Genomic DNA, 144179 nt, shown 5'->3' with positions numbered 1-144179 from the left:
TGTTTATAGCAGAGCCATTATGAGAAACTGGCAAATACTTTTCTGCCTCGGTGGAAATGAAATCTTTCTACTGAACATTTTTGTCCTGGTGAATTTTGCATTTAAATCAGTAAGGTCATTGCTTTTGCATAAGACGATGTGGAATATGCTTTGCTGGGCTTCAAAGGAAACTGATCCTTTGCCGGGTTCAATGGAATATAAGGCAGGAAATATTTGGGGATAATTGGCTTTCTTGGATAAGCTGGTGAATGTGGGGGTCATCGTGAAATGCTCTGCTTCCTTATTCTCTAGTGGCAAGTGCGGATTGTTTCAGCATAATTATTCCAGAAACAGTGAGGCTCTCCTGATATTAATTTGCCTTTCATCGTTAGCTGTATTGATTTTTACCCTGATGTAAAATAGCCTTCACTCCAGTGACCTTCAGCTGTCCGGGTCTCTTGCATCTGAATCAGGGTATTTGGTAGTTAATATTTCTACAAAGCAACGAACAACATTCTTTCTGTTTACTTTATCTATTGGTGAGTGCACATTATTTAATCTGCATTCAAAAGCAAAAGCTTTCCTTAAGAGAGTTTCTTCAACCCCATAACAACAAATGTGCTATTGTGTGTACCACCAAAATTGCCTTTTAGTTAAGTGTAAGGTTTTTACAAAACCAAAGTGTCCTGCTGATTTTGTATCATGGCACAGTTGCATGAAATTGATTCTCTGGGTGGCAGTCCATCTTTAATTGTGCACACATGACTATTTTTCTGGAACTATTCATCGCTTTCCAAAGACTTCCTGAATTCTATTCCAGTTTGGTTATCTACCTTCGGCTTCATTTTTTCTTGTGCCCTGGTGGTGACTGGTGCTGCCAGTTGTTGTTCCGGCACAAGTCGTTTAAAGTCAGTAACTCTTGTGCTGTTATATTGGGGCATGTGGGATAATGCATCTGCCAGGAAGTTCTTTCCCCCCGGTAAGCGTTTGAGAGTAAAATTGAATCGGTGAAAATGTTGGGACTAGCGGGCTTGCTTAGGAGTGAGCTTCCTGGGCGTTTTTAGTGCTTCCAAATTCTTGTGGTCTGTCCAGACCTGGAAAGGTATTTTATTTCCTTCTAAAAATTGGTGCCATGTTAGTAATGCCCACCTCAACAAGAATGCCCCTTTTTCCCATATTGGCCAACGTTGTTCTGTTTCTGTGAGTTTTCTGGATGTGTATGCGCATGGTTGCAACGTCCCTCCATCATTTTCTTGTAATAATATGGCTCCTACCACTACATCGCTCGCATCTGCCTGTATTACAAAAGGTTTGTCGGGATCTGGGTGTTTTAGGACAGGTTCAGCAGAAAAAAGTTTTTAGCCTCTCAAATGCTGCTTGATGCTCCATTGTCCACTTTACAGGCTGGCTAGATTTCACGGGGGACCCCCCTTTCATTTTCAACAAGTTTGTGAGGGGCATGGCTATTTGGCCAAATGCAGGGATGAATTGGCGGTAGAAATTTGCAAACCCCAGGAAACTTTGCAATTGCTTCCGTGTGCGGGGGGGGGGGCACTCTAATACTGCCCTGACTTTCTCAGGGTCCATTTCAATGCCCTCTGGGGATATGCAATATCCCAGGTAGTCAATTTTTTCCTGGTGGAATTCGCACTTCAATAGTTTAGCATATAGGTGGGCAGCTTGCAACTTTTTCAGGACTGCTCTGACTAGGTTGATATGTTCCTCTTTGGTCTCAGTGAAGATAAGGATGTCGTCCAGGTAAACCAGGACCCCCTTATAAAGGTGCTCCCTTAGCACGTCATTAATTAATTGCATGAATACTGCGGGAGCCCCTTGCAGTCCAAATGGAGAGATGGCAGAATCCCGAGAATAGGCACAATATTCTAACCATACATTTATGAAATTAATAATTTAATTTCTATACCGCCCTTCTCCCGAAGGACTCAGGGCGGTGTACAGGGCAAATACAATAAAAATACAGTGTACAAAAGTTAAAAAAGAATTAAATAATGCAGCCCAATTACAATAAAATTAATACAATAATATTAAAATACCCCAAACCCATCAGACCAGGCCGGCTTGTTCAAATAAGTATGTTTTTAGGTCACAGCGGAAGGAGCGAAGGTCGGGAGCCATCCGGAGCTCAACCGGTAAAAGGTTCAAAAGGTCTGGCGCGCCCACAGAGAATGCCCTCCTCCTGGGGGGTCGCCAGTCGACACTCTTTGACCGACGGCACCCTAAGGAGGCCCTCTCTGTGGGAGCGCACTGGACGAAGGGAAGTTGATGCCGGCAGCAGGTACTCCCGTAAGTAATCCGGACCCATGCCATTTAGGGCTTTATAGGTCATTACCATTAGCTATCACAGTTCTGGCAGTCACAGTTGTTATCGTTAAGCAAGGACTGTGAAGTTCATTAAGTGAGGACCTCACTTGACTGTGACTTCTTCCTGCTGGCTTCCCCATTGACTTTGCTTGTCAATGTAAGTTTGAACAGTCACTGAAGAGTAATTGTTAAACAAGGACAGCTCCCTCTCTCTCTCTCTCTCTCTCTCTCTCTATCTATCTATCTATCTATCTATATACACATACATACATACAGACTTACTTACTTATAAGCATAAATTTGCGCATCCACACTCAAACAGCGAAACTGTTCATTTTTCTCCTACTTAGCAATGAGTCTAGAAAAAAAACCCTGCTTTTTTATTCATTAGTTAATTTTGGTAACACATTTGGTGAGATTGGATCGTACAAAGTCATTAACCAACAAGTACCAATAAAAACACTGTCTGCTTTTTATTGGGGTAATAGCAGCATTAGAATCAATTGACCCCATCAAATAATTTAGTAAGTGTAATTATGGTGGGAGGTTATAGCTGTTCAGAAGAAAAACTTTCCTGTTGTTAAATGCAATAAAACCAACTGCTGAAGAGAGCTTTGAAGTTTATTGATCAGTGATCACAGGTGTTCAAGCAATTTATCATGTTGGTTTTCAAACATTTCATTACCTTCCCCCCCCATACCTTGTAAGGAACACACAGTGGTAGATTTAGATGAGAACAGCCTTGTCCTTTATTATATACATAGCTATTTCTCGCTTATTTCTTTTAAGAATTGTACTAGACAGAAGTTTGAACAAAGAGCTTGTTTCTAATTCTTGCACAGTTTGTGCTCCTTATAGCTTATTTCTTTCCCTGCCAGGTCTGTTTTGTGCAATTTATCTGCAATTGTAATGGCTTCCAGCATTTCCTGGACCACTGGACCTTTGTTTATACCTACCAACGTTTATATTATATGTGGGTCCCATGTTCTCCATCCAGTCTTACATCATGATGTTTAATACACTGGACTAAACAACAAAACCAAACCATTGAACCATATTGTAGTTCAATCAACACAGCTATTTGTAAAGGTAGGAATATGTAAACTTGGTTTGTAAACGCTTTAGTGCAGGGGTATTTGGAATACCATTGCTTCCTCAAAAGGAATTTGCTTCCCATCTTCCCATGCTCTTTTATTTCCAAACTTTTTCCAAAGTGACTGGGCATCAGTATAAAAATATCAGTCTGAAAAGGATCAGAGTGGTTTGCTACAATTTGGAACTGTTAAGTTCTGCCAGGTGAACCAGACACTTTATTGTCAAGCTTCATTAACAGAATCTTGGAAGTCTGAAAGTACAAAGGTCCCACTGCCACTTTTATCTGCCTGATCCATTAGGACAGATCCTTCCTAAGTTTCTTCCTTTGACTGTTAATCCTGCCCCTCTTGTCTGATTATTTTCTAAGCAGCATCACTTCCCCTTATTCCCCAAGGTCACCCACACATTCCACTATATGAATAGACCTTTAAAAAGGAAGAAATATTTCAACACCATTGCAACAGTGAAATCAAGCAGTGTGCACGAGTCTCGATTCTGCACTAAAAGGTCTCTGCTATGCACTAAAAGAGTGTAATGGTTTCTGGTATGAGAGGCAATATTTGACATTATGGCATAGCATGTCTCATTGTCCTTGAGATAATGGCCTTGCTATTAGTCACTCTTGGTTGATTTTTCAAACTCACAGGCCTTAACATTGCTAGAACAAGCCTAGAACAAGCCAAAATTGAATTCAGGAAATATTGGCATGTTCTAGCTCAAGGATTGGCTGCAATACTGTTCTGTTGGATGCCATCTGGGGACCCTGTGCTCAGTGTTATATATGTATATATGCATATAAATATAAATATATAAATGCATTTATTTTTGACATGGCTGGTTGGCAGATGGACAAAATAATTGTATGATGCCGGCCTAGTTCCACCCCACTAATCTGTTAAGAAGATTTTAAATCTTTAAATCATTCTGGATGTGCTATTCACTAAGAGAAGCTTAATTTGGCAATAAGATTTCCTAAATTCATTGAGGATTTGTTGTAGTACTGCAAGAACTACGGTTTTTCTTGTATGTTTCCTCACTGATATTTCAAAGTATATGCCAGCACCAACATTTATTTCCAATCCAAACTAATTTGCTTAAATAAGCAATCAGAGTCTGAACATTTGCTTCTCATCAAAGTAAGGCTGATCTACCATAATTTAATTACTGTGTCAGAAAACTGACAAGCAATTTAACCAACAATGAAAATATATTGTAAATAACACACAGACGTAATACAGTTGGAATGGTGTTTGTTTTTTTTAAGTTCAGATCAGTAATTCTGATTATTTTCCCGGCCTCTCAACAAATAGGATTTGTTGATCTCTTACCTTTAATGCTATCATATTATCAGCTTGATCTTAAGAATGGTTCTTCTACACATGTGTGTTTGGATGGGCTTCACTGATCAGCACAAAATAAACCTTGAACTGTTTCAGCAGTTTCATACAAATGATACTCTTTCCGTGAAAAAGGAAGAGACAGAACAGAAACATCTAGGCAGATATTTGGGAATTGAGTTAAATGACCTGGTGGGGTTTTTCCATGTGTATCTTGTGTGTGGTCACAGTGAGAACAGAAAAGGGGATCTATCGGGATGCCTTTGGCCTGATGCAGCAGAGCTCTCATTGAATGCAATCTCAGTCAACCCACAGCATAAAAACATCGGCACAGTGGATTCCTGCTGCTCCAGAGCAAATGGAGAGGCTGCAGGAGGATGGAGAGAAATCAAAACTCCCATTGCACAAACAGAAGTTGGGTCATTTATCACAGCAGGTAGCCAGGAGGCTCAGCAAGAAGGGGGTTAAAAAAATCAACCAGGGTTGTAAGTGACTTTTGGGGTGTGCATCGTAACTTTGAACAGTTGCTAAGTGACCAGTCGTAAGTGAAGAACAAACTGTAAATACAGTCTTTCAAATCTGTTCTCCTGCACAATGTAATATTCCAGTTATTCAGTGGTGTTCTAGCCTCCTGGTCTGTCTTTCTTTCTTTCTTTCTTTCTTTCTTTCTTTCTTTCTTTCTTTCTTTCTTTCTTTCTTTCTTTCTTTCTTCCTTCCTTCCTTCCTTCCTTCCTTCCTTTCTTGCCTTGGGCATGCAAGTATCAGCTGTGAATAAGTAACACAAAAATATTATAACTGAAGATGTTGAATCAAGAGAACCTATAGACCATCATGTTCCATACTGTCTTCCAACTCTCCCAAGCAAATGTAAGGGCTGTGAGGACAAGAAAGGGATAGTGGAGTAGATGAAAATCGATCCTTTTATTTCACTACCTTAACATATGTTTACCAGAAAGGTTGCTAGAGGTGCATGTGCCAGTGCTTTTTATTAAATAAATCTTGCATTGTAGACTGGGATAGGTGGACATGAAATCATCTACCCTGCCAGATAACCTCCACATACCTTGATTACAATGTCCATAATTCCAAAGCACCTTGATTAATGTAATTATGGAAGCTGTGGTCACCCTCACCAGGTTGGGGAAAGACACTGGACTGAAGCAAATACACACGATTCTCGGCAGGCAACTAGCAAAGTGAGGGTTAATTCCATATGACAAACTCTTTTGAAAAATGTTGACATGAGACTTGCAGCAGCAATGAGGCAATGTAAACATAAGGTGAAGATGATGAAAACTAATTAGCTAAGTCTCCTGGAATCAAATTTTAACGTGATGTGATTATATATATATATGAGGGAAAACACAATGTTTAGACTGCATGTAATTCCAGTAATATGGTAATGAAGCACAGTGCATAATTTCTGACCTAACTAATCCCATGGGCTTTTAAAATGTCTGTTTTAAACAACATATCATCAGTAGTGCTTCAGTGGAAGGTGACAATGACATAATGGATACCAAGAGACCAGTTAAGTATTGAAATGGAATTTAAATTTGTAGCACCAATTAAACAGGAAGGCGTCTTGGCACATTTTAGCCTGTAGACATTGTATGCATCAATGTTTCATGGCAAAATAATTTGGCTCTATTTTGGAAGTATTTTTCCCAGATGCAGGGTTGTTGAATAAATCAATAGCAGCTAAAAACAGATTCCTGATGTGGCGCTAACATTTTGTTAATTAGTAGCAGCATCTAGTCCATAGAATTCTGTATATATTTATTCTCATTATTTTAACTTGTTTTTCTGATCATACAGAAAATGTGGCCTTACAGGGAATAGTGGCAAATTAATTTCTTTGGTATCTTCATTTGTACCCTTTCAAAATGATTTCAACAATGACTCAACATTGTCTCATGAGAGTCTAGTACAGTCCAGAAGATGTCAAAATACAAATTAGGCTATGGTAAAGGATACAGAACTGGTTGAGCAATTGTCTCCACAAGAGTCCATCCATGACTCTACGTCAAGCTTCAAAGAGATATTGAGCAATGTACTAGAGGGCCTTGTCTAGGCCCTGTCCTGTTCAATATATTTATTAACATGTTAGTGGAGCTTTAGAAAATAGGATTATTTTTATTTTATTTTTATTTTTTATTTTTATTACATTTATATCCTGCCCTTCTCCGAAGACTCAGGGCGGCTTACAAGCTTAGCAGTAGCCTTCATTCTATGTATATGCCTGCTTGTTAGGGCTTTCGCACACACCCCAAGCGGCATTATTACAAAGTCAGCTTAATTGCCCCCAACAATCTGGGTCCTCATTTTACCTACCTCGGAAGGATGGAAGGCTGAGTCAACCTTGAGCCTGGTGGGAGTCGAACCTGCACTAATTATCCATTTTCTAGATGACAAAAAATATGCAGGGATAGCAAATACTTTAGAGAATAGTGTCAGCGTTATTGATGATTATGGCAAGCGGGAATGATGGGCAAATTCCAGCAAGGTAATTTATACAGTGACCAATGCAAAGTCCTACTTTTGAGTAGGACAAACTAAAGATTTTACATATAGAATATTTTTTTCCTATTTATATTTAGCATGGAGAAGAGGAGACTAAGAGAGGTATAATAGTTGTCTTTAAATACCTGAAGGTCTGTCATATGACTACCGTATTTTCCGGCGTATAAGACGACTTTTTAACCCATGAAAATCATCTCAAAAGTTGGGGGGTCGTCTTATACGCCCAGTCGTCTTATACGCTGGAAAATCAGCGAGCCCGGGAAGGCACGCCCTCCCCTCTCACTGTGGAGGAAGCAGGGCAGGCTGGCATCTGGCGGGAGCCGGCAGGGCAGTCCTGCGCACGCGCACGCTCCCCGGCTGTTAAGGAGCACTCCTTAGCAGCCGGGGAGTGTGCGCGTGTGCAGGACTGCCCTGCTGGCTCCCGCCTGCCGCTCTTCCCTCTTGAGGCAGCATCCCTGAGGACTCCTTAGGAGCCGGGGAGCGATGCTGCCTCGAGAGGGAAGAGCGTCGGGTGGGAGCCGGCAGGGCAGACCTGCACATGTGCGCACTCCCCGGTTGCTAAGGAGTGCTCCTTAACAGCCGGGGAGTGCGCGCGTATGCAGGACTGTCCTGCCAGCTCCCGCCAGACGCCAGCCTGCCCTGCTTCCTCCACAGTGAGAGGGGAGGGCGTGCCTTCCCGGGCTCGCTGATTTTCCAGCGTATAAGACAAAAAATCTTGAAAATCATCTCAAAAGTTGGGGGGTCGTCTTATACGCCCAGTCGTCTTATACGCCGGAAAATACAGTATATGCTTTCTGTAAATCCTGGAGTAATTATACCAACAATGAAATATTCAACAAAGCAAAAGCATAATTTCAGAAGAAGAAAAAAAGATGTCATAATGTCAGAAGCTGTGTCCTTAAATTTTTTATTCTATGGACTACTACTCATAACTTTTCTTATTAAAGCTAGATTTGTTCCTCTAAAAACTAGTGTTGCTTTTAAGGCCTATGGACTACAATCTAAGTATTCTGAGAAATATTGACACATATCTACAGTTAAAATCATTTAACTAAGCTATCCAAATTATGCAGTGATATGAGTGCCTGCAATGCAGTAGCAAGACATTTCTGATTTTACACTAAATGTCTTGTGTGAGAGGAAATTAGTATTCCCCAGTAGTAGTAGTAGTAGTAGTAGTAGTAGTAGTTGTTGTTATTAATAATAATAATAATAATAATAATAATAATAATAATAATAATAATAATATACCGCCCCTCTCCCGAAGGACTCGGGGCGGTGTACAGGGCAATTAAAACACTATATACAACACATACCGTATATACTTGAGTATAAGCCAAATTTTTCAGCCCACTTTTTGGGCTGAAAAATTCCACTTCGGCTTATACTCCAGTCAACAAAAAAACTTACCGAGGACTTGTGCGCGGCCGAGGCTTTGGAGCTTCCGGGATCGCGCGCACCTCTCCCAAGCCACCGCCGCCGGAGACCTGCCGAAGTTTGGGGAGGTTTGGGGAGGTGCGCGCGCACCTCCCCAAACCTCCCCAAACGAAGCCGGGTCTCCGTTCCTCTGCGCCCTGCCTGCCTGCTTCTTTCCACAGCGGAAAGAAGCAGGCAGGCAGGGGGCGGAGGAACGGAGACCCGGCGACGTTTGGGGAGGTTTGGGCGCCTCCCCAAATATCCCCAAACGTAGCCGGGTCTCCGTTCCTCTGCGCCCTGCCTGCCTGCTTCTTTCCACAGCGGAAAGAAGCAGGCAGGCAGGGGGCGGAGGAACGGAGACCCGGCGACGTTTGGGGAGGTTTGGGCGCCTCCCCAAATATCCCCAAACGTCGCCGGGTCTCCGTTCCTCTGCGCCCTGCCTGCCTGCTTCTTTCCACAGCGGAAAGAAGCAGGCAGGCAGGGCTCGGAGGAACGGAGACCCGGCGATGTTTGGGGAGGTTTGGGCGCCTCCCCAAATATCCCCAAACGTCGCCGGGTCTCCGTTCCTCTGCGCCCTGCCTGCCTGCTTCTTTCCACAGCGGAAAGAAGCAGGCAGGCAGGGGGCGGAGGAACGGAGACCCGGCGACGTTTGGGGAGGTTTGGGCGCCTCCCCAAATATCCCCAAACGTCGCCGGGTCTCCGTTCCTCCGCCCCCTGCCTGCCTGCTTCTTTCCGCTGCCTGGCTGCCCTACGATGTAACCCGCTTCATGATAGAGTGCGACGCCTGCAAGGACTGGTTTCATGGCAGGTAACACAAAGCGGTCATTCTTGCCTTTCCCTCCCCCCCTCGCCCGCCCGCTCGCTTTTTTTTTCCTCTCAAGCATCACTGGACTGGGCCAGGGAAATCAGAGAGAAGCTGGGCGTGTAGCGTCACGGTGACGGCTGGAAGCCTCGCCCAGCTAGAGACAGAGAGGAAGGAGGGAGGGAGGGAGGGAGGGCGCGCGCAGGCAGAGAGGGTTTGGTCAGGGTGGCGGCGGCGGCGGCGGACACGGGGAGCTGAGGCGCCGTCCGGTAGGTAGAGGCCGTTATGGGAAGGAGGCGGGAGAAGGGACGTGTGGGGGAAGTACGGGGGCCATGTAATCGGAGTACGTGCGGCGCCGTGCGGGTCTGATAGAACTGGGCCGGCAACGGGTGCTTGTGAAGCGGCTGAGGGCTGGCTAGGAAGGGGGCGGCGGCGGCGGTGCTGGCGTTTTGCGGGTGGGACAAGGCTCTTGAGAGAGAACATGGTGGAGGCAGAACCGACCCCGCCGCTCCCTGCAGGGGAGAGAAGCCGGGCAAGCGCTGCTCCAGTCCTCGCTCTTCTTCCCTCTCCCGATTTTGCCTTCCTCTCCAAGATAAGTTCGAGCGGTAGGGGAAAGTTAGAGCCCCTTTCTGAGGCCGCCCCTTACTTGGGATTGTTGGGCGAGAAGGCGACGTGGGCATGGAGGAGGAAGTAAGTCGCGCTTTACTCGTCACTGCGGGGCGGGGAGAAAAAAAGTTCTTGCCGGCCGGACTTGGATGGCGGCAGCGGCATCAGCTGGGAGCCGCAGCCCCGCCTAGTCCGGCTGAGCTGAACCAGCTCAACACAAAGCGATCGGGCCTTTCCTCCCCCCCCTTTCCCTCCCCCCTCCCGCTCTAGTGAGATCCCCTTCCTATTGCTCGGGGCCTTTCGTCTCTTTGGCTCGCCAGGGCTGGAGCGGCGAGAGCGAGCGGCAGAGGAGAGATGGTGGGCTTTCCTTTCCTTTCCTTTCCTTTCCTTTCCTTTCCTTTCCTTTCCTTTCCTTTCCTTTCCTTTCCTTCCCTTCCCTTCCCTTCCCTTCCCTTCCCTTCCCTTCCCTTCCCTTCCCTTTCCTTTCCGTTAGAGAGCTACCTTCGTGATTACAATGTGGAGTGGCCGACTGAGGCTGAAAGCACATTAGGTAGCACTTGAGACATGCAGGCAAATCCTGCTAAAGGGCTTTTCCCCCCCCCCCACTGGATCTGTGCTCCGCAAGCCTCTGCCGGCGGCAGGGCGCGGATCCAGCCGGCGGCAGAGGCTTTTGGAGCACGGATCCAGTCTCCGCCGGCATGCAGGCAAATCCTGGTAAAGGGCTTTTCCCCCCCACTGGATCCGCGCTCCGCAAGCCTCTGCCGGCGGCAGGGCGCGGATCCAGCCGGCGGCAGAGGCTTTTGGAGCACGGATCCAGCCTCCGCCGGCATGCAGGCAAATTCTGGTAAAGGGCTTTTCCCCCCCCACTGGATCTGTGCTCCGCAAGCCTCTGCCGGCGGCAGGGCGCGGATCCAGCCGGCGGCAGAGGCTTGTGGAGCACGGATCCAGCCTCCGCCGGCATGCAGGCAAATCCTGGTAAAGGGCTTTTCCCCCCCACTGGATCCGCGCTCCGCAAGCCTCTGCCGGCGGCAGGGTGCGGATCCAGCCGGCGGCAGAGGCTTTTGGAGCACGGATCCAGCCTCCGCCGGCATGCAGGCAAATCCTGGTAAAGGGCTTTTCCCCCCCCACTGGATCTGTGCTCCGCAAGCCTCTGCCGGCGGCAGGGCGCGGATCCAGCCGGCGGCAGAGGCTTTTGGAGCACGGATCCAGTCTCCGCCGGCATGCAGGCAAATCCTGGTAAAGGGCTTTTCCCCCCCCACTGGATCTGTGCTCCGCAAGCCTCTGCCGGCGGCAGGGTGCGGATCCAGCCGGCGGCAGAGGCTTGTGGAGCACGGATCCAGCCTCCGCCGGCGGCAGAGGCTTGCGGAGCGCAGATCCAGCCGCCGGTGACAGAGGCTCGATCCGCCGTTCTGCAAGCCTCCGCTGCCGGTTAATACCCTGTATTCAGCTCTGGGAAGTGGGGGGAAGGGGGAGAGAGGGGGAGTTTGGGAGGAGGGGGAGCTCCACGGTGCAAAAATAAAGCCCTGCCGCTCTTCGTGTTGCTTGCCCGACTGGCTGTCACGGGACCGCACGGATCGCCTCGCTCCCACCGGCAGCTGATTCCTTCGAGTTTGGTCTCGAGCGATTTTGCATTTTCTCCAGTGCTGAAAGCCACTCGGCGGATCCCAGCCTCGGCTTATACTTGAGTCAAGAACTTTTTCCAGTTTTGGGGGGTAAAATTAGGGGTCTCGGCTTATACTCGAGTCGGCTTATACTCAAGTATATACGGTAATATACAAAAATTAAAATACATTAAACCAAGTAGCCCTAAACAATAGGGCCGCAACTGGCGCACCAGGCAAACCTGGGCAAAAGCCCCCCTGGTCACAGCTCCTATATGATCTTCTAAACTGAGCTGTGAGTCAAGGAGGACACCCAAGTTGCGAGCCCTATCTATGGGGGGATAACACCTCACCCCCTATAGATAAAGATGGAATAGAGTGGACAACCCGAGATGCCGGTATGCACAGCCACTCGGTCTTGTCGGGATTTAGACGAAGCCTGTTCCTCCCCATCCAGACCCTCACCGCCTCCAGTCAACGGGACATCACGGCGAGGGCATCACCGGGTTGATCTGGGGTGTTACAGAGAGACAGGACTTTTTTTGTCATAGAACCACACAGATAGTCTGAAGCATGGAAAAAAAAACAGCTTGAAAACTGTCAGAGTAAACTCAAGCAGGCTTCTAGTGAGTTCTAAGATGGAGTCTCCCTGGAGGACTTTCTTCCCACAGTTCTTATAGGAACCACTTATTTCCAGTTGTCACTGGCCTTTCCTGTAAAAGCAAAGGTGTTCAAGAAGGTATTTGGAGATAAGAATACAATGATGGCATGTTAGATTTGCTGTTTATAATTGATTTTTTGCTTTTATCTTATTATATCAGTATGGTAAGCCACTCACGGTACATGGAAGTAAAACATCATACATGTAGTAGAAATAATAACAGTAACATTAATATTATAAAAAATCTAGCTTGTTGTGGTGGTGGGTTTGCATGAGCCAGTGATATGGGTGACACCTTAACTCCTGGAAGGTCACGCCAGAAAGATGTCAACTGAGAACCAAGATTAGGGCATCCCACAACCCATTAAATAAAAAAGGTAAAGGAGACCCTATGGATTTTACTCTGCAAGCCATTGCCAACTATAGGGAGTGGTCCTCATCTCCATTTCAAGGCTATTGGGCCAGTGCTGTCTGAAGATATTTCCGTGGTCATATGGCCAGCACGGCTATATGCCAAAGGTGCACATGGAACGCTGTTACCTTCCCACCGAAGTGGTACCTATTTATCTACATGGATTTGCATAATTTCAAATTGTTAGGTGGGCAGGAGCTTGGGCAAGGACGGGAGCTCACCCGTCCTCTGGGAGCTTGGGTCTCAAACCTGGGCTATCTGCTTTCCAGCCGACAAGCCTAGCATCTTAACTGCTGAGCCACAGTACCACCCCACAACCCATCAACAATGGTGAAAATTAGAGAATAGTTTCCATACCAGATTAGCCAACACCTAGTTCTGGAAAAGAAATCGATTATATCACATAGCATATGACACTGAAAGGAAAAACAGATCAAAATCTGTCATGGTTGCAAATAAAATCTGGAATGCTTAACGAAGAAACTGAACAAATAATCATGCCAGATCAAGAACACGCTACAAAACAATGTTATTAAAATTGAAATGGAGCGTACTATGTAAAATTAAGAATAGTATTGTAGCTAATCACATTAACGGCTATAGGGAAATCACTCAAACAGAGTATAAACACCATACTAGGATTGCAAAAATTGTCCACTGCAATTTAAGTGGAAAATTTGATTATTATTTTTTTTACCATTTGCAAAAACCACTGAGACCATGTGCCTGAAAAACTTGTGCAAAATGAGAACAAAGTGTGAGATTTCAAAATTCAAACTGAGAGTGTAATACATCAGACATTGCTGTAATAGAAAAAAAAAGTGTGGTTCATTGACGTGGCAATACCTGGAGACAGTTGAATTGATGAAAAACAGCAGGAGAAAATAGCAAAATGTCATGATATACAAGTTGAGGTTGAAGTATTACAGAGAAAAAAATTGATTGTCCTACAGATTGCAATTGAAGCTCTTAGTGCAATACCATAAGGATTTGCAAAAGCTGAGCTTACTTGGAACAGCGTACATTTTATGGTGATTCTTCCAAGACTCTGGTTCTTTGCTAGTATCAGAATCACAAATCAATACCTAGTCAATTAGACTATGATAGTCATTTGGGCAAATAGAAATAGCAAAATAATGTGAAAAATGTACCAAGAATGGTAACTGTTCTGCAATTTTGTATTTGTCCAATGGTAGTTTGATACCATTTTATTCCAGGAACATGACAAACCTTCCATATACTCACCGTATGCATTGACTCTTGCTGAACAAAGGTCTGCTTACGTTAAAAAAAGGAGGCACTTGGATCACAGTTTGGATGCAAACAATTTCATTTCCATCTGGAAAAAATTTATAACAGAAAATTATTAAACAGTTGATCACCATATTGACAAGAAAATTAGTTTTAATTAACACTCCACCAAAGATTTCACAATGACAGATGCTCTATCTCAGGCATCTCTCAAAAGTCAAATTGTAAGTATGATAAGGAGGATTGTGATCCTGAAATCCATGTGAGGAGCACAGAGCAAAGCATCAAAGAAGCCATCCCATGTGGCAAAAAATTGGCCTTTACTTTCTTAAGGCATTTTGGCCTCTTGTCTTATTTTTTAGAATACAAAGCTGTGGTTTTCGTTACAGCCTGCAATTTTAGCACATCTGTATGAAGGTTACACAGGTTTTGAGAAGTCCAAGAGACATGTCAGAAGGACATTTTATTGACTCCCCATGAACTCTGCCATTGAAGCAATAATTGTTCAGTCTAAAGAGTTATCAGACCTACTGTTTTCCAGTTTACAAGTGGAACCCTTCAGAGATAGAATTTTCCTTTGGCCTGGGGTTAAAGGCATGCATTGACGTTGACACTAGTTGATAAAATATAGGTTGCTGTAATAGAAGAAGTAATGGATTAGTTTGGTTACCGAGTTGGGTCATCTAACTGGAAGGAGTGGTGAAGCATGCAACAACTAGTCTATATTGCTGTAATCAGGGCTTTTTTTCTCATAGAACACTCAGAACGGAGTTCCGGCACCTTTTTTGGATGGAACCTTGTAGGGTAAGCAAGGCGGGTTGTATGACATATGTGAGTTCCAGCACCTTTTTCTTTTACAAAAAAAGCACTGGCTGTAATATAATTGGATTTAGGAAGAATCTTCAGCCAATAAATTGTGGAATTCTGAGAGCGGGGCGGGGTGGGTGGGCACAGGCAGGCCCCGGGCAGTGGTGGGGCGGTTTTTGGGCACTCGGTTTCACTGGCATATATTATACAACATAAGAAAGACGATTGAAAAAGAAGCGTATTTCTGAAGAGATTGCAAAGATGATATAAAAGAAAATTTAGGTTGTATTTAAGTCCATGTGTAATCATTATGGGACATTTTTGAGTGAACGAGGATTGGGCTGTGAGTGTTTAGAACGGGATTATGACTGTTAATCAAAAGACAGCCTCTACTTTGATACTGTTTGTCTTACCTAGCCCCTGGTAATATTCAAAATTATGTATAGGTAAAATAATTCCAAGCTATTAATTCTCCCTATTTAGAACCATGGACACATCACAACTATTAGTCTGAACCCCAGATTTCACTCCTTACAAAATTTAAAATCATTAGGAGTTCATTTCCATTTTTGCTGTTTCAAAGAATTTCATATTTATCTGTTAAACTGGATCAACAGTATGGAATACTTTTTTAAAAAGACATTTGCTTTACTTATAATTTATGAGTTGTAATTCTAGGACACTTTTGGTTGATAATTGGGAAACATAAAATTTTGAACTTGAATTAATAGCTTTATGAACCTTTCCCTCTCAGCCTACACACTTAGCACATTGCTGTATAAATTGTAATTATAGAGAAAAGATGTCCTCTAATCTATGTTATACTTATTGGATGCCCTATAATTTTGTCACTGAATTTATATGCTCTAGGATTTAATACAAAAATATTTTTAAAGAAAACTTTATTTTATCCTTTGAGCAGCAAGCTGTACATTTACAAGTTACTGGTCAAAAGAAAAATTTCAAAGTGAAAATTAAGATTATAGATGAGGGGATCTACCAGAGAAGAAATACTTGTTTAAATATGTGGATTATGTATTATAGAAACTAATTGTTAATGATTTCTCCTTAAAAATGTAAATCCAGCAATCACACTGTTAACCATTATGTAATCCATGTTTTAAAAAATTAATGAAAGATTTTAAAAAAAACATTTACTGTTGTCTTACTAGACCATAAGTATACTTCTGAGTGTATAAGTGTGATTTTTATTATAACTGACATTGCAAAATAGATATTATTTCAGATTTTCCTGAATCTATAATTACTACACTGCTTTCAACTAAAGGTGAAGTTTAAGTGTCTTGTACATTATCTCCAGTGATTTTGAACTTGGCTTGGTCTAGGATGCTTAGAGTTTCCTAGTTGAAACTGTGGTTAAGTCAACCCTCACAATAGAAGAACGGATTAAAAGATGATGGAACTGGTGGAGATGACAAAGTTAACTGCATTAATTAGGGAAAAGAATGTAAATAGTTTTGTTTCCACTTGGAAACTTCTGGGCTTTCTGGTTGAAAGAGGAAAAAATGAAATTTGATTTTGGGTTTTGACGATTAAGTAGGTCATAGTTTTGGAGTGCTAATACTTAACTATTTTAGATACGTAACAAGTTGATAGAATAACTGTATTATATATCTTATTGCACAGAAGGAAGCTGAAAGCCACTACTTTTTGTTTTCTTCTTTTTCTTTCCTCACTTTATCCACTTTTCTCCTTTCCTTTCCACCCTTTCCTTTCCTTTCCTTTCCTTTCCTTTCCTTTCCTTTCCTTTCCTTTCCTTTCCTTTCCTTTCCTTTCCTTTCCCTTTTTCCCACTGTCTTTATTTCTATTTGAATTTTATATTAAGGAAAAAAAACCTGTTAATAAAAATATTAAAAAACACTTCTCAAGTGTTTGAAGGAGGTGGTGGTGAGGCCCCTTCTCAAGAAGCCTGCCCTGGACCCAGCGATTTTAAACAACTATCGTCCTGTCTCCAACCTTCGCTTTCTGGTGAAGGTTGTTGAGAGTGTGGTGGCGCATCAGCTTCCTCTGTTCCTGGAGGAAACTGATTATCTGGACCCGTACCAATTGGGTTTCAGGCTCGGGTACAGCACGGAGATGGCATTGGTTGCGCTGGTGAATGGTCTCTGTCGGGCTCGGGACAGGGGTTGCTCCTCTGTCCTAGTTCTATTAGACCTCTCAGCGGCTTTTGATACCATCGACCATGGTATCCTATTGCGGCATCTCAGGGGGTTGGGAGTGGGAGGCACTGTCTTGCAGTGGTTCTCCTATCTCCTGGGCCGCTCACAATTGGTGTTGACGGGAGGGCAGAGGTCTGCCCCGAGGCCTCTTGTTTGTGGAGTTCCTCAGGGGTCGGTTCTCTCTCCCCTCCTGTTCAACATCTATATGAAGCCACTGGGCAAGATCATTTGTGGTTTCGGGGTGGGGTATCATCAGTACGCTGATGATACCCAACTTTTTTTCTCCACCCCGAACCAACCCAGTGATGCCCTTGCCGTGATGTCTCGTTGCCTGGAGGTGGTCCAGGTCTGGATGGGGAGAAACAGGCTTTGTCTCAATCCCGCCAAGACTGAGTGGCTGTGTATACCGGCATCTTGAACTAACTAGTCCATTCCACCTTTAATGATGGGGGGTGAGGTGTTACCCCCCGTCGATAGGGCTCGCAACTTGGGTATCCTCCTGGATTTGCGGCTCAGTTTTGAAGACCATATAGGAGCCGTGACCAGGGGGGTCTTTGCCCAGGTTCACCTGGTATGCCAGTTGCGGCACTACCTGGACCAAGATGCCCTGCGCACAGACCTCCCGATTGGACTACTGCAACGCTCTCTACATGGGGCTGCCCTTGAGGACCACCCGGAGGCTTCAGCTGGTACAGAATGCAGCCGCGCGGGTTGTGATGGGGGTTTCCCGATACTCCCACGTAACACCTCTGCTCCGTGAGGTGCATTGGCTTCCGGTTGCCCTCCGGGTGAGATTCAAGGTGCTGGTGATGACCTACAAAGCCCTAAATGGCTTGGGTCCAGGATATCTGAGGGAACACCTGCTGCCGGCATCAAGCTCCCTTCGTCCTGTGCGCTCCCACAGGGAGGGTCTTCTCAGGGTGCCGCCGGTAAAAGATTGCCGGTGGATAACACCCAGGGGGAGGGCCTTCTCTGTGGGTGTGCCGGCCCTCTGGAACCAGCTGCCTGTAGAGCTTAGGACTGCCCCCGACCTTCGCTCATTCCGCTGGGACCTGAAGACCTGGCTCTTTGAGCTTTCTGGCCTGGACTGAGAGTATTAACTGGGGTTTCAATTGTATTTTAATTGGGTCCTACGGGAGAAGGGCGGTATATAAGTCTAATAAAATAAATAAATAAATAAATAAAAAGGTAATTCTTTGTTTGATTTGGCTATGCTTATTGCAGTTTTGAAGAGTAAATGCAAGAAAAAAATATCCATACCTGAATAATTAAATATAATTAAATCAGTAATTTTAAAGAAGAGAATCACTGAAAACAGCATTCAAAGTTCAGAACAGAAGAAAAGGGTGACTCACACTAATCAGCACTGAAAATCTATTGCAAAGCTTTTATTTTTATTTTTTTTTAAAAAGAAATACAGCATCAAAATCTGGTGGGAGTTTAACTGCTTTAAGTTCATACACCAACCAACCTAATTGATTTGTGACTTTCGTATTTTTCTCAGTTTGTTTGCTTCTTTTTTTAAAAAAAATATCTCTCCTTTTCGTCCCATTACTTTAAGTAGCTGTATCCATGAAATACACTCAGATATAAAATCGCCAAACACCTTTGATCCTAATGTATTTTGCTAACCCAACCCTTTTGGTTAATTTATGATTCATTATATTGTCTGGATCTTGGAACCTGGGCTGAGCATTTTTGTTTTGTTTTTATAATAATAATAATAATTTTATTTGTATACCGCCCTTCTCCCGAAGGACTCAGGGCGGTGAACAGGGCAATACATGTTAAAAATCAAGAATACAAAAGTTAAAAGAGATTAAACAAGATGCCCAAAAACTATAACAATAAGTTAAAATACATAAAATACATAAAATACTTTGCACCAAGGACCCCTCCTTTTTGTTTAAATTGTGTGTGTGTGTGTGTGTGTGTGTGTGTGTAGTATAATATGGGTGGGCAGAATACAACATGGTACAAAACAAAACCTGTCCCAAATACACATGAAATAAAAGTTAATTAATTGAATAATTAACCTAATTCAGTGTGAATTGTGCAAATCCAGTCAGAATGTTTCACCTTCTTGCTACAAGTCTCTGCCTTGGTACCACAAGTGTCCCCCCCTCTCCCCCCCCTAAGTGCTGATGAACTGATGGCATTAACAAGTTCTCCTTTGTAATCCTGATACTTGCAATTGCTGTCCAATTTCAGGACAACACCTGTATTTTCTCTTTTATTATTGGGCGGGGAATTCAGTTCGCGTAACTTGGATGAGAACTTGCACAAAATTAGGGACCCCTTCCTTCTATTGACCAATCTGAAATGCAATAGCTTCAAATGAAGGGATGGCAAAATTTCAGAGACTCTAGCTCTCCTGAAGCTGATTATCAAAGGCATTTTGTTCCCCAAAATAGCTACCAGTTTCCGGGAAGAAAGGCTTTTTTATTTTTTTTTATTTTTATTTTTCCACAGACGTAAATGAAACACTGAGAAAGATTGGGTTGGGTGGTTTTTTTTTGCGCCACCTGTTGTTCTTAGAAGAAATTTCCTGCTGGTTTAACTTGCTCTGTTCGGAGAAAGATGCCAAGATTTACAAGACTTCCAGGAGAAGCAACTGGATTGAGCAAAAGGATGTATAATGGCTTTTCTCCCTGGGAGAGAATAAAAGCAAACAGAGAGCAGGAGCTAAACAATACTATTGTTCTATTCAATAATTTTCTGCAAGCCACAGTTTTGGATTCTGCTACATCTAATAAAAGTCAGAAAAAAAATCCTCCAATCTGGACCTGGTGATCTAGAATCTAGATTAACAAGGAAACAATTTCCATTTCTGCATAAATCCATTTATGAGTGTTGTAATTTCAGTGGGGTTCCTTTGACTGAAAACCTGATCAGCCTGTAATATACAGCAAGCATGGAGCCAGCCATTAAATTTTAATAAATCAGATATAGATGTATGCATATGTAAGTGGTAGAGATGACACTATAGTGGATAGGATGAATATCATTTTTACTTACCTGATTTTTCATGTTTTTTTTCTTTTTTAATGTATGCTTAAGTGTTAACCTTTTAAAAGATTATCTTAGATTTCTAAAATGTGACAAACCTCTTATTCATCTTTTTGCCCTGTTACAGTTCTCAAGGTAAGAATAAAAACAAAACTAAAAATAGTGTATCAATTAAAACAGCTACTAAAAGTGGCAGAATTAAAACTAGCAAGAAACACTGTACCAAACAGAAGGCAAAAATGAGAAAACCTGTGCGATAACGTAGTGCGAAAAAGACAACTATTTAAAACATACTTTTTACGACTTTGGCAGGTGTTTCTGGGGAACTGCATTGTTGTATGCTCATTTCCTTTTAAGGTTAAATCAAGGCATTCTTGTAATCCAAAGTAGCCTAACTTTTAATCACTGTCATGTGTGCATCCTTTTTTTTTGATATCTGCAAATTAGTTTGACTTTATTTTCTCACTTCAATGTTCAACTAAATCTATATTTTCATTGATCCATCACATACACGGGGTTCTTTTCACATGGACTAATACAAGCAAAATAATCAGGAATATTGGACTAAACATATCCGGAAGGTGCTGACATTATAATTATGAAGAAAGAAGCATAAATAGACAATATATTGTTGTACGGTTGTTAAGTTATGTCTGACTCTTCACAACCGCTTGTAGCATGCCAGGCCATCCAGTCCTGACATGCTATGAACTATACAGTCTCCCAAAGTTTGCCCAAATTCATATTCATTGCATAGATGGCACTGTCTAACCATCTCATCCTCTGCTGTCCCCTTCTTCTTTTGCCTTCAGTCTTTCCCAACATCAGGGTCTGTTCCAATGAGTTCTGTCTTCTCATTTGGTGGACAACTCAGGAAGCTTTAGCTTCAGTATCTGTCCCTCCAAAGAAAATGGAAAATATATGCCAGGGTTATAGATAACCTGATACCTTCCAGACGTTTTGGATTTCATTCTCTGTCAATCCTACTCAGAAAATTCAGATGCAAAGTACTGTAGGTTTTGCAACTCAAAACATCTGAAAAGCACTGTGTTATTTATAGATACATGGCTATAAATGTAATAATTCTTTTTTTTTGTACCATAGGATGTTTCAAGAGCAGGGGCTTCTGAGGACTGGAGATAGCTGACAAACAAGCTTGATAATGCTTGCCATCTAGTGGATATTGTTTATATATACCCTAAATGAAAATATATAACTTATTGTGTGTAATATGATACAGTGGCTGGTTCTATACCTGAAGAAATTAGACAAATATGATGATGACGATGATTTATCTGGGCTTAGTTTCACTGTAAAAAAATACAACAATAATAAAATACTCTAAGTAGTATATATACAACCATAAAAACAATAGTGCTTTTGCACTTGAAGAGTGCAGGCCTTAAAAACAGAAAAATAATTGGGAGAAGAGGATTGCTGAAAAGATTATCAACTTAGGTTTTAGGAGGTATTTCACAAGCAAACCATACAAGTGAAGAGGAATCCTAATTTGATCTCAGAATGCTAAATACACTTTCTTAATGTTTAGGGCAGACGTGTCAAACTCGCAACGTCATGTGACATCACATCATTTTTCCCCATTGTCAGCAATGGGGTGGGGACGGTTTCCTCGTGACGCGCCCGGGCTGTGGGCCGGCAGTTTGACACCCCTGGTTTAGAGGAAAGACCATTAAGAACTGTCAAAATTGCAGGCTAGTTGATTAAAAACATTCTGCAGGTAGCCTCCACACTTGGGACTGGCAACTCAGTCATCAGTTGTGTTTACAATCTTACTTCAGCTCTCCTTTGCTTTAATGACTGCAAAGGTTATATATGTGAGAATTGATTGCCAAGTTACATTTTCACCATTGTGTAATTTCAAACAGTTGTTGTCCAAGGCAGTTGCTAAACTAGAATTACCTGTGTAAGAAGGGAGTGAGAGACAACTTTTGTATTGTCTCCAAGAAACCTTTATTAATATACCCATGAATTCACCAGCGGTAAAGCTTAACAGGGTCCTTGCTCAGTGACCATTCATTTAGTGACTGTTTGAAGTTAGGGTTCAAATTAGGCACTGAAAAAAGTGACTTATGACCGTTCCTCACGCTTATGACTGTGGCCTCATAATCTTGATTTGGGCACTTGGCAACCATTGCATATTTATCATGGTAGCAGTGACTCGCAGACATGAAATTTTCATTTGCAACCTTGCCACCTTGCTTCCAACAAGCAAAGTCAATGAGGAAGTTGGCAGGAGGTCGCAAGTTGTGGTTATATGTTGTTTTGCTTAACAATCATGGCTCATTCACTTAATGACTACAGCCGGGACTGCCAAAACTGCTGTCGCTAAGTGGTGGTGGTGGGTCACATCATTTCACTTATCGGCCACTTTGCTTAGTGATAGAGTTGCCAGTCCCAATTAGGGTTATAAAGAGAGGATTACCTATACTAAATTACCTACCTTCCTGCGGACACAATACTGTTGGGTTTCTGAGGCTAGAAGAGATTGACAGTGTGGTACCTGCTGACTCTCTCCCCTGTAGCTATTCCTTCAACCTCTATTAGCAGGGGGACTCAAAGGAAGATCAAGGATAAGCAGAGTACTTGAGCAAAAGCATTTGGGACCACTAAAGAGTTTAGCTCTTACGGTTATGTATTATGCTATATTTAGTCTTTGATCTAGAGATGAAATCCAAAAAAGCAGGAGCAGGTGACATTCAAATTGGTGAGGTCTATCCATATTTTCTATCCTTGTACAAAATAATCAGTTATTGATGGATTCAGAAACCAGTCATAGCAGGGTATACAAATTGTCTGCCTTCACAGAGTTTATTGCTTTTTATACAGTTTTAACAAGCAGCAAAGAGTATATAGCAACAGCATCATTATTGGTGTATTCTCCTTGTCAATCTTTAAGAACATCCTAGCCAGGGTAGAGTCTCACATATCTTGATGGTGCCTGGTGGTGCTAATTAAGTGAGCTTATAGACATTTGAGGTAAACAGGTACTGAGATATGGCACGTAACCTTTATATGACCTCTATCTCTACATCTCATTCTTTTCTATTTTGTTAGACAAGGTATCATAAGAGGGGTTAGTGAAAGGGTCATAATCAGGAGAGGAACATCCTTGCAGTTGCTTATACAGGGCATATACCTGACCCTGAGGCAGTGTGGGAGGGGGTTTAGGGTGAAAAGCTGTGATACATATATTGCAAAAGGAAGGAAGACACTGAACAGCACCCACCAATCAAAATAGCACAAATAATGACAAAATAACGTAGGACATTTCCCAATAAGCCTGTGGGCAACCAAGCCCAAAGGCTTTCCCACCAAGATCCTAAAGTATCAATTTTCAAATCAGAGACCAAATTGTGTAAAATATTGAGCTGGTGCTGGATGGTTCATGATTCATCTGAAAGGTTGAAACAACACATTCCTTCAAAATTTTCACAACCCAAATGCTGGCGCGGAAGCAAATAATCAATAGCAGTGCGATTTTGTAAAATAGCCTTTCGCAAAGCTTGCAGCTCATTGTTGATTGCTGAAATAGCTGAAGAAGTAGCATTAATTGTTTTTGCCAAATTACATGCAACAGCGTTAATGTTGAGCGCGAGCAGCAAGCGCTGGCACACCCACTATAGATATAGCCAATGCTACATATTCCACTTTATTAAGTAAAGCTGTCTCAGAGTCACAAGTGCTATCTAGCATGACTCCACGTCGAGAAAGGTTTGAGTGAATTTGCTGTTTGGAAAGCAAAACAGGAATCAACTGGCTGAGACAACACTGTGCTTCACTAATATTAGCAGGAATGTAATTAAAAGTTTCTTGACCACATGTAAAAAAACATCCTTGCGGGAGCCAAACATGGGCAAAATTAAAGGAAGTCTCCTCAAATACGAAGACAGTGAGGTTTTTTACTTGAAGATGTACAATTAACTATTTTTGCGCATGTTATATTCTCAGGGACTGCTACTACCGGGGTGTGCAAAGCAATTGCGTCAGGGGGTGGATCATAGGCAGTCAACCCCCAACTAGATATAGTCCCATAGTTAAAGTTTTCTTTTAATAGAAATCTGCTTAAGCCAGTGAAGTTTTGAATTACTGCATACGGGGTACAAACAGGGACCAAGCATGTAGAAAGCAAATTTTCCACGTCATACGATTCAGATAAGCAAAAGACATCATTTTGTGTGATGTTAGCTAGCTGCACCCATAGGTTTTGCTTCATTCGCTGCTCAAGCGAGTGTGTTGTGACTCAGGGCCAGCCTGTGGGTCCGACAGCCGGCTCCGATGTATCGGATGACTCAGATGTGGGGGAGGAGGGAAACGAACCGGCTGATGATGATTTGGAGGCTTTGCAGAGTCCTCAGCCGGGGACCTCTTCTCAGCTGCGTGAGCCCGAGAGTGCGGAGGAAGATGACCCACAGCTGGCCCTATTCAAGGACGCCCGACGCAGGAGGCAGTCGAGCAGGAACAAACAAAGAAAGGCTGTGAGACTCCTCGGGAGGAGGCACAGGGAGACCACGCCCTGAGCTCTCTATAAAAGGAGTGTTTGGGGAGGGGCTGGTTGCTGAAAGCAACTTTTCCGCTTGAGAAGACAAGCTCTTGTGTTTTTGTTAACTGCGTAATTAAATCTTGGCAGATGCCTTTTAGCCTTGGAAGCTCTCCAGTCTCTTCTTCTTAAATAGGGGTTTGCCTTTACAAGGCCAGAAGAGGGCTGGTTCAGAACAGTTTGCTTTCAGCCCCCACCCCTTATTACTACGATGGAGCAGCTTCTTGCCGAGAATGCCCAGCTCACTCAGCAACTTACTTTGCTGGCAGCTCAGGTGGCTCAACTGCAAGCTCAGGTACATGCTGCACCCCCACCCAGGAGGAAATGTCAGATAGCTATGCCGGATAAATTTGCTGGTAATCCAGAACTGTTTCCTGCCTTCCTGGGACAATGCCAGCTTTTTATCAGCGTGAGAGCAGTTGATTTCCCCACTGACCGAGATAAGGTGGGATTCGTGTTGAGCCTTCTGTCGGGAGATGCAGCTCGTTGGGGCACGCCTCTGTTGGCACAGCCTAGCCCTTTGTTGGATAACTTTGGGGGGTTTTGTGACCATATGCGCCTCATGTACGAGGACCCGATTAAGGCGCAGACTGCCACCCGACGCCTGAAAGTTTTGAGGCAGGGTCAGCGCCCTCTACAGGCCTATATCAGCGATTTCCGGCTGCTTAGCCAGGATTCCGCCTGGAATGAGGCTGCGCTCGTGGATGCCTTTCAGGATGGCTTGTCAGAGGAGATGTTGGATAAGCTGGCCCGCGTGGACATTCCCTCAGATCTGAATGGGCTGATCCATCTTTGTCTGCGGATCGATGCCCGGTTGCAGCAGCGAAAGAGTCGCCGTGCCACCCCACAGACCCCTGCCGCCCCTGTTGTGCGTGAGCCCCCAGTCCAGAGGGAGGAGCCAATGGAGCTGGGTGCCGCCAGGTCCCGTCTATCGGTGACGGAAATGGACAGACGACGATCGGAGGGGTTGTGTTTTTACTGTGGGGACCCTGGACATTTGGCTGCTTCTTGTCCAAAGAAGCGTCAGCGGGCATCAGTGACCAAGCCGGCCCTGAGAAAGTCCCCTGCTTTGCTGTCGGGAAACGGCCCGAGCCCGATCTAGACGGTGTGAAAGATCGGGCGACCCACAACGACCACGCCGAGCGATGCCGTTCCGACGGTGCCTGTGAACCTTCACGGCATTTGATTTTGGAGGCACATCTGATCCTTCCTGGCAAGCCAGAGGGGATTCCGGTCCATGCCTTAATTGACTCTGGGGCTACCACTAACTTTATGGATTCGGCCTTTGTGGCCAAATGGGCTGTTCCCCAGTGTCCAGTGGATCCGCCCATGCTTGTGGAGACCATCGATGGTCGAGTGCTCCTGTCCGGGCCTATTACGGCCGCCACGCAACCCGTGTGTATGGCCATCAGTACCCATGTGGAGGCCATTCAGTTCTACGTCACTTCAGAACTGCACTTCCCCGTGGTCTTGGGACTGGCGTGGCTCCGGGCGCATGATCCACAGATCTATTGGTCTCAGAACTTGGTCACCTTCCCAAGTTTGCAGTGCGTGGACCACACCCGCCATATCTGTGCCGGCCAGGTGGAGGGTTCCCCAGGGGTTTCCTTGCCTCCCGAACTGTCCGACTTTGCTGACGTGTTCAGCGAGTCAGAGGCGGACCAATTACCCCCGCACAGGCCCTACGACTGCTCCATTGACCTAGTCCCTGATGCGCCTCTCCCAGTGGGGCGTTTGTACTCCATGTCGGAGCCCGAGTTGGCTGCATTGCGGGACTTCCTGACAAAGAACTTGGCTCGTGGTTTCATCCGGCCCTCGTCCTCGCCAGTGTCTGCGCCCGTGCTCTTCGTCAAAAAGAAGTCGGGCGAGTTACGGCTTTGCTGTGACTACCGGAAACTCAACGCTATCACGGTGCGTAACCGCTACCCGCTGCCCCTCATCCCCGAGCTCTTGGACCGACTCCGGGAGGCTAAGATCTTCACGAAACTGGACCTGCGTGGAGCTTACAACCTCGTCAGGGTTCGGCCGGGTGATGAGTGGAAGACGGCGTTTGGTACTCGCTATGGACATTTCGAGTACACGGTGATGCCGTTTGGTCTGACCAACGCCCCCGCTGTGTTTCAGCATTTTATGAATGACATCTTTCGGGATCTGTTGGACCAGTTTGTTGTGATTTACCTGGACGACATCCTGATTTACTCCCCGTCGCGTGAAGCGCATCATCAGCATCTCCGTCAGGTCCTGCAGCGCCTCCGGAAACATCGGCTGTTTGCCAAGTTGGAGAAGTGCCAGTTCTACCAGGTGACCATTGATTTCTTGGGCCACCGCATTTCTCCTGAGGGCATCGCCATGGAACCGAGTAAAGTTGAGTCGTTGCAGAGTTGGCAACCCCCGCGTCGCGTGAAGGATGTTCAGCGACTTCTTGGATTTGCCAACTACTATCGGACATTCATCCCTGGCTTTGCTGCCTTGACAGCCCCCCTCACCCGGCTCCTGCAGAAGAAGACTCGGTTCCAGTGGAACGCCCCCGAACAACAGGCGTTCCAAGCTTTGAAGGACGCCTTCATGAAGGAGCCCATCTTGAAGCATCCTGACCCGCAACGGCCGTTTGTCGTGGAGGCGGACGCCTCCGACATTGCCATTGGGGCCGTGTTACTCCAGGCAGCGATGCCCAACGGTACCCTTTTCCCTTGCGCGTATCACTCTCGGAAATTGAATCCCTCGGAGCGCAACTATACCATCTGGGAGAAGGAGCTGCTGGCCATCAAGGCGGCGTTCGAGGCTTGGAGGCATCATCTGGAGGGGGCGCGGCATCAAATCGAGGTCCGGACGGACCACAAGAATCTGGAAAGCCTGCAGACCGCTCGGAATTTGAACCAACGCCAGATCCGGTGGTCCCTCTTCTTTGCGAGGTTTGAATTCCGGGTGCGGTACATACCAAGCGGGCACAACCAGAGAGCGGATGCTCTGTCCAGGAAGCCCGAGTACACCCGAGTGGAAGACAAGCTTCCGCCCAGGACAGTGATCCCCGTCGAGTCTTTTGGTGCGGTGCGGGAGCCGGTGGATATACGGGCTCGGATCCGGGAGGCGCAGCAGCAGGAGGCGTGGGTGGCTCAGCGGAAGGAAGAGGTGGGGCCAGATTCGCCTTGGTCGGTCACGGATGGACTCCTGTATTATCGTGACCGGCTCTATGTTCCAGGAGGGCCACTCAGGGGACTCGTCCTCAGCCAATGTCATGATAACCCGGCTGCGGGGCATTTTGGCCTGTTCAAGACTCTGAACCTGGTCTCCCGTACATTCTGGTGGCCCCGAGTCCGACACGATGTCCAGTCTTATGTCACCTCCTGCGTCCCATGCAGGCAGGCCAAGTCAGCGACAGGGGCCCCGCCTGGTTTACTGCAGCCTTTGCCAACGCCCAAGAGACCCTGGGGGGCTGTGTCCATGGACTTTCTGACGGATCTACCCCCATCCTCCGGCTTCACGACAGTGTTTGTGGTGGTGGACATGTTGACCAAGATGGCGCACTTCATCCCCTGTCGCGGCTTACCGTCAGCTCGCGCCACTAGTCGCATGTTCATCCAACAGGTGTTCTGGCTGCACGGCCTTCCCGATAGAGTCGTCTCCGATAGGGGGGCCCAGTTTACAGCCCGCTTCTGGCAGGAGTTGATGCGGGCGTTGGACATTAAGGTTTGCCTCTCGTCCGCGCATCATCCTCAGACCGACGGGGGTACCGAGAAGGTCATCGGCATCTTAGAGCAGTATCTGCGCTGCTACGTTAACCTGCAGCAGGACAATTGGGTGGACTATTTGGCCATAGCCGAGTTTGCCTTTAACAACTCGCAGCACACCTCCACGCAGATGACACCGTTCTTGGCCAACGTGGGTTATCACCCCCGGTTTTTCCCCCTTTCTCCCGTGGACTCACCGGAGCCGGCAGCGAACGAATTCATGGCGGAGTTACAGGCGATCCATCGGTTGGTGCGACGGCAGCTGGAGAAGGCCAAGGCCGACTACAAGAGGTTCGCCGATCGGTCGAGAAGGGATACGCCTCCATTATCGGTGGGGGATCGGGTCTGGCTGTCCACCAGGAACCTACCATCCACTCGGCCGGCGAGGAAGTTGGACCACCGTTACCTTGGACCGTTCCCAGTCGAGGCCGTCATCAACCCGGTCGCCTATCGTTTAACTCTGCCACGTTCCCTGCGCGTGCACCCCGTCTTCCATCGGTCCTTGTTGGTCCCCGAACAACCGGCTTGTCCACTTCGCCAAGCGGAACCTCCCCCATCAGGACCTCGTGATGGCGACAGCACCCCCGAGTACGAGGTCGCCAGCATCAGGGATTCCCGCTGGCTGAAAGGTCGCTTCCAGTACCTGATCGAGTGGAAAGGGTACGGGCCGGAGGACTTCACATGGGAAGACGCGACCGCCGTTCATGCCCCTGCGTTGGTGACTGCTTTTCACGAACAGTTCCCATCCCGACCGCATCCGGATCGGCAGACCCGGGGGAAGGGCCCTGCGGTGCGGGATAGTGTTGTGACTCAGGGCCAGCCTGTGGGTCCGACAGCCGGCTCCGATGTATCGGATGACTCAGATGTGGGGGAGGAGGGAAACAAACCGGCTGATGATGATTTGGAGGCTTTGCAGAGTCCTCAGCCGGGGACCTCTTCTCAGCTGCGTGAGCCCGAGAGTGCGGAGGAAGATGACCCACAGCTGGCCCTGTTCAAGGACGCCCGACGCAGGAGGCAGTCGAGCAGGAACAAACAAAGAAAGGCTGTGAGACTCCTCGGGAGGAGGCACAGGGAGACCACGCCCTGAGCTCTCTATAAAAGGAGTGTTTGGGGAGGGGCTGGTTGCTGAAAGCAACTTTTCCGCTTGAGAAGACAAGCTCTTGTGTTTTTGTTAACTGCGTAATTAAATCTTGGCAGATGCCTTTTAGCCTTGGAAGCTCTCCAGTCTCTTCTTCTTAAATAGGGGTTTGCCTTTACAAGGCCAGAAGAGGGCTGGTTCAGAACAGAGTGTTTGGATGAGATGACAGCGGCTGTCGCTAGAGGGCAGCAATCAACAATCAAACATAAACAAAAGATGGCTAAGGAATTGGCAGTTAAAACCGCAAAAATGGCAGCGCATAAGTTTCGGGGGTTTGCTCCACTTGTTGCTGTTGCAGCACTGCCTGCGCTTTGGTGGTCAGGTTTTTCACGTCTCCCCACGTCACTGGACGGCTGGTCCGACGAGATCGTATTGGCCGCTGCGCCGTCTGTAGAATCATCTTGGCCATTTCTGGAACCGGATTTGGGGACTGGTGCCACAACATCCTTAGCTGGACGCAACATGCTGGAATCCACAAGGGTCCTGTAGGAGCAAGCACAGCAGCATATCCTCCTCCCCAAGTAATCAGAGGGACCGGCCCTAACCATGTTTTATCTGGTAATGCCTGATAATATACTAGTGCGGGAGGCAAGCTTGTTTTCTGTTGAAAGTGTCTCTGATAAGCAGTCGAATTTTGAATGGAGACATTCAATTGATTTAAGGTAAATAATACTTTTTTAACCTGTTGTGTTACCCACAACAAATTGGGTACCCAAGAGCCTTCCTTTTTTATTTGTTTGTGAAGACAGTCCTTAAAGGACTGATTAGCACATTCCACGATGGCTTGACTTGTGGAATTGTAGGGTAGCCCATGAGTAAGAACAATATTCCAGGTTGTACAAAATTGCAAAAAGGCCAATGAAGATTAGGCCGGGCCATTATCAGTTTTTAAAGAGGAGGGTTTGCCCAAGGCAGTAATGGCTGAAAAAAGATGAGAAATAACATGATTAGCTGTTTCCGCTCATTGAGGTGTGGCCCAAAGTGCTCCTGAATAGGTATTAATAGATAAATAAATATACTTCCAGGGAGCCAAAGAGGAAACATGGGTGACATCCATTTGCCATAGTTGATTAGAGGCAAAACCACAGGGATTAACTCCCGTGTCCCCCGAGGGGGGTGCCCCAGAACATTGGGGACAGGATGAAACAATCTGCTTGGCTTGGTCGAGTGGAATATGGCAAGTTTGTGCCAGCCCCCTGGCATTTTGATGGAAAAAAGAGTGACTGAAGAATGGATCTGAAAACAAAGTGGGTATTAAATTTCACATCCACCCCCCTTCCTCAGACCAGAATTCTAAGCAGAGGGGGGGAAAAAAGTTAAAACAACCAGCCCCCTTCTTCTCTCTCACACACTCTTAAAGGAACACAGCGAGGAGGGGGGAGAAAGAGACCGGAGGGGGGGGAGAGAAAGGTAAAAGGAATTTTTCAAAAATCTCACACTAAAAAAAAATAGCTTGCCCTCCTTCACATGCATTTTCCATAAATTCACTCACAGATCCCCCATAAAACTCTTCACATGCAAACACTTGCCACAATAAAATCAGCAATTTACTTTCACAGCCTGGGACTTACACATCAGCAAATTAACTCATTCACGTCCATTCCAACTGCCTGCATAAACAATTTCACATACAAAAAATTCATTTCATACTTTCTCCAGCAAACCAATCACTATTATTATAATTTCAGGGAGCTGTTCACAAGCCAATGAGCTCCTTGTTCCAAATCTCTTTTTGCTTGTTTCTTTTTAAATAAGACCATGTTGTTTATTGTTATTAGAGGGGTTTTTGATCCTGTTCCAAGTCTTGGAATAACACAGAACACAGACAGACATATATACAAATACTGATAAAACAACATTCATTTAGACAAGCTTGTAAGCCGCCCTGAGTCTTCGGAGAAGGGCGGGATATAAATGGAATTAAAATAAAATAAATATGGCTTGTCCTGCAAGAAGCGAGAAAAATCAGGTGATTCCAACCAAACACAGTTTTATAGGGCCCTTTAATCATCTCCCATTTTTCTCACCATTCCAAGTCCAAGCTTAATGTTCCAAATGTCCAAATATATATATAACAAAACAAAACACACATCAATCTGGAGTTTGAGGCCAAAACAGGCCTCCCTTTTTAATTTAAAAGGAGGGGAACATTTATGGTTACTTACAATTTATCCCACCAACTTCAAAGGACAGTGGGGAAAGACTAAAAGGAATATTGAACCTGGGGTCTTTTGCAGGTGTGAAGGGGGAGGTGTCCTCACCTCCAACAAAAGGAATCAAATAGTCCAAAGAGCCAGATTAAAAGAAAAAGACAGAAAAAAACTTGCTTTCATTTCCTTGAATCTTTTCTTTTCTTCCGTGGCTTTAGCTGTTATCAGATAAACTAGCCAACCGGAGGTTTACAAAGTTTTTCAAAGTTGCCTTCTTGAAGATGATTTTTACTGCTATACAGCAACAACAATAAAAGCACCACCAGACATTGTCTGACAGGGTTAAACTTTGACAGCCACTTGAGGGTTCAAAACCTCGAATTGTACAAAATTGCAGAGGAGTACATTTTGATTTATTTCTTTTAAATTACTCTGGCGTTTCCCCATATTTTTCCTTTCTTTCTTTTTCAAGATAGTTTTTCGGCTCCCTCTCTTTTGCTAATTGTTCCTCTAAAATTTGCCTCATGGGGGTATACAATGGCCGTGAAGAAGTAGAAGAATTAACCTCTTCATGAGGATCTGAAGGTCCAATTGAACATGATTTCGGGGGAATATTTTTTATTTGATCGTAATCAGGCAGAGGTTTTGTGGTCAATTGTCCTGCCAAAGCATCAGAGCCAAATATTTCCACTGCTTGATGCCATTGAAACCATAGATGTAATATCTGTACTGGAGCCCAGGGTTCAAGATGTAAAGTATGCCCTATCTTTGTCCAATCCCGTAAACGGAGCGTCCCGCACTCCAGATACCAGGGACAATGTTTCCCTATCTCCCCAACCAGCTTCCTTATGTCCGCCTAAGGTGCTGTAACACCTGACTTTTGTAACAGAAATCAAAGTTCCTGTACATGTTGTTGCTGTTGTTGAGGTAGATTGCAACCCATACTTACCACTGAGGGGTCCCAGAGGACGAAGGTGCACCTTGGGGTCTATTCCAGATGAAGGTAAGTATGTTGGTTGTTGCTTCCCCTGGAGGGTGTCCCTGTTCGGGCGCCAGATGATGGATTCAGAAACCAGTCATAGCAGGGTATCCAAAATGTCTGTCTGCCTTTGCCGAGTTTATTGCTTTTTATACAGTTTTAACAAGCAGCAGAGTATATAGCAACAGCATCGTTATTGGTGTATTCTCCTTGTCAATCTTTAAGAACATCCCAGCCAGGGTAGAGTGTCACATATCTTGATGGTTCCTGGTGGTGCTAATTAGGTGAGCTCATAGACATTTGAGGTAAACAGGTACTGAGATGTGGCAGTTTGCTCCGCACGGCCTCTACGTAACCTTTATATGACCTCTATCTCTACAGTTATGTGGCAAAAGAATTTCATTCTTAGAATAATTTCACACGACATTAGCCTATGGAGCATTGGGTAAGCATTGGGAAATTCACCACGGATAGAAGCCCAAGATACCTAACAGGAGAAATTCTAGTCTTCCTAGTCCAGCCCCCTGCTCAAGCAGGGGAACCTAATACCATCTGAGACAGGTGATTGTTTAGTCTCTTCTTAAAGACCTCAAGCTGTTCCACTGGTTGATTGTCCTCACTGTCAGGAAGTTTCTCCTTAATTCCAGGTTGCTTCTCTCTTTGATCAGTTTCCAACCATTGTTTCTCGTCTTTCCCTCTGGTGCTGTGGTGAACGTGCCCCCCTCTTCCTTGTGGCAGCCCCTCAAATACTGGAATACTGTTATCATGTCTGCCCTATTTCTTTTCTTTAGACTTGCCAAACCCAAGACCCGCAGTCATTCTTCAAACACTGTAGACTCTTAATATTTTTTATTGTAATATAAAAATAGTTACAAAATTTTTACTTTACAAAGTGCTGATCCCACATATTCAAATGGGTTTCCAAATATTTCTGATATTGGCAATATCCAAGTTTGCTTTTTATTAAAATTATACTGTTTGTTCTAATATATAGTACAGCATGCATTCTTTTAGAAATGTGGATCACATAGTCACTGATAAGCAAGACCAGCGTTTTTCAGTCTTGGCAATTTTAAGATGTGTGGCATGCTGGCTGGGGAATTCTAGGAGTTGAAGTCCATACATCATAGAAATTACCAAGGTCAAGAAACACTCCATAAGACAATCTTTGGTGTCAATAATTCTGCTTGTTTGTTTAAAAAATCAAAATATGAAGGCTATTACAACGCACATTCTTCTTTCCCACCGCCTTCTGCAGAGATCAGAGTTTTATATCTTCTACCATCACCCTTCTGAGCATTCATGCTAATCTGCTGAGAAGAATTTTGGCTTCTCTGAAGCTGTTATCATAGAAAAGGGCTATGCAGATATTTGGGGTGGAGCTTATCATCTACAGTGCAGCAGTTCTCGCCTAATGTTGAGAAATCAACTCATTAGCCTTCATTTTGGAAGTTGCAATCCCAACATATCTGAAAAGCAAGTCTGAGGAAGGCCACTGTTTCCTAAGGTCACTTTCACAATGGCTCACAGTAATGCTACAACCAGCAGCAAATCAGGGTACAAAAGACAATTTTTGGCATAGAAAGTTGACAGATTAACTGCTCTCTTTCTTTTCCTGTCCACAATCGCAGACTAGTCAGAATAAGGACACTTGACATGAAATATCTTTGATTTCTTTCAGAAACTAAGCAGCAATTTTCTGAGCTGTCATTAGAATGAACATTTTCATTTATATTGTACATTTGAAGGCAAATTGATTTTGGAAATCAATTAAAAGTACTGAGAAGAGAGTACTTTGTAAAAAGGATCTTTTTAATTTGCTGCTGCGGTTTTGATCTTTTCTCCAAATGAGCTGCAATGATGATTCAAAAATCTGATTACCTTCCCTAAAGTCCAAGTAGATGTGCTGAATACATTTTCTCAATATTGCCTACAATAATGGTAAGTTCTATCTTTTATTCTGTGTAACATCCTCTATATAACATGAGCTAAAGGATCCTTCCAACACTGTAGCTAGTATTTATTGTTAAACTAAAAGTAGATGACATTTTTAGCTTCAATGATTTCTAAATAAAGTCATCTAGAGCAAAAATAAAATGCAACGTATCCTCTATGTAAGCCTGTGTTCAGTCTCCTTGGAAAAATGAAAGCCCTATATAGATTTGGCATATGACTGGCAGTATCACAGGGAAGGCTGGTTTAGGATTAATCATGTCACCTGAGACTGTAAAAGGACAATCATGTATGAGAAGAGATGGCAGAACCTGGGCGTGGAGTGAAAAGGGGGAATCAGTCTAGAATCCCTTTATAGCCACAAGAGAACCAAGTCCAAGCCCCCAGCCCACCCGAATGCTGCTGAACCTTATCTAACTCTTAGATGTTAGCTAAAAAGATTCCTATGGATAGGCTTTTAGCAATAAATTTGTTTAATTTAACCTCCCCTGTGGATCTGATCTTTTGTACCTGACAGATCAAAACATAAAACATACAAATTGGGCTATCCTGAAACACAGCATCCTCTCATGAAATGGAGGTTGAATGTTCCAATCATTTTCATTACTGTATAGTTTTTCTTAGGAAACTTGTCGAAATCTAAGCACAAAATAAAGGAAATGCTCTTCCTCCTCCTAAAAACAAGGAGCTTACTGAAAGTGTGTAGTTACTATCCTCAATCTGGAAGAACTAGAATTTAATTCAACAGCTTCAGGTAGTAAACATTAAGGAAAAACGAGATGAAAAAGAAGGCTTGCTCTTTGCCAAACATAGACAAAGCTGGCCACCTATTATCAATGAAAAAATAAATTTTGTTTTCTTTCCTGCAACACTCCTGAACGTACGTATGTTCAAATGGCACTCTTTGAGAATAAAAGTTTAGAGTAACACAACTTTAATTTACTTAAGTCTAGTATGCATTATATTCCCTTATAATCTGAACAAACTGCAATCACTCCAAGATAATATTTAATCCAAATAATGGAGATACTGTGTTAAGCCAATATCCATTTAAATGTGGTTGTGAAAAAAACAATATTGATTGCCCTGTAACAATAATGTCTTGAGATTGCTGTAATAGCAGAACTTTCTTTGTATGAGAAGCTGATGCCTATGTAAAAAAAGAAGCTAGGTAGGGTAATCGTATAACTCCTATCCACCTGCTTTGCCTCGCCCCTCCCCCTTTCCCTGGCCACACAGTCGTATTTTGAATTGCAGAATGCAGCTCTCCTCCAAGGCCAATGGAAAGCAACATCGAAGTGGAGAGAAAGTGAAGGGGAATCAATTGTGGAATTAATTATTCAGTTTTCCAAGATAGGCAGAAGTTCCACAGTGCTAGGGAATCAGGTTTGAACAACATTAAATAAGTATCCAGAGTTACAGCACTTTTATTCAACCGAGTGCTCCCTTTCTTGATAACTTTCTTCCAATATCTGAAACCTAAGGGTTTTATCTTGTACTTTTAAAGATTTTTCCATTAGTCAAAATCAGTTTAAAAATTGTTTCGTGAAGCTGACCTGGTGTTATTTTTTTAGATCTTTCTCAAAATTATCAAGGAATACAGCACAAGTTACCATGGTGGCCACCATATGAACATAGGTACTTCTAAAATTAAAAGTATTTGCTAACTGTTCTCATTTATTCAGAAAAATTCTAACAAGATTAATAAAGCAATATATAGTGTGTTGAAGAGCTGGGGGAGAATAGGAGTGTATGTTTTCTTCATTGCAAATTATTGTTATATATACTTTCTTTACATTGTTGATCTCTGTCCAGTTTCATCGGATTTAGGATTTCTTTTCCTAGCAGCTGCATCACTGTTGAACTCCAGTTCCGGACTATGACAGTCCTCATCACTGAGCCCTTCTCCAATTCGTTCATGGGTTTGGAAAATGTACTCGGGCGGGCGCTTCCAATGGGGCCTTGTAGCCATCCACAAAATTACAGCTCCATAGGCGACAATCAGGACACCGAGAACATTGACAAAAATAGCTTCTTCTGGAGAACTGCTATAGGAAGGATTTTTCCTTCAGGGAATAAACAAGTTAAAATTAAGGGAACCATTAACCATGGTAAATTAGTTCAGTGTTGTTAAAAACAAAAAACAAACTAGTAACATCCAGGCAAATACTTACAGGCTAAAAATAAGTTTTTCTGTAATTCCCATTAGGGCTGTGGCAATCCCTGATCCAAAGATGAGAAGACCTGAATAAACGTGTATTGGCATAATAATTGTCCGAAGGGAAGTGGAGGCAACGGGAAGTAGGAAAACCAGAAGGCCTAGAACAAGCTGATACAGAGATGAACGTTTGGTAAATGACAACGATATACATTATTTCAAAACCAAACACGAAGATAAATCTTTATGAGGCAGTGCCAAATTTGATTCCTAAATTATTTCTTTTGATACCTAAATTAAATAATTAAATTAAATTTGATTCCTAAATTATTTCTTTTGAAATCTCATGGCATATTTTACACCAATCATCACACTTGCGTGCCTCTGGGCGGTTTGCACATAAAACAGTAAAATGATATAAAAGCAATGGTTAAAAACAAGCTAAAATTAAAACGAAAAGGGACAACTGTGAAGTTGAACGCCAAAGGGAGAACCTTCAGCCCATCAGCCACCCACAGAACTGCTAGCTCTCTTGAACCCCCAGCTGGCAGACCCAGGTCTTTATGCTCTTCTGGAAGGCCAGGAGCCCCTTTGGCTGAACTAAACAGATGGAGTAGAGGCTATTTACTTCTTTTTAGTATTATTAAAAATATCTTAACATTTATTTGTTTTATTTATCTTAATACAGTAAATGTTTATTTAGTGTTAAATTAATCTGTCAGTAGTTTTCCCCACTAATTTTAACCATCTTAAATTAGTACTCTAGCCAGGAAGAAAAGCCATTTTTAGCTAAAATCGTTTTTGGCCCATTCTTGAAAATGTGAATTCTCAGACTGAATAGGAGCTTGACACTAAGGAATTAGGAACTCATCCACAGAGTGGATAAAGGGCTACATTTTTATATTCCTAGTCAAGCCCCCTGGCATGCCATATAGATAAAAAGATGTAAGTTGCATAGCCTGTGTGTACAAACAATTTTATTTTTATATGCTTGGGCTGCAAAATCTTGTATCTTATGAGTAACAGAATCAGAATAGAAACTCCCTAAAAATACTGCCATTAAATTTGTGGCCTTGTTGGGCCACAATCCTGAAACCTGCGGTAGCTACCAGTGCCAAATCTACTGCCACCTTTTAAAAATTTCTGCTTTGTACTACAATAAACAATTAGTTGCTTATTGGGGCAAGCTGCTCAGGACTACAATCATCCTTTTGGATCCTATCCTCTTCTCTAAGTGGATTTAAAGAAGAAGTAAGGATGTTTTGAATCTCCAAATTCTGTTGAACTAAATTACACTCCTCATCATTACCAAGGAGCTCTTCTAGAGGGCAACGGCTTCCCCCAACTTATAAATAAAGTTTTATGCTAAATGATATACATTTACTTACTTCCTTACTATTAAAAATAAGAAAATCTGAACATATTTCTAGGATACTCTGTAAAATTTATATGAAAAACACTCTATAGCCAAAGGTGGTAAAATGAAACACTTCTAAATATAGAAAGAACAGCATTCTCAAAAATTTAATAAACGCTGGAGAACCAAAAAGTTCCTTACTAAAAGTACTCAAAGTAGAAAATAGACTGTTTTCAGAGACTACTGAATCCACAAAACAATATGTATAATAGTCTTTAAATCTACCTCTTATGAGAAAGATCCTCTTACAGTACTATGCTGACAGTTTCTTGGCAAATAATTTGATCTTCTCATATTTTTTTAAGGAGCTAAACCAGTGCCTTTCCATTTAAGTGTTAATTTACAATCTGCAAAATATTGGCAATCTAGTTTTTTTAATTGTAATTGCAAAATTTTTATTAAGAAAGTAATTTTTTTGTTCCTGAACAGATTTCTGCAGCAGAATGCAAACTGCTTAAAGGTAATATATCTTATATCTCTTTTGTTTACAATATACACAAAGGTTACTGCAGGATCCAATCTGGGTTGGTTACAAGGACCAAGGTTTTGTCTTCCAAGCTTTCGGACACGTGCTTGAGCACATCCTCAGGGAACTTCTCTCTAGAGGCACCAGCATGAGTCCAAAACCAAAACTTTTGGTCCTGATGACCGACCCTTATTGGATCTTGCAACATTATCCCGGGACATGTATATTTGCCTTCATTTGACAAAGGTTAATTTATCAAGTTGTAAGATTTATGTCTAAGAACTGCAAAATATAAAATTCTTAGTTAAAAGTAATGGATATATTTTACATTTTTAGTAAAGTTAAAATAATCTTATTCTATTGTTAAGTACAGTTTATAAATGACATCTAACCTGGTTAGCATAAAGAATTACAGCAGTCAATCCAATCCAGCTGTGTAGACTGTACATGTTAGGAATCTTCTTAGCATTATGGAAATCAAAAACAGCCACCAGGGAAATAATAGCAAGTGTCAGAGCAACAGTATGTAACCCGGCATGGATTAATTTCATCAAAAATTTGCTGCATTTCCAGGTCCATGGTAACCTATATACAATAATTGCTGGAATTGGGAAATAAGGAAGAATTCTGAAGGTTAAAACAAAACAAAACTAACTTTATTAAGAATGTTAAAACTGTTCTTATATTATTCTAATGACATATGACACTTTTGAGAATTTCCTTCAACAAATAGGTCATGCTTCCTCATTTTACTGATTATCTGTTTTCTGAGGGAAGGAATTCAGATTAAGTGGAAGCTAAACTATTGACACTCCCACTTTTTAAAATGATCTTGTTTTAGAAGAAAAAGGCAGAGGCAGAGTAATAAAGTTCTCTGCCTAAGATTTTGGAGACTGACTGGCAATCATGCTAGATTAGATAGATGGCCTGACTCAACACATTGAACAGAACAAAAAACCTTTTCTGTTTTTTGAATTAAAATTCCTGGCTTAGTGTGCTCTTTCTAAACCAGATTCAACCAATAAAGTTGGTTCTTGCTTATATACCGGTATATTCTGGGATGATTTACAAATCCTAAGTTGTTGGGAATCTCCAGTTGTGACAATTGACTAAACTGTTTGGGGGAAATTAGCTATGTGCACATTGGAAATCAGACAGCACATCAATCTTTCATAAAAAAACAAGGAACTCTGTTAAAAAGAAAAGATGGTAAAAGAAAAGGTGGTAATGACCTTAAAACAGCAGAAATGGGCATTTTCTGTCTGTACAATAAACTCACTGGGGCTGGACTATGCATAGTAAGTAAATGGCTACATTCTACTAGTGAATAGGACCAGAAGTATCTTGGGGGACTTTAGGGGGGAAATAAATGGCTTAAGCTTCTGAAAATAGGTTCCTTAAGACAACATTGCAAAATATGCAAAAAAGGAAAACTGAGTTTACCCATTGAGAAGAGGGTTCTGGGGGAAGGAGCTGTAGAATGGATCCTGATGAATCACTGTTATTCTTCCACTACAATTTACAGGGGTGGGGTGGAGTTACTTTTTTACCCCACTTTATTATTTTTATAAATAACTCAAGGCTGCAAATATACCTAATATTCTTTCCTCTTATTTTCCCCACAACAATCCTGTTAGGTGAACTGGGCTGAGAGTGACTGAATGAAAGGTGTATTTCATGGACCCTATATGTCACAGAATGACCCAAGTACATTATTTTATTTACCTTCTAATTAGGCCAGTAAAAAAATGAAAGAGAATTGAGCAGCACTGCATAATACATTGGTCATTATATATGAATGGATAAATATTAACATTAAGATAAGCTTCTTGGTAACAAAAAGAAAGGAGCAAAGGAAAAATCTGGTTTTAAATATAGTTTGTATTTTGCTACCTAATAGTATTTTGATAAATCAGCCATTTGCCTTTTATTATCACCACTGTAATAAGTATTATGTAAAGAAGCACAATACAACTTACAACCATCCATTTAGCAACTGCCTGAAGTTACAATGACACTGAAAAAAATGACTTACAACTGTCTTCACTCTTAAGACTGTCATGGCATCACACTTGGAAACTTGCAAAGTAGCTGCAGCGCCCCAGAATCATGTGACTGCTTTTTGCAACCTTCCCAGACAAGCAGTGTCAATGGGGGAAGCCAGATTTGCTTAATGCCATGTAATTCACTTCACAACTGCACTGATTTGCATAACAACCATGGCAAAAAAAAGGTTGTAAGATCGGGCATGATAAACTTAAGAACTGTGTTTCTTAGTAATAGAAATTCTGATTCCAATTGTGGTTAAGTCCAGGACTACCTGTATAGTTGTCATTTGTTTTTACTCTGGTATGTACTCCCTATATCAGGGATAGGCAACCTTGGCTCTTTTATGACTCGTGGACTTCAACTCCCAGAATTCCTGAGCCAGCTGGCTCAGGAATTCTGGGAGTTGAAGTCCACGAGTCATAAAAGAGCCAAGGTTGCCTACCCCTGCCCTATATGAATGCTTGTAAGCATTCATAAAAAACATTATGTAATTCTGCCCCATGTGTCCTCCAACATTCAATAACGTTCAGTAACTTTGAACATTTAGACTATCCTTTTTTAGCATGATCTCACCAAGATATATTCAGATTACCATAACAAAAGTTGACACTAATAAAAGTGTCACAAGTTTTCCTAAATAGTAGCCCTTGTCTGAACTGAAAATAAACTGTTACCAAAAAATTCACTACTTAGTCATTTTTTCCATTTTCTTGTTTTTTTTACAACTCAGGAGTCTCTATCTTCACAATCATGCAATGAACGTTTCCTTCTATTAACCTGTGCAAATAGCTTCCAATATATAAGCATGGTACAAGTGGTTCTCAACTTACAAAGTTCATTTATTGACTGTCCAATGTTACAACAGCACTGAAAAAAGTGACTTGTGACCGTTTTCACACTTACCACCGTTGCAGCATCCCCATGGTCATGTGATCAAAATTAAGACAACTGTCAACTGTCTCATATTTAGGACTGTTGCAGTGTCCCAGTGTTGCAGTGTGATCCCCTTTTGCAACCTTCTTATAAGCAAAGTCAATGGGGAAGCCAGATTCACTTAACAACTGTGTTAACTGCAGTGATTCACTTAACAACTAGGGCAAGAAAAGTTGTAAAATGGGGCAAATTCACTTAACAAATGTTTCACTTAGCAACAGAAATGTTGGGCTCAATTATGGTCATAAGTCGAGGACTACCCGTACTATGTTTAGTGTAAGAACTATATATTTATAGTAATCCAGTGTATAGCGTGATAGTGTTATAAACTCAATCCACTTCTGTCAACTCTCAATAAATTTATTTTTATATGGAATTGTAGTGAATTTATTAGTTTTTTAAACAATACTTATAATTTACCCAAGTTCCCACAAATCTGGGTAGTGTATAAAAACAAAATAGACACCAAAACAAAAAAAAACATTCTTCAGTATCACAATAATCACCCATCTGAAACTAAGAATAAGACACACATGCCAAATTATTTACATCACCACAGGCTTGTAATAGTTTGCAAGTTTTTCCATCCACATTGTTTTACTGGCATGCATAATGGCCAGATAAAATATTAGGAGCAACATACTGGATATAGATATTGCTTATGTAATAATGGGGAAACCAAAATAAATAGGTTGAATAGGGAAAAAAAAATCCCTTAAGAATGTTAACTATTGCCAGTCTATCTGCTTAAAGCGCCATTCTAACCTCAATGAATGAATGTGTGTGTGTGTGTGTGTGTGTGTGTGTGTGTTTGTATGTAGAGAGAGAGAAATAAAGAGAACTAATAAGATCAGGCAATGATGGGATGGGACACATCCTGTGACTATATTTGAGAACATGTTGTGGACATTTTTCATAAGTAGCTGCCATGGTGACATTTCCACTGGCAACACTATTTACCAGAAAGCAAATTGTTGTATCATTTCTTTCTTCCCCTTTATCCTGAGAATGCACACTACTTCTTTTTTAGCTGAGCCTAATTTCATACAAAACGGCTACATGTCACATTCCTTTTCTAAAAATATGATTTCCAAAGGCATTCTTGTAAATGAATATAAGGGGGTCATTGCTCAGCATGTCAGGAGAAAGAATCAATTCAGATCTGGCTGCGAGCATGACCAGGTGCCAATGGACAAGGTATAAAGCTTCCAATGCCTGGCGTGTTGCACACAGTAGTTTAAAAGATTTAGCTGTCACACCTTCTAACAGGTGAATGATAAATTGCACACTGATCTCTCCATGAACAGAAATGTATTGATTAAAATTAAGCACATAACTTTTCTTTTGGTTTGCTTTTACTTTTAAAATCTTTTTTCTTCCTTCTGGACACTGAAGATCTAACAACTTCCATCTTGTAGAATTAGTTTACAAGCCCAAATCTGATTTCCTATACTCACTTATCAGGAATTAGTACTATTCACTACTGTCAGTGTTTTTTTTTGTAAAAGAAAAAGGTGCCGGAACTCACACATGTCATACAACCCGCCTTGCCTACCCTACAAGGTTCCATCCAAAAAAGGTGCCAGAACTCCGTTCTGAGCGTTCTATGAGAAAAAAAGCCCCGACTACTGTACACTGTATGTGTATTAATTTTTAAGTTTTTTTTCCTACTAGAGATTTTCTACCATTAAGACTTCTTTCTTTCACCATTCATACCACTTTACCAAGTGTTTAATCGCTAGCTGGGTTTCCCCCCCATTATTAATTTTTTTTAAATAACACAAAATCTAGCATTTGAACAGCGCAAGATGATTATTATTTATAAGACGTTCTACCAGCTGATTCTACCAGCTGATTCCCGCATCGTTGAGGAAATGAAATTATTGCAAACTTTCATGAACTAGAATTAAGATGGTCAAAGATACATGTACTCATCAGAACACAATGGGGTTTTTCAGTCCAGATTAGTCACCCTTGTAGCAATCTTCCCTCACCCCACCCATATTTACAACTAGTTCTGAACTAGCGTTTTCAACAATCCAAAGAAGCCTCGAGTTGTGTGACATTGGCGTTTTTTTCAAGTCAGGTAAGGAAAGCGTCAGTGAAACAGTCGCCACAGAGAATTAACGGTTCCAGAGACATTCCTTTTAAAAACGCAGTCACTGAGGAGGAAAAGAAAGAAAAAAGAAAAAAGGAGGCAGTTTCGCAACACTTTTAAGTATTTGCCCGGTTGGGTAACGAAGCCTCTGCAAGCGAACTCAGGGAGCACCGAGGACTCCACACCTCCAATTGCAATTAATTTTACATTTACATTTTAAACTCTGTCTTAATCCCGTGGGCTAGTATTAATTTCATTCTATTTTCTCTTTCCTTTTTTTTGGTATTGTTTTATATTCATTCTATATACAATTCATTCTTCATTCTATATACATAGAATGAAGGCTACTGCTAAGCTTGTAAGCCGCCCTGAGTCTTCGGAGAAGGGCGGGATATAAATGGAATTAATAAATAAATAAAAAATAAAATAATTTCGCCCTGTGAACCGCCCCGAGTCCTTCGGGAATAGGGCGGTATATATATAAAATCAATTAATAAACAAACAAACTCCACAGCTCAGAATTTCTCCTCACGTTGGAGGGCAAAGGAACGAGGCTTCCTTTCTAACTAAAAAGGCGCCAAAAGGCCCCGTGCCCGGTGGAGCGGGGAGCCCGTCTCGGAACCAAGGAGGCGGAACGGGGGCGGGGGAGGAAAGGGAGACAGGTCCGCGAAGGCAGGAGAATACCAGGAACTCTTCGCTGGTTTGTTGTTTTTTCCCCCCTTCTCCTGGGAAAGGTCCAACTCCCCGGCCAGCGACGAGAAAGCTGCTCGTCCACTTGCCACCCGCAGCCCACGCGAGCGCTGGCTTGCAACCAAACTGCCTTTCGGGGTAACTTGCAGGATCAACCCGGGACGTCTGAAGCCAGCCCCCACGGGAGAGAGAAAGGGACCCGGGGGCCGTGGGAGTTCCCTTCTACGCGTGCTGCCGCGTTTGCAGGGGGGGAAAAAAAAACCAAAAAAGCCCCCTAATCTCTTCTCGAGACCACCACCCACCCACCGGCCCCGATCTCTCTCGGCTAACCCGCGTCCGCGCCCGCCCTCCCTCCTTACGCACCGATTCCTTGGATGAAGACGAAGCCCGTGACGATGAGGACCGGGTGCCAATTGAACTCGGCCGAGTCTCCGTTCCAGGCCAGCCCCTCGCGGTAGTGGAGAACCCAGACCAGGGCGAAGACGACGGAGAGGAAGCCGAGCAGCAGCGCCGAGGCCAGGAAGGCCAGGAAGAGCTTGAAGCCCTCCATCTCCCCGGGCGTCACGAAGTAAAGGCAGGGGAGCCAAAGAAACACGGGAGCGGGGCGGAGCCGGGAGCCGGAGGGCTCGGCGGGTCGCGGCCTCCTCCTCCTCCTCCGTCCCCTGGAGGGAAGGAAAGAGAGGGAGGTGAGAGAAAGCGCGGATTCCCCCTCCCTCTTGGATCGGCCTGGAGAAATCACGAGAACGGGGGAAGTTCAGTCAGCCAGCCAGCGGCTGCTTGCTTTCGGCGCCTCCCTTTCTCCTCGGGCCCGAAACAAAACTCAAGTCGACAGTTTTGCGCTCCTAAATGCTCTTCCTTTAAGGAGAATTAGGTTCTCCGGGCTGGCTTTTTTTATTTTGGGTTCGTTTGTTTCGGAGGCTGCCTGCGCGAATATTGGTAGCCCGAAAGCAGCAGCAGCAGCCGCGTTTAAGCCACCGAACCTATTGAAAGGAATAAAAAGCCTTCTTCCGAAATTTCGAACGAGTCTAAAAAAAGGCTGGCGCGGAAGCCAACGGGAGATCAGAAATCGTAACAAATATCCGAGGTATTGGACGGATACAGATGTGAAAAGCAGAAGTTACAAATTGCAATAGGAAATAACCGAAACGACCATAGGAGACCGCCTGTGTTAACGGACGGTGAAAGATTGGATACGGACGATGGGGCTGCCTGGAACGTGGGAAGGACGGTGGTTTTAGGCGCTCCGCAGAGTTTTATCGGATGATTAGGGAAGGGGCGTTGAGTGCGATAGGGGAGGGGGGAAAAATCTGCGTGGAGGTAGGATATAAACCTGTCAAACAGCTCTGTAAGGTGTGGCTGAACGTGTGTGTGTGTGTGTGAGAGAGAGAGAGAGAGAGAGAGTGTGTCCACCAAGCCTTTGCAAAGGCTTCTTTCCAATAAAACCTTTGTTGCTGGAATTCCAAGTGAGCTTATTTCTTTTGGATCTTGAGCCACGTTCCAAACAGTAGTAGCCTGAAAGCAGCAAGAGCTGCGTTAAGCCCAAGCCTATTGAGGAGTAAGTAAGCCCAGGGGGCGGTGAAGGAGGCTTATTTTGGGTGCCCTTTGGATTTTCGCTTCAAAGACCCACCGATCTCCTCCTCCTCCTCCCCCCCATAGGGAACTCTCGGTGACTGGATTCCCCGTATTCTGTGCTTTCTCGAGGCAACCCCAAAAGACTGACTGTATTTGCATTCGTTTTTAAGTTCTTCTAAACTAAGCTAAGGACTCACTGGAGAAGAGCCTAATGCTGGGAAAGATTGAGGGCAATAGAAGAAGGGGACGACAGAGAATGAGGTGGCTGGATGGAGTCACTGAAGCAGTAGGTGTGAGCCTAAATGGACTCCAGAAGATGGTAGAGGACAGGAAGGAACATTGTCCATAGGGTCACGATCTTCGCAACTAACAACAACAACAAGAAGCTACCGTGTTTACTTTTTGCACTGGATGCAGCATGAAAGTTATGGGGCCTTGTGGTGGTGATATGCTTCCCCCCCTTGTGCTATCTACCTTCTGATGCAAACTCAGCCTTTCCGTTGCTGCTATTGCTGCCCTTATATTCTTCTAGCATGTAGCCAGAATACCTCCACGCCTTGTAAGGATTAGGGCCCAAACTTGGCCCTCTTCACTGTGCACGTATGTACAAATATACATACCATACTGTTCCCTTTTGGGGTGAACATTAGTATTTCGAACAGAGAAAAAGGGTTAAATAATAAACCTAGGAATAAAGAGCATGAAATTAAAAAAAACATGAAAAGGAAAAATCAGGTTTACACCAGTAGAGCTTGCTATACTTTTTAATGCCTTTGTATCCTTGCTTCCTTCTCATTCATACCATTATATTTTACTCTTTAATCTTAGCACTTTTTTCCTTTGTAAATATCTCATCAATCCATTATTTTCAGTTTTCTACTTCATCTCAGTCTGTCCCATTCATTCACTCCTCACTTATCCGACCAAATTAATTTAGCATACTGTATGCCTTTTCTATTAGTCTCTAACTTTTATATTCAATTCACCTGCATTCCACATTAATTCATTTTTACCGCTTATTTCAACAGACACACACCTGTAATCCAATACTGTGCATTCAACTTAGTTTTTTTTCCTCCTCACATAAGCCAACTCTTCATATAACAAAGAGGCAGAAGTACACCCTTTTACAGAGTCATTTTTGTTCACTTGACAAACATTCCTTGCAACAGACTATAAAGTACCTCTTTTTATGATCATTTGAACTATCCTTAATTTTTTCAATTTTTTTTCAATCTTTAGACAATATTAATATACATTTTAATCAACTTGCTCTAGCTGTTTGCTACTAATATATAATTTGAAATTGTTCACTCCATTTTTTGTATCAAGCACAACCATCTTGGTCTATGATACATTAATATTAGATTCATAACCCTTGCTGCAGTATACAGTCTAATATCTGCTTGAAATCACTTTGATGCTTAGTCAGCATAGCATTTGTGCACAAATTCCTGTCCAAACCAAACACACCTTTGACCTCACCACAAGCATTTCTCCATCAATTATAAACAAACAAGGGAATATGAGTATTTGAGGGGCTGTCACAGAGGAGGGGGACAACCTATTTTCCAAAGGACCTGAAGGCCAGACAAGAAACAATGGGTGGAAACTGATCAAGGAGAGATTCAACCTAGAACTAAGGAGAAATTTCCTAACGGTGATGAGAACAATTAACAAGTGGAAAGGCTTTCCTTCAGAAGTTGTGGATGCCCCATCACGGAATCTTTTAAGAAAAGACTGGACAGCCACTTGTCAGCAATGGTATAGGGCAGGGGTCCCCAACCCCCTATCCGTGGGGACCTCTGTTATAGGGTCTCCTGCTTCAGCAGGGGATTGGACTAGATCAGAGGTCCCCGACCTTTTGGGCACAAGGGACCGGTTCCGTGGAGAAAGGTTTTTTTGCGGACTGGAGGGGGCGTGGTTTTGTGTGCTGTCTGCATCTCGTGGATGGGGCTTTGCTTGTTACGTGCGGCCCAGTTGCTGGCATGCTGCGGCCCGGTACTGGTCCATGGACTGGGGGTTGGGGACCTACAAGGCCCCTTCCAGCTCCAAGTTATTCTGTAAACATAATGCTTGACTTAATCCATGCACAGTGTTGAATTACTTGCTAAGCAAACCCCTTTGCCTACATTTTCCAGACTTTGCTCTTTGATACTTTTCTGTCAGGCACTTTTCTGAGCACATTAGCAAGCTGATTCCTCTATAGTTTTTGCATCCATGCTTGCTACCTTTCCATTTAGAAAAATTCCTCAAAGTCATTGTTCCAAGCATCAGGTACAAATACAATGTTCACACACTGAATAAGTCATATTGCCACTCGGTAAGCCAACCACACGTGTATTTTATCATTTCTCAAGGTATATACGTAACTTACCATTTTCAGTACTTTTATAGCAGTTATAATTGGCTTTTCATCCATCTTTTATTGGATTCTAACATTTATAGTATTCGTTTCAATGCCATTTTTTAAAATAAATTCTATATCCTCACTTTCATTTTTAATTCCAATCACTCTGCTGGAAGCCCTTTTGTATAACCGTTTCATCTATTTCCAAAACATTTATTTCTACCTACATTGTTTTCTCTCTTAATCTCAAATATTTGTTCTGTTTAAATATATTGTTTGCAACCTAATTTTTTGCAGCAATCATTCTTTTTTATTTTATTTCAATCATTCTATCAAAAATCCTTTTTCAAATTTTCCATTAGTGTAATTCAAAACACTTCTTGGCATTCCATAACATTGTTTTCATTGTGTTCAAAACAGTTTCCATGTCCTTTTTTTGTACACATTCCACTCATTCTTTTATGATAGTAATTTGCCTTCTAATATGTTTTATAGATGCGTACTTTTCTCCTGCAGTTCTACTTTCACTCTCATTTCTTTCCTTTCCAACCATTTCTCTCTTTTTCACCCTTAACCCCATCAGAAATTGGTCTGTTTTAATCTGAGAATCTGTCATCCCTTTCTATCCATCACTAATTCTTTTTTCTTATTAAATCAGTTGTTTTCAACTGCGTATTCATCCCTTTGCTGTCTGTGTATGTATATACTTAAAGTGATAAGTGAAAGGAGTGCTTTTTCTAAGCAGATGTTCACAAAACAATCACTATTGGCCTTCATTCTTGGATCCCCAAATATCTCAGTTTTTCTGTATTTTTTCGTTCCCATCCATTTATTTATGTCAGAATAATTTTAGCTGTTTATGAAAAGTAAACGTAAAGTACAGGTTTTAGATTAATTCATATCATCTGTGTTTAGCCTTGGTGGAGCAGTGGGCTAATGCCTCCTTAAGTAACACCAGCTGCCTGCAATTAGTGCAGGTTCGCATCCCACCAGGCTCAAGGTTGCCTCAGCCTTCCATCCTTCCGAGGTAGGTAAAATGAGGACCCAGATTGTTGGGGGCAATTAAGCTGACTTTGTAATAATGCCGCTTAGGGGTGTGTGGGTGTGAAAGCCCTAATAAGCAGGCATATACATAGAATGAAGGCTACTGCTAAGCTTGTAAGCCGCCCTGAGTCTTCGGAGAAGGGCGGGATATAAATGGAATTAAAATAAATAAATAAAATAAAAATATGACAAACTGAACCAGAGAATAGCCACATCTTAGCTAAACCTATACCATGCAAACACTTCTGACTTGTTCAACTTCCAAGAACTGAATCAAGAAAATCATGGTGTTATTTCACTTGAGGATGTGAGTTTGTGTGAACCCTGCCAAAGTAAAGCCTAGGTGCTTAATAAGGTATTTAGGGTTGGATCAGTGGATTTAGTAATCCTCTACAAAAAGACAGAAGCATTTAGTGCAACATCTTTTTCCCCCTCTTTTTTTTTGCAGAAGAGATACATAGTTTCACTCCTATCTTTCCCCCCCAGAAAGTTGGAGTTCTATTGTGAGAACAAAATTGCTGCAATCTACCTCCCTACTTAACTGTAAGGTTGGAATTCTATTGTGAGAATATAAGTGTTGCAACCCACCTCCCTACCTAAATGTAAGGGTGAGGAGGAAAGCTTTAAAATATATTTCCCCATTCAACTTGGAGGTCTTTGGGGATTTGATGAGAAGATGGCAACCATGACCAAGAGGGTCTTTGCACAGGTTCCTCTTGTGCGTTACATGTCCCTTTTCCTCAACCAGAAGACCCTTCAGACAGTCACTCATGCTCTGATCAACTCACAATTGGATTATTGCAGTGTTTCTACCCGGTGCTGCCAAGACCAAAAGTTACAGGTTGTCCAAAATGCAGCAACAAGAGCAGTAGTAGGCACTTCTTATGTCGATGTGTCATTACAGCTATGTGAGCTGTGTTGGCTGCCACTTGGCTTCTGGTGCAATTCAAGATACTAATTGTTAACTATAAAACCCTAGGGCAGGGGTAGGCAACCTTGGTTCTTTTATGACTCGTGGACTTCAACTCCCAGAATTCCTGAGCCAGCATGGCTCAGTTTGGAAACTTTCCCTTTCCCCTCAGCATGGCTGGCTCAGGAGTTCTGGGAGTTGAAGTCCACGAGTCATAAAAGAGCCAAGGTTGCCTACCCCTGCCCTAGGGCCTGTTATCTGAAGGACTGTCTATCTCTGTTTCTCTCCACCTGGTACGTTCAGGTAGAGTGAGTGTGCTTCAATTAAACATCATTTTGGGGACCAATGAATTATGCCTTATGTATTGTTGAGAGAGGGAGTATCCCTCGGCGATATCTATAGCATCCACTGTCCTGCAATTCCAGGAGCCCTTATGATCTGGATGTGTTCCAGGCCTGTGGATAGTATATTAATTTTTATTGTTAAGGTTGTTTTTAAACTGGGCCGATATGTTTTTATTTTATGCTTTTAACTCTTTTAAGTTTATAATAGATATTAAAAATCATCCAGACTTTTGGGAGTGAAAGAGATAGTTAAATTAAAATATATATACAAATTTAAGTGAAATAATGTATATGACTTTCTAAAATTATTACGAGTAGCCCAAGATATTTCAGGAGGTTGAAGAATGTTTTAGTTTAAAACTTCAGATATGCGTGACGTTAAATTTAGAGGCCCATCAAAAAAGTCCGGTTGCATCTTAGTATACCTAGGTCAGGATTAGAGTGAAAAAGAAATAAGCCCCTAATAAAAAAACAAGGTAGTCCTTCAGAACGTGGAAAGGTAAATCTAGCAAAAAAATAAGAGCAGAAGTAAGACTAATGTTAAAAGAGGTGGAAACTTTTAAAGAAGAGATTGTAGAACATTGAAAGAGAAAGACTTAACCAATTTTAGATTCACCCTCAGACTCCAATTCTCACCCCAAACCAGGAGTTTGCACTCATCTTTTTTTTTACCTCAACTTTCTTAGGATGTATCTTTCTCCATCTCTTCTTTTCACATTAGCTTTCTCCATTTAATATAATTTGTGATTGCTGGATATGATTGCACAGGAAAGAAACCTAACTATATTCAGATTGCCCCAAAGTGAAAATTAAAACAAAGCATCCCTTTTAATAGAATTGTAAAAAAATATGCTAGGGTACTAGTTTCAGCCGAAAGTTAGGCCTTCATTGAAAGCATAGACATTCTAAGCTGTCTAAATCTTTATGTTGAAATAAATTAAAAGGCAACAATTAATCAGTCAGCAATAGAAAAAAAGTTGCAAAACTGCAGTGAAAAAAAATTTAAACATAAATTATGCGTACTTACATTACTAGCACGATACAAACACTATATGCTTTAGGCTTGCTCTGTAGACAGGATTACAGTTAAATGTATTTCCAACAGAGAACACAGCTGTTGCCATTTCATTAAAACATGGCTTCCAACCAGTTTTTAACTTCAAATAATGGCTTAGGCAGTAGTATTTGCAAGAGTTCTCTTACAAAATCAACAAAAACATTAACACCTTCTATTGGATCTGAGTTTCAGGATTCAGTATACAGTTCTTGAGAGGTACAAAATTGGATCCTGGAACCATATTGTCTATTTCTATTCCCTGAATGAGGACAAAGTGATTTCAGGATTCAACCAGATTCTGCTTCGCTAGGAAGTGCTTTGGATTCTGGAATGTATTTCTCTCTCTCTACTGCTATATATATGACCCTCTATGGAAGTGAAAGTTGGACTTTAAAAAAGCAGGATAGGAAGATTATCAATGCCTTGAACTCTGGTACTGGAGAAGACTCCTGAGCATTCTGTGAACAGCCAAGGAAACAAACTGATGGCTCATTGAGCAAATTAACCCCTAATTCTCACTCCAGGCACAAATTCCAATACACTATATCAGGGGTAGGCAACCTTAGCTCTTTTATGACTCGTGGACTTCAATTCCCAGAATTCCTGAGCCAGGCTGCCTCAGGAATTCTGGGAGTTGAAGTCCACGAGTCATAAAAGAGCCAAGGTTGCCTACCCCTGCACTGTATGAAGACCCACTCTCTGGAAAAAGCTATAATGCTAGGAAATATAGAAGGAAAGAGAAGAGGACAAGATGGGTAGATTCAGCCACATATGGGATGAGTACATCGTTGGGGGGGAAAGAAAAGGTTAGTGCTTAGATCATCATGGAGAATCTGTGTGGTCCTTTCTATGTGGCCATTAAGAGCTGAAAATGATTTGATGGCACATATTCACTATTTTAGTGCCTTAAAAATAACTTGGGACTTTGGTTCCTTCTTGTTCAGTCTTCTAGTTAGAGGGATTTCTACAAATGCAATTTTTGCAAGTCAGTTGCAAGACCTTTTATAGCAGTGGTGTCAAACTCAATTTCACTGAGGGCCGCATCAGCATTGCGGTTGCCCCCAGGGGGCCGGGTGGGTATGGCCTGGGTGGGCGTGGCCTACTGGGTGGGCGTGGCTAGAGTGCACATGGCCTACTGGGTGGGCGTGGCCAGCTCTACATCGTTCGCATCAAGGGTGCCTATGGGGGCCTGGGCAGGAATGGGACAGATCTGAGGGTCTCTGGGAGAAGGAGAGTCTCTGGGCCAGGGCCAAGGCAGTGGGGGCCGTTCCCTCACTGTTTCCAGGATGGCTTTGCGGGCTACATGAAACCACTTCGCGGGCCGGATCTGGCCCCTGGGCCTTGTGTTTGACATGTCTGTTTTATAGTATTATCTTTTACATAACTTTGTTTCATTATTCTATTGAAATATATTTGTTTTTACACATTTTGCAAATAATTTCTATTTTCCACTCTCTCCAGACCGATTTTCTTTGTCTCCCACTTGTTTTCTGCACAGCACAATAATATAATTATTGGTGATATTCAGAACGATAATAATGTATTTTACTTAACAGCAAGTAAGCAATTTTTTGAGTTTTTTTAAAAAAATCGATATGTCTGTGAATAAGGTTTTTATGGTATGGGGAAAGCCAGGGTTTCTGGTTTGTTCAAAACAAAACAAAGATTACTAAAACAAACCATGGCTTTTCTCCAGGAGGAATGTGAAGTGTTTCTGGTTTGCATAATATAGAAACCATTAATAGTTTGTTTAGTTACAGATTACTTGTTCACAGATAATCAGAGGCTGCTTATATTAGCATTTCCTCAACATCATGATTTAGCAAGGTGGTTTGAGGATCACATTATCTCTTCCTCTGTATGTAGGGCAGCGTTACCCAACCTTAGGAACTTGAAGATGCGTGGACTTCAACTCCCAGAATTCCCCAGCCAGCTGGCTGGGGAATTCTGGGAGTTGAAGTCCACGCATCTTCATGTTCCTAAGGTTGGGAAACGCTGATGTAGGGGTCCAATCAAGCTCCAATTAATGATAGAAGTGAAATAAAGCTCCTGTTAATCTTGATGCAGATTTTTAATACCAAAGGGGACATTACAAGGCAGGTTTTATACTAAGGAAGTTATGCATGCCAAAATGTAACATCAAAAGTATTGATAAATTTAGGAATCTAACTTACCTCTAACCACTCTTTTCCCTGGCTGAATCACAGCCTTGAATTCTTTGCTACGGGCTTTAATGCGGCTACAGCCACGCTCAACCAAAACCCTGGAACATTCACAAACAATTCTAACTCCCACTTTAATTATATTTAAATTAGGAAGACTGACCCTTTCCTAGTAGAAAGTTACAAGGAAGTGAAACTGGGATCAAATCTCCAGGGACCTCAAGAGTCAATAAAGTTAATGTTTAGATCTAAATTGGCTCTCTTTTCCACATATTAATTTGACTGACCTATTTATTTTTTACATCCCAGTTTAGGTTTTGTTGTCTTTGTGAGCCTTACAACCTTTTGCAAGCAGAGCCTCTTTAGTTTTCCTTACTGGGTAAAGCACTTGACGTGTGGTCATTAGTTTCCTAGTTTTCCAACCAAGGTTGTCCATTTCAGCTTGGGTCTAGTTAATTATCCCTTTGGTATATCTCAGTGATGGCGAACCTTTTAAAGACCGAGTGCCCAAACTGCAACCCAAAACCCCACTTATGTATTGTCGGGTGCCAGGTGGGCATGGCCCATTGGGTGGGCGTGGCCCTTTGGGTGGGCATGGCTGTGGTGGTAACGGCAGACTGGGTGGGACTAAAAAGTTCAATCAATCAACTCCAACTTAGCAAGACCTTTTTTTTCCCCGCGAGAAGTTGAAGTTGATTGATTGAACCTTTTTTTTTCTTGCACATGGGAGCGGAGGCCTAAAGCGAAAAGGTTTTATAAAACCCAGCTGAAGGCCTAGTACTGGGGCGACGGCGTGTGTGCCCACAGAGGGCTCTGCGTGCCATCTGTGGCATGCGTGCCATAGGTTCGCCACCATGGGTATATCTAATTAGAGGGGCTGCACAGGTATTTAATGTTCTATCAGGATTTCACCATTGTAGTGAATAAAGAGGATGCCCTTGGAAGCCAAAGGGCTTTATCAACCACTAAGGCAATGATCAGATTGAGTCCAGACCAGGGGTCTTCAAACTTGGCCCTTTTATGATTTGTGGACTTCAATTCCTCAGCCAAAGTGCCTTGCTGAGGAATTCTGGGAGTTGAAGTCCACAAGTCATAAAAGGGCCAAATGTGAAGACCCCTGGTCCAGACCAAGAATATAGTTTGCACAAACATCTCGGGCAGCCTCCTTCCAATTCTCATGAAGATAAAAGACGGAGAGAGGAAAGCACATCCAGACTTGCAAAATTCTGTTCCTATAGCTGTTCTAATAAAAGTAGCTTTAGTTCTGCAGTCTCTCTTTCTTCTTTTGATTTGCTGACAACTATTAGGTATTAATAATTTTTGGACTTATGTAATATAACATGAACTTGTTGTCTTTTTAATTTAGTCATGGAATAATGCACGTTCCAAGCATTGGTGGCTTACTTTTTTATTAGTTGAAGCTCATTTTTCTCAACAACTTTGCATATATTGCTAATATAAGGCATTTTTCTAGGGCAATTTTCAAATTTTCCTGTTAGTCTTATTGTTGCTATTGACAGTACATCCTGATTGTTAGAGTGAAGTTTAACCTTCTCATAAAGTCAATTTCTATATTCCTCTTTCCACATCCTGAATAGAATATTATGTTCTATCCCCAAACAGATATTTAACGAGGAAACAAAATCTCCTCTGCTTTGGCTATTTATTTTTAAAATGTTTGGAGTTTTTCTGTAAATATTTAAGCACAATTTATTTTCTTGGTCTTTTCCCAAACTGAAATATAGTTTTTCTCCCCAGAGATCATATGGAAGCTTTTGGTATTTCTTTGTTTCTCTCATATTACTTAACTGTTGAGCATAGTGAATAATTTAAAAATATGATTTCCAAGTTACTTCTCATTTGCATTGGCTGAGACAGATAGGAAGGTAAATGTAGCCAAGTCACATAGCTAGAGGCTTGTATAGCTTGACGTACAGCAATGAATTTCCAAAATATAAAATGTAGGCTTCCGATTCAAAAGAATATGATTATGCAGTAAGAACCACAAAATGCATTGAGCAGAGTCGCAGGATGGATTATTCCACAACTGACTCCTGTGCCACCCGCAATTTTAAATAGTTATTTTGATTTGATAAAAATAATAATTTAGCATAGCATTACACATTTTTATTCTTCTGTTCATTAGCAATTCTTCATTTTAAGATGAGCAGGTTATAATAAAGGTGCTCCGCATAGATTTCATTCTGATCTTTCTAGCTAATAGAACAGAAGGAGGAAGAAAGTTAAGGGACTAGGCTAAAAGCCAGCTGACTTGAGTTCCAATCCTGCTTTAGGCATGAACTGCTTTAGGCTGGGTGACATTAGGCCAGTCATACTCTCTCAACCAACTCACCTCACAAGGTTGTCATTGACCGGAAAATAGGAAGAGGAAGGAGTATTAGGTATGTTTGCTGTCCTTGAGTTATTTATAAAAATAAAAAAGGCAGGATAAAGTTTAAATAATTTATAAATCTATAAGTAGAAAATCATATTTTTCTATTTGAAACCCATAAATTCAACAGTTATTGTAGTATCACTACCAATACCATTTTGTGATGTATCTGTTATACTACCGTATTTTCCGGCGTATAAGACGACCCGGCGTATAAGACGACCCCCCATCTTTTGAGATGATTTTTATGGGTTAAAAAGTCGTCTTATACGCCGGAAAATACGGTAAACCAATAGGTAATGACTAAGTTTGCATAATTTATTGTATAAAGCAAAGCATAGGTATAATTATTAAGAAATATTTATTTTCAGTTAACAGAATGCCAGGATATTAAAATGAATGAGTGAGAATGTTTTACATGTTCTAACATAAACGAACATCTTTCAATAAAACAGTGACAGTAGGGCGGAAATCAAACATAATTAATTTTCAGGAACATTTTTCAGAAGTGATTTTTTTTTCTTTTAAAAGGAGAGGAAGCTAAAAACCGAAAATTCCCAAAACAAGATACCTGGCAAAATATTGGCAAAATCATGCAGCAGGAGGATGAACAGCCAATTTCTTAAGCCTTAATCACTCTACTCCAATCTATTTCTGTATAACTGTAAAATAGCAAAAAAAAAAAAACCAAAAAAACCCCCAAGGCATTTACTGATAGTAGTGGACTGCTGCTCACAGTATTACTTCTAAAGGGTATCCCATTTGACAATCTTCTTCAGATGACTGACAAGTGATCAGTTATCTACTGACAGAAGAAGTAAGGTCAGCTCCCTCACTGCCTGTTAGAAGAAGTGCAACCCTGTCAATTAGTGTTTATACAGTGTCTAGCTGTAGCAGAGCATGGATAATCATGAGTAAGCCCCTACCTAACTTAAGAGTATTATTTGCTCCATATAGAATAGAATTTAAACATGATTTAAATTCCAAGTTCATAAAATGACAGCCAAAATTGTAGTTTGAATTTACATTCCGCACAATTCTCCCAGCAATGTTAATTAAGCCATTTTGTATTTTACAAAAAAAAAATACATACAGCTCTGGCAATTACAATTTTGCTACTTAACTGTTTTTTTAAAAAATAAACGTTTAAAATAATTTGTACTACAGTACGTTTGATCTTAGCCCAAAGGCTGAAAAGCAGTTTAAAAAGAATTACATTTATACAAAGAAGAATAAGTTACTACTATTACATTGCATAAAAAGAGACTTGCACATCTTTAGATACTGTCCACAGCAAAGTCTCCAAATTAAGGTGAATTCTAAAAATATTCAGTATTTCCCCCCAGTTTTTGACCAAGCACATGCTCTTCTTTTGCCCTTCTTTATATTGTCATCTTTTTCACTATTGCAGGTCATCTGGTATATGTGACAACTGAACATCCTGTGGGGCTTTTGTTGTATGTGCAGCACTATATGTCTATCAAAGTGAACTTCATGGCTGTACGTCTGCATTAAGAGAACAGAAACACAATTTTCACTTCAAGTAATGGTGAGAATGCATCTATACGACACGTAAACTCTTTGTGGTGATAAAACATTTAACACCTTCCAGATTATTGGTAAGTTACTGGATCTTCTATGGTAGCATTCTTTCATTTTCATATATGTCTTTACAATAAAGTGTAAGGGTTAGCCTCACCCCTAACTCTAACCCTAACCCTTTTCTTGACACTCTTTTTTCATTCTTTGCCTAAATAGTTCTTGTCATTCTGCATAATGCCTAGTACAATAATGCATAATGTACAATAAATACCTAGGACAGTGTATAGCATATTAAAATAACACAGACATTTCATACTTCACCTAAAAATATCACAGATTCTATAGATTTCCTAGGCATTCTATACAATGCCAGCTTTTCACACATTGCCAATAACATACATACAAGAACTGGAATAATCGTTAAGTCCATCTTTTGTCTGAATTTCAGCTGTGGACATATTTTTTTTCCACGTTAAAGCTTTAAAAGCACGTTTTGCCCTTTTCTTCAAACTGGGGTCCTTTAAAAAAAAGGCATTTATACATTTACTCAATGACCAAAAGCACCTGTCCTTCAACTTACAGAGATGCTTAAAGCTTATTTTTAAATTGCAAAGCTTCTTTGGAGGGAAGTGTGTATCTCATAGTTTCAAAAAAATTGAAATCTACAAAACTTAGCTCTGGAAAGAAATCAGATGCATCTAACAGGAATGCATCAGCGGTCCTTCCAGATTGCTGCATTCTTATCTTTCTATAACTCCTTTATAACTTATCCCACTTCTTGATAATTTTTATCCTTAGCATTTGAAGGGCTCAGCAGTATCACGTCATTAGAGCTAAGCTACAGTAGCACGTTGATAGTAAGAACATTAATAGGAAATCCTAAATTATACTTACCACATCCCAGGACTCCACAAAAGGAAAACTCTTCAACTGAATACCCTGCTCATTACAATGGAAGTCAAGATGAGCTGCCCCATGAACTCCTATCTGAGTAACAGCCACAACAGATAGCAAGTTCAGTTCATCTTCATAGTCGACAATTTTGAAGGTCTTGCCATTAAAAAACAAAAACAGCAATGGGAACATTAGTCACATTTTAAAGAATCTTCTACTTTCAGTACAAAATTTAAAACATAAAAAACAAGGAAATGTTCCCTAAATTTTTAAAAGCTTACTCTCATTCATCTGGTCATAGTCTACATTTTTAGTCCAGTTTACTTGCGATCTCTGGAAGGATGCATTATTTCTACAGTTGACTTTAGGTACTCAAATAGCAGTTCCAGTGGCCTTACTGTTAAGCATTCTGTGTGTAGAAAGGCAAAATGAGTGCAGGTAGGCCCTCTCCATTCCAATGAACAAGGCTCTACTCATCTGAGCATCTACTTGTACATTATCAAGTTTATTTAGTGAATCTGCATCCTGACATTCAGGAGCTGAAGCCGGTGAGCTTCCAACAGCTAAGCGTGGGATAGATCGTAGGTCTCTCTGCTTCTAATTCAACATCACATTGGTTCCCTTATTATATGTGTGATAACATTTACAATCAACTTAAATAACAGATGGGCACAGAACCACTGACATCATCGGGATTTGATTTGCAATTTACATTCCTCTGTAGCTTAAGATATTGAGAGATGTTTTGGGAAAAACCAAGAGTGCAGCAACTACCCAAATAAATATTGTACATAACTGTTACAATGAAATCACCACACGGACAACCCATTTAGGCACCCCATGTTTTAAGATTTATTCTAAAATAAGTCTTAAAACATGGGATGCCTAAATGAGTTGTTGGGGGGGGGGAAACATAAATGTCTAAATGTTTAAATGGACTGAAGAAATATTTGCATTTATATCCCCCAGTTAAATACAGGCAAGTATTTTAAATAACTTCCTTCTGTAAAATATAATTTAAGGCTGTAAAACCAAAGAAAAGGTATGCTTTGGGTAAAGCTTGGGGACTTGCTTTTCTGTGATCTCTTTTTTAAATTTGGTAATTGAGTATAAATGAATTACGGATTTTAAAAGCCTCAAACAGTTCTTGCCATGTTTTCACTCCCCAACTATATTCATTTCCATGGAAACAAGGCTGGAAATGATTTCTAGAAGCTGAGGAATTAGAATTCTTGTGGCTGTGTCATCTCGGCTACAGTTCCTAATAGTAAGTGAAAAATGATTTCCAAAAATACATTGCTAATGATGTAGGGACACATTGCTCAGCTCAGATCTCAACTATTTTCTTTGCATTATTTATCATCTTTTTGTGACCTGCATGCTCTTCAACAGCATAGAATTGGTTTCTGGCAAGAGCTTGCGAGATTAAGTGGATAATCAACAACCAAGTTAATTCCTCACATCTCTTTCCAGGATTCCTAAAGGCAGTAACCCAGCTTAAATTTCTAGAATTTAACAGCCCTCACATTCTTTAAGTTCTATTAACACAATAATAATTCACAGAAAGATTCCTCACAGATCAGAGGTCAACAATAAAATAAAAAATGCTTGCTTTATCTCTTTCTCTTGCAAAAAAGAGCAATCCCCAGCATATTCCTGGATATATCGGTTAAGAAATTATGGCATACAAACATAAACAACAGTTTGTAGGCACATGCAAACTCTACCCAGCTAATGTGGGTCATTTCTCTGACTTGCCTAATTCAGGATCAAATGTCTGCCAACTATCTCCAAACTGAATTTACCTCTTGCTCAGGGTCATCATCCAATAATTTAAAACGCTTCTTCACTATTCGGCCAGATGCTGTTACTGTTACAGAATTGTTCACCTTTGATATTAAAAATATGGAGATAAGAGGGTTTTTGTGTTATTTTGATAAATGAACAACCAAAGACAACACTAACTGAACATTTGTTTTACCTCTATTTGAAGAGTTTCTACCTTTGAGAAATGAAAAAAAAATCACCCTGCAGAAAAACAGAAAATATAGCTGCAAGGTGATTTTTTTCCAAATTCTTCTGATATGTTACATCTCCTGTCCAATTTATCCTTTAGCAAGAGGAACTCGATTAAAGGATAGCCATTATGGTGAGGAGGCTTTGGTTTGTGCTTAGCATATTTTATGAATCCAGCCAACTGTCATCTACTTAATAAGCCATTATTATATATGTAATGTTTGACTCAGGCCTCAGGAACAGAAACTCTCCCAATGAATTATGTTTTCCTTAAAGAATAACGATTTCATTCACTTTTCTTTTTTATAATCTCACATTATTTTCCCTGTTGGCTTCTATGATAAAATCTTCCGTGACTTCTTGCTGCTTGGCACTTTCAGTTTCCTTCAACTTCAGAACTCTGTAGAGAGAAAAACCCCATAGGGATCACATTCACAAGAATGGGGAAAGCTGAAAGTACTCCCCCTCCCCCGCCTAAATACCAATTTTACTGCTTTTATTCCTTATAGAAGATAAACTTTGTCATTTTTTTTTACTGTGGGCACAACGGCACACATCAAAAATGAAATTTAGTTGCCCGCTCTCAAAGTGAAACACATACATAACAACATATGTATAGATCCACACCCTACATATACGTAACAAATATTAAATACTGTCCATCTTGAATATATAACGGAAGGAGGAAGTCTGAGAGTTCACAAGGTTAATGCTGTATGGAATGAAACTATGGCTGAATCTGGATGTTCTGCTACGGATACCACGGAGCCTCCTCCCAGAAGGTAACAGGGAAAACAGGTTGTGAAGAAGATGAGTCGTGTCCCCAGATAATCTTACGGACCCTGTTCAAGCAACGCTTCTGTGCTATGTCCTGGATGGGAGGGAGGGAACTTCCAATGATCTTTTCAGCCATCCTCACCACTCTCTGCACTGCCTTCCTGTCTGAAGCAGTGATGCTTCCAAACCAGACAGTGATGCTGTATGACAGGATGCTCTTGATCGTCCTCCTGTAGAAAGTGGTCAGGACAGGGGAAGGAAGATGAGCTTTTCTCATGCGATGCAGAAAATGCAGGCGCTGCTGGGCCCGCTTCACCAATTTCTCACTGTTGAGTGACCAAGCCAGTCTACCCGTTAGCTGCACACCCAGGAATTTGATGCTGGTAATCAACTCCACAGGTGAATCATTAATGCACAGAGAAGTGTGGCTGTGCCTGCCTTTTCTGAAATTGACAATGATCTATTTGGTTTTTCCAGTATTTAAAACTAGGCTGTTTTCGTTACACCATTTCACCAACCCCTCAACCTCCTTGCGGTAAGCTTCCACCTTGTCATCATGAATAAGGCCCACTACTGTTGTATCATCTGCGAACTTCACAATATGGTTGGTGGCAAACCTAGCACAACAGTCCTGGGTCAACAGGGTGAACAGCAACGGACTTAGGACGCAGCCCTGAGGAGAACCTGTGCTTAAAGAAAATGGTATTAGAGGTATTTGTTCCAACTCGCACATATTGGGACCTGTTGGTAAGAAAATCAAGAATCCAGTTGCACAAAGGAGTGTTTAAGCCTAAAACGCCCAGTTTGTCTACTAGATGCTGCGGAATGATTTGTGTTAAACGCCGAACTGAAGTTGACAAACAGCAAATGCATATGAGTATTTCTTTCCTCTAAGTCAGCGGTGTCAAACTGCCGGCCCGCGGGCCGGATGGATCATCCGGAAGCTGCGCCCACTCCATTGCCGGCAATGGCAAAACCGTCCCGATAAGTTGTGTGACGTCATGTGACGTAGCGAGTTTGACATGTCTGCTCTAAGTGGTTCAAGCTCAGATGGAGAACGGAAGAAATAGCATCCTCCGCAGAGTGATTTGGTCAGTAGGCAAACTGAAGCGGGTCAAATGCTGGTATCAACTTCTCAAAGCATTTCATAATGGTGGATGCCAATGCAACTGGACGATAAACACTGAGGCCTGTAATTGTGGACTTTTTTTGGCACTGGCAAGATGATGGCCATCTTAAAGCACGATGGGACCGCTGTCTGCTGCAATGAGACATTGAAAATGTCTGTGAGAACACAAGCCAGCTCATCTGCGCATTCCCTAAGGACACATCCAAGGATGTTATCTGGGCCTGCTGCTTTCTGAATGTTAACTTTCTGCACTGTTTTCCGGACAGCAAAGCTTAGCACTTGCTCGTCAGGATGGGGCACAGCTTTCCTAGCAGGAGTGCTATTTGATGTCTCAAATCTACCCAAAAATGCATTCAGTTTGTTTAGGAAGTCTGTGTCGTCCTTGCATCTCGGTGGAATCACTTTGTAATCCGCAATGGTCTGGATTCCTTTCCACATACGCTTGGTGTTTGTAGGGTCTTCAAAAAAGTTCTGAATTTTCTGGCAATGGGCTTGCTTTGCACCTTTTATGGCGATTTTCAGATTTGCTCTGGCTGTTCTAAGTGCCAGCATGTCACCAGATTTAAAAGCCACATTCCGTGCTTTCAACATCTTGTGGACCTCGTAAGTCAGCCACGGTTTTTCATTCGCCCTCACAAAAATGCTTTTCAGGACACAGACATCTTCTAGGCACTTTTGGATATATGCAGACACCTGTGGTGGCATACTCCTCAACATTTGTATGTTGGTTATCAGTAGCTGCTTCCTTAAACATGCCCCAATCTGTGCACTCCAAGCAGTCTTGTAATGCTCCTATAGCTCCCTCTGTCCAAACCCTCACCTGCTTTACTGTAGGTTTCACTCTGACTAATAACGGTTTATATGCTGGAATGAAATGAAGTTGTGGTTGTTTGAACAAGCTACTGCATGGTGGAGCCAAACACTGCTTTTTCCCCCAAAAAAGGATCTTTTGAAAGAGCTCGGTGCTTCCTCAGAGTAGCATACATAATAGCATACAAACAGTCCTCAGCTTACAACCATTTGTTTAGTGACTGTTCAAAGTTACAGCGGCACTGAAAAAAGTGATGACTATTTTTTCATATGACTTGGGACCAAGTTATTTATGGGACTGTCTCTTCCCAGTGGAATCCATCTGTCCTGTTAGAGCCAGTAGTTATAGGCGTGATCCGGTCCCATCCATGACAGAGTGCTATCTGGAGGACCAGAAAGAGAGCCTTTCCTGTCAAGGCTCTCTTCCTCTGCAACAAAACAGACTTATCCTCACCCTACTGGCCTTAAAAAGACCTACTTTTGTCATCTAAACTATCATGTAAACCCTGGAATAGCTTGCCCGTTCCTTATTACCGGTGGCTCTCATTCATCTATTCCCACCCCAATGCCACGGTGTAGCTCTGAGCTTTTATGGATCAGATATTCAATCTGAACAGTCAATCCCACCCAGAATGAGCAAATTACTTTCTTTCTGAGGCAAAGCAGTTTTCAGAAATCACTTACTTAATTAAATTTGGACCCACATGTAGCATCCTTCCTGAACTATCTGGGTGGAAAGATATCCTGTCAGGTTCCAGTGAACAACATTTCATATCCTGTATGCCATTCTTTGCCTAAATCAACAGAATTTAGATTTAAATTTGAATCTAAACTAACATTTAAACGTTAAACATTAAAGATTTAAATCTCAACTCATGCTGAAAACAGCAAATGCTGAAAAAGACTATCATCTGCACAGCCCAATGTTCTTAAAGAGGCTGTTGGAGTTATGGATATAGATGGTTATCACGTTTTAGGAATCCCGACACGTTCTCCCAGACCAAACCCACAACTTCACTTATTTGTGTCAGCTCTTATTTAGACTCTATGGGTGTTCTGCCATTCTTGAAAAATCTTTAGAAAGTTTTGCTGGCTCTGCTTCTGGAACTGTTGCTCCAGCTTGGTCCTGTTCCAAATTCATTAAGCTTTAAATTCCTTATTGGTTAGATTTAAGAATAACAGATGCTTTTGTCATGGGCAGTGAGAGTTCTGCAAAGATCTGAAGAACTAAAACTGAAGCTAATGGAAAGCAATGTTTCTATAGGATTTATCTAAGGAGAGGGTACAGTCATCTGAAAATGCAATTCTGAATTGGAATGAGATCAAGTGACATTTAAATTCTCTCTTTAGCATTAAAACGCTACTCACGCTTTTCCAGGAATGCGCTCAGCTAAATTCCGCGCAACCTATTTATGCACTACATATGGATAAGTAGATAGATTCCAGATGGGAAGGGGAAACGTGGATCAAAATCATAATTGTTGGCCTTGCTTGCTTTGCTTTTGGATACACCCCTCAGTGGGCTATGCCCTTTCAGGATGTTTTTCAGAATGAAATTCAAAAATTCCTCAACTTGATCATGTCTCATTTTCTACATGCCCAATCATTCAATATTATGATGGTCATTAACTTTCGATATAAATAAAACGCTTTGATGAAAGGCACTATTGAGGAAAACACTAACATTTTAGTTCTGCTATCATTCCTGAGGGAAACATGTCATTCACTGCATTTGAATGTTACCAAAGTGTGGTCCTTTAAAGAACAAACATGGAAGATTCCTTCCTGACTTTTCTTGTTAGGTGTAATGATATAGTGCCAAGGATATCCTCCAATCTGAAACGCGCTCTCGAGGGATGAGACTTCAAAAAGAAGATCTGGAGTGTCTGCCAAAATGAGAGAATATTAATAAACATATTCACACGAACAGCTTTATCATTTTACTTATTCTTCTGCTCGTCAATCAAAATAAAACCTGAATTCGCACTGTGTGCAGAAAAATTGTTCTCCAGTTTATAATGCAGTGATCATTACAAACCATGATATTTTGCATTCAGTTAGAAAAACTTTAAGTGAATATCTGAGTAACTTAATGAACAACACAAGGAATCAACTTCCCTTAAGTATTATAAAGAAATAATAAAAATTACACAGTAATATAAACTTATTATTGGAAAAACAGTTATGCTATCTGGACATATGTGCACTACAGCCACCAAGTAAGTTAATTATAGATCATATCTGAAACATTTTCATCACATTATTCTATTGCTTCTACATTTTGGGGGGGGGGGAAAGTCATGACAGCTAAATCTCTATAAAACTGCTCTATATTCACGTGAAAGTTTTCTTCATTGGTTTTAATGATGAAAATTTTGGATAACCCAAAGTCTGTGGTCAAAAACGTTAGAAATGTTTTGCCAAGCACAGAGCAATATTTCCATTAATAATAAAAGTTTACATTTGAATGCAAAAATAATCTGCCCTAGTAAAAATGTAAACATAAGCAAAATGTTGCTATGTTTCTTAATTTTACTGAAAACACAAAATTCTCAAGAAGTCTTGAGATCCAAAAATAAAAATATATTGCTGTTGGTCCTGCTTTGTTCTGATTCTACTGTGCCACATTTACTCCAGAAGAATGACAGTAGCGTCTGATTTGAATTAAAGATTTTTATAAGTGGGATTTTGTGTTTTGCTCTGTTTGGTTAAACAATGGTTTGCTGAAGAAGCCACAATGGCCTGAGTCATGCCATCTGGTAAGCCATAAACCAAAGCTTATAAAATATAGTGGTGGGCATACACAACATAGTAAGTCAAACTAAAACAATATTATAGCTCAGTAGAGTAGGTAAAATCCAGAGACTCTGAAACAGAATGGAAGTAGTGACATAATTCTGCAGTATTCAATGCATCCTCTTCAAGTAACTAATGCTGCTGAAACTTACTTAACAATGGAATTTTCCTGAAAGTTGTCCCTATCCAGTCAAAATAGTTGCTATTGTATGTGATATGTAAACACATGTTAAAAAACGTATAAATATATACTTTTAAAAAACTGCATTCACACACACCCTGCCACATAAGAACACTTTAGTTTAATGTGCATACATGTGCATATATACATGCATATGCTACATACGGAGACATATATGCTCAATTGTTTTTTTAACTGTCCTCCTAAAAACATAATGGATCGCTGGAAGCTTATACAGGAGAATTGCTGTATAACAGAAATTAACTAGGTGTAGCCCTCCAGATGCTGTAGGGGTACAGCTCCCAGCATCCTTCACCCTTTGTCAAGCTAGTTACCACTGATAGGAACTGAGTTCAGTGACATCTGGAGAGCTACACATTGCTTCTATCTCCTTATAACTAGTTAACACAAACATTGCAAACAATTTCTGTTGAAGAGATGGATAGATAGTGATGGACAAAACAGTCCGGAAAATGGTATTTTTCAAAACAACCAATGTAGTTCAGCTTGGGCTATAGCCATGTGTTGGAGATGAGTCTCCCAATGAAAACAGTTCAGAACAGAGACTATTGACTGGATTTGGCTAATGTTACAATATGGCAGGACTTTGCCACTACGTTTCTGAAACCACTTCAAAGTGTAGAATGAACTTACAAAGTCTAGAAAAGTCCCTCTCCAGCTATGGGAGGGCAACTGGATACAAAGGGGCATTTTTCACATTGGTGCTCCATTTTTAAAGGAATGCACCGGGTGTTTACGTTATGTTCCTTTAAATCGTGGTACCTTTTTATTTTCCACAGGCATTTAAATCTTATCTAATTTTCTATTAGGATTACTTATTGCTGTAGCACACGCTGCTGTTTTTATCATATACAGGTCGTGCTCGAATTTTGATGGCAACTGGGACTGGGGTTGCAGCTGTAAAGCGTGACAACACATGACTGCATTGCCTTGTGATGGCAATCCAGGCAGTTCTGCCTGCGATTATAATTACAAGAACCACAGGTCGTTCAGTGGGAAGTTGGGGGGAATGCAAGGTAAGAAGCACGACAACGTCACAGGTAGGTGGGAAGAAGCCCTGGGAAGCCTAGTTCAGGTGGCGTGCAAGTTGGAGAGGGTGCTGTTGAAGTGCAGCGCAAACTCAGGGAAGCTGGGGAAAGAGGGTATGAGATGGGTGCATGCTTGCTTGTGTTCAAGTGCAGAGCGGCCGGAGGGTCCTGTTAGTTACATATGTGACTGGGAGTGCTGGGAGGTGTGAGTGAGTGAAGGGGGAAAGAGGATTTGATGGGTGTGAGCAAAGAAAGGGCAGGGGGCGGGGTACTTTACCTGAGCAACTTGTGACCTTCTCTGCTGGCTTTCCTATTGACTTTCTCGTGGGAAACCGGCAGAATACTGCATCACCTTAATATTCTAGTCAGTCAGTGTAATTCTTTTAAAAAATTGTATCAGTTTTTAACCCCACAATCTCACCAGCTGCAATGTGATATTCACCTACTTAGAAATGATTGTCACTGAATGCAAAGAGCTAACTTGTCTATAGGATTGCACTGGGAAGGGCTAATACGAATAACATAATATCTAAAAATACCACCAGATTATAAAACCAATACCAGTTGGGACTGCTAGCATTTTTAAACAAAGCCTAAAATCAAACCAGTTATGCTGATGAACAATAAGCCTTTATAAATACCTGTTATTTTAATGTTACACGGAATGCCGAAAGGGTATTTTCCCACAATCCCAACTTTGCCATTCCAGCTGTATTCCTGTCCCAAATCCACCTGGTGTTCCATGAACTAAAAATAATATCACATCTGATTAATTCTATTGCACATATATAATGGCCTAGTTCAGTGATGGTGAACCTTTTAGAGACAAGTGCCCAAACTGCAACCCAAAACCCACTTATGTATTGTTGGGTGCCGGGGTGTATGGCCAATTGGGTGGGTGTGGCCAATTGGTGGGTGTGGCTGGGGTGGTAACGGCAGACTGGGTGGGACTAAAAAGTTCAATGAATTAATTCCAACTTTGCGAGGTCTTTTTTTTCCCGCAAAAAGTTGAAATTGATTGATTGAACCTTTTTCCCCCCACACAGCGGCAGAGGCCTAAAGCAAAAAGGTTTTATAAAACCCAGCTGAAGGCCTAGGACTTTGAGTGACGGCGTGTGTGCCCACAGAGAGGGCTCTGCGTGCCACCTGTGGCACGTGTGCCATAGGTTCGCCACCACGGGCCTAGTTGAATGCTTGCATACTCATCTAATCGAGGTCCATGTTGATTTATAATCAATGTTAGGCATCTTATCTGTGCAGATTTACCTATATTTATTCCTGGATAACTGTATGCATGAGATTGCAACCTCAAATTGTATTTTAAAATTATACCCTTGTTTCTTAATTAAAATGGTCAAATGATCTTCAATAGTACATTGCCAATGAAATTAAATGTATGTTCTCTACACTGCACTGGCTTGGATCCAAGCATTTATTTCTAAAAATGCAAAATGTTGACAAAACATCTAAATACACTAAAAGAAACCCAATTAAATGAAGCAATCTTTAAATGTAATAAAAATAATAAAAACCAAAAAAAGGAAAAGGATAAAAAATAGGTTGGTTTGTTTTTTTAAAAAAATTGTCTTTTCTCCTCTTTAATTTGGATCCAAACATGCTTTTTGGTTAGTGGTTAGGTGGATAGTAAATTGTCTGCACATGCCCTCACTAGCAAAAGTTAAAATTCACTTAAAAATCTCATATAAGCTCAGAGTGATACTAAAAAAAATGAATAAAGTATTGTAATAGTATGCTATTACCCGTTCAGAGATTGCCTGGAAGCTATACAATCTGACATGGCCTGTGCTGTGTGTTACAATCAGCATTTCATGAGATACCGAAACATCTGCCATACTATTTCCAAAGATCTGGTTTGAGGGGGAAAAAAAATCTCATTAGTCAAGCGATCACTTGAGGATTCCAGCATCTGATCAACTCATAACAAAATATGACCTGAAGAATTGTCAGTATGAGGCTGTCAGTAGCTATTTTCTCCCAATCCACACAATTTTCCGTCTAGTTAAGGACCATCTGCTCTGCTGCTCAGTAGTTCTCAATTTCTTTCCATGTATTTCACAGTCATTCCTAAGAGCCTTTTCAGGAGGGATGCCTGGAACTGAACCTGGGACTTTCGGCATGGAAAGCAGGTAACCACCATTAAGCTATAGCCCCTCTCTACTGGAAGTAAAATAAGGATGGCATGTTAATATTAAATTTAAATAAGTATTGCTAATTGTTTCAGGACAATGGAGCGCATGGAATACTGATCTACTTTCAGGTATGACTAGAGAGGAGAGCATCACTAAGACAATAAACTTACCCTTTTGTCAAGCTCCAGCATGCCCACAAATGAAAGTGGCCAAACTCTGAATATAGCGAGAAGGTACAGTACAGACTGCTGGATGCCTGTCTAAGAAAACAAGATGCAAGACATAGTGTAAAACTGACATTCATATCTGTACGTTTCCTAATTTTTTTAGAATACTTACAAAACATATGCACTCATCTGTTTTCCACCTTTCAAAATGACACGGATAATATTAACCTTCCCCGCTAAGTCTCCACTTAGGTATCACTGAAAAGTCGAAGGATTAAAATTGGGGAAGGCTAGATTAAGGTATGGCTCATGCTTGCAAGTTCTCAACTGCATTGTTCGTAGAAGAGCCTTGGTGGAGCAGTGGGCTAATGCCTCCTTAAGTAACACCAGCTGCCTGCAATTAGTGCAGGTTCGCGTCCCACCAGGCTCAAGGTTGACTCAGCCTTCCATCCTTCCGAGGTAGGTAAAATGAGGACCCAGATTGTTGGGGGCAATAAGCTGACTTTGTAATAATGCCGCTGGGGGGGGGGCGAAAGCCCTAATAAGCAGGCATATACATAGAATGAAGGCTATTGCTAAGCACATTGATTGTGCTTAGATTGTAAGCTGCCCTGAGTCTTCGGAGAAGGGTGGGATATAAATGGGATTAAAAATAAAAAATAAAAAATAAAACTGCAACACAATGGAGCAGTAACTTGTGTGCTAACCTCAAAAGGGTTCAAAAGGGATCCATGTACTTTAAAGATGCAGTTGCCATGTAAGTATGAAGAGAAAGCAACAGGCTTTCTCTAAAATGCAATAGCACGTCTTTTTTAAAGAGCAGTCATAAACACTTCCATGTCAACATACCTGTCGTGCAGCTGCTGGGAGTTTTAGCTGAGTTGACTTTATTGCCATGACCTCTTGAGGCATGTCCCAACTTAAGTACCTATAAGGAATAAAGAGAAAACTCATAAAAATAGAATTATAGTGTATTTTTAGGAAGCCAATTGGGAATAAAATCTTTTATTCAGCTAAGAAACAACACAGCTTTATTTAACTACCGTAGGAGAGTTTTCCGCCCTAGAAATGTATCTTTGTTTGATTCAAAGCAGCTATTTTCTCTTGCAGTTTCAACTCTGCTGTCAAATAAAGACAGTTACACTGTGTTAAAAGTTTACACCTTAGTCCTGAGTGCAAAACTTGTCATTCCAGCCATTTGATTTCAGCGAAAGGGACTTGCAAGTCAGTGTAGGTCGAAGTGCAGACACACAAACTATCATAGTTGTCAGATCCCTAAAGAAATCTATTGCTTTTCTGATTGTTGTATATCAGGGTCTGTAACCATTTGTGGGGGGCCTGCCATTCTGTTGAGAGAGAATGCTTTGCTTTGTCCTACCACTTTGCCCTTCACCCAGGGGAAGGAATGCACCCGAATAACATCACCCTTATCTAGGAGATGGTTTGCGCTTGGAGCCAGACGGAAACGAAACCGAGAGAGACCTCGAAGAGTGTGCCAAAGGAGTCAGTTACCAACAGTATACCACCTGTGGACTGGATGAGATTCAAATGGATCCTGCAACCCTGGGGGGAGGAGTAATGAATATTGTTTTTGATATATTGCTTGTGTGGGATTTTTCCTCAGACCTCTGCTTTCTTGGGGGACCTGGTTCTGCTTTCTTGGGGGACCTGGTTGAGGTAGGTCCTTAGAGTACTAATTATTCATAATTATCCATGTACCAAGTCCTTACCAATAACCTGGGATGGCCAAATGTTGTTGTTTGATAGTGTTAAATGTATTGCAGGACATAAGCTGTTCTGAGTAAGGCTGCCTTTGCAATTGACCTATGCTGATGGCATTTATTTATTTATTTATTATTTAGATTTATATACCGCCCTTTCCCGAAGGACTCAGGGCGGTTTACAGGATATTTAAAAGAAAATCAATACAAAAGTTAAAACAATTAAAAAAGATTAAATGAAACCCTGAGAGAAAATAAAAACCCCAGTTAAAATTAAAAATTCTCAGCCTGGGCCAGAGAGCTCGAAGAGCCAGGTCTTCAGGTCCCGGCGGAATGAACGGAGGTCAGGGGCAGTCCTGAGCTCCACGGGCAGCTGGTTCCAGAGGTCAGGCGCACCCACAGAGAAGGCCCTCCCCCTGGGTGTTATCCACTGGCAATCTTTTACTGGCGGCACCCTGAGAAGGCCCTCCCTGTGGGAGCGCACTGGACGAAGGGAGCTTGATGCTGGCAGCAGGTGTTCCCTCAGATATCCCGGACCCAAGCCTTCATTCAAGCGATGCTCCAACCAAGAAGCCTATTTCTAATGATACCATCTTTCTTTACTTTTGCCACAGTCTTCTCCTCTGTTGTCTAATAATAATAATGACGGTAGCAAAAGAAAGCAAAGACAGAATCAGTACCTGGAATCATCAGAATAGAAGAACCGGAGAAAATCACAAAATACAAAGACCTGCAAACAGAAGTAGAACAAAATCACCACCAGTCAATTGCAAAAGGTAGCTTTACTTGGAACAGCTTACATCCTGAGGCAACACTTTGAACATCGACAGACAACACCATCAGCCTTTTCCAAGTCCTTGCGGGGAACTTGATAGGTGGACAAAAATGGCAGAACATCTGGGTGACTGTGCAACCAACCATAATAATAAAATGTATTTTATTTGTATAGCTACCCATCTTATGTGACTTTAGATAGTTTACAATAAATAATGTAGCAAATATAACAAATAAAGCACATGGCAGTGAGGCATTATCCAACCAATTATTCCTACAGCAAGAGATGAGCTCCATCATATGGTCCCAGGCTCAGACACTAAGGTTCAAGGTGTTGGTTACGATCTTTAAGGCCCTACATGGCATGGGTCCGGGATACCTCAGGGACCACCTGCTGCCGGCATCGACTCCCCTCCGCCCTGTGCGTTCCCACAGAGAGGGCCTCCTCAGGGTGCCGCCAGTCAGGGAATGTCGACTGGTGGCCCCCAGGGGGAGGGCCTTCTCTGTGGGTGCTCCGGCATTATGGAATCAACTGCCGGTGGAGCTCCGGATGGCACCAGACCTCCGAACTTTCCGTCGGGGCCTGAAGACCCACCTGTTCGAATTAGCTGGTCTGGCCTGATAGGGGATTATGGGTTTTTAATTGTTTTTTAAATTTGTATTACTGTTTTTAATTGGGCATGGGTTTAATCCTTTTTTAATTTTTGTATTGTCTTTCTTTTTATATATGCCCTGTGAACCGCCCTGAGTCCCTACCAAGGAGAAGGGCGGTATATAAATCAAATAAACTATAAACTATAAACTATAAACTTTCCAGGCTTTACAGAAGGGTAACACGGACAGGACTAATGTAAACTTAGGGGGATGAGATTAAAAAAAAAAAGACAGCATGGCAGAAAAAGCCCTCTTTCTGGGCCACTAAGCCGACAGCCCCCAAAGCATGTGCCGGATCGAGTAGGAAAGGTAGAGACAATTGGGAAGAGACGTGCCGCTAACTAACCTGAAGAAATCTAGAAATAAGTCTAATGAGCAGAATGGGTCGCGCTCTTTAGGGTTACATTTAAAAGCACTGAAATTAGAGCAGATTGCTCTCCAGAAACATGAAGAGTTTCATTCCTTTTAACACAGCAATGTAATGTGACCTCAAGCATTCCTTGATTACCTGAATTTGCAGTGGGAAGCAAGGTACACCTTTTCAAGTATTTCTCCTGAATTTGTAGACAGACGGAAAAGCCAGTTGTGAGCGGTCACAGCTGCCCAAGAAGGCTTGTAGTCTGAAGGCCTGGGCAACACTTCCCCCTGCATTAAAAGGACTTTAGCTCTACAAAATTCAGAGAAAGGTCCTATGTCATGCTATGCCACAATTCTCTAAGCTATGATTTACTGAATTAAACTACAATTGGCTGCATTCATGTACAGGCAGTCCTTAACTTATGACCACAGATGGGACCAGAATTTCCATCGTTAAGCAACGATGGTTGTTAGATGGGTTGTGCCCAATTTTACAATCTTTTTTGTCACAATTGTTAAGCAAATCACTGCCGTTGTGAGGTGAATTATGCAAGTGTTAACTGAATGTGGCTTTCCCCATTTCATTCTAATGTATGCTGATTAGTGTACATTTAAAGTGACAATAAAGTACCGTAATTCTCTTCTCTTGATTTTTACTCGTTGGAACTGTGAGTTGGGAAGGTTGCAAACATGGCCTGGGATGCTGCAACTATTATAAATACATGCCAGTTGCCAACTGCTCAAATTTTGATCATGTGACCATGAGGAAGGTGTGATGGACATAAGTGCGAGACTGGTTGTAAGTCACTTTGTTAGTGTTGTTTTAACTTCAGACAGTTGCTAAGCAAATTGTTGTAAGTCAACGACTATCTGTGAAGTCAGTTGGGAATGCTTTTTACTCCTATAGGCCTTCATTTTTATAGAGGTGCCACTGATTGTTCAACACCATGTGCAAAAATCATCCAGGTACGTTCACCCAAGCAGGCAAAAATAATCTTTCTGCCTTCCAGATGATGTGGAATGCCCCAGCCAACACAAGCAATAGCAAGTGAGTTATAATTCAAAATACCCTGAAGGATCCATTTGTTAAAAATTATTTTCATCTAAATAATTTAACATTTCAAATGTTCTAAAGGGAAAAACCCATAATGTCCATATTATTAATAACCCCCATTAATACATAATTTTAAAGCATATTATTAAACCCTGATGCACAAATTATTTATCATTCCTTCCAGTATGTTGACAAAAAGCCAAGGTAGTTTATCTGTAATCCAAAACTCTAGATCTAGAATAACTCTACTTCTCCAACACTGAACTCTGCTCTTCCTATCAGGGAAGAGTCAGGTGAAGTAACTACCTGGGGCCCATAATGGCCGCAGGGCTTCTCAATCCTTGTCCCACACATTCAGTAAATCTAATTATACAGGCAAGATCCCTAGAGAACCCATGGACAAGTAGTGCAGAATTTAGTGCCAAGAAAGTGGGAGGAGCTGAGCTGTAGCTGCTACAGATTGCCTGGAAGTGGGGCAGGTAAAGCCTTGACCAGAGGCCAGAAGCAGAGCCTTTGGCAATTCTGGTGACTTCTCCAATATTTGCTCTAACCACTCACTTCCTTTTCTTTTGGGCCCAGGTCCATTACTGCAATGGCAGTAGGGAAGAAGCAGGTCTCCTCCTACATTCCTCCCACCTGTCCTTGGTTGCTGCAGCAAGGGGGGAGACTCAGCCCCTCCCATTCTCTCAACAATTTGGGTCTGTCCTATACTATATCTAGTTTACTACCCCAAGTACTACTAGACTATAATATTTCATATAGTAATCAGATTTTGATACTAAATTCAAACATGGGAGTACCCAAGATTGAAGTAATTCACACACAAAAAATTGGACTGAACGTTGTCATCTTGTAATGTATATTCTGACAGCAAAACAGTACATTAGGAAAGTAGCTAAATACTGTCTGTCTGTCTGTCTGTCTGTCTGTCTGTCTATCTACCTATCTAATCATCTTTCAGCTTTCACACATATTTGACCCCAACTAACCGCAGGTACATGTAAATATGTTAACAGGGAGACCCCAAACAATAAACTTGGTATTAAAATACTGCTTTCATTCATCAAAGGAAGTTTCTGAGAGTTCACTGAATTTGTTGTGCTTGTAACTAAGATCAAGTAAGGAAGCATATTTTGGATATGACACAAGAGAATCAACTACTTGTCATACTCAGCAGAGTTCTTTTTTTAAAAAAAGTCTTACCACAGGGCATTCCAATAATAAAGCATCTTCTATTTTTTCTGAGGTAGGCCATCCTGGCATTTGATAAATTGTTCTTGGCTCTGGTGTAATGCTGACAGAGGCAAAAAGGAGCAGGAAATTAAAATATATCTCTTTCTATTATCCAAACAATCCTGCTTATTTACTAAGAGCACAAGCACACTGTCAGAATAGGCAACAGTCCTATCTTGGCTAACATTCTGCATCACATAAGGTTTATATGGACATAACATGCTAAACCAAACTAAGTAAGTCCCTTTGTGAAGTAGTAAAATGTAAGAATAAGCCTTGGTGCCCAAGCAGATTCATCTAGAAAACTCACAGGCTGCAAATGAACATTTAATCTCTTATCCTAACATCACAGCAACTGGTATTTGGGAATTCTGAAACAAGGATATAGCCTGATATCCCTTTCCCAAATACGTCCAACTGCCCTTTAAAGTCATCTACATTGGTAGCTACCACGACATCTGATGGGAATGAATGGCGTGATTGAACTATTATAAATTGTTATCAAATCTTCATAATGATCAGCATTTGGGATCTTCCCCCTGCCGCTCTCTGATACTAATTTTCATCTTTACCAGAAGACTGCAATTATTTCAGTTCTGCTTTCTCACGTCTCTCCACCAACGCTCATGGCCACTTTGGACAAAAAGTCCCATGTTCTGCCTGATTTGGCATTAGTAGAGAAAAATACCAGGATATTAATTTGTTACTTTTTTATTTAACTTAATGTACCACTAGCTATTGAGGTCTTTTGGCATTTATAATAAAATATAGCGCCCAAGCTAAAACTACAAAAGTTAAAAACAATTTAAAGCAAACGTATATAATCCTAGACATGAGTCAACTAAAAAAGCCACAGCATATAAACAGAACTTTTCCAAGTAGGTAAGTCAGGCTTCAGCTCTATAGAATTGCCACCTCACCCAATTTTACCCTCAATACTATGCCCCTGTGGATATCTAGATATTATTAATATTTTACTGTTTAAATTTTATCATTTAAAATTAATAGAATTACTCAGAAAAAGATAAATATCTCTTTACAATATTTTCTAAAAGGAAATTGAGAAGGCTTTTAAAGAGAATAATTACCAGCTCACACAGCGCTGGTAATTATCAAGATAAATTTTTCCACTGTGATAAGAAATTGGAGATGAAGATTGTATAGTCCAAACATTCTTGAATGTTGTTGTTTTCTGAAAGAAACAATAATGAGTATAAAAAAGATTGGGCTTAAAATACTTATTTAAACTATTCATGAGAGTTATCTTCATAGTAACTTGCTGCAAAAGGTAACCATTTTTAGTACTATGTCATAAATGTAATAGGTGTGGTACCTGTCACAATAGATATTTCTAGAAAACCAGCTATTTACAAAAATAGAACTTATTTGAATGATTAAAAGTAGCTGGGTGACTTTGGGCCAGTCATTCTCTCTTGGCCCTAGGAAGGAAGGAAATGGCAAACCAGTCCCAAAATCTTGCCAAGAAAACTGCAGGGAATTGACCAGGCAGTCGTCAGGAGTCAAGATTGACTTTAAAGCATTCCCCCACCAAAGAACTCTTGACTTTTTAAAAATCACTTGATATTTAAAGAAGAAATGCCTTAACTTTATTTATATTGATTTATAAATTAGAACAAAATGTTAAACATGCACTCTATTACATTTTAAAAACAATGACATATTTTTCTTAATTTCCCCATAGATACAAATAATATTCAAACTAAACTCTGAGGTGTATTAATTAAAGGATATCTTAATTACGGCAAAAATAAACTAGCAACTAAGAAAAGCATTTCTCCACCACATTTTGCATCAAAGATGGAAAATAATATACAGTACTTATTTTCCAACTTCATACATAAAGTCCAACTATACAGTCTTAATTGATTTTGCAATTTGTCTGAGCCTACTTATGCTATAACCACATCTAATATAAATAAAATATCTAATAATATAGGCAATGGTATGGCATGTTTCCAGGGACTCACAGCACTACATACCATTAGCTTCAGTCCTATGCATGATTAAGTAGAAGTAGATTTACCAAAGTAAGGTTCATTTCTGAATAAAGATGTACTGTATAGGACTGAACTGCAGCAAGCTTTGAAAAACCCAGAAGAGTCAATAAAACTTCCATCTATATAAACGTACCGGAAAATAAATCTCATCTAATTCTACAAGGCTTATTTCTAAGTAGCTATATATAGGAATGCACTATGAGAGACTTGTTTGGAATTTTTAGTACCAAGTATTCTGTAGTCTTGATTGCATTAATAATCAATGAAAAAAAATTCCTTTAGAAACACTTCATCTTTCTATTTTTAGTAAACATACAAGTGTAGGAAACAGCACTAAACCTATACTTAATCTCAAATTTATAAACTACATATGAAATTCATTCTAGGTTTCTATGCAGAAGTTGTCAATAAACCTGGTATATATAGATTGAGCTATAAGAAATATTGCCTATGAACAATTCCCATAGCTGTTACCTGGCATATTAGCTTCCTCAGGAGACTCATGTTTTTCCTATAAACAGTTCCAGCATCTTTGGTATAAAATCCCTGTGATCTTCTAGTTAGTAGGCGGCAGATATTGTGGGTATCAAATGCAACAGAAGAAGTGTTTTTTGCTGGGGCAGATGAAGATGAACCAGAAAACATTTTGATAAGAATTCCAATTTCTGGTTTGGACAGTTTATCTGGAAAACAGTAACCATCTAAATAGAAGAGAACACATGTTGCCTTTCAGTTTCCTCCCAATGTAAATCAGTACTTTCAGAATACTTTGTTGAGACATACATTATTGGATCATTTAGAATTGCAGCTTAAAGCTGTAGTTTTATGTTTGTTTAGAAAAATATTCCAGGTAAATTTTAATGGTTTTTTCTGAGTAGACATGCATTACAGGTAGTCCGTAACTTACAATTCATTTAGTGATCATTCAAAGTTACAACACTGAAAACACTGACTTATGATCGTTTTTCACACTTATGACCGTTGCAGCATCTGCATGGTGATGTGATCCAAAATTCAAATGCTTGGCAGCTGACTCATAGTTATGACAGTTGCAATGTCCTGGGCTCATGCTATCTTCTGACAAGCCAAGTTAATGGGGGAGCCAGATTCACTTAACAACCTTGTTACTAACTTAATAACTGCAACGATTCACTTAACAACTATGGCAGAAAGGTCATAAAATGGGGCAAAATTCACTTAACAAATGTCTCACTTAGCAACAGAAATTTTGGCCTCAATTGCGGTCATAACTCGTGGACTATCTGTATTATGCAGAGTATGAGAGATGTGATTATTTCCATAGTTATCCTCAACAAGTAGCTTTCCTTCATAATGGTGCCCACCGAAGTTTTGGCCTTCAAAACGAACCATCTACCATAGTTGAAAGGTATGAGAAATGAAAGGCTGGGAAAGAGAGAAATGGAAGCCCAATTTATATTTGGACAGCAACAAATATTCATGTGTCCCACCAGAAGCATTACACAAATTACACCATTACAGTTGGCAAACCTCTAAAGCAGGGGTCTTCAAACTTGGCCCTTTTATGACTTGTGGACTTCAACTCCCAGAATTCCTCAGCCAGGCACGCTGTCTTAGGAATTCTGGGAGTTGAAGTCCACAAGTCATAAAAGGGCCAAGTTTGAAGACCCCTGCTCTAAAGCATCGTCTACCTATAATTCCCAAGCAGGCATGAATTTCTAGCTAGAAACCCTTCTCTCCCCTCAACTTTATCTTATCAATCACGGACGAACTTAATTCTGTGCAATCCTTTTAACAGAATCTATCTTTCAAACCTTGCTGTATTCTCAAAGCCGCCATCCTCTCTGTTACTGCAGAATAAAAGATCCTAAATGCAATACATCGGGGCGGGGGAGGCGTTGCTGCCTATTTGCAAAACGGAATAATACGGTGTTGCCGGAAGGCTTAATTCAGCAGCACATTTTTTTTCTGAGTTATCTGCAATTCAGAGTAAATGAAAAGTGGGTTTCCGGAAAATCTTGGGGGGGGGGAGGAGAAATGCCTGCTAAAATGCCTGCTAAAAGCCCTCTTAGCCGAACAACATACAAAGCAGCAGACGTCTCTCTTTCTCTCCCTCCACCTAACCTCCGAAACCAATACCAAATCCTCCAAAACAGCCGCAATTAAAAAGCGCCCCCCGCCTCCGCATTTGTCGACTTGGAACAACGATTCCCTATCTCACCATCTCAGCGCGGGAGGCCTCGAAGTCCAGCATGCCTACAATCCCCAAAATGCACCGCTTCCTTCTGACGTAAACTCGGGAGGGCCCTTCCCCTCCCTCCCCCCCCGTCGCGCGTCACGAAACTATGCCCGGGTATTACTATCCTTGTAGGGATGTAGAAAACGTGACGGAGCGGGACGTTGTGGTCCTTTGTCATAGTCAGCAGGAGGAGCCTTTTAAGACGTCGTGCACCTGCCATAGTTTCATTTGCTGTGCGGGTTTTTTTTGTTTTGTTTTAGACGTAACCGGAATTTGTTTGGCATTATTAAAGATAGCGACGGGATTAGAGGAGACGCCCGAATAAAGACTTATCTGAAACCCTACTCTGGACCGCAGGGAAAATCCCTTTTGAAAAGTATGCTCCGCTCCCCACCTTCAAAAATCACTTTTTCCGGAAGAACTTAATCACTTGAGACTCAAATGCAGAAAGATAGTGGCAGGGAACCGTATATACCAGGGTTAGGCAACCTCGGCTCTTTTATGACTCATGGACTTCAACTCCCAGAATTCCTGAGCCAGCCATGCTGGCTCAGGAATTCTGGGAGTTGAAGTCCATGAGTCATAAAAGAGCCGAGGTTGCCTACCCCTGGTTTATACAGTATGTCTTATACCATAATTGCTATTGATACTTGTGGAGCATAATAAGAATGTCCGAAACGTTTCTTTAAAAAGACTTGAATAACCATAAGAATGGTTATTTCAGGTTCTTGGGAAAATAATATTTATCTATGGCGTTTAAATATTCCTCCTGCCTGAGGTGAGGCACTGCCTCCGGGCCGCAGGATCACCAAGTTACAAATGAGAAAACTTGCTTTTAGCAAGTTGCGTAGGTCCGTATTCTTTATTGTAATCCAGTGCATTGTGGGGAAAAAGTACATTTCATAAGCTGGTTAAATTTACCACGAATAAACATGGTATGTGTTGGAAGATCTGAAAGGCCTGGTTAGGGACAGGTGTCATGGAGGAAATCTTTTGTCTGTGTGGTGGCTAAGAATTAACATCGACTTGATGGCACATGGAGCAAACCTTTTTTTAAAAAAACCAATATGTGAATATATATAGTCATTACTGGTGTAGTGTAATTCAAGAATGGGCCACAAGAGTATCCGCATACACTTTCTTTGATGTCTATAAACTTGTCCCTGCTGATTTTAAAAAAATAAAATGTTGATGAAATGCCACAAAGCAAAAACATATCCCCATTGCCTTTTTCCCCCCGATGAATATTTCTGGAATAGATAACAGCATATAACCACCCTGTTTCATTTTCTAACTACCCCCTTACTTTGAAAAAGGCACACTTTATGGGAGCAAGGCTACGCTCTTAGAATCGTGTGGTTGGCCCATTGAGAGTACCTGCAATGTATTTGCAGTTTTGCAGATATATCTACTACCCCCAAAAATGCCTCTTATTGTGTCTTTGTTGCATTATAATGCAGCTTGATCCGCCAGGTTTTCTTTTCCTGGTGAGTCTGAATTTTTAACGTGTGTTAGTTTTGTTGGCTGTCCTGCTGTGTATTCGAGTTACTCTGGCTTATAATTGCTGCCATGTTTTCGCTTAGTTAACCACCTTAAAAACTGTTAAGGTAGAAAATATCAACATATATTTTCTCAAATCTTCATTTGAGAGTAAATCCTATATTGGTAGACAGGTGTATCTGATTTAAATATAAGTTTAGAAAAGTGAAATTCTTGAGGGTGGGGAACAGATCCAACTAATGCAGGCTACATGCACAACATGCACACACACAGACACACACACACACACACACACACACACACACACACTTACATGTTTCCTGTGTCCTCGCCCCCAGATTTCACATTTTAGATCTTATGTTTTCTTATTGAAGCCATTAAAATGATGTAATTGATCAAAATATCTGAAGAATAATTTGGGGTTCCAACTCGAACTGGGGCTGCACAAGAATAAATAAAAATGAGATCCAGACAGCTGTGCTGAAAGAAATTTATTCCTAAAAGCAAAACAGTTTGCCTTTAGGGACAGGCTGTAGAGAAATGGGGTACAGCAGCAGATTTTTATAGGGGGAGCTTGTCCAGGGTGAAGTGTCTACGGGCTGATTCTAGGGTGACGCTTGAGGGGTGTGTTAATAGAGATATTAGACAGGATAACAGCAAAAGGACTATGAATTAAACTGCATAATTACAAATTACATGCATTTGCTGACAATTTGGTATTGATTGTGCAAGACCCGCTAGAGAACATTGAACATGTTATGAGGAAGATTAAAACGTTTGGAGAAATGGCAGGCTTAAGAATAAATATATCAAAAACGACAATAGTGACTAAGAACATAAAATTGAAAGATCAGAAGAAATTGGAATTTAAAACTGGTTTTAATGTTTTAATGTAAAGATACAGTTCTTGGAGGTGACTCTGAGGAAAATTCTAGGCTTCACAAAAATAATTATGGTAAAATATGGAAGGAGATAAAATTGGATTTAAATAAATGGCAAAAATTGGATTTGTCATTAATGGGAAGAATTTCAGTGATTAAACTGAGTGTACTATCTAGAATGTTATTTTATTTCAGACTATATCAATATTGATTAGAGATTTCCACTTTCAAACAGTGGCAGAAAGATATATCTAAATTTATTTGGCAAAATAAAAAAACAAGAATTAAATATAAGCTGTTACAAGATTCTAAAGATAGAGGAGGTCTGGGTTTGCCTGATCTTAGATTACATTATGATGTTTGTTGTCTGGTGTGGTTAAAAGATTGGATAACTTTAAAAAATTCAAGGCTGTTAGACCTAAAATGTTTTGATTTGAGATTTTGGTGGCATGCCTATCTGAGGAATTCTGGGAGTTGAAGTACACAAGTCATAAAAGGGCCAGGTTTGAAGACCTCTGTACTAGGTAATCAATTGCATGTGTATGTGGAAGTATAAAAGAAGATTAGCTGATAAAGTGCCACTTTGGCTATCATCTCATGAAATGCTGCATAAAACAGAGATGATTTTGGAATGTAAATAGATGACATATCAAGACTTATTTATATTTGAAAAAGAGGGATTTACGATAAAAACAAGCTAACAGCTAGTAAGTGAAGGATATAATAACAATAACAATAACAATAGAGTTGGAAGGGACCGTGGAGGTCATCTAGTCCAACCCCCTGCTCAGGCAGGAAACCCTATACCATTTCAGACAAATGTCTGTCCAGTCTCTTCTTAAAAACTTCCAGTGTTGGAGCATTCACAACTTCTGGAGGCAGGTTGTTCCACTGATTAATTGTTCTGTCAGGAAGTTTCTCCTTAGTTCTAGGTTGCTTCTCTCCTTGACTAGTTTCCATCCGTTGCTTCTTGTCCTGCCTTCAGATGCTTTGGAGAATAGTTTGACTCCCTCTTGTTTGTGGCAACCCCTTAAAAAAACGTTTGCTTGTGATTGAGTTTAGAATTTTTGAAAGATTTAAATTTGTCAAAAAGAAGTTTTGTTTTCACAGGAACTAAATCTGAATTGGACGTTAATTTATGTTCTGGAGATGACCACTTGATTTCTAGAGTATATAAAATGCTACTTAAGATGAACCTAGAAGATGAATACGTTAAAGAGTGTATGGTAAAATGGGAATAATTTTTGGGTATAATATAATGCTAGATAAATGGGAGAATGTATGGACGAATGGACTAAAATTCATATTAAATCATAGTTTGAAAGAAAACTTTTACAAAATGATGTATTGTTGATACCTGATCCTAGATAGACTAGCGAAAATGTATAAACAGATTTCTAATAAGTGCCAGAAATGTAACTAAAACCTAGGTTCATTTTGTCATATATGGTGGTCTTGCAAATATGTGAAAACATACTGGATAAACATAACAATGACAATGCAAAAGTATTAAAGATACAAATATTAATAAAACCTGAAGTTTTTCTTTTAGGTATGATGGACCAGCCAATTGAAAAACAATTTGGGCTGCTATTCCTTCACACGGTGACTGCTGCGAGGATTGTACTTGCTAAACACTGGAAAGACAAAGAGATGCCAACTGTTGAAGAATGGATTTTGAAATTGACTAAACTAGCAGAGATGGCAAAATGAACTGCTTTGATTAGAGATAATGGACTACACAGCTTTATAAGAGACTGGAAATTGCAGACTTTCAATGCACTAAATATAATAACAGATGGTTAACAGAGGGATTTGAAGATTAGTGTAATGTTTAGCTCAACCTGTTGACTACTTTTTCCTCTCTCTCAACACACACACACACACACACACACACACACACACACACATATTTGTAAAAAGGGAGGAGAATTTACTGCTTTTTTTTTCCTTTCAGCAGCCAGCCAGGGTGAATCCTACATATTAAATATTAAATTTTATTTATTTATTTATTTAGATTTATATACCGCCCTTTCCCGAAGGACTCAGGGCGGTTTACAGGATATTTAAAAGAAAATCAATACAAAAGTTAAAAACAAATTAAAAAAGATTAAATGAGACCCTGAGAAAAATAAAAACCCAGTTAAAATTAAAAATTAAAAAATTCTCAGCCTGGGCCAGAGAGCTCGAAGAGCCAGGTCTTCAGGTCCCGGCGGAATGAACGGAGGTCGGGGGCAGTCCTAAGCTCCGCGGGCAGCTGGTTCCAAAGGGCAGGCGCGCCCACTGAGAAGGCCCTACCCCTGGGTGTTACCCGCCGGCAATCTTTAACCGGCGGCACCCTGAGAAGATCCTCCCTGTGGGAGCGCACTGGACGAAGGGAGCTTGATGCTGGCAGTAGGTGTTCCCTCAAATATCCCGGACCCTCGCCATTTAGGGCTTTATAGGTCATCACCAGCACCTTGAATCTCACCCGAAGGGCAACCGGAAGCCAATGCAGCTCGCGGAGTAGAGGTGTTACATGGGAGTATCGGGAGGCCCCCATCACGACTCGCGCGGCCGCATTCTGCACCAGCTGAAGCCTCCGGGTGGTCCTCAAGGGCAGCCCCATGTAGAGAGCGTTGCAGTAGTCTAAACGGGAGGTCACGAGCGCATGAGTGACTGTGCGTAGGGCATCTCGGTCCATTTAATTGACCACTCTTCTTTTTTTATACACTATTTTTTTCTTTTGTTGTTCTTGTTAGCATGCATGCTTTTGTTTCATTTTCCTTGTTTATTTTATTGTTATGAATTTTATTCTCTATGACAAAACAATAAATATTTTAAAAAATGAGATCCAGACAGCTGTGAGGAAAGAAGATATATTTATTCTTAAAAGCAAAACAGTTTTCCTTTAGGGACAGGCTGCAGAGAAATGGGGTACAGCAGCAGATTTTTATAGGGGGAGCTTGTCCAGGGTGAAGTGTCTACGTACTGATTCTAGGATGACTGTTGAGATGTGTGTGTGTGTGTGTAGGTATGTCTATGGTGTTTATTCTTGTGAAGATGCAGTTCAGCTGGAAGACCTAATTTAATTAACTGTGTGTTTGCAGACCTTATCCTTTGATATGTGGACTAAGTCTGGGTAACTTATTTGGAGGTTTGAGGAAGTTTGCTAATTTTACTTGATTAACTTAGTTTCAGCTTGACTGTCAAATATCTAGTGGAGACACCGATTCTCAGTTGACTGTGGATTCTCTTAACATTTTAAGGGAAGATGGAAACAGTATAAAGAATAAAATATATTTGAATATAAAACTTTTCAAAAAAAATTTTTTGTTATTGCTTAAATTAATTTATATCCTTTATCCTGTACAATTAAAGGCAGCGAACATAATGCTTCTGCCTCTCATTTTCTTCACAAGAGCAACCCCATGAGGGAAACTGCTGAGAGAGAGGCAGTAGCCCAAATCCACCCAGCCAATTCTCATGCCAAATGGAGACATAAACTTCAGAGCCTTCTGGTTTCTAGGCCAGCAGCCTTACCAATACAGCGTATCGATTTAATGTTAGTTCTAATTATAACTCTAATAAATGATGGTAATCTATTAAACGTGTATGCCTTCTGACTCTCAATGACTCTGAGCCGCTCATAATAATTAAAATAAATTCAGTAAAAAAATAAAAATAGAAGACAGCAAGCAGGATGAAGTGAGGGGGGGGGTGTCTCCCTCTCTCTTGCCAAAGGCCTGGGTGAAGAATGTGGTCTTCTCAAGCTCTTCTAAACAACAACAAAGTGGGGCCATCCATCTGACATCTGTCAAGGGAGCCAGAGGAAGGCGCTACAACAGAGAAAGTGCACTTCCTGAGCCCTGAGAGATGGCTTTGTTTAATTGAAAGAATGTGTGACATGTCAACCCTGCAGGATCAAATTGGTCAGGCAGATGTTATGGGACACAGGTAGTCCCTCAAATAATCAACCGAGAGAAAACACTTTTGTTAACTTTTTATTATACCATCCAATTTAACTTTTGACAAATGTAGTGATTTATCATTTCCATCGCCATTAGAAAACCTTTCTGCAAATAATTCATTGAATAGTTTCCCCACCCCACCCCACCTCCTGCAATCTTTAGCCTTCCTCAGCCTTCCTCAACCTTTTTGGGGGATGGTGTGTGCCTTCAAGTCATTTTTTAACTCCTAGCGATTGCCTGGACTAGTCCCTGCAGTTTTCTTGGCATGTTTTCAGAAGTGGTTTGCCATTGCTTTGTTCCTAGGAGTATGAAAGATGCCTGGCTCAAGGTCACATAGCTTGTTTGTGCCTAAGGCAGAACTAGAAGTCACATTCTCCTGGTTGCTAGCCCAGTGTCTTAACTATGTCACCAAACTGGCTCTCTTTACTTAGCCAAAATCCGATCAAATATGTTGAGTTACAACTGAAGGAAGAAACAACCTGAAGAAAGTTGGCTGATAACAGGAATGGGAATTTGTAGCCCTCCAAATAATTACAACAACGGTCTGCTATTATAAATTGGAACCAACAAAGCAGGGCTACGTAAAGCAAAAGTGTGAACAGTGGGGAAAAAATTTAACCAAACTCAAATATCACTAAAAAACAATTTGCAGATCAAAAGAGATCCATTACCAAAAATAAAATATTCTGGAAGAGATTCAGGAAAAAGTAAAAATGAAAGACCCCCAAACAATAGTAGGATAATAGAAAAAATGCAGATAACAATTGGAACTATAAAGGAAGCAACTGATACAAACTACACAAATGATAACTTAGAAGAAGTCATAACAATAGAATCCTTCCAACTCTATTATTATTATTGTATTATCATCATTATCATTATTATTTATGAACTGAACACTCTTAAAGAAGAATTAAAAGAGACTGTTATGGCATATGCAAAATTACCAGTAGACAAAGACTACCATCATTGAAAGTAATGCCCCCAAAAGCCTGACACCTGTAATAAAAGATGTGAATAATATGCTTTTCAATGATTAAAATAACAACTATCCAACAGAGCAGGCAGGTTGAGGTGATTGTAGAAGAAATGGGTACTGAAATTAGAAAACTAAAAGCAAAATCATATTCATTCCCAAAGTGGAAGATCAGACTTGAGGCCAAGATAAATTAAGATCAGAGGGAACTAATTTAAAAAGCATGAAGGAGCAAAAATTGGGAATATTGCTTTAGCACCAGAAAAAACGAAGAAATTTTGGAAATCATAAAGCAACAAATAATAGCAATAGCTGGGGAAATTGAGTGCTATGAGGCACAAATCATCCAATTTAAACAATATCATCTATTTCAACCAGACCAGAGGTTATTCTACCAAAATATAAATGGCAACAGAAATTCTGAAAATGGAAAACCAAAGGAAAAAAATCCAGCTTTGGAAAGATCTATTGGAAACTCAAAAAAATCCTACATGCTGGATTGATAAAATAATTTGAAGATCATCATTATCACCTTTACTATTTCTCATTGCCATGATCCCACTTTCAATGATTTTGAAGAAAATAAATCTTGGCTATCAAATAGCAAAAAAGGCTAATAAAATCTCAAATTTCCTTTACGGAGATGATCTGAAGCTTTATGAGAAATCTGTTTAGTTCAGGTAGACCAGGGGTGTCAAACTCAATTTCATTGAGGGCCGCATCAGCATTGCAGTTGCCCTCAGGGGGCTGGGTGGGTGTGGCCAGGGTGGGCGTGGCCTACTGGGTGGGCATGGCTAGAGTGCGTATGGCCTGCTGGGTGGGCGTGGCCAGCTCTACATCGTTCGCATCAAGGGTGCCTATGGGGGCCTGGGCAGGAATGGGACAGATCTGAGGGTCTCTGGCAGGAGGAGGGTCTCTGGGCCAGGGCCAAGGCAGTGGGGGCCATTCCCTCACTGTTTCCAAGATGGCTTCGCGAGCCGCATGAAACCACTTCACGGGCCAGATCCGGCCCCCAGGCCTTGTGTTTGACATGTCTGAGGTAGACAATGACTCAGAGTGGTTCACAATGAAAAGAGTTTATTCAATACACATAAGTCAACTGACAACTGTCAAATGTTTCAAGCTTTTATACTAGAACTGTTTAAACTGTAACCAATCATCTATCGCTATTTTCCCGCTTCTTTGCAACTTTAACCAATAGTTGCACCAGAATCTCCCGCTTCAAGACCCTTCTTTTGCAACCTGCTATTTACATGTTTGCAACTATCTACAGACACAACACCCCTTACCCCCCAGTTGTTGTTATTTATTGACATAGTCTCTTAAGTATTTGGGTGGCCTATGGACCCTTGATGGATATCTATTGCTTTGGATACCTAAGTCATCTCTATCAGATTGTCTGCTTGGCTGGCTTACACTGGTGGATCTGGACTCTTGACTAATTGGCTCAGATGCTTCTCTGCTAACAAGTTGTGGTTGTTGTTGTGTTTGATGTTGATGTTCAGCTAATGCTGGCCTGCTCAAAGGGGGCAGCTCCCAGTCAATTTGACTGTGTTGTTGTTGGTTAGCTGTGGACGGACTGGTTTGAATTTCTGTTTCCCCACTAACTGGCAGGTTGTTATCAATAAGCCATGATGCACTGTTCCCCCCGTGTATACTTTGATCCCCATCAACTGGCATGCAACCAATAGTTCTCTTCCTTAGCTGATCTATATGTCTTTTGCTAACCCTATTCCCTTCCCCCTCAATAGTGTAAGACAAGGGTCCCATTATCTCAGTGACCACCCCTGGTACCCATTTGTCCCCTTGTGTATAATTCCTGGCCCAGACTAGGTCCCCAATTTTGAATGATCTGTTTGGAATGTCCGGTTCCGCACTTGATGGTAGTCTGTCAGGATGTAACCTGTCCAGTTTGGTGGTTAATCTTTTTCCCCACCTCATTTCTGCTGGGCTTTTTCCGGTAGCCGTGCAAGGGGTCGTATGTTGGGTCAGCAAGAATTCTGCCAGTCTTTGGTTCCAATCGCCACGGATGATTCTCTTTAATGCGTCCTTGGTGGTTCTCACGTTACGTTCAGCCAAGCTGTTGGTGGACGGGTGGAAGGGTGCTGATGTCGTGTGTTTAATCAAGTTGGCCCTGAGGAAATCCTGGAATTCAACAGAGGTGAATTGGGGCCCGTTATCTGACACAATTACATCAGGTAACCCATGAGTGGCAAAGAGGTCCCTTAAGACTTGTATTGTTTTACCTGAAGTCATTGAACTGACGGGTACTACCTCCAGCCATCTAGAGAAACTGTCCACTACTACTAGAAAGGTTAACCCTTGGAAAGGTCCAGCAAAATCAATGTGAATCCTAGACCAAGGATTCCTGGCCAACTCCCACTTATGAGTACGTGTGTGTTGCAGCTCAGGTCTAGAACGCTGACACAAATAACAATTAGAAACACATTCTTCAATGTCCTTGTCAAGTCCTGGCCACCATAAGTGACTTCTAGCCAATGCCTTCATACGTACTATTCCAGGGTGACCCTCATGTAGTTCTAATAAAATTGTAGATCTGTGGATTTCAGGAATGACAACCCGGTTTCCCCACAGAACACATCCCAAATGGGATGATAATTCATCCTTTCTTCTAAAATATGGAATGTACTTGGCATCCGGGTTAGTACTTGGCCACCCACTAAGGACCCATGCCATAATTCTTTTTAGGATATGGTCTTTATTGGTTGCCTCAGCTATATCTTTAGCAGTTAAGGGGCATTCAGGAATGTCCTGTAAAGACATTATTTGTCCCACAGGTGCAGGGTCTTCCTCAGTATTGTTTAATGGCAGTTTGCTAAGGGCGTCTGCATGTCCCATTTCCTTGCCTGGTCTGTGTAGAAGGGAAAATGAATATGCTGAGAGGAAAATTGACCACCTCAGCATTCTGGGCGACATTATTTGGGGTGTCTGTTTATCAGTGGTAAACAGTCCCAATAATGGTTTATGGTCAGTGAGTATGGTAAAGTTCCTACCATAAAGGTAATCATGGAACTTTTTTACTCCTGCCACGATTGCTAATGCTTCCCTATCAATCTGTGCATAATTCCGCTCTGCTTTAGTAAGCGTCCTGGAATAATATGCGATTGGCTTTTGAACACCATGACTGTCCAAGTGGCTGATAACAGCCCTCACACCATAAGGTGAAGCATCGCAAGCTAAATAAATTGGCTTATTCTCAATAAAATGGGTTACTGTTGATTGGCTAGAGAGAATATTTTTTAATGTTTGGAAGCTAACTCTATGTTTGTCAAGCCACTGCCACGGGGTTTTTTTTATCTAAAAGTCTATGAAGAGGTTCTGCTATGGCAGCTTTGTGTGGCACGAATGTGTGGTAAAAATTAACTAAGCCAAGGAAGGCTTGTAATTCAGCCTTGTTTTTTGGTTCTGGTGCCAATTTAATTGCCTTGATTTTATCAGGGGTAGGATGAATTCCATTTTTGTCTATCCTAAATCCTAGAAATTCAGTGGATTTAACCCCAATGCAACATTTTTCCTTTTTTAATTTGAGTCCAGCCCTCCTAAACCTTCCCAATACCTGTTCCAGACGCTCTGCTAATATTTCTTCATTTCTTCCAGCTATCAGAACATCATCAAAATAAGGGCGTACACCAGGTATGCCCTTTAAGGTCCTCTCCATCACCTCTTGGAAGATGCCTGGAGCTGCTGCAATACCAAATTGCAGTCTGTGGACTCGGAACGCCCCCTTGTGGGTAACTATAGTTTGAGCTTCAGCAGCCTCTTCAGAAACAGTTAATTGCAAGTACGCCTGCGCCAAGTCTAACTTGGCAAATATGGCGCCGTCCTGTATCGTGGCGAGGACCTGCTTCACCGTCGGGACCGGGTAAGCGTGTTTTTTCATTCCCAGGTTCAGGGTGGCTTTGTAGTCAGCGCAGATCCTCACATCCCCGTTAGGTTTAAGGGGTGTGACGATCGGCGTTTCCCACAAACCACCCTCGACTGGTTCTAGGACGCCTTGGCCTACAAGCTTATCGAGCTCGGCCTCGATTTTTTGCTTAAGGGCAAAAGGCACCCTTTGGGCCTTAAGCCGGATGGGTTTAACCGACGGATCTAAATTAAAATTAATTGGGGGCCCTTTATATTTACCTAAAGACCCATCGAATACGTCTGCGAACTCATCGCAGACTGATTCGAGGGTCTTATTTTTAATAACTGTGTTTATTCCCCCTATCCAAATGCCCAGGGCAGGAAACCAGTTAAGGCCTATCAAACTGGTCCTATGGCCTTCAGTAACTATTAAATCTAAAGCTCCCTTAAACCCCTTATATTTAACACTAAGGGTAATTTTTCCTTTAATTTTTATTGGGGTTTTTTGGAAGTCGGTCAATTGGATTTTGGTTGAACTAAGTGGAATTTTTCTGCCACTTATTTGTTCAATCTTTTTTAAAGTTTCACTAGATATTATGGACACTGAGGCCCCAGAATCTATTTCCATTTTGCAAGGGACCCCTTGCAATTGGACTATAATTTTTAATTTCCCTTCCGGAAAATTATTAATTTTTCCCTTTCTACAATGATTGACTCGCGCCACCTCCCCACGGTTCGGAAATTTAGCCCTCGGTCTAGGGGTCTCTTTTCCACTGTAGTAAGGGGTTACCTTACCTTCGGGCCAAACGTCGACTTCATGTAGGCGATTGTCGCGTGCACGGCCCCTGCAAATGGCTTGAATGTGGCCGGTCTTCCTGCACAATCTGCATCTGGCGGTACGAAATCTGCAAGATGCACGGGGATGATTGCCCCCGCAGCTGCCACATCGGTTGTCGTTGTCGCGCGGCCTCGTTGCGGTGTCTCTCCATTGTCGTTGGGTCGCGGTTGCTTGTCGTTGTGGTGTTGCGGTTTGGAATCGGCGGTTCGGTTCAGGCCCGTCGCTTCGGGATGGTTTTGCCGCCATTTTTCCAAACCGTCTGGTGACTTCGGCGATGTCATCTTCCCATTGCTGGTCCACCTCACCGCAGTCCACAAGGCCTTCTTGATTAATTTCGGCAGACGCAGCCATGCTACTACGGGGGGGGGTCGCGATACCCGGTGGATTCATAAGTTAATAGTTCGTCCAGTACTTCTTGCAAATCGCCGGTGGGCTTGGCGATTATTCTATTTTGTAGATGCTCGTCTCGCAAGCCAAGTACCACTCGGCCCCGGATTCTGATTTCCAAGTTGTCATACTTGCATCGTACTGCGGCTTCTCTGACTGCCGCAACGAATTTTTGAATCGATTCGCCCGGCCTCTGATTTCTTTTTTCGAAAATACGACGCCAAAAGAGTTCGGATCTCCTTGGCATGAAATGTACTTTTAGTTTAGCTAACAGATCGGCATACGGAACACTTGAGACCTGTTGCGATGAGCGACTGGTCAGGGTTCTAGCCTCAACTCTTAGAGCCCCGTGACAGGGGTGAGAATTTAGAGGGACCCTCGCAAGGGTGAACACCTTGAATATGGAAGGATCTTGCCCTTTGCCACCGACCCAGTGTGCCGGACGTTCCGACGGTCACACTTGGGAACTGCGATGATTTAAAGGCAGAGTCCTAGGGCAAACTGAGGCACCAACACAAGTTTGCTCAAGGTGAGGGAGCACGGAAGTGCCCGGGGTGGATGGTGTGCCCCCGAACAGCTCCACACACCCTCCTTTTATTATGCTGTTTCATTTGGGCGGGGGAAAGTACACATGAGGGAGCAACATATGGAAATATGGAAGGTCAAAGGGAAAACATAACTCATTGTATACATCTGCTAATGAAGAGAGCAAAGGTCATCACAGGAAACAATAAAACATAGCTTATCATATTACAAATGCTAACAGAGAATACAAGGGTTGTCATCAGTCAAGAAGGCATATCTTAACTTGAAAGGCATGACTTGAAAGGCATGATTTGAAACATAACTTGAAACATAACTTGAAACATAACTTGAAACATAGACAATTATAAAAGACAAGTCTTTGTTATAAATGAAGCAAGGGGCAAAGGTTTATCACAGGAATGCAGACTTAAATGGGGGAAGGCAGAGGCCCCATCTTGAAGCAAGGACAACTATGAACAAGTGTAAAGAGATTTATCACTACAACTCAAGAATGCAAAACTGTATAACTTTTAATATAGAAATTAAAAGGGTCTTTTGTAGGTAGAGGAAAGCAGATTTTACACTTGCAGAAATATTATCACTGGAGACAGGAAGGGAGAACCTTGTAATTTTTAATATAGGAATAAAAAAGGTCTTTTGTAGGTCTGGGATATCTACAACTCCTCTTTTTCTGTTTTTTTAAAGCCAATTACTGAGAAGGCCCCTCAAAATCCAGAACTTTCTCTTCTAGGATACTTGCGCTGGAAAAAGAGAAATCCTCCGATACCTCCTGAGCCTGCGTCAATGTTCCTTTCAAAGAGTGTTGGTGTGAGGGTGCGTCAGTCTCTGGGTCAGAAGTGAATTCTAAAAGAGGATGTTTGTATTCACTGTCAACAGTGTTTTTCATCAACAGAATGTCATCGCTAATGCTGCTCAGCCTTCGTTGTAGAAAAGCTAAAAGTTTACCCATAACACATGGGCCAATTGCACATGCAAGTAATAATAAAATTAAAGGACCAGCTATAGCTGAGAAAAGGGTGGTCAGCCAGGGAGAAAAGTTAAACATTCCTTGATACCAAGTATAATTCTGCCATGGAGTCAAGCACAATCAAAGAAATACTGTTAGTAATACTTCTGATAAAAATAGGCAAGACACAAGGTAAAATAATACATCCTAATACAATCATACTAATAAAAGCTACAATAGCTTGTAAACCAGGTACTTTGGGAAACCAGGAGCCAAGTAATTCCTGAAAGTTGAAACCATTTCAAGTTTGGACAGGAGCATGAGCTACAGAGTTCACATAGATGATGATGGTAGACTCGTTAACAACAGGTTGTTCCTTCTGGGTCCACGCGACGGGCAAAAACAGTGTGAAAAGAGCCATTTTTGACTGGAACCAATGTCAAAGGTGTGAGAGGCGGCAAGACTTTGACGTCTGGGGTTAGCTTTCAGATGGAATTGTGTTTTAGTGGCATCAGTCAGTGGTGTTAGAGCAAGGCTGAAAAAAGTCACAAACCATGCTGTCATCTTTAATGGGTTCTGCAGTTGTGTTTGTGGAGGCATGATATGGGTGAACATGGCGACCTGGGATCCACAGCACTTTGGCAGTTGAGCAGCTGCGTAGCCTCTTCTCCAAGTGAGAAGGTCTGCAGGGCCTTTCCAAGTTAGGTCTGGAAGTTGGCGATACCAAACCTGTGGCTTAGGGAGATCTGAAGAAGAAGAAGAAGAAAAATGCTGCTCTGCAGCTGTGGTTAAGGGATAGCCAGTCAAGTTGGAAAAGTTTAGAGTGTAGAGGCAAAGATTAAGACTTTCTTGCATTGCTGGGAGGTTGGGTTTTCGTTTTCCCCTGTTCTGATTTTTATAACGATCTAAAGCATGTTTCAAGGTTTGGTTAACCCTTTCCACCAAGGCTTGGCCTTGGCTATAATATGGAATTCCGAATTTGTGTGTGATTTGCCAATGATGACAAAATTCTGCCATGGCTTGACTGCTGTAGGCAGGGCCATTATCTGTTTTGAGTTCTTTTGGACATCCCAGTACTGCAAAGGTCCGAATACAATGATTAATGACATGTTTGGTGGCTTCTCCCCTTTGGGGGGTAGCCATGATGAGCCAAACTGCTTTTGCAAAGCTTTGGAATTTTGATGAAAATATGAATGACTTTCCTAGGGGGTGAGGGGTTGCAAAGAACAGGCTGAAGGTCCGGAGGCAGCCTGATCTGCAACATTGTTTCCCTCTTGCAAAAAACCTAGAAAAGGCTGATGACTAGAATGTGAGCAACAAAAACAGGATGTTGGCGTTCAAAAAGCAAATTTTGCAAGATTAAAAAAAGTTGTAACAAATCTGGTTGAATGGAGGGGGATAAATAAGATCCATAAATCACTTGAATTGTGTGATAAACATAAAAGCTATCCACAATAAGATTCAAAGGTTGAAAGGAAAAAAGTTGACAAGCCAAAATTGAAGCAGCCAGTTCAGCTTTTTGAGCTGACCGCTGGGGTGTTGTTTGCTTGGTTAGTGCGAACAATTTGCATTGCAAATGATAATCGGGTGGTGGGTGGCAAGAAACCTTGCCATGCCAATCAGCTAAGGAAAATTGCAATTCACTTGAGGTTTGAAAAAATGATTCCCAAATTTGCAAAGACATAGGCACAAAAAGAGTGTCTATCTCCAGGATTTTAAAAATCAATTGAGCCAATTGTGCTTCTCTGGTTAAAACAGAAACTTTGGGCGTGTGGGATAAATGAATCCACTCTAAAATTTTCAATTGGTTAGCACATTAAACAATAGCAGCAGTAAACAGTCCAGGTGTGTTTAAAATAATCTACTTCCCATGTTTTCTCCCTATCCATATTTCTATAGTACATTCTTGTTCCTTCAGCATTCTAAGGCTTGTGTTAAGGCATACAATTCATGCATGCAATTCACAAATCTGTGCAAACCAACTTAAAAACCACTTTTCTGTTTCTCCCTTCTATTATCTATTCATTCACTGCCCTTCTGCCATTCTGGCCTAACTTCTGCAGCTTCTATCAACTTTTGCATGAGCCAACTGTTTCTCTTAGCTATTAATCAATCCTCTACATTTCTCTTCTCCAAAAGTATTGAAAATTCCATAATCATATTTGGAGTCAGTGTATCTTTATTAACAATCTCAGAGCCTGTTGTAAGGTATAAAATCCACAGGTTAGTGCTGATTAAGGGAGGGAAATTCTCCCAGATATCACCTTCTATCAATGTGTCCTGCACACAGACACAAAAACATCAAAAACAAGAAAACAAAAACAAAAAACAACTCCACAAAAAGATCAGAGTAATTTCTTTTGGGTGATGTTTAACTAAAACTCAAAGAATTCCAAAAACTTCTCCAACAAAGAATCTCTCCTCTTTCGAGTAAAAAAAATTGCAAGCTGAAACTGCAAGAGTGGGCATCAAGTTTCACATCCACCCCCCTTTCTCAGACTGGAATTCTAAGCAGAGGAAAAAAAATGGTTAAAAGGACCAGCCACCCCCCCTTCTTCTGGCTGTCTCTCCCTTTCTCACTCTTAAAGTAACACAGCAGGGTTGGGGGGGGGGGTAAAAGAAACTTTACAAAAATCTCACCACCAAAAAAAATAAATAAAAATAGTTTGCTCTCCTTTACATGCATTTACTCTCACACATCATCCATGGCTTTTACAACAATAAAATCTGCAGTTTACTGTTCCTTTCACACACACTCACATTTACATATCAGCAAATTAACTGATTCACTTCTATTCTGACTGCTTGCATAAACAATTTCACATACAAAAATTTCATTTCATACTTTCTCCAGACAAACCATACATTACAAAAATTCAATTTCATACTTTCTCCAGACAAACCATACATTATTAAATAAGGCCTTTTTGTTTGGTGTTATCAGAGAGGATTTTGACCCTCTTCCAAGTCTTGGAAATAACACAGAACAACACAGACAGACATATATACACAGATACTATTAAGACAACATTTATTTAAAACAGAACAAAACACACATATGAAACAACATTTATTTAAAACAGAACAAAACACACATATCAATTTGGGGTTTTAGGCCAAAACAATAATCCAAAGAGCTAGCTAGATCTCAGGCAGGTCCAGGCAGTTGAAATCAACAGGCGCGCCCCTGGACTTTACTGAGAACAGCTCGCCCCAAGAGGCTCTTTCAAGCCCCACATAAGCCAATTTTAACAGGAGTTCATTTCGGGCATATTCATTGTCTATTTGCCTTGTATTTTCTTCCTGCAATCTATCCACAAAGTCTGAATAAGCCTGATTGGGATCTTGATAAACTTTTGCAAAAAACATTTTAGCTTTTCCGTGAGGATATCTTGTGGAAAGCTGCTAAAGCCCCTTCAAATTAAAAGCCTCCCTTGGGCTTTGAGCCTGTTGGTCATTAGTAATGAATTGTCCCGTGCCAAATAATTGATCCCTATTTACTCCTTGAGGTAATCCAGCAAGAATTTTTCTCTATTTCTTTTTTATTTATATTCAGATTCCCAAACAAGATATTGTGATAGAGTAGCTTACCTATACTCATTAAAAATCCTTGCACATAGTTGATCAATTCATGATGCAAGGGTGGATTGGTGAACCTCCGGCTGCTGGTGGCGGCAAAAAATTAACAAGATAACAAGATGACAAATCTTCCTCATAAGGAGGGGGAGGCGGAGAAACTGAAAAGGCTTAATGAAAAAGAGATTCAGTGAAAAGTTCAGATGAATTAGAAGCATTAAGAGGAAAAGAAATGTCCCGGAGGCATGAGCCATAAGCATAGAGTGAACAAAAGGTGCCTCTTGAGTGAGGAGAGAGATTTGGAGAAGGAGGAGGAGGGAAGGGGGGAGGGGGGGTTTAATGGCAACAAGCTCAGAGGCTTTTTCCTCTTTGCCAGAGGGAGAGACAGGCACAGCAGGGCAAAGAGTAGAAGGAAGATTCTCTGGAGGTAGAGCAGAGGGGGGGACATGCACAGCAATAGGAGGAAGTTTCTCTGAGTTTTCATAGGGTGGGGGCGGCACGGATGAAGGCAGAAGATCAGAAGAGTGATCAAGAGGTTTAGAGGTAGAAGATGTCAGATTTAAAGTAGATGGCAAGAGTTTTAATGCTGCCATCATTGCTTGCCATGCAGACAGAATGTCAGCAGGCACCCTGGGATGACTGTGAAGATATTTACCTAGCTTTTCCCAGGTTATAACAGACAAAGTGCCTGATTCCGGATAAGCCAGACAATTTTTGTTAATATATCGTAAAAGTTTTGTTAAAAGTCTCTTTCCTACAAGATGGACCATGGTGCCATTGTGTTTTTGAACAAAATTAGCCTTCTGCATTATATTAAAAAGTTCGTCCCTATGACCTGACGAAACTTTGAAAAGTGAGGAGCCCGTTACTCACGAGTAAAGCCTTCTCCGAGGTGCATGAGAACAGGAATGCAGGCAGCACACCCCTAGACAGGAGTCGTACTGTGGAGTTGAAGCTGAGCGATCCAACGGACGAGCCCCCAGTTGTTGCGATGAGCGACTGGTCAGGGTTCTGGCCTCAACTCTTAGAGCCCCGTGACAGGGGTGAGAATTTAGAGGGACCCTCGCAAGGGTGAACACCTTGAATATGGAAGGATCTTGCCCTTTGCCACCGACCCAGTGTGCCGGACGTTCCGACGGTCACACTTGGGAACTGCGATGATTTAAAGGCAGAGTCCTAGGGCAAACTGAGGCACCAACACAAGTTTGCTCAAGGTGAGGGAGCACGGAAGTGCCCGGGGTGGATGGTGTGCCCCCGAACAGCTCCAAACACCCTCCTTTTATTATGCTGTTTCATTTGGGCGGGGGAAAGTACACATGAGGGAGCAACATATGGAAATATGGAAGGTCAAAGGGAAAACATAACTCATTGTATACATCTGCTAATGAAGAGAGCAAAGGTCATCACAGGAAACAATAAAACATAGCTTATCATATTACAAATGCTAACAGAGAATACAAGGGTTGTCATCAGTCAAGAAGGCATATCTTAACTTGAAAGGCATGACTTGAAAGGCATGACTTGAAAGGCATGACTTGAAAGGCATGATTTGAAACATAACTTGAAACATAACTTGAAACATAACTTGAAACATAGACAATTATAAAAGACAAGTCTTTGTTATAAATGAAGCAAGGGGCAAAGGTTTATCACAGGAATGCAGACTTAAATGGGGGAAGGCAGAGGCCCCATCTTGAAGCAACGACAACTATGAACAAGTGTAAAGAGATTTATCACTACAACTCAAGAATGCAAAACTGTATAACTTTTAATATAGAAATTAAAAGGGTCTTTTGTAGGTAGAGGAAAGCAGATTTTACACTTGCAGAAATATTATCACTGGAGACAGGAAGGGAGAACCTTGTAATTTTTAATATAGGAATAAAAAAGGTCTTTTGTAGGTCTGGGATATCTACAGAGACCGGCTGTGGTTGACAAAGTCCTACAGCGATCCGATATACTGGTGTGCCGCATATGGTCAGTAAAGCTGCCGCCTTTTTTCGGTCGTCCGTTATCCCGTTAACAAGCAGGAACCCTTCGACCTGTCCTACATATTCTTCCCAGTCCTCTGGGAAGCTTGGGTCGAATTCTTTCAAGGACCCGATTTGCGCCATTCGGAGGATTGTTGATTCCGCCGCGGCCGCTTGTGGTTGACTGTGACTTCTTTTCAAATTTGCCGCCTATGCGCAGCTGTTCTGCCGAACCTACTCTGGTCTGCCGTCTATCCCACCTTCGTCGCCAGTTGTTTAGTTCAGGTAGACAATGACTCAGAGTGGTTCACAATGAAAAGAGTTTATTCAATACACATAAGTCAACTGACAACTGTCAAATGTTTCAAGCTTTTATACTAGAACTGTTTAAACTGTAACCAATCATCTATTGCTATTTTCCCGCTTCTTTGCAACTTTAACCAATAGTTGCACCAGAATCTCCCGCTTCAAGACCCTTCTTTTGCAACCTGCTATTTACATGTTTGCAACTATCTACAGACACAACAAAATCCAAAGTCAAAATCCAGAAAAACACTGCAAGAATTTTTTAGCACAGCACAGATATATGCTGTGCTAGAGAAATATGTTACAATAACAGTAAGGCAGGGTAAAAGAGCAAACAGTAATAGAATTTAAATGCCAAATGGCTAAAACCATCAGCAGCCATCAAGATGAAACCTATAAGTATCTGGACATTTTACACCTGGAGAACATCAAGCCTGGACAAGTTAAAAATGTGTTTGGTAAAGAAAACATTCAGGCTAAGAAAATTGCTAGAGACAAAATTAAATAGTGGAAAGACCATCAAAGCCATCAATATCTCGGCTATACATGTGATATGATGCAATGCAGGAATTATTAACAAAAGCAAGAAAACAGATGACTATTCATTATACATTACATCCCCATAGTGGTACTGACAGATTATATCTACACTGCAGAAATGGAGGCAGAGGTTTACTTCATGTGAAACAAATTGTTGAAAAAGAAAAAGCATGCATTGGCTAATTATGTAAAAGACAGTTAAGAAGGAGCATCAATGCAAGTTAAAAATGTACTAAATGTACAGGAAATAAAACATTAACATTAAAACAATGTAATACAAATAAGAAAATGCAGGCAAAGAAACAGATTACATGGTCAATTTCTACAAAAGATCAATAGGAAAGTAATAAAACTTGCCAATGGCTTATAATTGGAACATTAAAAAAGAAACTGAAGGCTTGATTTTGTTTGCTCAAGAGCAAGTTATTCGAACTAATGCATCAAGGCCAGAATTGAAAAATGAAATGAGTCAAAGTTCAGATTGTGCAAAGAAGCTCAAAAAACAATAGGTCCTTATTCTGTTTGTGCAAAAAGATCATATAAACTGACCATAAACAACAACATAACTGTAACTGGAGATTACAAATTATCATGTGCCATTAATGAAAAATTGGTGGAAACATAGAGTTGAAAAAGTAGGTTAAAATACTGTGGGATTTCTGAATGCAAACTGACAAAGTCTTGAAATATAACACACCAGATTTTAACTGTGGTTGAAAAGAAAGTGATAATTGATGTGGCAATACTAGGGGCATTGTAGAATAGAAGAAGATCAGAAAATATCAAGATCTGAAAAGTGAAATTGAAAGATTATGGCATAAACCAGCCCTGGTGGTCCCAGTGGTTATCGGCACACTGGATGCTATGTCAAAAAAGTCTTGGACAGCACTTTGAAAAATCTGTGCATTGATAAAATTTTCACCTGTCAATTACAAAAGGCCATGCTGCTTGGATGTGCAGATATACTACACTGATACATTACAACATGCTAGGTTTTGGGAAGAAGGCCAACACCAAGTAAAGAAGCAGCAGCTGTGAATTCACAATGTTGTGTATGTAATAATAATTTATTAACTTGTGTGCCGGCTGACTCTCAATGACTCTAGGCAGCTTCTGACAATCGAACAAACTACAGTAAAGCATAAAAAAATAAAGACATCAAGATGTAACTGAGTGATCAAAGGATTGAATTGGGATACAGTTGAAGTTTAGTGAGTGGCTTTGGGCTAACCTCGCAACCAAATTTATCAAATCCTGTTTTGCTATACGGCTGAAGAGAGCCCTCTTACAGCTTCCCAGCAATAAAAGCAACAATAACAACAGCAGAAGAATGAACTGGAATTCAGAGAAGCTCAGTTATTTGTTAGATTTTGTTGTGTAGTGGGTTCTGGAGAGCAGGAAGGACGCCGAGAAGATGAGTACAACATAGCAGCTCTTTATTAGGTGGAAGTGACTGTACTGGGGAATAGGGGCTACCTGCACTCTTATATATACCTGGCCAGTACCTGGCCAGGTACTCAACCAACCAATCGGTTTGAACCTGTTTCCTGCCGAAATGCTTCCCGCCAAAACAGTTACAGTTCAACGCCTCCTGGTGGTGACTCTTATACACAGCTTTAGGTGTTGCAGTAAAGCTTAATACATAACAGATTTGATTCTGTACTTTTCCTTCCCCCCACCCCCACAACAGCAACTCTCTGAAATAGTTTGAACTTGAGAGAAAGTGACTGGCCCATTCACCCAGCCAGCTTCCGTGGCTGAAAGCGGACTTCAACTTAAGGCTCTGTGGTGTAATGGCCAGTGGCAAGAGACCCAGGGAACTGTAGTTCAATGCCTGGAAAGCCACAGAGGCAGTGGTGGGATTCAGCCGGTTTGCACCACTTTGGCAGAACCAGTAGCTAATTTTTTGTTGCCCAGGCCCAGAATGGACTTCCGGAAGTGTCATCCACACAGACAAATCGGTTGTTCAGATGTTTGAATCCCACCACTGCATAGAGGCCTATGTTCAGTTATAAAATTTTCTGTTGTTTAGAGTGGTGATCTTTTCTGTGTTGTTGGAAAATGCCTGCAATGATAGGTTTTTTGCAGTAGGAGGGGCTGCTCCAGGATCAGATGACATAGCCCTTTTCGCTTCTTCTCCTAACGAACGACACAAAACATTTTAAAAAGGAAACTCTCGCCTCAGACATTGGCATTTTTGACTTTATGGAATAGTTGACTGGCATGATGTCATCTCCACAATAACAGGTCATCTAACCGTGTGAGCTGTTTGTTGAAGAGCCACTCTATGGATTGCTTCTCATCTCAAGCATTACTGAGTGCAGGAAGTCTGTTCTGTCTCTGTCTCCAAAAATCTGCTCCCATGGTTATGCATATGTTAGACTATATGTGGGCAGGGGGAAAGAAGGAAACATTTAAGAAACATTATTGCTTCTGCACAGAACCCCATATTAGTGACAGCCACTTTTGCTTGAATGTCTTGGTTCCTGCTAAACAGTTTTGAGGCCTATTAATTTGTCTATTCGCTCCTAAAACCACTAGCACTGTCTTCTGTAACCACATCCTGTGACAGTAGATTACACAGATTATATTGAGAAAACAGTTTTATTTCCAATGTATTGCACACCATCTCCTGCTCCTAAAAACAGACCACGTACATTTTCCCCCCCTGAATTTTATGAAAGTGTTCCCAACTTTGGATGCAATACTCCACATGGTTAGTCACTTTAATTCCCGAAAGAGTCATAGGTTGCCCATTCCTACTTGTTAGGATAGATGGAACATGCCATTCATTGGTTGGTAATCAAGGTGGAAGGTTCCTAGAACTATCACGTTCACATTATGTGTATTTCTATTTTTACTTTACTTTTACATTCCTCCTGATATACTTAATCTTACAAACTGACTGTGTATCTGATATATTATCTAACATGCATGTTCTGTAGAGATGCTCACCAAGAAACAGTTAGTTTAGTTTTTGACACCATCCCATTTGACTAGTATTATAGCTATTCATCATGCTGCAATTGTTTTCCCCCCCCCAAATACTGCATTTCTAAAGGTGGTACATTTTCAATGGATAATTGTGGGAATATTTTTGTTCCCATGCTGCAAAACTGGGAACAGCTCAGACAGTTTGAGAGTCATCAACTGTTGAATGAAGTTATGAGGTATATGTGTATCCGCAAACTAACTGTTAGATCTATTTTTATATAAAAGCTTACTTGTTGTATATAGCTTTTAGGTTCCTTGCTAGTTCTTGATGTCACCACAACACTCCACATACTGTACCTGCTTACATAAGAAAAGGACAGTATTTAAGCCATTCTTCTTCAGCCTGGTGCTTCTGCAAACTAGTGCTAGTGTGGAGGAAGGAGAGATGATTATACTTTTCAAATAATTCCAGTGTTAGTGAGCAAGGTGCAGAGCAGCACAAATGGTCATGAATGTATTATATAATCATTTTATGTAGGCATATTTTCCATTTAATGTACTTGTTTGAACTTTAGTAGTTTTTCACAATCATGTTACCCAAAATTCTGCTGACATGTGTTATTTCTTTGTACATGGCCAGGCTTCTGACATTAAATAGGTAGTAACTGCCGTGAAAAGGTATGAGCTTGCATTTTCCTTAATATTTCTTCTAGATATTTTTGACCATCTGCCTAATGATCTCTAACTATTTCTGAGTTACAGGTAACTCTTGACTTACAACCGTTTGTAAGTCATTCAGAATTACAAAACAATGACTGACTTATGACTGGTCTTCACACTTATGGCCATTGCAGCATCCCCCCAGTCCCGTGATCATAATTTGGGCACAGAGTAGTATCTTCCTGGGGTCTGGCAAATTTTCATCCCAACTAAACAATAAACTGCAAAATAGAATTTGAAATCAGGTAAACCTAATCTTCCTCTTTCCTTTGCATGTAGTAATGCTAATATTTAACTCCTGGTTTTCTCTATGCCACACAGGTTTAGATATACAGTAGCCTTTGTTTCACTAGTTAAGTGGTGCATCAGTTGTCTGAAACAAAAACATCATTCTAGTTAAGGCATTCATTTTTATCACAGAAATTCTCCCCAGCAAGGGCATTTTCCCTCTTAACATGTCTTTTAAAACTTCATTTCATATCTGAACATAATTATTTTGAAATAACAAACCGTTCAAATTTGTGATAGTGATGCCCAGATATTTCATTTTCTTTTCAATCTTAAACCCATTTAATTCATCAGTTCAGTTCGATCTTCCATTATCACATTTTTGCTAACGTCTTCATCTTCTGTTTATTAATCTTAAAATTTTATGGTGCATCAAATTCTTTTAATTTGCTGATTAATATTTCAATTCTCTTTAAAGGATTTTCTAGAACCAATACCAAGTCATCTGCAAAAGCCATTACATTTCTTTTTTAATCTTCACTCTCACAATCCTCTTACCTTATCTTCTATCTCTATTCAGTATTTCAAGAACAACAACAAAAAAGCAGTGGGCATCCCTATCTAGTTCTTTTTTCTTTCTTTCTTTTAATCTCAAAGGATTTTGTTAGATTTCCATTAACAATTATTTGTGCTTTTTGGAAAGTATAGATTGATCTTACCCATTTTATAAAGTTTTCCAAAATTCATATCTTCCAAAACTTTGAAGAAGAAAGCTCAGTTCAAACTGTCAAGAACTTCTCTGCATCTAGGAAAATCAACGTGGGTTGTTTTTCATTATGTTATCCCAATTATTCCAAAATGTCCAACAGATTTCTAATGTTATCTTTTAACTGTCTTTTAGGTAAAAATCCACATTGATCCTTATGACTAAATTCTTGCAAAATTATTTTCAATCTGTCAACTAGAATCATTCACAGTTTCTTGTTAAAGAAAAATAGCTCTTTAGGTATTACTGCTAAATTAGTCTCTTTCTAACTCTCTGGCATCTTTATTATGTTTTGTAAAGTTTGTAAAAGCTCATCCACAAAACATAACAAAAAATGTGATAATTCATTTGGTTCAGGTACCTTGCCTAATTTAATCTTTTTTATAGCTTCACAGTCTTCCCTTATTGATATAGATCCATTCATAATCTGTCTCATTTCCTCTATAATCCTTGGTAAAATTTGAATATTGGTAAATATTCATCTATTTTCTCTAGAGAGATGTCATTTCCTTTTCACAGGTTGGAATAATATTGATGAAATGCTTATTGCATGGTGCATTGCCCATTAATACAGTATCTACTTGTAATTTCCATATTTTCTTTTTTTTTTCTTTTCATAATTTATATGCTACTTTCCTGGTTTATTTGCAAACTCAGTTTTTTTGTTTTGCAAAGTTCATTTTTATTTCCATTTGTTATAATGTTAACATACATGTTTGTCTTTATAAAAGTTTAATTGGTTGAGAAATGCTTATTTTCTGTAGAAATATCTTTAATTTTTTTGTTGCCTTTATCTCATGCAAAATAGCTTGTTTTCTCTTGACTCCTTTTTTGAGTTCTCTATTATGTTGTAACCTCTATCAAAAGCTTTACTTGTATCCAAAACCATTCTTAAATCAATTTCTTCACCTAAATTATTTTCAAGAATTCTTTTAATTTCTTTTTACATCATTCCACTATTGCTTCCTTCTCAGTTACATTTCACTTAGTCTCCATCTAAAAAAACCAGGGCTTTTTTTCTCAATAGAATGCTCAGAACGGCGTTCCAGCACCTTTTTTTGCAAAAACAAAACAAAAAAACCCAGCTCCCTTATTGGCTTTCCTAAGCCTATTGCAGGGCTAGCAATCTTGGCTCTTTTTTATGACTCGTGGACTTCAACTCCCAGAAATCCTGAGCCAGCCATGCTGAGGGGAAAGGGAGAGGTTTGCAAGCTGAGCCATGCTGGCTCAGGAATTCTGGGAGTTGAAGTCCTTGAGCCATAAAAGAGCTAAGGTTGCCTACCCTGCACTAGAGGACATTAAAATTATTTACAAGGTTACTTCTTTAGGAACTAAACTTTTAGAATCTAAAACAGCTAATTCAAAAAAGCCAACAGGAAAGAACCTCCCATTTTTCATCTGCTTCTGTCTTTTGGAAGGTAAAATTAGATAACAAAATAATCTATTTCTTATGTTAACATCTCTGCAATGAAATCAAAGGAAAGAAATGAGAAACATTTTTCTCAATGTAATATGTCTAACTTAGCTGATTCTAGAAAAAAAATAGTATCTTTTGTACTCTTGAAAACTATTTTGAATCTAAAAAATTCTTAAGAATGAAATATTCTTAATTTGGACTTTACTTTTACTGTTTGGACTGTTGTGCGGTTTGAAAAACAGATTATTTAGAATCTACTTATGTTGCACTTCAGTCTTTAAATAATTAACCTAGTATATACATAACAATATATGATGTTTTCCCTGGTGAGCTAAACATCAATAACAACATTTATTAAAAAGTCTAAAATAATTTCTGGTGGTATTATCTGTATATTAAAATTTTGGACAAGCAGTGATCATGTATCCTAGCAAAAGATGTTACATATGTGCATAAGTGTAGTCAGCAGCATATGCCTTTTTAAAAATATCAAACATGCAAAGAAACAAAAATAAGTCCAAAATATCTGTATTACATGCAGAAATGCCAACTTTGCAACCAATATTTCTCATCCATAACTATGGCACCCTAAGGATACCTGTATACATGCAAATGCTTCTCTGGGATCAGTAACGCAACAGGGATTGCTTTTTCCTTCCAGTAGTAAAGGTAAAGTTTCCCCCGCACATGCGTGCTAGTCGTTTCCGACTCTAGGGGCCGGTGCTCATCTCCGTTTCAAAGCCGAAGAGCCAGCACTTGTCTGAGGACATCTCCATGGTCATGTGGCCGGCATGACTAAATGCCAAAGGCGCACGGAACGCTGTTACCTTTCCACCGTAGTGGCCCCTATTTTTCTACTTGCATTTTTTCCGTGCTTTCGAACTGCTAGGTTGGCAGAAGCTGGGATGAGTAACAGGCGCTCACTCTGTTACGCGGCACTCGGGATTCGACCCGCCAAACTGCCGACCTTCCGATCGACAAGCTCAGCGTCCTAACCAGTAACATATACCTAAAACCAGTTTATTGCATTTGGAAATTGTACTAAAAAAATCTCATTGTCAACCAATATAATTCATTCAATTTGAAATCAAGTGAAATATTGATTTAAATTATTTTATTAAAACAAATTAATGGCAATTCTTTTATAAGAAGTTGCCTGAAACAAAATGAGTTTGACATGCCTGCTCTAGATAGTTGACTGCTCCAAAATAAATTCTAGACCAGGCCTGTACATGCAGCCTACCAACCACCCTTGGACAGAGCACAGACTTTTTTTTTTAAAAAAAAAGTAATAAAATCACCACCATTGCCTTGAAAGTCATGTTGCCTAGTGCCTCCATGGCTTACCATGACCATAAGCTCCAACACTGTAGATGCTCCTCTAGTCACCAAATCATTGATTAGCCCACCAGCATTCCTTTGCAGACCACAAAGATTTTTAATTTATCAGTGTGGGCCTTTCCCTTCTACAAGTTGCACAGATGTCTTCTAGATTTTCCCCTTGCCTTTCCGAGTTAACTCCTTGGTCTGTCATTGAGCAAGAATTGACTTTGTAGGGAAGCATATTATCATTTGATGTATATATTTGACATATGTTCTACCTTTATTTACCAATTATATAATATTGGTATGCAATCCACATGGCGAGGTTTGGGGCAATTTACAATAGAAAAAATATATATTTAAAATCATAAGATTAAAACATAAAAGCAGGGCTTTTTTTCTCATAGAATGCTCAGAATGGCGTTCTGGCATCTTTTTTTTGCACACACACCAAAAAGCTTTTGCACAAGCTATGCTACTCCCTCTATTGGCTTTCAAAAGCCTATTGGCTTTCGAAAGCCAATAGGAATTGCTGCTAAGCGCACCAAAAGACCTGGCTAGCAAATGTTGCACCGGCTAGTTGTCTGCAGCGAAAGCGAGTAGGCAGGAACTTTGCATCCCTCCCTGCTGCCCAACTACACCATCTCAACTAGGTAAGTAAGAGAGGACAAAGAGTGGGTTCTGCGGAGTCCATGTGCACTCCAGCCTTATGCTCACCTGTGTCAGCCAGGCTGGTGGCCTACCTGGTGCTGGACCTGCACCACCGTTGCCTCGCCCTGCGTGCCTAAGTGGCCACCCTGCATCGCCTGGCCCGCCCCGCCTCCGCTGCCCACCCCGTGCAGCCCCGCCATATAGAGCGGGCCCTGCTGCTCCCACAGCACCAGCTGTGCCAGCTCTGGCCCCAGGGGGGGGAGCCCGCCGCCAACACCCCTCGCACCTGTGACCGAAGCCGCCCCACCCCAGCCCCCCCGCCTCCTGCGCCCACCAAGATGAGAGTTCTGGCATCTTTTTTTTTTTAGAAAAAAAGCACTGAAAAAACTAAAAATTTATTTTATAAACCACAGGATTTTGATCTGAAAAAGTCTTTGGTAATATCTCTCATTCAAAAACCTTAGTAGCTAATTTCTTTGAAATCTGAATCAGGTCTATTTTTGAAAAGAATCTGTGTCTTTCAGAAAAGTAGGTGTATTCTCTTAAACTGCCATTTTTCTATCTCCATACGTCAACAGCCCTACATGGTCCATCAAATCAAAGAAAACTTTTGGTAATTTGCCTTGAGTGATTTTATTTATTTACATCCCACCTTTATTATTTTTATAAATAAGGTGCAAATGTGCACAATACCCCTTCTACCTCCTGTTTTCCTCACAACAACCCTGGGTGGGAGGTTGGAGTGAGAGATGGTAACTGGCTGAAAGTCAGCCAACCTAAGGTGGGACTAGAACTCACTGTCTCCTGGTTTCTAGCCTGGTGCCTTAACCACTAGATCAAATTGGCTATATTTTTCTCAGAACTTCTCTCCAGTTGTAGGGAGATCATTTCATTCCGATGTCCCATTGAACACTAAATTTCATGCTGAAACTTTTCTAACTCCAGGGAAAGCTGTAGCTTGGGTTGTGGTGGGACTGGGTGTCTTATTTTTTTGTTTTGAATTTGAATGAAACCGCAATGGTTGAATTTTATGCAAAATAATGATTCCACATACACTCATACTGAGCTTTCATTTTACCAACCCATTCCAATTTTTTTTAGAAACCTTTTCCAGTTCTCTTCTTTCTTATTTTGCCTTTGACATATTTGCTTGACCTGCTGGCGCTATCAAGCAGCTGTAGAAGATCTATAACCTTTTGAACAGGATAAAAATATTACGCAGAAGTGCAGTATTTTGTCTCTGGAGCAGAATTTCTTTGATGGTCAATATTTGATTATTGTTTCATTTTAAGACAGTGTTTAAAATAATATGTGGGGATTTTTGCCTGTTTTATTAGAAACATTCAAACTAAAACCATCTGATATGAATGCGCTTGTGTATATCCAAGTCTGTTTGCCTTAAGCAAACACCTTCTTACTTGTCACCAGGCAATTTCTCATTACAGGACTTGCCACTGCAATCAAGAAATTTGCTATGTAAGAACTTCAGAGGCATTCTTGTATTTTCACAAGTTTGTTTAACGTACTTGTACTAGTCTAATACAGGTAGTTCTCAACTTACAACCATTTGCTTAACGACTGTTTAAAGTTAAAACAGCACCAAAAAGTTTACACTGTCACAGCATCCCCACAGTCACATAATCAAAATTCAGGCGCTTGGCAATTGGTATGCATTTATGACAATTATTGCATCCTGGGGTCATGTGATCACCATTTGCGACCTTCCCACCCAGTTTTTGTCAAGCAAAGTCAATGGGGGAAGCTGGATTTGCTTAACAGCTGTGTTAAGCATTTAATAACTGCAGTGACTCACTTAACAGCCATGGCAAATAAAGTCGTAGAATTAAGCTCAACTCATTTAACAACCAATTTACTTAGTGAAAATTCTGGTGCCAGTTGTGATGGTACGTTGAGACTACTATAATAAGAGCTGTTCAGCCAAACCAAGTTAGTTTTTTAAAAGCCAAATTTAACCTTCAGTTTTATTTGATGTTGATTTCTATTTGAGTTAAAAGGTTTGGCTTTTTAATGTAATTTCTGTGGAATACAGCCCAACATCCACAGCTTTCTCTTTGTGTATTATCCTAAAGTATTTTAAGGAGCAAAAGTAACTCAATCATGATATCAACATTGGACTATTGAATCTAATGCTAACCACTGCCATAGCATGAAATATTACATCTGGAACAACACAGATTTTTTTAAAAAAACCCCACACAGATCAAACAAAAGCAAATGATTAAATACCAAAGACAAAATATATTCCTGAGCAGTTAAAGCAGTATTGCAATACAAAATGCTCGCCCCAAAGCTTTTTCGTATATTTCCATAATATATATTTTTAGCTCCAAAGATCTGGAGGAATGAACAAATTTGTCTGTGAAATTCCAGATGTGCAGTATTTTAGAGTCGCAGTTTACTTTAGAGATTAGCTGGCTCCATTCTTTTTCTTGTGTCCACTCATGGATAGTTGGGGGAGCACATGTAGAAACATCACAGGCAGTTAAATAATTCGCTGAGAAACTACGCAGTTTAAAATATTACAGATTAGCGGGAGGAAGAAACCCTATATTGTTGTGACACTTTTTCTGCAAAACAGCATATAAGGAAGATAAACTCTTATATGCTGCAACCACAATCCACTTGCTGTTAATATGCACAACAATTTTTTATGAACATCGGTTGGAGGGATTGTCTCCCTCCATTCCCCTTTCTGGTTCTTTGGGTGGAAAGGAGAAATTGCTATTTCAAGGTATTACTGATCTGTGTTTCTTCCACCTGTGTTGAATTGCTTTCATGAATAAACTACCTGAGTAAATGTGATACAATGAAATATCGGTTAGAACACCTAGCTTATGAAGCTGTCTTTACCCTCCATCCACGGGGTCTGTAGTTTAAAATATATTTTCATCAATTATTAGACGGCAAATAATTTCTTGGTTTTCAGTACAGTAGTTAAAAGAAGAGTACTTGTAAACCTATATTTGGGCATAAAAGTTAGCCTTTTATATTAGAAATGACTTACCTGGCTACCCTACAATTAGATATGTAGAAAAGAGTTTTATAGGTAGCAGTTTTGTTTTTTGTAAGGAGGAGGTTAATTTAGGTTTCATTATACTGAAAGGGGAAGGAAGGAATGTGTTTGGAACCTTAAGAAAATTTAAAATATGGTGATCCGGTTGCATTGATGACTGATTTACTGTATTCATTTATTTAGGTCATTCATAATGTGGCTTTCAAAATTTTAAAAAATTTAATAAAATGAGAAAAACCACAGAAATCCAATGTGTCGATACTGTCAGGTAATATAAGAGCCTTCTGATATTAAAGAAGTAAAATAATTACGGTATATTTCAAAATTGCATTCTTGTCTACCATTATTTTTCTTTTGGATTTTATTTTATTTTATATATATTTTTTGCTAAAACACTGTTTGAAAGATCTATGCTTCCTGTCTGAGGAATTGCAGGGTATCCCAGAGGTTTCATACAACAAGCATTCAATATTTCTTCAGTCACAGATTTTGTTGGATAAAGGTTTTTGATCAAAATAGGTAAAGTTAAAGTTAAAGTCTGCTACAATATTTTCCATTCGACTTAATGGAAACCTTTGCATATCAATGTAACTCTAAGAGCTGGATAATGAAAACGTGCCCAGTCATGGCCATGGGTACTTTCCAGCTTCAAGCAGTAAACAGCCCATCTGTGGTTTATTTGTTTTCTTGTTTAGCAAATGCAGGATGAAGGAGAAACTAACCACAAACTATACTCTTGGCTTGCATTAAGTGTGTTTATGGCTTCATTCTCTGATTAGTTCCAACTAGAAGCATACTTCTATAAACAAACCACAGAGGGTGGTTTGCTAAGCCATGCTATTTGGGTGAGGAAAACAAGGGGAATAATGTAATGCTTTTCCACTAATCACCTTGCATGTTTAAGCCTAAATCATGGTTATTTTAACCATAGTGGTTGATATAGATGTAGTGGGCTGATTTGTAAATATTGCTAAGCCATAATTGATGGCTTAAAAGCCTAAATGCTGAGTATACATATGAAGCTAAACCAAAACTAAAGAAGCCACATTCCAGATTAAAGATGATCTGTGACCTTCATGTAGATATGAGTATCTGTGAACAGGCAACACATACAAGGTGAAAGCAAAACACAGTGAAAACAGGCCACATTTTTATATGCATTTCTATTCTTCAGAGCTCTGAGATGGGGCAGCTTACTTGGTGACTCTGATGTGATTTCTACTCAAGTCCGAATGTATTTGCATAGTTATTGTAATGTATTGGCCTTAGCTGTTTAATTCACTTGCTTATGTCTGACTGCTTGCTTAATGGCTGACCTACTTTCTGTGTGTTATGTACTGTGCTGAGCCAGACTTGCTGTCTCCTTGCTGTTAAGTAGGTTTGGGGCGGGAAACTGCTACTTTAAACCTATTGGTCGCCGCCTAGAGGCCAACCGTATAAATAGCTGCACAGCAGCTATTAGCTTGCTTCTGTTCTGTTCTGAGTTACAGTAAACTTGTTGCTGTTTGAACACCTCCTCTGGCTTAATGCCTTCAAGAACCAAATGTTTAACAGTTACCAGGATAAGAGAACCTGGGATGCAAATAGTTATTTTATTCTTTGCTGATTTATTTATAATCATCAGCAACCCAACTATCTGCCAATGTAACACATCATCTTTTGGGAAGCATTTGCTATCTCAGGCTGATGTTTCTTAGTTGTTGTACATGCAATAACTGCAATTGTTTTTATTCTAGAAAACAGCATGGGCTTGACTGTATTCAAAATGGAGCAGAGGAAAGCCTTACAGCTTTGGCTTGGCCTGCCCTTGTACACGGTTCCTGATGGGATTGTTCCTGAGAGAATGAAGCATTTCATCATCCTGCAGTGTATGAAGCTATGGTGGAGATTGCAGTTTGCCTGTGGGTTTTCAAAGGCCACCACACTTTGTTTTTTAGAGGGCATGATTTTCCTCCCTTGCTTTCACTGACAGTAGCAATGCCTGAACCCAAGTAGTGATGTCACTGGCAGTAGCCTTTCCTTTGCAATGCCTCACACACAGTGCCCCCTCTTACCCTTGAAAGAGGTAAGAACCCTTATTTTTATTTATTTTTATGAAAGCAATTGAATGCTAGGCTTTTTATTCCATTTCAGAAGTTCTATCTTCTTCTTGTGACCCATTGCAATTCCATCACAATGATTATTCTGCCAACTGCCAGCAGTTCGATTCTCACCGGCTCAAGGTTGACTCAGCCTTCCATCCTTCTGAGGCTGGTAAAATGAGGAGCCAGATTGTTAGGGGCAATAGGCTGACTCTGTGAAGCAGTATATAAGTCCAAGTGCTAAGCTCTATTATAGGCAGAACTGTTTGTGAATACTGGATCCCTGAGACAGATGTCTTTCAATATCTCCTGCTTGGTAAAAGGACCTCTTTTCCTCTTACCCTCAATAAATATTTTTTTTTGATTTTCACAATCAGCCTTGAAACAGGCTTCCATATAACATTAAGTTGTAGTACTATGAGAAGACTCTGCTCTGAGATGTTTGAATAAGTTCTGAAAAATTGATGTCACTACAAAGGCCTCTAAATTTCAGTGTAACTGTTAGTTTTATGGAGAGGTGTCATTATCACAATTAATACATCTTACCTTTAATTTCTTAGAATATTGTAAAATAAAGTAACTAGTCATTAAATTGTTATTCTCCATGAATTCCTAAGCTGAAATTGCTGGAGAATATCTTCTATTGCTCAAGATTTTTCCCTTTGTTTTGACATAATAGTCTGAAGTGGTTGTGACTCCAGTAATCCTTTACTCCAGTCTAGCTGACATTTGAACACCATTATTTGACTGGAGAGACTTAAATGCTCATCCCACTCAAATCCATCTATTGTGCTCACTAATTAAAAGCTCCATGTGGTTCATCTTTGGCAGATTGTGTTTAGGAGTCTTCTAAGAGATATGAGTAACAAATGAACAAATATGATTCTAGCAAAACCAGTTGTATTTTCCTTTTATTGTTGTAATCCACATAGCTATTAAATTTCTCTCTCTCTCTAGATGTTAGATAGATAGATTATAGGGAGAGAAAGAGAGAATATGATATGATATATGTGAAAGGCATTCCTTTAGTTCACTAAGAGACCAGATTTTTATAGTTACAGATCTGTGGAGGAATGTTGACCATGTTAAACAGCTGAAGTATAACATGCCAATGTATCATTTCAGCATAATGCATCATGATGACATAGGTAGACAGATTTATGAGTTCACAGGCATGTGTTAGTATCTCTCTCATATTCAAAATTACAAACTGCATAATGACATCGGCCCTCTGCTTTCCATCACTGTGCATTAAAGAATGGGCAATGTATTGTGAAATATCCCCCCCTCCCAAGAAAACAATAGAAAGATAACACATGGCAGAGCCATTCAGATATTCAAACACTACCATAGACTGATAGAAGAGGGCATTGGAAGGGATGTCAGCCTAGAATCTCCTGGAACATTCAATAAAGCATAAGAATGGAACATAAGAATAGTAGGAGTTGAAGAGCGCAATAAGGTCTATTTTAAAAAGCAAAGGATAATGGCATCTAGAATATACATGATATCTGGTGCTTAACGGGGAAAAAGGATTGCAGAAGTTTTCAAAATAATAATTAAAAAACAAATTCTCTCTCTCTCTCTCTCTCTCTCTCTCTCTCTCTCTCTCTCTCTCTCTCTCTCTCTCTCTCTCTCTCTCTCTCTTTTGTCAAAGAGTACATGCAGTGGTCATGGGAAGAAGAAAGACAGACCCAGGGAGAAGATAATAAAAAAAATCAGGACTAGCAACTGCCAGAAGCCCAAGGTAAAAATTTTCTAAGAAAAATTAATGTTACAGTTCATCTATTCTCTCACTTGAATACTAACTCCTGATATCACAAACTTAACTCTGATGGGGCTGTACATGGGATCTGATTGAAAGAGGCAGGACCGCACAGATACTCAACTTGTTTTCCCACATTGAGTCATTTAAAAGACAATAAGAAGCAATTTTCGCCAAGCTTTATCAGAACAGGCAAGCAATTGCATATGTCTAGCTCCAAGCCCCCTTAATTCTTCAGCACCCTATTTTGGGTGGTGCCCAAACAATTATTTTTCAGCGATCTTCCACTTGTCTATAAGCTATTACTGGCAAACCAACAATACCACTTCCATAGCCAATCGCTGTCTAAGTCTGCTTTAGCCCTTTTAGCCATCACCTCCATTTCTAATCTTTTGCTGTTCATGCTTTTCCTTCCCAGAGTCCTTTCCAATGGTGTTTCACTCCACCTCTAATGCCAGTGTGGCATCCGACATTGGTCCAGTCCATCTGCAGCTCCTCTTTCTCCTATGAGAGCTTTCCTATGAGAAGCTAAACTAAACATACTCTCAGTCCTTTATCGGCAAAGTGAGTACAGCCTCTTTTATTTGGGTGTCTGCTGCAAAGATGCATGAATATGTGAAGAACCAGCGGGATGCTTTGGCAGAGAGCTGGCTCATCACAATTTTGTTTTACAGGTTTTTTTTTAAAATCTGTGTGGAGAAAAATAAGGGTGGGGGGAGGGTGGAATTTGTCACATCTCTCTCACACATCTCTTTCCCCAGAATTAATAGATTTGGACTTGATAAATTTTGCATATTAAAAATGAACCAATTCTCTTGTGCTAATTCTATATTGTTGAGATCTTTTATGTGGCTGTCGTTGGGGGAATCATTTGGAGAACAGAGAAGTAGAATCTAAATAAGGTGCAGACATGAATGTCATGTGATCCAGTTGTTTTTGAAGCTGTATGCTTATGTGAGAGAGAAAGCTGGCATAGCATTCAATTCTCCACCTGCAGTCTAAAGTAGCAGAGTCCAACAAAGACTTAAAACATTTCCGCATGCACAAATTTTCTCTCAACGTGGGTTTCCCCTCGTTTACCCCAATCCAGCTGCTTAGCCCTATATGCAAGCATGCATGTTCTCCTACACTCTCACAGCAAATGGATGTTTGTAGACCTTTTCTCAATTAAAGTAAATTGACCCTTTGGCTAAATAAAGAGAGGTAGGTGTAATTAAAAACATCTCTCCTATTTTCAAATTCTTCTCATAGCTGAAATGCTTTCAGGTACTTTGTGGCTTTCCTGTACACAAAAGCCAGGACAATAGTCTGGCTGATCAAAGTATTGAACCCAGATGAGATTTGATTTAAAATGTTTTCTCACTGATGGGCAATTCCAGAGAGTTCACTATTTTTGAACTTCACTTTTCTAGTGAGTCCACTGGGATGTGTGGTGGTTGTTGTTTTTTTTTAGGTAACACGTGTAAAAAAAGCATCTTCCTGCTTTGCAGATCAACTATTTTACAACTCCTACAAAAGTGAAAAGAATGGTCTCTTAGGAATTGGAAGAAATGATCATAGAAGACCTGAGGAGTAGCTGCAAGCTGTTACTGTTTTCATCAGAATGAAAAGCAGTGTTGTGCCACAAATTGTGTCCCTTCGGGGCATGCGTGTGATGCATAAGGAGAAGGGGTTGGGCTTGTGCAGCAGTGCTGCTTATGGCACCCTGCCTTTCAAGCCTCCCCACAGAAGAATTGTATGAATAAATAATGGAATAATAGAATGATGGGAGGGATCTTGAAGGTTTTCCAGTTCAACCCCCTGTTCAAGCAGGAAACCCTATACTATTTCAGACAAGTGCTTGTCCAATCTCTTCTTAAAAATCTTCAGTGATGGAGCACCCACAACTTCTGAAGGCAAGCTTTTCCACTGATTAACTGTTCTAATTATCAGGACATTTCTCCTTATTTCTAGGTTGGTTCTCTCCTTGATTTGTTTCCATCCATTGCTTCTTGTCCTGCCTTCAACTGCTTTGGAGAATAGGTTGACTTTCTTTTCTTTGTGGCAACCCTTGAGATATTGGAACACTGCTATCATGTCACCCCTCGTCCTTCTTTTTCATTCCTGCAACCATCCTTTGTATGTTTTAACTTCCAGTTTGTTGTTCTTCTCTGCCCTCTTCCTTAGAGTCTCAACATCTTTTTTATCATTCATTCAAAGCATTCATTCATGAAGTCCACTCAGAATTTCAAACAGGAGACCAGAACACTTCTTGATCCAAATCTTTTGTCTTCTGTTATTCTTAGAGAGAATAGGCAGAACTTTTGCTCAAAAACGGTAGGAACAAATTAGTCAATTTTTAACAAGCATTGCCAGAAGTAATTGTGGATGCTTCATTGGCTATTTTTAAAGCCCATAACTATTAAGAACATAAAAATAGCTTTGCTGGATCACACCAAGATCCATCTTAATCCAGTATATTGTTTCTCACAATTAAAACTACTATATGTCTTCGGGGTGCTTGTGAGCAGGAAGTGATTCTACTATTGTTCCCCTGTTAGCATAAAGTTCTTAGGAGAATCAGAACACAGGGAATGAAGCCTCCTTTTAGATTTTTGTATCATTACAATATGCCTGAATCATAAGAGATTTTACTGATCTTGCTAAAATCTTAGAGAGAGCAATATATGAGTGAGATTTCAGTGATGTTAAACCTCATTTTGCAGAGCCTAAAGGGAAAATCATGGAAAATCTATTGAATACCCTACCCTATGAGCAGTTCGTTCTTGACTTTTACTTTATGCAATATAGCCTATGAAAATGAGAATCATGTTGCTTTTGTTGATTTATTGTGCAAAACCTTATTTACTTTGCACATAATCTTTCCCCTTGGATTCTTGAAAACAACCTTTTCCCAGTCCTTTTCAAGGTGCATCAGAACATGGTTAGCATTAAACAGAAATGCAATTAGCAAGGTGCAGGCAGTAGCTTATTGCAAGATATATTCAACCGAAGCTGCCATTTTCTCCCTAATGGAGACTTGTATGTTTACATTGGGTATAAATGAATATGGCCAGTAATGTTTCCTTCGAAAGCTTAATCTTGTTTTCCAACGTGGCAGCACATTTTGACCTATTTATCAGTAAGAATGAGCCAGGCTAAAACTAACGAGCAGATTATTTTAAGTCTTTGGAAAAACTGTAAATAGAAATAAATAATGGCATTTCTTCAAAAATTACATCAGGGCCAAAAAGAAGTATTGTGCAAGAACAAGTGAACCAATGGACACTTATTAATGAATGAACACTTTGTACACATCTTCCTGTGCTCTGCTGTTTCTCAACTATGTTTACAAAGAAGCTGGAGACATGGCCTTCTTTTTAAATAGGAAGATATTTATGTTTCAACTTTGCATGTCACTCCGTTTTAGTTTCTTTTTAAATAGGACGATATTTATGTTTCAACTTTGCATGTCACTCAGCTTTAGTTTCTGGTTCCAAACAATGTTACAGGCAGACTGCTTTTAGTAAAATCGTTTTTTTGAACTTGGTTATTGGCAACTTCTTGGATATATGTGTAGTTTGGGAGCAGTGTTGACTGAAGTGGTTTGTCCGGGCCTCTTGGGTGGGGTTTTGTTTTTGTATTTTGACTTTCCAGTCCAGCCTTCAGCTTTCATAGTCTCTGCAGAAATCCAATCCGTTTACTGACTAGCTCTGATTCTGCTTAGTTTTGAACCTAGGCATCTGCTAACTGCTAAGTCAACTACTAGCAATTCGTGTTCATAAGCTAGCTTAGTCTAATAAGGGTTCCAAATGGATGTACGGATGCTTAGCTCTGTTTTAATGCAAAACAAAAGCAAGGAAGTCTGTCTGTATACCAGGGGTGTCAAACTCAATTTCATTGAGGGCCGCGTCAGCATTGCGATTGCCCTCAGGGGGCCAGGTGGGTATGGCCAGGGTGGGCGTGGCCTACTGGGTGGGCGTGGCTAGAGTGCGTATGGCCTACTGGATGGGCATGGCCAGCTCTACATCGTTCGCATCAAGGGTGCCTATGGGGGCCTGGGCAGGAGTGGGACGGATCTGAGGGTCTCTGGCAGAAGGAGGGTCTCTGGGCCAGGGCCAAGGCAATGGGGACTGTTCCCTCACTGTTTCCAGGATGGCTTCGCGGGCCGCATGAAACCACTTCGCGGGCCGCATCTGGCCCCCGGGCCTTATGTTTGACATGTCTGGTCTATACTTTTTATATTTCTATAAATAAAAAAGCCAAATGCGTGCAGCAGAGCTGGTACTGATGTGCCTTACTTTGGGAGGCTGCAGAATTGGTTCTGTCCTGTGCTGTAGTTGAACCAGTTTCTCTTGCTGATGGAACATACTGCAAGTTCCCTGGGGATTGTAGATCATAGCAAGTTCCTTATATGAAGGAATCAATCTTTCAGAACCTGGCCTCAAGCCATTTGAGCTTTAGAGATCCAAGCTAACACTCTGAACTAGCTTGGAAATAAATGACCTGTTACATAGTTAGTTCAAGTTGAGTGATGTATATGGTCACTGAAGCACGCACTTGGTAGTGGTAGCTAATGTCTGGGAATTTTATTCAAAGGAAGCATCGTACAAAATGCATTAAAGAAGCCTAAGCAAAAGATAATTTGGCCTGAATCACTGTTGCTTGATGAATGATGTGCTAATTTAAAAAAAACACAGCAAAATGAACCAACAAAAAAGCGATCATCTATATTTTATTGCCAGTGGTCTCTTTCTTACGTTAGTGAAAATTTGCAGGTGTATTTGTGTATGGCCAAATGCAGGGGTAAGAAATCTTGAGATATATTACCAGATTTTTGCACTGCTGTTTTATTGAGAGAGAGCTGCTCCTGACTCCTTGATGGTGAATAATTGGCTATGTTCAGGGCTTTTTTTCTCATAGAACGCTCAGAACGGAGTTCCGGCACCTTTTTTGGATGGAACCTTGTAGGGTAGGCAAGGCGGGTCGTATGACATGTGTGAGCTCCGGCACCTTTTTCTTTTACAAAAAAAAGTACTGGCTATGTTTAAGCATGTTAGCCAAAACCAAGTGGAATGGATAGAATTAAAACTAAGGAGCAGACAATACCAACACATTTAATTAAACACATTCAGTATTTTTTAAAGTAGTCGTAGTTTATTTAAAAGAGAAAAAATCAAGCAGATTGCAAGCCTTGCTTTTTTTTTATAAAAAAAAACCCAAAACAAAACACAACCATCTTAAACAAACTCCCCAAACAGCCGTTCACAGAAATCCCATCTCCCCAATTGCTTCAGTCAAGCAGGAAGTGCTACTGTAATGGTAATATTTACCAAAACCTGTTCAGAGCCAGGCTAAGGTTTCTAAGTGTATTTTAAATATGGATAGTGGTATTTTCCTTATAACATGAATGACACAAACATCAACTCTTTTAGTTAATAGGCTCACCATTGGACTTCAGCAACATATAGCCAAGAACTGCAGTAGCATTTTTTAAATATTCTTCCAGGTGCTGTAGTGAGGACTTGGAGACACATCTCCTTTTTCATTCTTTTTTTCTCCAAAGTACAATAAGGTTTTTTTTTTTTTAAAAAAAAATCTTCATGGCATATCTCCTCCTATCTCCAGAGGTGAAGTTGGCACCCACTCTTGTTCAGAAAAGCTGTCAAAGTTCTAATGTAAAGAATCTGAAGAACAATCATGGTTCAAGATATTTGTATAATCACGACTGACTACTTGGAAACCCTTTCATGTCCCTGGAAATTCTGTGTAGGAATTTATACCAGATATTTATTCTGTCAATCAATGGCTCTGTGGGGGAAAAAAAGCAAATAGTCATTTTATCACCCAGGATTACCTTCTGGGTCATGAAATATCCATAGCAATTGGCTATACAGTAAATAGCAAATTCCACAAGACAAATTTATGAAAATGTTGGACTGTGTTCAATCTATGTCAATTAAGCCACATTTGTTTACCCAACCTAATGAAGAAATTGGAAGAAATCCCCTGAAGCTCCTTTTCCAAACAGAGGTCAAAGGGCTTTTGAGAAGAAAAGTGCTATATCACATGTCTATGAACTGAAAAATGAATTGCTGATTTTTTTATACTTTTGAGCAAAAAGAAGAATTTTAAGGTTCATGGCATACTTGGTCTGCAAAGTTATCTTACTTTAGAGGGTGCTTTTGAATATTTAAAAACGGTATGCTCCAGTATGTAAAGCAAAGCTCAAAATGTCTTTGTCTTCTTCAGCCAAAATTAATGCTGTGAGAGAAAAGTTAAGATTTAGACTGGAAAATGACAGAGGACAATATGGACAAGTTCCCAAATATTGTTGCAACAGACAACAGTGAGGTCATGCCACAAACTGCTGAGCATCTTGAAGAATTGGAAAAGAAAATTCAGCATTGTTTTTGAAATATATCTGCTGAAAACTGACTGAGAAATCCCTTTATGAAGCAAAATCAAACTAATTCCATCTTAGTCTCACACAACTGAAGGAATAAAGGGATATACTGAACAAAATTAACTTGAAATTTAATTGGAATTTATGGGAAAAGTTCCTGATAATTTTTAAATAGAGGTGAAGAATGAATACTCTCAAATATCAAAAAAGGCTCCAGTAATCTTCATGCAATTTTCAACGTTTTATCTGTGCAACTTACACATTGTAAAATGTGCATCTACAATATTCCCCCTAATATCAAAAGGCCTTATAAATCAAATTACGTCCTACTATCCCTCAATCGAAATGAAAAAAAGAAAAGAAGAAAAGAATCATGATAAATTTTTGTTTGTTGTTTCACATTATTTAAAATTAGAAATACATTGGTAGTGCAGTAAATGTAATCTATTGGGATTTGTACTTGAACTGATTCACGTTTCTGTTTGAATGCTGCTTAAGGTTGCTCAATGGTGTGTCTGTGTAACGGTCACTGACTAAGCCAGACTTGTTGTCTCCAAGAAGATCATTGGATGATTTGGGGCGGGAATGGGTTCCTTTAAACCTATTGGCTGCCGCCTAGTGGCCAACCATATACAGTAAGTAGCTGCGCAGCAGCCTCTGTTTCAGTTCTGTTCCTGTTTGCCTAAATAAAGCATCTTCCTGTTTGCAACCTTCCATCTCGCTTATTACCTGCAAAGAACCGGCTACACAACACTAGCGACGAAGGTGGGATGCTGCTTCTTTGCAAGAGACTGAAGTCACTAGGGGATGAGGCCAGCACAGCGCCTGGTAGGGACCACATTCCCCCCCTTAGTCTGCCTAGCAAGTCACGCTAGAGACCACCCGCCCTGAGGACCAGTCCCAGGGCCTACAAAGAAGCAAGCAGCACAAGGCAATGCGAGCCATGAGCCATGAAGACTTCTCACCATTTCGAAGGTCGGAAAGCTCGAAGAATTCGATGTCATGCACCTGATGGTCGTCCTACATTTCAAGAGTGGAGAACTACCTCTGAGCAAACCAAGTCACCGAAGATGGCCTGAAGGCCGCAACACGCCTCTTGTGTGTGCGGGCCTACAACGTACGACATCACCGAGAACTTAGTTGCACTGGTGCAGCTGGAGTCCGTTACTTATGTGGACCTGAAGAAACGGCTCGGCGACCATTTCCAGCCAAAGCTGTTGGTGATAGCATGGAGGCATGCTTTCAAACAGCGAGTACAACAACCCAGTGAGATGGCCACAGAGTTCATCGCAGCATTGAGACAAGCTTCGCGCCTGTGCCAGTTCATGGACTTGGAAGAAAGGCTTCGAGATCTTCTCGTCTGTGGACTAAGGAGCAGAGAGCTCCAACAAAAACTTTTCACGAAGGAGATACTCTTGCTCTAAGACGCATTAAAAGAAGATATGGCAGACGAAGCTGCCGGTGGGGCCGTCAAGATGTTGCAGCCCACCAAAAGCACTCCACATGAAGAAACTGTCCACCACGATGATGCTGAGCAACAAGAAGACGTTGACTCCGACCACGAAGTTGACAAGATTCAACGGCACAAAGACAAAGAACAGAAGCCTCTTTACAAGGCAGTTTCCTTCCTTCGATGTTTGGGATGTGGCGGCTGCCGAATGGACTGCTGATTCTGGTCAGCCACGTGTTGGGCCTGTGGAAAATCTGGCCATATCGCAGCCATCTGTAGAGGTCACCAGAAGGACTGTCAACCGGATGAGCCATACAGGAGAGGTACCGGGGCCCCAGGGCAGCATAGAGTAGGGTTCTGCTCCAGCCGTAGGAGTGTCTGCTGCACGGGAGCTCGACGTCCCCTTAAACAAAAACTTCAGCTTCAAGTTGAGCTGCAAGGTGTTCCTTGCAGGATGGAACTGGACACTGGCTCAGCTGTATCCATTATTTCACTTGAGACTTTCCGATTCGTGTGCAACCGCAGCAAGAGGTGGGCCAAGCTTAGGCATCCGACATCATTCTAACTGACTTCCAGAATTCCCGAGTGGCTGTCAAGGGTGAGGCCACTGTGGCTGTAAAATTCAAGAGGTTTTCGGGGCCCTAGACATAATTGTGGTGGAGGGCCAGAGAACGAGCTTAATAGGGCTTGATTGGTTTGATGCACTGGGCATTCAAGTAACCGGGATCCACTGGACACAAGCGGCGAACTTGGCGTCAGTATGCGAGGAATTCGCAGATGTTTTTGACACAGGCCTGGGATAGTACAAGGGCCCTCTGATAGCCTTTAAGCTTGATCCCTCAGTAACACCAATTAGGATCAAGCCTCGTCATGTGCCTTTTATGTTAAAGCACAAAATTAATGCAGAGCTGGACAAGCTGGTCAGTCAGGGGGTACTACAGCCCATAGATAGTGGGGAATGGGAAACTCCTATTGTTACACCACTTAAGGCCAATGGGGAGATCAGGATTTGCACTGATTACAAGTGCACCATTAACCGGGCACTGCAGCAGCATGCATACCCGATGCCAGTCATTAGCCACATTTTGGCATCGCTGCAAGAGAGTAGTGTGTTTGCTAAGTTAGATTTGGCACAGGCCTATCAGCAGTTACCAGTGGATGAGGCCACAGTGGCCGCACAAACAATTGTGACACCTAGGGGGGATTTTAGAGTCAAACACCTCCAATTCAGGGTTAGCGTAGCCCCAGGAATCTTAGAAAGCTTTTTGCCACACATGGGCTGCTGGACGTCTTAATCTTGGACAACAGGGCCCAGTTCACAGTGGCAGAATTTCAGGCCTTCTTGAGGGCTAACCTCATATAAAGCATGCAACGTCGGCTCCTTTTAACCCCTCGACTAATGGACAGGCTGAATGCATGGTGAGTATGATGAAAGAGTCACTCAAGTGCATTGTTTCAGGGGATTGGCACCATAGGCTGGCTGATTTCTTGTTTTGCCAGCACACTATGCCTTGCACGGCAATGGGCAAAAGCCCAGCAGAGCTTCGCTGGGAAAGATTAATCATGAAACTGGACAGGTTGCATCCTGACTGGGTAGCAGCAGACACCGCATGCCCAAAGGCACCAAGGGGGTTGCAAGTGGGTGATGGGGTGTGGGCCTGGAACTACGGGCATGGGAACTTGTGGGTGCCAGGACAAATTGTTAAAATCTTGGGACCCCTTTCCTACGAGGTGGCTTTGGATGGGGGGCAAGTCATTCGCCGACATATTGATCAGCTGCGGAAGCGTTTTGTAATGTATTGGGATTTGTACTTGAACTGATTCATGTGCCTGTTTGAATGCTGCTTAAGGTTTGAATGCTGTTTAAGGTTGCTCAATGGTGTGTCTGTGAAATTGTCACTGACTAAGGCAGACTTGCTGTCTCCAAAAAGATCATTGGATGATTTGGGGTGGGAATGGGTTCCTTTAAACCTATTGGCTGCTGCCTAGTGGCCAACCATATAAGTAGCTGTGCAGCAGCCTCTGATTCAGTTCTGTTCCTGTTTGCCTAAATAAAGCATGTTCCTGTTTGCAACCTTCCATCTCGGTTATTGCCTGCAAAGAACCGGCTACACAACAGTAAATATAGTAATTAAGCCATTTGAAAGCTGCTAGTTTTTCCTCTCATATTTTACTGAAGTTGTACTGCCACAAAGGTTTTCTGAAAATACTTTTTGTACTCTTAAGATTCTCACAGATTCCATTTCATCCAGCAGTTCAATTTACAGCTCCAGTATGCATACTTGATGCAACCATATTTGTAAAAATTGGAAAAGAGTATTTATATGGTATTGTCAGAAAAGGTGGAGGACTAATGGCCTAGAATTTCACTCACAATGAAGGCAAATATACGTGTCCCAGGATTCAATCTGGGTCAGTCACCAGGACCAAATATTTGATCTTGTGAGCTTTTGGACTCATGCCGTAGCCCATCCTAGAAAGCTCAGAAGACTAAACCTCTGGTGACCAACCCAAATTGGATCCTAGACTTCCACTATTTTTGGAAGGTCTCTGGATTTTGTCTCAGTCTTGGGAGAGATAAAGGTTGCTTAATATCCCAGCTGATTAGGTGGAAGTAGTTAAACTGTGCAACATTCAGTCTGTTGAGAGATAAATTTAAACCCCTGGAGTTAATTGATTAGGTTAGTCAATCTGGTTTTTTTTATTCTATGAGAAATAAACTACTCATTGTTATGGAAACAGAGCCATTCCATGAGGCAATTGTGAGTATTACAGAACTGAAAAATTGGTAAAATTCACATTTCTGTCGAAGTAAAACCTAAACTGGCATACTGTTTCAACTAATTTTGATTAAAGATTAAAAAAAATAACAGAATGGACAGAAGAGAATAACGTTCAGTGAACAAGGAGAAGAAGGTGTTTTTGAAATGACAAGTTTAGATGGTTACATAGAACAAACAGTCTTGAGGATGCAGTTAAAATTATGAACCCAAGATGAAAGAGATAGAGAGGGGAAAAACTGGAAGCAGACAGAAAGTTGCATGGTAATCACGAAGGCTTAAAGAGAGACAGTGAAAAATTATCCAAACTTTCGATGTTTAGATTTGCACTGAAAATAAGAAACAAACCTTAAGCCTGTATTGGGCACAAATTAGAACTGTTCTCCAGACAGTCAGCTCTGGCAAGAAAAATAAAGATACAGAACCAAGGCTGTTATTTGTGGCTTTTGAGCACCAAGAATCTAGTCTTAGAAGTAAAAAAAAAGGTAAATGGCATAATGGTTACAATTGCCCAAACTTTAAAATAACAATTTTTCATGCACTCATGACCATGACCATTGTTCTCAAGGCTAGTAATTCACAAAATGAGCTTTCAGTCATGCCATCTGGGGAATTAGGCTTAGGCCTTGGTATTTTATCAGGGGATAAAATGTTCTTTTAGGGAAGTGAAGGCAAACTAATCCACCTAGATGTGAGAAAACAAGGTCGGTCAAGGAAAGAAGCAAAAGATACTGGTTTAGATAACACTACCTGGATTAAGCCCAGCAACAGCAAATGGTAAAGTTCCTATGAAACAAGCTCAGTAAATAAATGAATCAGAGGTCAATTCTTGTTCCAAATCAAGTAAAGGAAGATTTTTGTTCTTTGGCTTTTTCACTTTCCTAAAAGTTGTTACCCAATATATGTAGTACATAAACGCTACATATCTTAGGTAAAAATGAATTAAAATTAAATATTTCTGATAATAGGGTTAAAATACTGTCTATCTGGTAAAATTGCTTGTCAAATTACATATTTATGAATTACTGGGTACAAAAACATGGACATATTTCAATGTACATCAAAATGCATCCGTATCTATTTGTAGACCAGCACTTTTCAGAGGGAAAGATGAACAGCCCAGGTCCACTGGATTTAATTTAGTGTCCATTTAAGTTGAGCAAATTAGATACTATTTCCCCTTTATCTCATGTATTTAAATATATTTATTTATTTTCTTGTTCCGCCACTAGAAACTGACAGCTTTTAGAGAACGGTAAAAGTTTTTCAAGGCTGTGAATGTGGCTAGAGAAAAAGAAGAGTTAAAATCATTGTACTTATCATGGGAAGTAAAATTCAGATAGATTCTTCCGTCCTTAGATCAGTGTTTCTCAATCTCAACAACTTCAAGATGTGTGAATTCCAATTCGACATGTTGGTGTATGTGTGTGTGGGGGGTTTCTGGGAGTTGAAACCCCTCGTCTTAAAATGGCTGAAGTTGAGAAACACTGCTCCAGGCAGAGCATTACCTCTGCAAGAAAAAAAAAATCTAAGTTCAGTTCTGAACATCTCCAGGGAAAAAATGGGAAGGTTCTGCCTATCAGTAAAATCTGTGAGTTATATGGTCAACATCACACTGTAAGCAAGCGTTATCTTGTAGATATAACCTTCCCATAACCTTTCTTTATCCGATAATTGCCCACTCTGCCTTGTATTGTAGTGTGGAGTGTCAAATGGCAATTTTAAAGAATCTAGGGTGCCACATAATATTTATTGTTATTATAAGATTACAGAGAAATAATGATACTTGAACCATCTCAGAAACCCAAAAGGATCAATCTATCAGCCATAGTAAAAAAAAAGAAGACAGTTTCTTATATTCATTAAGAAGACATTCATTATGGGTACCTGCAATATGTTGATCAAGTCCTAAGGAACTACCCAAAGTTATTTCCAGTTGGACTCTCTATGATGGGGAACTGGGTTTGTTAATTTGTTAATACTGTAGAGCCTTTTGTGTTTACAAATTTTGTGTTTACAAATTTACAAGGTAAATGCAAAACAAATCCAAAAACAGAATAACGAGGAGACAAAGATCAGTAAAGTCATTCTAATAGAAGCACAAATATTTCCATAGAAAAATGAAAACAATGTACAAGCTCAAGTTAGAGGTGCAAGGCAACACCTCAGGGTGCCAACACATCCGCGGATGTCTCACTTGCTCACCAGACCTTTAGTAACATCAGACTTTATTTCTGTCTCTACATATAAAGAGTTGGTTGGCTGGTTGGCTGGTTGAACTTGACTGTGCAGTAGAGTTACAGTTACGTCGCTAACCTTTTTTTACGAGCAGAATTTTTTACTTGTGATCAAAAGAACTAGCAAATTTACTCAAATATAGACTTATTCCATAACTTAATTGTTCTCTAAAAACAAGTCTGAATAATTAATGTATCCTAGACCAACCAGAACAATTTGATTGATAGTGTATTTATTTCCAGTAAGAGGAGTGTCTGGGGTTTTTTTTTTTTTTTTGCCAGGGTGCCCTTGAGTGACTTTTGACTTCTGGTGAGTGCCTGAACAAGTCTCTACAGTTTTCTTGGCAAGATTTCAGAAGTTGCTTGTCTTTACCTTCTTCCCAAGACTGACAGAGTGATTGGCCCAAGGTCACTTGGCTGGCTTCATGTCTAAGCTGGGACTAGAACTCAGGGTTTCCTGCTTTCTAGCTAGACACTTCAGCCGCTACACCAAGCTGACTCTCAATAAGAGATTAGTGTTCAGAAAATAACAACAGTTTAATAATACAAAATTAAGACATTCCCTCTTCAAGATTTTTCTTTTAAATCTAATAGTTGGTTATATTGCATACATACATATATATACATGTTGTCTTTTTACGAAAGTTTGCATCTTTTAAGAAAAAAGAGAAATCCGCAGCCTTTTAGAAGTACATTTTTAAAAAATAGCTACCTAGTGATGCAAACCTTTGAAACTCAATCAAGGTAACAAACTAAACATCTTCTGTTCCAAATGTTCTTAGATGAAGATTTATTGAAACACCTCTTGCAGAGTATTAATAAATTTCCTTTTTAATTATCTGAAAATGTGAAAAAAAAATAATTGGATAGGTTAATTTGTGCTTTTGGTTTTACTTCCAGGTTAGTCTTGATGTTGGAAATAGCTTTTGGGAAAGTTGTCTGATAAAGTTATCTCATTTTAATGCAATCAGAGAGGAAATAATATCTTATGATAAAAGTATGAGAACCTTGAATCCTATTGTTGATGAAAATGTTAGGGTGATGAAAGTTCATTCATAAATTAACCATCTGATGATAATAGGGTTTATCCCATTATTGAGAAGAAAGGCAATTCTTTACTTCACTTAAATTTTCTTTGCTTAAGAGACAGTTTGGTCTAGTGGTTAAGGCATCAGGCTAGAGCCAAGAGTTCTAATCCCACCTGAACACCATTGGGTGACCTTGAACCAGTCACTCTTTCTCAGCCAAACTCACCTTGCAGGGTTATTATTGTGGGGAAAATAGGAGGAAAGAGTATTAGATAGCTTCACTACTTTGAGTTTACAGTATAATAAATAACAAAGGCAGGATATAAATAAACAATAAAATTACTCTGTGTTGTGTGCTTAAAGAACATTACTCCAGATGTATCAGTACCAAAGCATCTTCTGTCCTTAGTAATACATATCTATATGTTATGACTCTTCATTTGCTAACATTTGAATATGTGGAGTCATCCCATTAAAAGTATTATATTTTTAATGATGAGTTAATATGAAAAACTTAGATGGCTCGAGTAAATATAGAAAACAGAGTACGGTATTTGATATGTAATGGATAGTCCAACTAATCACTTAATGTTTCAGTCCCCAAGTAGTAAATGTGCCACAGTCAATTTTCAGACAGAATATAAATAGTGAGTACCTGCCATTTGTGACTTGTCTTTCAAATCAGACCTTCTCATGTCCTGGGTTAAGCACATCGGGCTACAAGCATACTCCTCAGTTCTTGAGCCATAGCTACAGCCTCCGCATTCTTCCATTTAAGATTGATGTTTTTCAGGTCTTCCTGAAATGTTTGGTGCCAGGTTGCCTTTGGCCTTCCTCTTTTTCTCTGACCATCTGATGATACCCAATTGATTGTACTCTTTGCTGGACATTGCTCACTCATGTGGTGCACAGGTCTAGCAAAGCGCATTCTTCATTCTGTCACTATCTCAGAGAGTCTTCGGGAATATGCTTCTTTGTAGAATTTCCTTGTTTATGACATGGTCCCAATATGAGATGCAAGGAATTTCAGAACGGTCTAAGGCAGAGGTGTCAAACTCAATTTCATTGAGGGCTGCATCAGCATTGCGGTTGCCCTCAGGGGGCCGGGTGGGTATGGCCAGGGTGGGCGTGGCCTACTGGGTGGGCGTGGCTAGAGTGCATATGGCCTACTGGGTGGGCTTGGCCAGCTCTACCTCATTGGCATCAAGGGTGCCTATGGGGGCCTGGGCAGGAGTGGCACAGATCTGAGGGTCTCTGGCAGAAGGAGGGTTTCTGGGCCAGGGCCAAGGCAGTGGGGGCCGTTCCCTCACTGTTTCCAGGATGGCTTCGCGGGCCACATGAAACCACGTTGTGGGCCGGATCCGGCCCCCGGGCCTTGTGTTTGACATGTCTGGTCTAAGGCAATATTGTTGGAAGATGTTAATCTTACAAATAATTCTTATTGTAGATTTCCAGGTCTCACAGGCATAGATGGCAGTTGGTATAACAGTGGCATCTTGGTTGCTGTGTTTATGGGAGGTATGATCCATACTGAGCGCATTTATTAGAAGACAGCAGTTGCTTTGAATATTCACCACTTCACGTCTGATTCTGTTCTTCATTTGTATCCATGATGCTACCAAGATAGTTGAATTGTTCCAAAAATTTTAAGTGTCCTCCTAATATTATCAGGGTATTGTCTTGAACATTGCCAACTTGAATCAGATCTTAGTTCTTGAGAAAAACTGGCAGAGCTATGAATAAATACATAAAAGCAAACTTTGTACTCTTTGAATTATTTTATCTGCTTTTCCAGTTTAAGATACTTATTTTTGCAAAGCAAATGTGTGTATACATGTGCATGTGTGTATGTGTACATTTTATTTATTTATTTATTTATTTATTTTATTGGATTTATATACCGCCCTTTCCCGAAGGACTCAGGGCGGTTTACAGGGTATTTAAAACAAAATCAATACAAAAGTTAAAAAACGATTAAAAAAGATTAAATCAATCCCTGAAAAAAAATAAAAACCCCAATTAAAATTAAAATTCTCAGCCTGGGCCAGAGAGCTCGAAGAGCCAGGTCTTCAGGTCCCGGCGAAATGAATGGAGGTCGGGGGCAGTCCTAAGCTCCACAGGCAGCTTAGAGGGGTTTGTACTATTCCAGTACCGGGATTCAAATATGTGAACAACCGGTTCTCTGTGTGGATGCCGCTTCCAGAAGTCCATTCTGGGCCTGGGCAACAAAAAAATAGCTACTGGTTCTGTTGAAGGGGTGCAGACTGGCTGAATCCCACCACTGGGCTAATCCCTATGTTTTTGTTAGCAAGGTTTTTCAGAAGTGATTTGCCACTGCTTTTTACCTAGGACTGAGACAGAATGACTGTTTTGTTTGTGTGGTTTTTTTGTTTTGCTTAAGGCAAGATTAGAACTCAAGTTCTTCCAGTTTCTACCACTATATCAACTATCTTTTGTACATTTTAAGAACATACAATGTACTGACAAATGACACACATATATGTAGTTTTCCTGCTCTTATATGCTCCCAGTTATTCAGGTGGGGTATGGCAGCTGACAACAAATGTTGAATCTTATTTGAACTTAGTACATAGGGGAGTTTGTGTGCATGTTGTAAACTTCCATAGCTCTGAGAAATTAGGAGCCAAAAGCAAATTTAAACTGCACTCTTGTTGATTGAGGTAAAACTATTGGAATATTTCCTTTGCTTTCCCATAGTTTAACTCACAGCCTCCCCTGATTTATTTGCTTTTCATCTGCTAAGCCACGTGGTGATTTAAAGGTCTTGTCCTCCAATTATGAAGATCTACTTCCATGCAGGTGCTTAGCGGTTGATGGAGCATTACTTGCTTGCTTCTGTTTGCAGGTTCCGTATGAAGAGCTTTGACTTGCCGCGCAAAGCTACATTGGCAACAGTGGTGTGATTCATACAACCAGGGCTTTTTTTGTCATAGAACGCCCAGAATGGAGTTCTGGCACCTTTTTTGGATGAAACCTTGTAGGGTAGGCAAGGCGGGTTGTATGATGTGTTGTATGTTGTATGAGTTCCGGCACTTTTTTTTTTTTTTTTACAAAAAAAGCACTGCATACAACTTGGTTCCCAGCACTTTTAGACACATTCTTTCTCTCTGGAGTTCTTCCGAATATTAGCAACAAACCACCAAGCACTGAGGAAAGAAACCACTTCGATGCCTCCATGGGTCGGCTCACTGTCCATTGTAGTTGCATTTATTTCCAAATATAACCGCTCTGGCTCAAAAGTTGACATTGATATCACTAATAATTCTTAGCACTAGGAATGGCAAACTAGGTCAAGCTATCTTTATTTCCATGTTGCTAAATAGGACTGTTTATTTTGGAATTATTTTCCCTCCCCCCCAATATACACACATATATTGTTATTTGTAAGAGGTTCTTGGAGTGGAGAGCCCTTCCTTGTGTTCCTCATGTTGATGATTAATGTTGAGGCAGAATGTGGAACTGCTTCAGTACCAGATGTGGGATGTAGAAGAGAAAGTTACCACCATGTCCAAGGCAGGCTGGGCACACAGACAGCATAGCCTCAAAGCTCCCGCTTAGGTTTCTATTCTCCATGTTGCTTTTTCACCTTAGTCTGCCTTTCGACTTCCTCTTTCCCACTTCTCCCAAGAACTGATCCATATAATGGCCTTTACGTACATATTTATTGTCACCAAGAATTGATTTCCCGAAAGCAATTAGGGAACTGCTTTTATTTTGGGAATTTTCCTGCCCTATCCAGCTACAATCCGAAGGTTTTATAGCTGTGATTTTGGTTCAGGAGCGGTGGGGCTGATATGTATACCTTATGAACAAAGGTTTTTGAGAAAATATGGCATATCCTCACTTGGGTAGATGGTAAATCCCAAAGGCATTGTCTTCATGGAACAGGTTTCTTGATCTGGAAAGATAATTGCTTTCAAAAAAATAAGGAAAGGGTTATAGAGTTATGTCATTGAGACTGGTGCGTATCACCACTCTGATTGGAAGTACTATAAATAGTTTTTAATGGCTTTCCATATGTAGTACTAACCTTTGAAGTTCACTTGGCCTCACTGTGGAACATCTTCTGAGGTCTGAGCAAAACCGTACCTTCATCTTGTCCTTAAAAATATAAAACCAGAGGTTGGAAAAGGAGCTAGTATCACTATTGCTATGTCCTTTATCTGGTGAAGATGGTCCTCAGTGAAAAAAACTGCAACATGGACTTCCTTTGATGTATGGTGAAATATTATTAGCAATATGGGGAGTTACAGAAGGCTAGTTGGAGGAAATAGTTATTACTGTTGTAATTCTTTGATTCCGAAGGAAAAAAAATAATAACCTGGTCCACAGAAATATAATATTTATTTATTTTTTTTACCTTCTATCTCAGATATATCTTATCTCTCGGAAGACATTTTCAAGCTAAACCACTGGAGGGAGGCAGCTTAATCATTTCTTCTGTGATTGGAAATCTTCCAATCAGTTCAGATCTCTGGTTTTTTTTCTTGTTTTTTTAATGGGTAGCTCTCTCATTCTTCAATTCTGCATGGTGCTTTGTTTTTGCATATGATGATGATGTGCTGCTTTATCCTTTCTGAAATGGGAGCCTGGACATTCTCCTGGCCTCTTTTCTATACATTTTGGAGATAAAGGATGATAGAAATGAAGGGAGATTGGGTAAGTGGGTAGATGCACTCACAGATATCTTATTGTTAAACAAACTTAAGCTCTCTCGTATCCAAGTCATTTACAATTCGTAACTCCTTCTCTTCCTAATGTGAGCTGCTCAAAATAGTGCTCCGTTAGTCACTTTGTGGTAAGATGCCTTTATTAAAAATAGTTGCATTTTTAAAACCAGCAATAGCCAGAATTTCCAATCAGAAGCCCAGTTGTTCTCACCATCGTGCTCTGAGGAAATTGCCTACTTAGTTTTCCAAACAGCTGGGGTAAATTCTGATTTTCTTGTCCAAAAACAATGCATTCTCCACTTAAGCTACATCTTCTTCCTGCTTAGGGCCAAGCTTGTGATTCATGTGCAAAAGAATTCTGTGCCAAACCTGAATTTTGCAAATGGGCAAAATAAATACCTAAATCTTCTAGCACAACATGAATATTCAAAGTTTTCATCATTATAATTTAAGAAAAGAATGAGAGCCTGATGCCTTTCTGTTGTTGCTGACTCTCCATTCCCTTCAGCTTCAATTCAAACCACTGAACGAATAATTTGAGGCTAATGGAAGTTGGGAGTAATGGCAACTTGAAGACCAAGTAATAACAACTTTCTCCTTTTAGAGTTTGTCCCTTTTCTTCATCTCACTACCTATTAGCTAATTAAACCATTGGTGGCCATTAGGCTTAATACATTTTACCTCCATCCCCTTTTTACAGCTTTCTGGCCACTGCAATACACCAAAGTTCAGTAGCAGTGCATGTTGTGTCAGGGTTATTTACCAAAATAATGCGCAAAGCTGTATACTGGGCCCTTCCACACAAATGAAAAATCAGGCATAATTTCTATTACTATAGCATAGTATGATTTCAATACCCCCTTCTCCTCTGGAAGCCAATTAAAACATATCGTTATTACAATTAATATTATTATTATAAACATGCAATCATTAGCTGTGATAATTGGAACAGACAGAGTCTGAGAACTCCTGGAGAATTATAGTACTCCTACTTTAGGTGTACATCATTTTTGTACTTTGTTCCTCTCCATTCTACATATTACAGTAATTAATTTTAAAAAATCTATTTAATCATGATAATTTTGGGGAAATTTTATATCTAAAATGAAACTTTCGGAATGAGCCTTGTTTATTGCTAAACTGTGTTTTCAATTTTGAAAATGTTTATTTTTCTATAAGGTAAAGGTTCCCCCGCACATGCGTGCTAGTCGTTTCCAACTCTAGGGGCCGGTGCTCATGTCCGTTTCAAAGCCAAAGAGCCAGCGCTTGTCCGAGGACGTCTCCATGGTCATGTGGCTGGCATGACTAGACACCAAAGGCACACGGAATGCTGTTACCTTCCCACCGTAGTGGTCCCTATTTTTCTACTTGCATTTTTACGTGCTTTCGAACTGCTAGGTTGGCAGAAGCTGGGACGAGTAACAGGCACTCACTCTGTTACGCGGCACTCGGGATTTGACCCGCCAAACTGCCGACCATCTGATCGACAAGCTCAGCATCCTAACCCACTGAGCCACCGTGTCCCAGATTTTTTTTCTATACAAGCCAGTAATTGATGGCTACCAAAATATCCAGTTATTTATGTGTTAGATTTATTTTCTGCCTGTCCTCCCATAAGCTTGAAGCAAGATATATTTTTCCCCACAACAATAACTGCATGAATGGGTTAGGCTGAGAGAAAAGATGGCCAAAATTTCCTAGTAAATTTGAATTCCTTTGGGTAGACTTGAACCGTAATATCTATATCAAACAACTGTATATATTTAGAGGCAATATTTTTGAAAGTTGTACACTCAGACTGATCTTATAGAATTATATATTTAGAGGCAATATTTTTGCAAGTTGTACACTCAGACTGATCTTATAGAATTGTTACTTTATTCTGTCATATCTAATAATTGGCATTTCTATAATTAACAAATATATTCTGTGGTTGAAAAATAAATAACCTTCCCATCTGGATGAATCATTTATATAGATTTGAGGTCTGTCCAGTAATGCAACACTTTTAGATAATGATATGAAATCTAATTAATAAGTGAGTGCTATATTTAGCACAGCACGACACTAAAAGTGGATTGTTATACTATTTCAGAATCAATAAGACTGCCATTAAAATCACTATACATATATGGCGGTTTTTAAAATGTGTGCTGCAGCTAATTAGTAGACATCTGCTCAAGTTTTTGTTTCAGAATGACTTGCTATAGTCTGGAACATTAAAACTGAGGGAAAACCACTGGCAGGTTTGTTAATTTTATTTGTAGTCTTTGGAATAATAATTTTGGGATGATGTTAAAAATACAATATGGATCTGTTGGAAAGTTATTGCTTTACTCCGTGCACCGACATACAAATATGAATTTTAAGGATATATGAAGTAGATTTGATCTGATGCTCTCTCTTTTCTACCCCCATGTATTTTTCAATAGTTTTATTTTTAAGTCACAGTGTACTTCCCCAGCTATTACACAGACAGCGGTCTAGGCTCACCTTCTCCAAGCCTGGTCCCCCTTTTTTAAAAATTGTCTCTGTACTTGTATTTGAATAGACAATCTATAGTTTAAAATAAGTGGTAGATTTTTTGTTTCTTGGAAATGTATTTCGTGATCAGTGGTAGTTTTTATGCTTTTAAGATTTTGTAAGTTGCTTTGGCTCTTCTTTTTGAAGGGAAAAGGATACATTTCCATGAATGCATAAAGAATTCTTGCATGCAGTATCTGCAATTTCAAATAAATCAAGGCCACTTATTGAGCTTGTTCCTTCTCTGATTGCTTGACAGAAGCAAATGTTTTGTACACTGAAACATTGGAGACGCCCAAGTGCAACTTAGTGATTTGCCTGTAAAAAACTCAATTTTCAAGAAAAACTCCTTCCTACCATCCTGGAAAGCGGCTGGCTAACATGGTTTCATGAGTTAGTATATAGAGTACTCTATTTAAAAGAATAAAACTAATGTGCTTTGTTTTATCCAAGGTCTTGATTTATTATTTCCTGGACACATTTAAATGTCTGAAACAACACTGTTAAATTTTCCTGGGATGTGTATTTTCTGAGCTCTCTTAAATTATTATTGTTTCAAAAAATACAAACATCTTACAGATCAACAGCATAATATTTGTTAAGTCCGGAATGACGAGCGGAGACAGCGAGGTAGAACAAGAAACGTTTATTGAACTCACATGGGTCAACTGGCTAGCAGCCGTTGAACCCTACCTTATATACTAGGTTCCTTTCAAACATAACCAATCCCCGGCTCAGAATCTCCCGCCGGGAAGTAACAGCCAATGATTGCACTAGGTTTTCCCGCCGAAAGGGAAACCACTCCCATAACTATGGACACAACACCCCTTCCCCCCTGGATAAAATTTACTATTTGACATAGTCTTTCAGATAGCTAAGAGGCTTATGATTCCTGGCTGGGTATCTGCTGGCCGTACTAACTGCTGAGGTGTCTTCAGTTCCGCCATTTGCTACCGCCTCAGACTCTGTTGTGTGTGGTACTGGCTCTGGTGGTATTTCCCTATTGGGTTGTTGTTGTTGTTGTTGTTGTTGGGATTCATTGGACTGACTGGAGGACCCTGGTGGGCTGTCAGGGGAAGCTAGTTCTATCTCTGCATTACAATTCTGAGGGTTTGCTTCCGCTGTCCTGAATTGTATTCTCCTCCCTTCACCCCCGGGTGCTGTGTTAACCCTGGCTGGGGGGAAAACAGTGTCAGAAGTAGGGATTTTCCTCTCTTTGTTAGCCTGTACGCATTCAGGGGCCCTTTTCCTTAACTGATCGATATGTCTCCTGATCAGCTGATTCCCTTCCCCCTCAATTAAATAAGATAAAGGTCCAGTTTTGTCAATTACTACTCCTTGTGACCATTTGTCCCCCTGTCCATAATTTCTAGCCCACACAGTGTCCCCAATGTTCAGAGACCGGGTCGGGGTGACCGGTTCATGTTCTGCAGGTAGCCTGTCAGGGTGTAGTCTGTCCAATTTTGTTATCAAACGCCTGCCCCACCTCATTTCAGCTGGGCTCTTTCCTGTGGCCGTGCACGGTGTAGTATGTTGGGCCAAAAGGAACTGAGCCAGTCTCTGATGCCAGTCGCCATGGATGATTCATCTGAGGGCGTCCTTGGTTGTTCTGATGTTTCGTTCAGCCAATCCGTTGGAGGAGGGGTGGAAGGGTGTTGATGTCGCGTGCCTAATCCAGTTGGCCTTGAGGAAGTCCTGAAATTCATTTGATGTGAATTGGGGCCCATTGTCAGAAACAATTACGTCAGGTAACCCATGAGTGGCAAAGAGTCCCCGTAAGACCTGTATGGTTTTGGCTGAAGTCATGGACTTAACAGGCACGACCTCCAACCACCGGGAGTAGCTATCCACCACAACTAGGAACGTGAGGCCCTGGAATGGGCCAGCGAAGTCAATATGGATTCTAGACCACGGGTTTCTGGCCACTTCCCACTTGTGTACCGTCGTGTGTGCTTGCTCTGGTCTGGATCGCTGACACTGATAGCACCCAGCTACTCTGTCCTCTATTGCTATGTCCAACCCTGGCCACCATAAGTGACTCCTTGCTAGGGCTTTCATACGAACAATTCCGGGGTGCCCTTCATGTAATTCCCCAATCACTGTGTTCCTATGACTCTCTGGAATAACAACCCTGCTTCCCCACAAGATACATCCTAAGTGTGATGACAATTTGTCCTTCCTTCTAAAGTACGGTGTGAACTTAGGGTCAGGGTTTTTGCTAGGCCACCCACCTTGTACCCACGCTGCTATTCTGCTGAGTATGTGGTCTTTTTTGGTAGCTGCTGCAATGTCCCTGGCTGTCAGGGGGCACTCAGAGAGTTCTTGTAGAGACATGATTTGCCCCACCAGTGCGGGGTCTGTGCCAGTATCCTCTAGAGGTAACCTGCTAAGGGCATCAGCATGCCCCATCTCTTTGCCCGGTCTGTGTTTAATTGAGAATGTGTATGCTGAAAGGAAAATTGACCATCTGAGCATCCTGGGTGACATAATTTGTGGTGTCTGTCTATCGGTAGTGAATAACCCTAGCAGGGGTTTATGGTCAGTGTAAATGGTAAATTCCCTACCATACAGGTAATCGTGGAACTTTTTTACGCCTGCCACGATGGCCAATGCTTCTCGGTCAATCTGTGCATAATTCTGTTCTGCCTTAGTTAAGGTCCTGGAATAATATGCTATAGGCCTCTGTTGACCCTGCTCATCCATGTGGCTTATGACTGCTCCCACTCCATAAGGAGAAGCGTCACACGCTAAGAAAATGGGTTTGTTTTCGATAAAGTGAGTGACTGTGGAGTTGCTGGACAAAATGTCCTTAAGTGTTTGGAAACTAGTCCTGTGTTTTTTCTGCCACTGCCAGGGGGTCTTCCTATCTAAAAGTCTATGAAGGGGTTCAGCAATAGCTGCTTTGTGAGGCAGGAATGTGTGATAAAAATTAATTAAGCCAAGGAAAGCTTTTAATTCCGCCTTGTTCTTGGGTTCAGGAGCTAATTTAATTGCCCTAATCTTCCCTTCTGTAGGGTGAATGCCTAGTGCATCAATTCTAAATCCTAGAAATTCAGTTGATTTTACACCTATGCAGCACTTATCCTTTTTTAATTTTAGCCCTGCCTCTCTAAACTTCCCCAATACCTGTTCCAGCCTCTCAGCTAAGATGTCCTCAGTTTTTCCAGCGATTAGGACATCGTCGAAGTAAGGGCATACACCTGGAATGCCCTTCAAGGTCCTCTCCATCACCTCCTGGAAGATGCCTGGAGCTGCAGCTATCCCAAACTGAAGTCTGTGAACGCGGAACGCCCCCTTGTGGGTAACTATCGTTTGAGCCTCGGCGGCTTCCTTAGACACAGTAAGTTGCAAATACGCCTGCGCCAAGTCGAGCTTGGCGAAAATGGCGCCGTCCTGGATCGTCGCGAGGACCTGCTTCACCGTCGGGACCGGGTAAGCATGTTTTTTCATGGCTAGGTTCAGGGTGGCCTTATAGTCGGCACAGATCCTCACATCCCCGTTCGGCTTCAGGGGTGTGACGATCGGTGTCTCCCAAAGGCCCCCCTCTACGGGTTCTAGAACGCCCTGGCCTACTAGCTTATCTAGTTCGGCCTCGATTTTCTGTTTAAGGGCGAAAGGCACCCTCCGGGCCTTAAGCCTAATGGGCCTGACCGCGGGATCTAGATTAAAGTTAATGGGGGGTCCCTTGTACCTACCCAATGACCCATCGAACACGTCTGCGAAGTTATCGCAGACAGACTTTAGGGTTTTACTTTGTATAGTGTTAATTCCCCCAACCCAGATGCCCAGGGCTGAGAACCAGTTAAGGCCTACAAGGCTGGTTCTCTGGCGCTCAGTGACTAGGACAGTTAATAATCTGCTAAACCCTTTGTATTTAACCCTAATGGTAGCCTCTCCCACTAATTCTATAGGTGTTTTCTGGAAATCGGCTAATTGTAGTTTAGTGGATTTAAGGGGAATTCTATGGCCACTTCTGTTTTCTATGTACCTAAGGGTGTCCCTTGAAATTATAGATACTGAGGCCCCAGAGTCCACTTCCATCTTGCAAGGAACGCCTTGCAGTTGGACTTCTATTCTTAATTTAGGCCTCAAAATGTGATTAATTCTAGGGGTGTGATTTAATCTAGGGGTTCCCACGTGATTGACCCCCACCCCTGCCCCCGGGTTGGAAGTGCGTGCCTTAGGTCTAGGGATCTCTCCGCCACTCCATTCGGGGGTTACCTCACCTGAGGCCCATGCGTCGAGCTCGTGGAGACGGTTGTCGCGCGGTCGGCTTCGGCAGATGGCCTGGATGTGGCCCGTTTTATCGCACCCTCGGCATTTGGCATTTCTGAACCTGCACGTTGATCTGAGGTGATTTCCGCCGCAGCTTCCGCACCTCGTTTCTGGGTCGCGAGGTCTGGTTGGGTTGTCCCTCTGGGGTCGTTGGAACGCAGGGGGTTGCTGTCTTCTGCCCTGGTCGTGTCCGTCGGTGCGTGGTGGTCTCGGCGCCATGTTCCCGAACCTTCGGGCAATCTCGGCAATATCGGCTTCCCACTGGTAGTCCACCTCCCCACCGTCCACATGGCTCTCAAGGTTTACTTCGGCCGAGGCAGCCATGCTGTTGTAGGAGGGGTCGCGTCTGCCTGTAGACTTGTACGTGAGTAGCTCATCTAAGACTTCTTGCAGATTGCCTGTGGGCTTGGAGATTATTCGGTTTTGCAAGTGTTCGTCTCGCAGCCCCAAAACTACTCGGTCCCTAATGCGAATCTCGAGGTTGTCGTATTTACAACGCAGGGCCGCTTCTCTGACCGCTGCCACAAACTGTTGGATAGATTCGCCCGGCCGTTGGTTCCGTTTCTCGAATATCCTTCGCCAGAACAGTTCCGACCTTTTTTGGGTGAAATGGACTTTTAGCTTGGCCAACAGGTCGGCGTACGATACGCTGGAGACTGGCAAGGGTTGGCACAGGCCGACGGCTACCCGGTAAACCGGAGTGCCGCTGATGGTTAGGAGAGCTGCCGCCTTCTTTCGGTCCTCCGTTATCCCGTTGACCAGCATGAACCCCTCGACCTGACCGACGTATTCTTCCCAGTCTTCAGGGTAATTAGGGTCGAACTCCTTCAGGGAACCGACTTGCGCCATCCTGTAAGTTCAGTTAGATTGCTGCTCGGTTGACTGCGATTCAAATTTTCCCGCTTTTCGCTCTGTTGGCTTCCGCGGCTCCTTCGCTGTTCTGCCGTCAGATCCCACCTTCGTCGCCACTGTTAAGTCTGGAATGACGAGCGGAGACAGCGAGGTAGAACAAGAAACGTTTATTGAACTCACATGGGTCAACTGGCTAGCAGCCGTTGAACCCTACCTTATATACTAGGTTCCTTTCAAACATAACCAATCCCCGGCTCAGAATCTCCCGCCAGGAAGTAACAGCCAATGATTGCACTAGGTTTTCCCGCCGAAAGGGAAACCACTCACATAACTATGGATACAACAATATTAGTATGAAATTAAATTAGCATAACATACCATATGGATAATTCATCATATCTACGTAAACATATTAGTATGCCAAAGTTGATTACCTATCTGTCTGGGACAAAGAAGACTGAAGGAATGAGCTGCTTTATTGGGACTAACACATTTAAAATTCTATGCTAGGCAATAATACCTTGTTTGGTTCTGGCTTTGTAAGTTGGGTGAACCTAGCTCACTGTACCTTGTGAACCATGGTTTATTGTTTGGTGTTAGATATGAACCTAGCCAATTGTTTTTATTCAAATCCATGGTTAAAATAAACCATAGTGTCGCACATGGGAAAGATAGTGTTAAGTTTAAAAAGCAAAATCTTATCCACACCTCTTCCCTCTTCAGGTTGTTTTCCCTACCAAGAACAACACTTGTGGAGATCTGGCTATACAACGTATTTGTCAGATATTAATCTGGGCCTTGAAATAAGGATTGAAGAAAAACAAGGTTCCAATTTATTACTGGGAACAGATAAGAAGCAGAGAACCTCAGTAAGTAATGAAGAATCTCCTGGGCTTCTGATCATTCTGAAAAATTAGCTGCATCTTATCAACATTGGAGATAATTGTCCATCAGGACAAGATTCAGCAGTCCATCTGCATTTAAAAGACAAAGGCCACTTTTTTGAAGACAGCAAAGACCACATTTTGGACCGAGAGGACCGCTGGTTTGAAAGATGAGTCAAAGAGGCCATCTATATCAAAACTGAGCAGCCCTCTCTCAATAGAGGGGAAGGGATATGACATCATCTATTGCCAGTCTACAACACAGTCCTTTCAGCAGTTCCAAGAAGGCTCTACCCCCATTTGCACCACTCAGGTGACCTTGAGCAGAGGTCCCCAACCTTTTGGGCACCAGGGACCGGTTCTATGGAGAAATGTTTTTCCATGGGCCTGAGGGTGCGTGGTTTTCTGTGCTGCCTGCATCCTGCGGATAGGGCTTTGCTTGTTTGTGCGGACCGGTTGCGGTACCGGTCCACGGACTGGGGGTTGGGGTGCCCTGACCTTGAGGACATAGATAAACCTTCAATTGGCCTCAAGGATTCTCTAAAAGAATGCAAATGACCAGCTGGCTGTGAGGAATATAAATCCTTCCATTCCCCACCATCCAATCAGAGCTGAAGAAGATTCTTGGAGGTGACGCGAAATGTCTTCAGAGAAAAACAAGAAAGTCCAGTGGCCTCTTGAAAAAGCACCTTTAGGGCAAGAAATGAGACAATTGCATTTCAGAAATGTTTCCATCCCTTAGAAGCTTTAAATCTGTTTCACTGGCAGTAATTCTTTTTCTACAAGCTGTCTCTTGAAATTAAAAGCAAAGAAAATAAATATATATTTGGGACAAATATAAATTTGAACAAAGAAAATAAATGTAAATTTGTTTGATTTCATCCAAACATTTCACCAGATGCATATTCTGTGTTGCAATACAAGGAATTAGTTCTAGCAAGAAAGCTTGTGAGTGGAGATTCTTTTCCCCCATCAGGAGGGTTAACAAACAGAAATCCATCTTTTTTTGTTTAAAGAAAAAAACACGAATTGCTAATATGTTCTTTCCTATAAATTTTGGATGAGTAGAAATATTTGTTTAAACAAGTAATGAATAGAAAACTAAATATACTATAATTAATTTTATAGTTTGATATTACTCCCTGGTTTTTTTCCTGTGGTTTTTATTGTAGTGTTTAGTGGTTTAGGCACTTAGTTTATAAGGACTAATTGTGAATTTTTACAGAAATGTCCTTTTACCTCTAAATAACAAAAGACAATTTGATGAAACATTGCAGCTGGATTTACCAGTTTGGGGACAAAATAATAATAATAAAAATAAAAATAAAAATAAAAATAATAATAATAATAATAATAATAATAATAATAATAATAATAATAATAATAATAATAATATAAAGTTGGAAGGGACCTTGGAGGTCATCTAGTCCAACCCCCTGCTCAGGCAGGAAACCCTATACCATTTCAGGCAAATGGCTGTCCAGTCTCTTCTTAAAAACCTCCAGTGTTGGAGCATTCACCACCTCTGGAGGCAGGTTGTTCCACTGGTTAATTGTTCTGTCAGGAAGTTTCTCCTTAGTTCTAGGTTGCTTCTCTCCTTGACTAGTTTCCATCCGTTGCTTCTTGTCCTGCCTTCAGGTGCTTTGGAGAATAGCTTGACTCCCTCTTCTTTGTGGCAGCCCCTGAGCTATTGGAACACTGCTATCATGTCACCCCTCACCCTTCTCTTGGATTGGATTGGAATGTACCCCATTCATTCATTCATTCATTCATTCATTCATTCATTCAATTTTTATAGCTGCCTAACTCAAAATCAAGTATCTTTGGATAGCTTACAGTTCTAAAATTATAAAACTATTAAAGAACATTAAAAAACATTTACAAAATAAATAAAAATATAAACAGCAGCCATGATGATTAATCAATCACATTAGCAATTTATAACATCTCTTGGCTGCTGTAATGATATAAAGCTTATCTGCATTAATGCAATGTATCACCACAGTGATAGGTTGGTAGTGTTATAGATTGCCAAGGGGAATCTATTCTCCAAGAGCTGTCTTCTATGTTTCTTTAGGATATACTGAATTTTCTTGCTTCTTCAGGCTGTCATGGCTTTCAATTCTTGAGGGTGATGCATTAGCATTAAATTTACCATGAAAGATTGCTGACTTGCATGAGGG

The 144179-nt window shown here is 41.0% G+C and overlaps 2 protein-coding genes and 2 long non-coding RNA genes across 8 annotated transcripts; 2 read left to right on the top strand and 2 right to left on the bottom strand.

The window, feature by feature from the left end:
• Positions 1 to 33386: 33386 nt before the first annotated feature.
• On the bottom strand, positions 33387 to 45751 carry CYBRD1 (cytochrome b reductase 1). The gene is made up of 4 exons (XM_083379503.1): positions 44682 to 45751; positions 38941 to 39149; positions 36682 to 36836; positions 33387 to 36573 (listed from the first exon to the last, which is right to left on the bottom strand). The coding sequence occupies exons 1-4, from the start codon at positions 44866 to 44868 to the stop codon at positions 36300 to 36302; spliced, it is 825 nt and encodes a 274-aa protein (XP_083235629.1). The 5' UTR covers positions 44869 to 45751; the 3' UTR covers positions 33387 to 36299.
• On the top strand, positions 36759 to 41906 carry LOC310650776. Of its 2 annotated transcripts, XR_014494430.1 has the most exons (3): positions 36759 to 36858; positions 38512 to 38542; positions 40186 to 41906. It is a non-coding gene; the product is annotated as an uncharacterized lncRNA (long non-coding RNA). The 2 variants fall into 2 exon arrangements; XR_014494431.1 differs by lacking the exon at positions 36759 to 36858 and having other exon boundaries at positions 38394 to 38542.
• Positions 45752 to 56491: 10740 nt separating the features above from the next.
• On the bottom strand, positions 56492 to 79701 carry DCAF17 (DDB1 and CUL4 associated factor 17). Of its 2 annotated transcripts, none has more exons than XM_083349225.1 (15): positions 79672 to 79701; positions 77946 to 78172; positions 76542 to 76645; positions 75424 to 75514; positions 73318 to 73454; positions 70510 to 70588; positions 69664 to 69753; positions 69104 to 69211; positions 67985 to 68090; positions 65061 to 65203; positions 64002 to 64111; positions 60917 to 61001; positions 60391 to 60474; positions 58586 to 58741; positions 56492 to 57655 (listed from the first exon to the last, which is right to left on the bottom strand). In XM_083349225.1, the coding sequence occupies exons 2-15, from the start codon at positions 78114 to 78116 to the stop codon at positions 57479 to 57481; spliced, it is 1641 nt and encodes a 546-aa protein (XP_083205351.1). In that variant the 5' UTR covers positions 78117 to 78172; positions 79672 to 79701; the 3' UTR covers positions 56492 to 57478. The 2 variants fall into 2 exon arrangements, with proteins under 2 accessions (XP_083205351.1, XP_083205352.1); XM_083349226.1 differs by lacking the exon at positions 79672 to 79701 and adding an exon at positions 78685 to 78782.
• Positions 57671 to 72506, top strand: LOC310632185. 3 transcript variants are annotated; one of them, XR_014490804.1, is made up of 3 exons: positions 57671 to 57768; positions 69423 to 69490; positions 71058 to 72506. It is a non-coding gene; the product is annotated as an uncharacterized lncRNA (long non-coding RNA). The 3 variants fall into 3 exon arrangements; XR_014490805.1 differs by lacking the exon at positions 71058 to 72506 and adding an exon at positions 69586 to 69997; XR_014490806.1 differs by lacking the exons at positions 57671 to 57768; positions 71058 to 72506 and adding exons at positions 67177 to 67331; positions 69586 to 69997.
• Positions 79702 to 144179: the final 64478 nt, after the last annotated feature.

Source organism: Vipera ursinii (genome assembly GCF_947247035.1).
Source record: "Vipera ursinii genome assembly, chromosome: 1".
NCBI classification, from domain to species: Eukaryota; Metazoa; Chordata; class Lepidosauria; order Squamata; family Viperidae; genus Vipera; species Vipera ursinii.
This window is presented reverse-complemented; position numbering and strand designations above follow the sequence as displayed.

What these genes read in the sequence shown, in the direction of transcription:
- DCAF17 (XM_083349225.1), bottom strand. Translation starts at nt 78,116, where the DNA reads ATGTTTTCTGGTTCATCTTCATCTGCCCCAGCAAAAAACACTTCTTCT. An exon ending in TCCAGGCAATCTCTGAACGG is followed by an intron (nt 68,091 to 69,103) that starts GTAATAGCATAC and finishes TATTATTTTTAG; the next exon opens with TTCATGGAACACCAGGTGGA. An exon ending in GTGTAACATTAAAATAACAG is followed by an intron (nt 65,204 to 67,984) that starts GTATTTATAAAG and finishes TCATTTTGGCAG; the next exon opens with ACACTCCAGATCTTCTTTTT.
- CYBRD1 (XM_083379503.1), bottom strand. Translation starts at nt 44,868, where the DNA reads ATGGAGGGCTTCAAGCTCTTCCTGGCCTTCCTGGCCTCGGCGCTGCTG. An exon ending in CGTCTTCATCCAAGGAATCG is followed by an intron (nt 39,150 to 44,681) that starts GTGCGTAAGGAG and finishes TCCCAATTCCAG; the next exon opens with CAATTATTGTATATAGGTTA. An exon ending in TAATTCTTTATGCTAACCAG is followed by an intron (nt 36,837 to 38,940) that starts GTTAGATGTCAT and finishes TCTCTGTATCAG; the next exon opens with CTTGTTCTAGGCCTTCTGGT.